Raw genomic sequence first — 144,179 nt, forward strand, 5'->3', positions numbered from 1 at the left:
TGCTGACATAAGGAAAGCTTCCAATCGATTTCTCATACACAAACAGCAGTTGACCGGCGTTGCCTGGTGAAACATTGTTGTGATGCTTCAGACGGCTGTTCACATGATTTGCGAGATACACTTTACATAATCGTCAGTTTTCGATTTTTATTCTTCCACTGTGGCGAAGTATTCTTGGTGTGCTGGTGCCTTCGAAAATTCCGCTCGATGACACCAACACACCAAGAATATTTCGCCACAGTGGAAGAATAAACTGACGATTATGTAAAGCGTATCTTGCAAATCATGTGAACAGCCGTTTGATGATGAACTTGCCAGTTGGAAACCGGTTACGGCGCTATTTACTTAAATAAATAGCAGTATTAATAGTAGCTGGTTGCTGTCTTCTTCCTTGTAACAATCAACCTACATTAATTGTACACAGCCACGGTCTCAGTATCTGAGTTTTAGACAAAATAGCACTTAGATAAGAGGTTCTCAAAACCACAGTAAGTGGAAAGAGGAGACAACGCGACTGACTGGCTCCTTCAAATGACTACGCGTAACTGAAGAGATTTCCAGTGACTCCTTTCGGCAGTGTTGCCAAAGACCCTGCCGCAATGGCGACACCAATTCCCGTCAGATCACCTAAGTTAAGCAAAGTTGGGCTCGGCTATAGGACGGATGGGTGATCGTCCGAGTCTGCCGAGCGCGTTGGCAAGCGGGCTGCACTCAGCCCTTGTGAGCCCAGTTGAGGAGCTACTTGACTGAGAAATAGCGGCTCCGGTAACGAAAACTGACAAAAGCAGGGAGAGTGGCGAGCTAATCACGTGCCTCTCCATATCCACATCTACACTCATATAAATTAAGGATAATTGAAGAATGTGCTTCCACACAACGTGGCACTACACAAAACTGGCGCTAACAGCATGGGCACAAGGAAACACACACGACACAGATCTGTATGTCCACGGTATTGGCGATAAGTTGAGAAAACCGTCACAAAAGCCATGTGCTACAAAACGCCATTGTTTCCTGCGCATGTACCCCGACATCAGTACGGGATATGATCACCATGCACACGTACACAGGCCGCACAACGGGTTGGCATACTCTGGATCAGGTGATCCAGCAGCTGCTGGGGTACAGCTTCCCATTCTTGCACCACTGCCTGTCGGAGCTCCTGAAGTGCCGTAGGGGTTTGAAGACGTGCAGCGATACGTCGACCGAGAGCATCCCAGACGTGCTCGATGGGGTTTAGGTCTGGAGAACAGGCAGGGCACTCCATTCGCCTGATATCTTCTGTTTAAAGGTATTCCTCCACGATGGCAGCTCGGCAGGGCCGTGCGTTATCATCCATCAGGAGGGAGGTGGGACCCACTGCACCCCTGAAAAGGCGGACATACTGGTGCAAAATGACGTCCCGGTACACCTGACCTGTTACAGTTCCTCTGTCAAAGACATGCAGGGGTGTACGTGCACCAACCATAATCCCACCCCACACCATCAAACCACGACCTCCATACAGATCCCTTTCAAGGGCATTAAGGGATTGGTATCTGGTTCGTGGTTCACGCCAGATGAAAACACGGCGAGAATCACTGTTCAGACTATACCTGGACTCATCCGTGAACGTAACCTGGAACCACTGTTCAATGACCATGTACTGTGTTCTTGACACCAGGCTTTAAGGGCTCTTCTGTGACCAGGGGTCAGTGGAATGCACCTTTCAGGTCTCCAAGCGAATAAACCATGTCTGTTCTTCAGTCGTCTGTAGACTGTGTATCTGGAGACAACTATTCCAGTGGCTGCGGTAAGGTCCCGAGCAAAGCTGCCTGCAGTACTCCGTGGCCGTCTGCGGGCACTGATGGTCTTCTTGTGCTGTTGTACACTGTGGACGTCCCGCACTGTAGCGCCTGGACACGTTTCCTGTCTGCTGGAATCGTTGCCATAATCTTGAGATCACACTTTGTGGCACACGGAGGGACCGTGCTACGACCTACAGTGTTTGGCCAGCCTCCAGTCGCCCTAGTATTCTACCTCTCATAATGTCATCAATATGTGTTCTTTGAGCCATTTTCAACTCACACTCACCATTAGCACGTCTGAAAACGTCTGCACACTTACTCGCTGCACCGTACTCTGACATGCACCAACACACCTCTGCGTATGTGGACTGCTGCCAGCACCACCGTGCGACGACAGCAGGTCAGATGCGCGCATGGTCATACCCCGATGTGATTTAAACCCGCAAACCGCCCACCAGAGCCTTGTTTCACCATGTAGCAGCATTATCCTTAATTTATGAGCATTAGTGTAGTAACGCCTATCTGTAAGATAGACACGGTGGTCGGTCAGTATCGTTGAGGCTTCGGAAGCCAGTTTGGACGGAGCTGATTGGGCAGCTCCCGTACAATTGCGGCACTGTACTGACTCACAAATTCAAATGGCCCTTATGACTGCACCGGCCACTATCCCACCCTCGAACTAAGTCACGGTGTCTGAGTAGAAAGTTTATTGTGTGAAATAACTATAACTGTAATTAATTTTGAGAGACGTGATGGAGATTAATTTTTTTATGCTCTGTTAGCCTTACAGCAATGTCCTAAGTGTCACAATTTAACACTCTCTGAATACACTCGCCACACACTACTTTCTCCTCGCTACTGCAAACTTCCTTAATGTTGCATTTCATTCTCCATACTTTTTACAGACATGTTACCCCCCCCCCCCCTCCCTCCACACCCACACTTGATGAGTCACGTAAGACACAGCAATTAATAAAATATTCTGGGCTATTATGCTGTGGTCGAATGGATTTCACTTTAAAACTCGACATTTTCATAAGAGGCAAGAGCCCTTTTATTTCTTTGACGGTTCGTGATTTCGAAACGAGGTTTCTCGCAAATGATGGTTGGCGGAGGGGCACGTAATTTCATCATATTTTTAATCCACTTAGAACATGCATCAACCGAGATGGTGAAGCAGTTCTGGTTTTTTCTAATAAAACGAACACATTTTTAATTGGATGCGAGATCTGTTAAAAGGTGGCTTAAGATATATCACCGGTTATGTTAGCGTTTAAACTTTTCTCAGAAGTGCCGGAGAAAAGCGAGCAGCCTCAAATATGCCATTAAAAGCTGTATCGCTCCAATAAAAAAAGCAATAATGGGCTCAGGTTCATACAAGAGTTAAGAATATATTAATACCAGTTGTTACCAGCAATTTGGACTCGCATATCAGTAGCTTCGTTATTAGTACAGACCAAAAAAACTAACGTATTCACGAACTGTTAAGCATCTGTTTTCCAAACAACAGTGTAGCATTTCTGTTTATACCCATAACGTTCGTGTAATACAGTTCTGTACAAAAACGTTGTGTGTGTATAGTGTTATCTCTAAGGGAAAAATCAGTTGACTGTGAAAATTGCAAACATGAAGAAAATGAATGAGTTATTAAAACCGCTATTTAGTGACAGGACTCTCAGCGAAAAAAAATTAAGATAAAAAACACTAGGTAGGCCGCGTCCCGAATCTGAATCTGCAGCAGCAAACAAAAAATCGATGCCGTAAGTTCAATCCAGACATTTATCAAAAGAACAAATGAATTTGCGACTTTGTTTTCCTTGTGTGTTATTTGGGGGGGGGGGGATTTTCATTGTTCTAAGGCCAGAGTAACTGATATTGGACATATATGGTGTATAATGAAAGTACATTAAAAGCCAAAGCAAGCCGAGCCAGATACATGTACGTTGAGTCACACTAACACACAGAGAACAGTTACACTTGTGCTTTGTTGTTTCGTAGCTTTTATAGTTAAAGGGGACTTAATTAATCAATTGTGTTAATGGAAGTTCCTTGTCATTCTTTATTTTTATTTTGTGCAGTCAGATTGCGTGCTAATAATAGTCAGGGCTAGCCGGTTAGGAGACTTCGTAACCGCTCACCTAGCTAGTAAAATTATTACATTTATCCATTAATATTAGTCGTTTCTTGTTAATTAAGCCCCCATGTTGTGTTGGCCGAAGAGCCAACACCGTGTTACTAATGGAGGCCGAATGCACGCGTTTTGGCTCACGCAGGCTGGCGTGAGGAGGGAAGGACTATACTGACGTGAGGTCTGGAACATAACAAGGAAGTACAATTCAGAAAGCGGACGTAATTAGTTTGATACTTAACTTTAATCCATTAATGATGAACGTCGCTCTTGACGGTACATGATTCAGTATATAATCTGTTCAGATTATATTAACTGAATATGGCGCCTTGCTAGGTCGTAGCAAAGGACGTAGCTGAAGGCTATGCTAAACTGTCGTCTCTGCAAATGAGACCGTATGTAGACAGTAAACCATTGCTAGCAAAGTCGGCTGTACAACTGGGGCGAGTGCTACGGAGTCCCTCTAGACCTGCCGTTTGGCGGCGCTCGGTCTGCAATCACTGATAGTGGCGACACGCGGGTCCGACGTATACTAAAGGACCGCGGCCGATTTAAAGGCTACCACCTAGCAAGTGCGGTGTCTGGCGGTGACACCACATCCATGCGACACACACGCAAGGCAATTTCCGATCACAAACTAAAAGCAGAGAAACGTTGGCGCACAATTATTAACAGCTCCCACAACACGGGGAGATTGGCCCCGCCAGCAGATGACGGCCGTTGCACTAACTAGATGAAAAATCTTACTTTCAGTGACGACACCACCTTCCGGAGGTTAATGGCAGCCGCAGACGGACTTCATAACCTCCCCAGCCCACGAACGGAAACCAAACGTTGTCCACAGATTTACGGTCTCTTGTGCCCTCACGCCCCGGGTTTTCGGGCACATCCAGACTTAGCATAGAGGGTCAGAGCGTCCCGCTGCAGAACGGTCGTCCAGGGTCAAACACTAGTCTCACAAGGGAACCTCCCCATCGCACCCCCCTCAGATTTAGTTATAAGTTGGCACAGTGGATAGGCCTTGAAAAAGTGGACACAGATCAATCGAGAAAACAGGAAGAAGTTTTGTGGAACTATGAAAAAAATAAGCAAAATATACGAACTGAGTAGTCCATGCGCTAGAATATGTAACATCAAGAATAATATGAGCTCAGGAGCACCGTGGTCCCGTGGTTAGCGTGAGCAGCTGCGAAACGAGAGGTCCTTGGTTCAAGTCTTCCCTCGAGTGCAAAGTTTAGTTTTTTATTTTCAGACAATTATTATCTGTGTGTCCGTGTCAATTATAAAAGCCCCAGGCACTCACACATAATCAACTTCGCTCTCCAAAATTCCAGGACATCTTCACATTTGCTTCGACATACACTCCTGGAAATGGAAAAATAAACACATTGACACCGGTGTGTCAGACCCACCATACTTGCTCCGGACACTGCGAGAGGGCTGTACAAGCAATGATCACACGCACGGCACAGCGGACACACCAGGAACCGCGGTGTTGGCCGTTGAATGGCGCTAGCTGCACAGCATTTGTGCATCGCCGCCGTCAGTGTCAGCCAGTTTGCCGTGGCATACGGAGCTCCATCGCAGTCTTTAACACTGGTAGCATGCCGCGACAGCGTGGACGTGAACCGTATGTGCAGTTGACGGACTTTGAGCGAGGGCATATAGTGGGCATGCGGGAGGCCGGGTGGACGTACCGCCGAATTGCTCAACACGTGGGGCGTGAGGTCTCCACAGTACATCGATGTTGTCGCCAGTGGTCGGCGGAAGGTGCACGTGCCCGTCGACCTGGGACCGGACCGCAGCGACGCACGGATGCACGCCAACACTGTAGGATCCTACGCAGTGACGTAGGGGACTGCACCGCCACTTCCCAGCAAATTAGGGACACTGTTGCTCCTGGGGTATCGGCGAGGACCATTCGCAACCGTCTCCATGAAGCTGGGCTACGGTCCCGCACACCATTAGGCCGTCTTCCGCTCACGCCCCAACATCGTGCATCCCGCCTCCAGTGGTGTCATGACAGGCGTGAATGGAGGGACGAATGGAGACGTGTCGTCTTCAGCGATGAGAGTTGCTTTTGCCTTGGTGCCAATGATGGTCGTATGCGTGTTTGGCGCCGTGCAGGTGAGCGCCACAATCAGGACTGCATACAACCGAGGCACACAGGGCCAACACCCACCATCATGGTGTGGGGAGCAATCTCCTACACTGGCCGTACACCTCTGGTGATCGTCGAGGGGACACTGAATAGTGCACGGTACATCCAAACCGTCATCGAACCCATCGTTCTACCATTCCTAGACCGGCAAGGGAACTTGCTGTTCCAACAGGACAATGCACATCCACATGTATCCCGTGCCACCCAACGTGCTCTAGAAGGTGTAAGTCAACTACCCTGGCCAGCAAGATCTTCGGATCTGTCCCCCATTGAGCATGTTTGGGACTGGATGAAGCGTCGTCTCACGCGGTCTGCACGTCCGGCACGAACGCTGGTCCAACTGAGGCGCCAGGTGGAAATGGCATGGCAAGCCGTTCCACAGGACTACATCCAGCATCTCTACGATCGTCTCCATGGGAGAATAGCAGCCTGCATTGCTGCGAAAGGTGGATATACACTATACTAGTGCCGACATTGTACATGCTCTGTTGCCTGTGTCTATGTGCCTGTGGTTCTGTCAGTGTGATCATGTGATGTATCTAACAACAAGAATGTGTCAATAAAGTTTCCCCTTCCTGGGACAATGAATTCACGGTGTTCTTATTTCAATTTCCAGGAGTGTATGTAGGATTTGACGGTCTAAACACGGAAAAATTTGAAAACGTTAAAAACATATGTTTTGACAGAGCACGGGAAAACTGTGCGACTGTGAAACTGTTGCATTCATTTATTGCAGTTTATGTGACAAACTCTTATGTTTTCATCACTTTTTTGGGAGTGATTATCACATCCACAAGAAAACCTAAATCGGGCAAGGTAGAAGAATCATTTTACCCATTCTCCAAGTGTACAAGTTAGGTGGGTCGACAACATATTCCTATCATGTAACGCACATGCCGTCACCAGTGTCGTATAGAATATATCAGACGTGTTTTCCTGAGCAATCGGTTGACCTATGACCTTGCGATCAAATGTTCTCGGTTCCCATTGGAGAGGCACGTCCTTTCGTCTACTAATCGCACGGTTTTGCGGTGCGGTTGCAAAACACAGACACTAAACTTATTACAGTGAACAGAGACGTCAATGAACGAACGGACAGATCATAACTTTGCGAAAATACGAAAAGTAAACTTTTCACTCGCGGGAAGACTGGAACCAAGGACCCCTCGTTCCACAGCTGCTCACGCTAACCACGGGACCACGGCTCTCCTGGGCTCAGACACTCCTTGGTGTTGCTTATCTTGAGCACGTACAACTCAGTTTGTATATTTTGCTTATTTTTCCCCATAGTTCCACTCAACTTCTTCCTGTTTCGTCGATTGATCTGTGTTCAGTTTTTCAAGGCCTATCCACTGTGCCAACTTATAACTAAATCTGAGGGGGGTGAGCTGGGGAGGTTCCCTTGTCAGCTGTCTCGTCCGCCCTCCGCGCGGACACAGCGCCTCCTAGCAGCGCGCTCGCGGAGGATCCGCAAAGCCCTATAGGAAAGCGCGGAAACTCCAAGCAGGAGTCAACCGAGGGAAAAACAGGAACCGTGGCAAACGAAACGTTTCAGACTGAAAAGTAATGCCTCCACCTTCGTAACTCTTCAACAGTTGGCAGCATTGGTATCCGGCAGGTACTGACTTGTTCCGTAGCCTCCTCTCTACAGCTCCAGTTGGCGGGGAGCTTTAGCAGTGAACGGTTATGTTGTTACACTGTAAAGTATGGAACCCTGCGGAGACGGTCGGTCAGTGCGATGTATGCAACTTGCAGTCACTGAATACTTGACAGCAGAAGGTGTCATCCTGTAAGACATGTATATTTCTATTGTCAAACCACAATTTATGAAAGATTTTTATATTTTATTAATAGGATTAAGTAGGAATAATTAATATTTGTCATGTTGGAAATAATTGTGGTGGCAGGGAATGTCTGCACCAAAGTATTGTTGGCAAGAGAGACCGCAAATTGATATAATTTTGAAAAGGGCGGGAGAGACAGCGTATCGATGCATTTTAAGAAAAGAGCGGGAAAGACCACGCATTGATACATTTTGTAATGCTGCCAGGGATCGTCTGCGCCAAAAAAAATTGTTGGCAGGAGACCGCACTTTAGCGTTCGTAGGAAGTCAGTAGTAAGCGAGATGTGAAGCGAGTTGGTAGCAGGTCTGAAGCGAGAGGTTGAGAGGAGCGGTGTGCCTGCCAGCCACCAGCTATGATTTACAAGAGATTATAAACGGATGTACAGAGACATCAGTAAACTATTATAATAAGAGGAACTCATATTATTGAATTAATTTTTTGAGAAACTCAAGACTACTGAAAGTATGTTTGCGCATTGCGAGTTGTAAGATTATTGTAAAAAGTTAGTCCAATTTGAACGTTTGTAAAATCATTTCATTCAGAATATAATTAATTTTTGCCAGCAATATTGCATTACTGATTATAATCCATCTAAAAAACCATCAACGTAAAGCTTCGCAAAATTTTATTGTTCTGAAGAAAAAGTTTAACTATGAATTACGTAACTCAAGTCAAATTAATTAAAGAATAACGTCAACTTTGCTATTAAAGAATAAGGTCAGTTTTGGTAATAAATACAGCCACTTATGACAGCCCACCAGCAGCTAATAGAGTATAGTAAACCAGAGTAAGTATATTCATGTCGCAGTTCGATGTAGCAGTAACAGTAAAAAAGGTTAGGAACAGTTTTGGGTATTGCAGGTAACGACTGAGAGCCACGACGACGACACATTCTATGTTTCCTCGAAATAATCAGAAAATAACTTTTAATAAGCAGCATTTAAATTTGTATGCGAAGATTGAGAAAGAGAATTAATTTCAAACGGAAGATTTCATTTGTTATTATTAAGCAAGAGGTAGAAATCCTAAGGGAAGGTTTCATAGAATATTGTAAAAGGGAAGGTTGCGTAACAAAAGAGATATAGAGGAGACGGGAAGCTTTCAACCTCAAAGGAGTGAAAGCAGTTTACGGTGATTGTGTTGATGTGAGTAGTTTGCGTCGGTGGGCGAGTAAGTTCAAAGATTTTGAGGGGGGAACATTTTACCTGCGTGACAATCAAAGAGTTAGACGTCGTGTGACTGCAACCACCGACTTTCACAAGCAAAACTTTGACAGTTTGATTCAGAACGACTGTCGTATCGCTCAGAGAGAAACTGCAAGCACAATCGGCATTTCACAAGAACGTGTGGGTCTCATTATTACTTTGCTTGGCTATCGGAAGATCTGTGCACGATAGGTAACCCGGATGCTGACTCCTGAAATGAAAGCGCACAGACTTGAAATTTGCCAGGAAGTCTTCTCGCGTTCCGAGAATTAAGGTGACGCCTTTCTCCATTCAGCTGTGACAGGAGACGAAACGTGGGTACACCATTACGACCCGGAGACGAAACGCCAGTCCATGGAATATCGACACAAAGACTTGCCCCAGAAAAAGAAATTAAAGACGCAGCTCTCAGCTGGAAAAAAACATGGCCACAGTGTTCTGGGACGCAGATGGTGTTATCCATGTTGATTTCCTTGACCGTGGAACAACAATAAATTCAGAGCGTTATATCACAACGCTGCGAACTCTGAAAAGACAGCTAACAAGGGTCCGAAAAGGAAATGTTTTCCTGCAGCATGACAATGCCAAACCACACACTTCACGTGATACCACAGCAGAACTTCAGAGACTGAATCTCTCTACCGTACGGCATCCTCCATACAGTCCAGATTTAGCACCGTCTGACTTCCATCTGTTCCCGATAGTGAAAGACGATCTGCGGGTACATCATTATGCATCTGATGGAGGCGTTGAGAAAACAGAGACCGTGTTTGCGGAAACAGACTGACGACTTCTTCCGTGACGCTTCAGAAAACTCGTTCATCGTTGGCAGGAATGTATCCAATTGGTTGGTGATGATGTTGAAAAGTGAATATCGGTATTTAAAGATCACATTCTAAGGATTATTTCTGTGCTTGATTCATTAAAATATTCCCAGAAACGGTTCAAATGGCTCTGAGCACTATGGCACTTAACATCTGAGGTCATCAGCACCCTGGACTTAGAACTACCTAAACCTAACTAACCTGAGAACATCACACACATCCATGCCCTAGGCAGAATTCGAACCTGCGACTGTAGCAGCAGCGCGGTTCCCTTACTGAAGCGCCTAGAACCGCTCGGCCACAAAATATTCCCATCCGAACTCAGTTAACGAAGGCGGAGGTATTGATTTTTCAACCCTCATATTATACAGAGTATCTTCGTAGATTCGTAATTCGAACTACGGATACGAGAAGCAAGTACGCTGCACTCTATGTTATCAAAACCAAGGCCATTTTCAAGTGCAGTAAGTTCATAATTATGCTGTTATTAAACAGTGGATATAACCAATCAGAAAGCAACCACACAGCGTGCAAAGTGTATGTTATGACCAGACGAAATTACAATCGTCCAGCCATAGTTTTTGGTTCCTTGTTTCTCTCTCTGTGTCTCTCTCATACAAACACTTCCTACCATATTCTACGGAAATATATCAAAATCTTACTGTGCAAAAGAAGGGCGTTGTTGTAATAAATGTTTTTTCTATTTCCCTATACGTTTTGTTTGATATAATATGATACGAAATATATGAATTACTGAGAAAATCCAGTAACACGTTCGATGTTCGATGCTACAAAATACACTACTGGCCATTAAAATTGCTACACCAAGAAGAAATGCAGATGATAAACGGGTATTCATTGGACAAATATGTGATACTAGAACTGACATGTGATTACATTTTCACGCAATTTGGGTGCATAGATCCTGAGAAATCAGTACCCAGGACAACCACCTCTGGCCGAAATAACGCCCGTGATACGCCTGGGCATTGAGACAAACAGAGCTTGGATGGCGTGTACAGGTACAGCTGCCCATGCAGCTTCAACACGTTAACACAGAACATCAATGGTAGTGATTAGCGTACTGTGACGAGCCAGTTGCTCGGCCACCATTGGCCAGACGTTTTCAGTTGGTGAGAGATCTGGAGACTGTGCTGGCCAGAGCAGCAGTCGAACATTTTCTGTATCCAGAAAGGCCCGTACAGTACCTGCAACATGCGATCGTCCATTGTCCTGCTGAAATGTAGAGTTTTGAAGGAATCGAATGAAGGGTAGAGACACGGGTCGTAACACATCTGAAATGTAACGTCCACTGTTCAAAGTGCCGTCTTTGTGAACAAGAGGTGACCGCGACGTGTAACCAATGGTACCCGATACCATCACGCCGGGTGATACGCCAGTATGGCCATGACGAACACACGCTTTCAATGTGCTTTCACCGCGATGTCGCCAAACACGGATGCGACCACCATGATGCTGTAAACAGAACCTGGATTCACCCGCAAAAATGACGTTTTGCCATCCGTGCACCCAGGTTCGTCGTCCACTACACCATCGCAGACGCTCCTGTCTGTGATGCAGCGTCAAGGGTAACTGCAGCCATGGTCTCCGAGCTGATAGTCCATGCTGCTGCAAACGTCGTCGAACTGTTCGTGCAGATGGTTGTTGTCTTGCAAACGTCCCCATCTGTTGATTCAGGGATCGAGACGTGGCTGCACGATCCGTTACAGCCATGCGGGTAAGATGCCTTTCATCTCGACTGCTAGTGATACGAGGCCGTTGAGATCCAGCACGGCGTTCCGTATTACCCTCCTGAACCCACCCGATTCCATATTCTGCTAACAGTCATTGGATCTCGTCCAACGCGAGCAGCAGTGTCGCGATACGATAAACCGCAATCGCGATAGGCTACAATTCGACCTTTATCAAAGTCGGAAACGTGATGGTACGCATTTATCCTGCTTACACGAGGCATCACAACTACGTTTCACCAGGCAACGCCCGTCAACTGCTGTTTGTGTATGAGAAATCGGTTGGAAACTTTCCTCATGTCAGCACGTTGTAGGTGTCGCCAACTGCGCCAACCTTGTGTGAATGCTCTGAAAATGTAATCATTTGCATATCACAGCATCTCCTTCCTGTCGGTTAAATTTCGCGTCTGTAGCACGTCATCTTCGTGGTGTAGCAATTTTAATGGCCAGTAGTGTAAATTTTTTTCACCGCCAATGAACTACTCAGCGGCCGCCACTGCTTCCGACACAGACTCGCGTTTAGCTGTGGTTTGTTGACCTGCTGCTCCTACATGCCCGTGGCTTCAGTGTTTTCGTACCTGCACCACAGAGCGCGACGCACACGCCTCTGCAGGGGGAAGCAGACGGCTGCACGCACGTCGCACGTGTGCTGCGTCCCACGCAGGACCCTCACGCACGATGCGTGTGCTAACAGCCGCAGATTTACTCGCCATGACCCGCTGCTAATGGCCTTTAGCGGATGACTGATGCTGGCACTACTTCACGCTAGGGGGTCGGGAATGCAGCGCCGTGATAGAGCCACTTCCGAACACCCGTCCGTACGAGGGCGTGCCGAAAAATAATTTTTTATGTGAACGCTCTTAAGAGCTTTTTCCTTGAAACAAACGTCATTGACACTCTACATCTACACTGAAAAACCAAAGAAACTGGTGCACCTGCCTAATATCGTGTAAGCCCTTCGCGAGCATGCAGAATTGCCGCAGTATGACGTGGCGTGGACTCGACTAATATCGGAAGTCTACGCTGGAGGGAACTGACACCATGAATGCTGCAGGGCTGACCATAAATCCGTAAGAGTGCGAGGGGATGTTGGTCTCCTCTGAACAGCACGTTGCAAGGCATCCCAGATGCCACCAAAAATGTCCATGTCGCATTGGCCTGCTGGAATTGCACAACTCCGTCGGAATGCACAACGGACATGAATGGATGCAGGTGATCAGACCGGATCGGTCAGAGCCATATCTGGACGTATCAGGGGTCCCTTATCACTCCAACTTCACCCACCCTACACCATTACAGAGCCTCCAGCAGTTTGAAGCTGCTGACATGATACATGCCGTTTTCTCCATACCTCTTGTGGCGTCCGCAGTATTCGTGGCTTGATTATGATTACTGGGATTGTCTCGTTTCTGGTGATGATTATCTTTTCCATTGTAATTGTTATTACCATTAAATTTATTTTAATTCTTCTTCGGACTGCTTTCGCCCCTAGTACCGTTGTTCCCATTCCAAGAGCGTTTTCCATTCGAATAGATGGTATTAGAATTCCTTATATCTGTACCTTTTCGTATATCTTCCTGGACCAGGTTTAGTGAGTCTATTACGGACAGAAATTCTTTAAGGTCAGTGTCCGTAACATTGAACAGCCTTTTCCTTTTGTTAATCGGTAACCCTGCTTTTAATACTCTCAACAGGTCTCGGGTAGTGGCTGGCTCGTCCCAATACCTGGTAATAATGCTGTATTTTTCAAAGTACTTTCGTAGAGGGCCCATCTTCGGATTATACACTTCTTCACTGTAAGAAATTTTTCTAAGTCTTTCTTGTATCGAAGCTGACCAAAACTGATCAAGAAATACCCTCTCAAAATCTCTGAAAATTTCGCAAGACTTCGCAGCATTTAATGCCCTAAGTGAACCGTCACCCGCAATATGAGATACCACGAAATTTTGAACATGGCTGACGTTTGCAGCAACCTATACACAAATTTGAAAAATATGTAAAAATCTGCCAACCGGTTGCATAGATTTTCTATATACCTTGACCAGGTTTCGTCACCTCTAAGGGTGACTTCATCGGAAGGTAGGGTAATTACATGAAGAAAACATCTTACCTTCTGATGAAGTCACCCTTAGAGATGACGAAACATGGTCAGGGTATATAGAAAATCTATGCGACCGGTTGGCAGATTTTTACATACTTTTCAAAAAAAAAAAAAAAATACCACGAAATGTATCTTCTGTTCTTCCGTCCAAGATTTCGGAAGGGCACCTCCGAAGTTACGTATAAATACAACTGGGTGGATATTCGTTTTGCTCTCTTCATTGAAAACCCGAAATTGACGATATTTAATTAAGCTCTTTTCATGCATTAAGGTAGTTAAGTGCATGGAGTTGTTGTCATTACCAGGCGGTATACTGACTTCAGTACAAGGACATTCTGCTTCATTATTCGGGTTTCTTGGTGACATAAAATGCTGGGGCAATACAGACTGATTACCAAAACTTGGTATTGCATGCGCTGCAGTAGAGTTCGTTGGAAAATTTTCATTGTTCCTTTGCCTGTCTGTACCCGCCTCCTCATTACTGTATGCTGACATTGTTTCAAAGTGGTGATTATTGAACTTCAATACCTTGGCTACATCCGTTTGGACTTTTTTCTGTACTTCTGTGGGGATGTCATTCTGTATTGACTCCACAGTGATAGCCAAAGCTTTGAACTGGGTTTCTAACTTATCGACGTCGGTTTGAAGATTACGCACTTGAGGTGGTATGTTTGCCTATGGTTCAATACTAGTTTTTATTCCGTTGGTCTCTTTGTTAAACTGAGTCGTAATAGCTTTTTTGAAATCGACTAACACTTGATTAATTCTTTGGGAAATTTCGTTATCTCGTTCTATAAATATGTTCTTTATTTTTTTCCATGAATTTCCTCTCACGTTCCTGCTCCCTGCGCTCGCGTTCTTGTTCCATGATATTCAACTTTTCAAATAATCATGTTAGCGTATCCGGTACTCGCTTAGCTTGAAAGTTGCTAATTTCTACCCCTTGCCCAGCAGAAATACATCATTCACTTCTAACGGTTTAACTGCAGGAATTTTTGTTTGTGTTGACAACTCCTCAGTTTCACTTTCGCTTAGAATATCAGGTAATAAATTGCCGTCATCAATAATCTGATTCTCAAGTTCTTGCACTGAAGAATGCGAAGGTTGATCTACACTACTGGCCACTAAAATTGCTACACCACGAAGATCACGTGCAACAGACGCGAAATTTAACCGACAGGAAGAAGATGTCGTTATATGCAAATGATTTGCTTTTCAGAGCATTCACACAAGGTTGGCGCCGGTGGCGACACCTACAACGTGCTGACATGAGGAAACTTAACAACCGATTTCTCATACATCAACAGCAGTGGACTGGCGTTGCCTGGTGAAACGTTGTTGTGATCCCTCGTGTCAGGAGGAGAAACGCGTACCATCACGTTTCCGACTTTGATAAAGGTCGGATTGTAGCCTATCGCCATTGCTGTTTATCGTATCTCGCATCGCTGCTCGCGTTGGTCGTGATCCAATAACTGTTAGCAGAATGTGGAATCGGTGGGTTCAGGAGGGTAATACGGAACGCCGTGCTGGATCCCAACGGCCTCGTATCACTAGCAGTCGAGGTGACAGGCAGCTTATCCGCATGGCTGCAACGGATCGTGCAGCCACGTCTCGATCCCTGAGTCAACAGATGGGGACGTTTGCAAGACAACAACCATCTGCACGAACAGTTCGACGACGTTTGCAGCGCCGGCCGAATTGGCCGAGCGGTTCTAGGCTCTACAGACTCACTCAATGCCCAGGCGTATCAAGGCCGTTATTACGGCCAGAGGTGGTTGTTCTGGGTACTGATTTCTCAGGATCTACGTACCCAAATTGCGTGAAAATGTAATCACAAGTCAGTTCTAGGATAATATATTTGTCCAATGAATACCCTTTTATTATCTGCATTTCTTCCTGGTGTAGCAATTTTAATGGCCAGTAGTGTATTTGAGGATCTGATGACATTTCTGCATTAGCGTACTCATTCGACTTTACTTGCTTCTTTGGTCTAACCATGTTTGTCACTCATCGTGCACTATATGTGTCACTGACAAAAAACACATAAAATATCATACAACTAACACATATATACAAATAACAACAATTAAAACGGGTGAAATGTGAGCACAAAATATCTACAAGACAATTACCCTTGAAAATATTAAGCTCGCAGCCGGAATTCTAAAGCACTTCTACTTAAGCATGCTTGTCAATGCCACAGCACAGCTAAACTGCCCTTAGATGTCTTTTGCGTTGTAGTCGACATATACAAATGTACACCAGTTTCTCAATGTTGTATTGTCAATGATACATGAAAAAGGAAATAACAACAATATTAATATTTCGTTATGATGTCAGAGACGTCAAAGGACTTGGAAGAGCAGTTGAACGGAATGGACAGTGTCTTGAAAGGAGGATATAAGATGAACATCAACAAAAGCAAAACGAGGATAATGGAATGTAGTCAAATTAAATCGGATGATGCTGAGGGAATTAGATTAGGAAATGAGACACTTCAAGTAGTAAAGGAGTTTTGCTATTTAGGAAGTAAAATAACTGATCATGGTCGAAGTAGAGAGGATATAAAATGTAGACTGGCAATGGCAAGGAAAGCGTTTCTGAAGAAGAGAAATTTGTTAACATCGAATATAGATTTATGTATCAGGAAGACGTTTCTGAAAGTATTTGTTTGGAGTGTAGCCATGTATGGAAGTGAAACATGGACGATAACTAGTTTGGACAAGAAGAGAATAGAAGCTTTCGAAATGTGGTGCTACAGAAGAATACTGAAGATAAGGTGGATAGATCACGTAACTAATGAGGAGGTATTGAATAGGATTGGGGAGAAGAGAAGTTTGTGGCACAACTTGACTAGAAGAAGGGATCGGTTGGTAGGACATGTTTTGAGGCATCAAGGGATCACAAATTTAGCGTTGGAGGGCAGCGTGGAGGGTAAAAATCGTAGAGGGAGACCGAGAGATGAGTACACTAAGCAGATTCAGAAGGATGTAGGTTGCAGTAGGTACTGGGAGATGAAGCAGCTTGCACAGGATAGAGTAGCATGGAGAGCTGCATCAAACCAGTCTCAGGACTGAAGACAACAACAACAACATGATACTCCTATTATGAATTACAATATTCGCCGATGTAGCGTGCTGGGGTACTCGTGGCTTAATTATGTGTTGTGCTATTTCAACAAGACCACCAATAAAACCAGTTACCTATTATCAACGTAACAAGTCGATTGATCTCAACATTGCTCTTCCAGGCTAATAATCGTCACTTTGATAAAGAAATCTCCACGTGAGATTTGTGTAGCAATGTTGTCTGTAAAGTAGTGTAAATGGCACTAAATTGCAGATCGTTTATCAAATTTTATACTACTGTTATATGAGGTGGAAGCACTTCTCTATAGCAAAATGAACAGTTTGTTACAGAATACTACACGCGCATAACACTGACGTATTTTTCCTCTTTAAATATTTCACGAAAGCAGTAGGAAATAATCAGGCTTCATACATCAGCAGATAAGAATTCATATAACGTAACGATCTATTTGTACTGTATTTAAAGATTCAATCTAAGCTGAATTTGTCTTTTCAAAGTAGGTTCTGGGCCACCAACCCACAATTATTATAGTAATTATTTATAACCCACAACATTTGTGTCTGAAAAAATTTCTATTGAAAACTCCCTCTGGAACATTTTACTAAGATGGCGACTGACATGGGACAATAATTTATCGATTGTCTCTTCAGAGACTATTTTAACACAAACAAATTTTGCTTTAGCTTTATTATGCATTAACATTTGAAAATATTATCAATGAAACTTGCGTATTACTTTTCTATCATAACCTGCTCCATCTCACTGGTCGCTGGATGTTTGGAAAGCTCTAAATACAACATTTCCAGGGCGCTGGACTGGACGTTGTGCACCCATGCATTGGCCTTCACGTTTTCCTGACATTACACTGTTGGATTTTTTTTCTATGGGGCTACGTCAAGGGACATGGTGTTCGCCACTGCACTGTGGGACATTCGAGACCACCGTACTCTGATTATGGAAGTCTTTTGGACACGTTGCAGCGGACCTGAATGGAAACTGAAAACAGACTCGACATTCTTCATGCCATCGCAACGGCTCACATGGAAGTGTTTCGATTTGTTGTTGTATTTTTTTTTCAGAGCTTGTCCTCACATACAACCCGCTTTTGTGACAAAAAATAGAGTTATTTCATTTAGTTTTGTATGTGGAACACATTTATATTAGGAATTTCGATTAAAGCTACGTGACATTATAATTACAACAGGGACTGACGACTGCACGCTTCTCAGTTTGTGTGGTGTGCCGTCAAGTGGGATATTTCAAAATGAATCGACCTCCAAACTCATTTTACATGCAAACAATACATTTCCGGACTAATGTTTTTCTCACCCAAACTTTATCTACTAAGTCCCTGCTACAGATGCTGCAACAGGAATTGCGAGACACCTGGTATGCAGGGTGAGTCACTAACTATTGTGACCAAGAATAACTCCGAAAGTATGATAGTAACTGAAAAAGTTGTGGGATAAAAGTTGCATGGGATAGCGGGGGCCATAGTATGACGTTTGTTTTTTGTTGCTAGGTGGGGACGCTTTTCTAAATGGGATGCTGTAGTTTGAAACTTATTTTCTGATAGCAGTTATCGAGACGAATCCAATGATACGTAACAGTAAGGTCTTTGAAGGTCAGCAAAGGTCAAAAATGTGGCATGAACGTCCACTTACAGAAGGTGTTCGAAATGATAACCATTGGTATCAATGCAGAGCTGCAATCTTCTTATCATCGATTGAGTGGTATTCCTTGTAACATCGGCACTTATCGAAGCACATGCTCTGACATTTCTCTCTCGCCTGTCTTCAGGTGTACTTGGAACGTCTTTATAAACAATGTCTTTTACGAATCCCCACAAGACAAAATCCAGAGGCGTCAAGTCTGGCGAACGAGCCGGCCACGGCACATCTCCTCCGCGTCCAATCCAACGATATGGAAATTGTCTCTGCAACTCATTTACAGCCGCATCGAAAAACGTGCCGGACACCCATAGCGTTGATACCGCATTCTGTTCCTTGTTCCTAAAGGTATTTCTTCCAGTAACAGACCTAATGCTTCTTGCAGGAATGCGGTGTACTTCTTACCACTAACATTTCCTTGATGAAATAATTCTGTCCTCCAGAATCCCACACCCTACATTCACAGACCACGGTTTTTGGTGTGCAACATTCCACAGACAACATGGATTTTCAGTTGCCCAATAATGCACGTTATGCTAATTAACATTTCCATGGTTCGTGTATGTAGCCACATCAGTAAATAAAATCAAATTAATAAATGTGTCATCCCTCTGAATCTGAAGTTGAGCCCACTGGCGGAATTCAATGCGACACATACGATTCGTACAAGTTAATTCTTGGTGGAGACCGATTTGGTAAGGATGATGTTTACGGCGAAGCAGAACACGAACAACACCATTCTGGCTCATGCCAGATTCCCTTGCGATTTGACGCGAACTGACAAGAGGATCTCGAACCACAGTGGCAAGAGTACCGCATTTCCGTTTCCTCGTTAGTAACTTTCCTTTGCCGGAATGTTTCCAATGCGTTAACGATTCTGTTGTTCTCAGTTTATCATACACATATTTAAATGTACGAAGTGTAGGATAAGTAGGTTGAGGATATCTTTCAGCGTATAAGTCTCTATTGAGTTCCTTGCAGCCGGAATAAAAAGCTTGTAGCGCGTTGGAACAAGTGCATAAATGTTCAAGGGGATTACGTTGAAAATCAGAAAAAGTATTGAATCGCAAAAGTAAACCCTTTTTTTCTCCAGACCAATTTGTCTCTTTAATTACTGAATGACCCTCGTACTTCTCTTGTATTAGGAACTGTCTATACTGAAGAGATCTCTTATTTCGCTTCTCGCCCTTTGCTTGCGAAACATCATTGTTATTTCTCACAGTTAAGTATTGTAATCAATTCCTTCCGTAATAAACTCCATTAATGCGATTTTCTTGAACTGTTGTCCAGCTATCTGAGAAAGCAGATTTTCCAGGCACCCCATATTGGAGTAGTAGGTAGGATACAACAGTTAGCATCGAGTGTAGACTGAAGTGTCAGGAAGTCATTTCTGAAAGTATTTGTACTGACTGCAGCTATGTATGGAAGTGAAACATGGACGATAAATAGTTTAGACAGGAAGAGAACAGAAGATTTCGAAACGTGGTGCTACAGAAAAATGCTGAAGATTAGATGGGCAGATCACGTAACTAAGGAAAAGATACTGAATACAGTTAGGGAGAAGAGGGATTTGCGGTACAACTTGATTAGAAGAAGGGATCGGTTGGTAGAACATGTCCTGAAACATCAAGGAATCATCAGTTTAGTACTGGATGGCAGAGTGGAGGGTAAAAACCATAGAGGGAGACTGTACGATGAAAACACTAAGCACAATCTGAAGGATGTGGGCTGCAGTAGTTACTTGGACAGAAAGAAGCTTGCACAGGATATAGTAGCATGGAGAGCTGCATCACCGGCAGCGGTGATCGTTCTAGGAGCGCGACCGCTACGGTCGCAGGTTCGAATCCTGCCTCGGGCATGGATGTGTGTGATGTCCTTACGTTAGTTAGGTTTAAGTAGTTCTAAGTTCTAGGGGACTGATGACCACTGAAGTTAAGTCCCATAGTGCTCAGAGCCATTTTTAGAGCTGCATAAAACCAGCCTTCGGACTGAAGACCACAACAAGAACATCGATATTGATACTGGCAAAATACCGAAACATGTGACATAAATGGCCGTATCTTTTGATTGCACTGATGTAGAAGCTTAAATTTTTTCACACCGGCAACAAGCCGTAGAGTATAGTATGGTGAGTAGCTTCAACTTCAATACAACCACCTGTTTCTTAGAGAAGGGGTTTTTAACAGTTGGACAGACAGACAAAAAAGTCATCCGATAAGGATTCCGGTTTTATCGACCGAGATGCGTAGCCCTAAAAGACACTTTAAATTTCCTTGTCCAAAGCTGTACTATTAACCTTTGATGTTTCCTTTGAAGGAGGAACGCTGTTTAGACAGACATCAAAATGATTCAAAAGGCTCTGAGCCCTATGGGACTTAACTGGCTCTGAGCACTATGGGACTTACCATCTTAGGTCATCAGTCCCCTATAACTTAGAACTAATTAAACCTAACTAACCTAAGGACATCACATGCATCCATGCCCGAGGCAGGATTCGAACCTGCGACCGTAGAGGCCGCGCAGTTCCACAGTGAGGGGCCTAGAACGCTCGGCCACTCCGGCCGACAGACAGACAGCGTTCATAACCACCATTTACTGCGTCCTGTAGAGTAGTGTTTGGTGGATTCTCACGAGCCAAATGCCTATTTTCCTCTCTCTACTGATTACGGGAAAATTTTGAAATTTGTGGTAAGTTCCTACGAGACCAAATTGCTGAGGTCATCAGTTCCTAGGGTTAAGTACCACTTAATCTAACTTAAACTAACTTACGCTAAGGGCAACACATATACCCATACCCGAGAGAGGACTCGAACGTCCGATGAGGGAGAGCCATGCGAACCGAGGCAAGGCGCTCAAGACCGCGCGTCTATCCCGCGCGGCGCGGCTTGCGGGAAGCGGTTATTTCCCAGCCAAGGTCGGTTCTAGCTGTGACACTGGAAGCGACACTAATTACTCCAGTCGTTCCGCCAGCGTTAACATAGTTTTCAACACCCAGTGTCCGCCCCTGGTAGCTGTAAAAAAAAAAAAAAAAAAAAAAAAAAAAACTCGGTGTAAGGTTCAACAAACGAACTTTAACGGATGTCGTGACGTCCGCAACGACCAAACCCAACGACCAACAACGGAAAAAAGTGGTCGGCGCGACGGAATGCCATACCTAACGGCCTGGGTTCGATTCCCGGCTGGGTCGGTGATTTTCTCCGCTCAGGGACTGGGTATTGCGTTGTTATCATCATCATTTCATCCCTATCGACATGCCAATCGCCGAAGTGGCGTCAACTCGAAAGACTTGTACCAGGCGAACGGTCTACCCGACGGGAGGCCCAGCCACACGGCATTTATATTTTAACATCCAGTGAAATTAACAATTTATAGTTGTTATATGCAGGCGCATATCATATTCGAGCAATCCGAATATTCGAAAAGCTTAGGCGTTACTGTATAGCATGTACACAATAACATAAACTTCACGCTGCACAAAATAAATAGAACGTGATTTAGAAAAATTATTGATGGTGCTGGGACAGCAACCAGACACAAATTTACTTTCATTTCCTTTATTCAAAGGGTACTGTTACCGGTTTCGAATCGTTATGTTCATCTTCAGACGGTTTACACCCTTATAACATGTGGTGTGTTTTTTACAGTTGATTGTCGTGAAATGTCGGTTTGGAGTGTTTGTTTTCATAACATTCGTCCAACAGATGTGGATACATCTGTATTCTTATTGTTGCACACATAAATTTTACTCATTGAAAAGAGTGTAAACCGCCTGAAGATGAATCATAACGATTCGAAACCGGTAACGGTACCCTTTGAATAAAGGAACTGAAAGTAAATTTGTGGCTGGTTGTTGTCCTAATATCAACATTTGTCTTCAACTAACAGACACGGTCTCCAACCATGTCATCATATGACAAAATTCCATAGAAGAATTATGCTGAGCACGAATCATTCTAGCCACAAAATGTTATGAGACCCATCATAACAAATCAGAAACTACTTTCTCTTACAGCTTAGGCGATGATTCTCCCTTTCACAATTAACTGCAGAATATGATAAGCAAACGACTGTTGTACCGTGATTCTCTCAAGCAGCTAGGTGTTGCATGAAGACCTTGATGCTTGGCATCCGCAACAGGCTGCCGTTGCGTACAGACGCGTAAACGCCTCGTGGGGCTCTCTGCCCCAAGTGCGAGCACACGCACTGCGTTTTCTGCTGTTCCTCATTATGTCCGAAGCTTTAGCCAAATGTTTACCTCCTAATCTGTGCTAATTTTATCAAGAATTCCTGTAACGGTATATTTCTTCCTCAAGTTTCGGAACTTGTGTTCGTAGTCAGTAGTTGAAGTTTTGAGGCCGTCGTAGCCACGAGTGCTTCTAGTGGGATTAGCAGTTGTTTCAGCATCAGAGTCAGGAGCTTCAGATGTCTACGTCGGCTGCTAAGTAGTCCGTTTCACCGCCAATGGCTCGCTGTCTGCTGTGTGTGTTGTTTATTGTACGGCACTGTTCCTTCCCCCCCCCCCCCCCCCCCCCCCCCCCCATGAACCATGGACCTTGCCGTTGGTGGGGAGGCTTGCGTGCCTCAGCGATACAGATGGACGTACCGTAGGTTGAGAGGCCAGACAAACGTGAGGTTCCTGAAGAGGGGCAGCAGCCTTTTCAGTAGTTGCAGGGGCAACAGTCTGGATGATTGACTGATCTGGCCTTGTAACAATAACCAAAACGGTCTTGCTGTGCTGGTACTGCGAACGGCTGAAAGCAAGGGGAAACTACGGCCGTAATTTTTCCCGAGGGCATGCAGCTTTACTGTATGATTAAATGATGATGGCGTCCTCTTGGGTAAAATATTCCGGAGGTAAAGTAGTCCCCCATTCGGATCTCTGGGCGGGGACTACTCAAGAGGATGCCGTTATCAGGAGAAAGAAAACTGGCGTTCTACGGATCGGAGCGTGGAATGTCAGATCCCTTAATCGGGCAGGTAGGTTACAAAATTTAAAAAGGGAAATGGATAGGTTAAAGTTAGATATAGTGGGAATTAGTGAAGTTCGGTGGCAGGAGGAACAAGACTTCTGGCCAGGTGACTACAGGGTTATAAATACAAAATCAAATAGGGGTAATACAGCAGTACGTTTAATAATGAATAGGAAAATAGGAATGCGGGTAAGCTACTACAAACAGCATAGTGAACGCATTATTGTGGCCAAGATAGATATGAAGCCCACACCTACTAGAGTAGTACAAGTTTATATGCCAACTAGCTCTGCAGATGACGAAGAAATTGAAGAAATGCATGATGAAATAAAAGAAATTATTCAGATAGTGAAAGGAGACGAAAATTTAGTAGTCATGGGTCCCTGGAATTCGAGTTTAGGAAAAGGAAGAGAAGGAAAAGTAGTAGGTGAATATGGATTGGGGCTAAGAAATGAAAGAGGAAGCCGCCTGGTAGAATTTTGCACAGAGCACAACTTAATCATAGCTAACACTTGGTTTCAGAATCATGAAAGGAGGTTGTATACATGGAAGAACCCTGGAGATACTAAAAGGTACCAGATAGGTTATATAATGGTAAGACAGAGACTTAGGAACCAGGTTTTAAATTGTAAGACATTTCCAGAGGCAGATGTGGACTCTGACCACAATCTATTGCTTATGAACTGTAGATTAAAACTGAAGAAACTGCAAAAAGGTGGGAATTTAAGGAGATGGGACCTGGATAAACTGAAAGAACCAGACGTTGTACAGAGTTTCAGGGAGATCATAATCGAACAATTGTCAGGAATGGGGGAAAGAAATACAGTAGAAGAAGAATGGGTAGCTTTGAGGGATGAAGTAGTGAAGGCAGCAGAGAATCAAGCAGGTAAAAAGACGAGGGCTAGTAGAAATCCTTGGGTAACAGAAGAAATATTGAATTTAATTGATGAAAGGAGAAAATATAAAAATGCAGTAAATGAAGCAGGCAAAAAGGAATACAAACCTCTCAAAAATGAGATCGACAGGAAGTGCAAAATGGCTAAGCAGGGATGGCTAGAGGACAAATGTAAGGATGTAGAGGCTTATCTCACTAGGGGTAAGATAGATACTGCCTACAGGAAAATTAAAGAGACCGTTGGAGAAAAGAGAACCACTTCTATGAATATCAAGAGCTCAGATGACACCCAGTTATAAGCAAAGAAGGGAAAGCAGAAAGGTGGAAGGAGTATATAGAGGGTCTATACAAGGGCGATGTAATTGAGGACAATATTATGGAAATGGAAGAGGATGTAGATGAAGATGAAATGGGAGATACGATTCTACGTGAAGAATTTGACAGCACTGAAAGACCTGAGTCGAAACAAGGCCCCCGGAGTAGACAACATTCCATTGGAACTACTGACGGCCGTGGGAGAGTCAGTCCTGACAAAACTGTACCATCTGGTGAGCAAGATGTATGAAACAGGCGAAATACCCTCAGACTTCAAGAAGAATATAATAATTCCAATCCCAAAGAAAGCAGGTGTTGACAGATGTGAAAATTACCGAACTATCAGTTTAATAAGCCATAGCTGCAAAATATTAACACGAATTCTCTACAGAGGAATGGAAAAACTAGTAGAAGCCGACCTCGGGGAAGATCAGTTTGGATTCCGTAGAACTACTGGAATACGTGAGGCAATACTGACCTTACGACTTATCTTAGAAGAAAGATTAAGGAAAGGCAAACCTACGTTTCTAGCATTTGTAGACTTAGAGAAAGCTTTTGACAATGTTGACTGGAATACTCTCTTTCAAATTCTAAAGGTGGCAGGGGTAAAATACAGGGAGCGAAAGGCTATTTACAATTTGTACAGAAACCAGATGGCAGTTATAAGAGTCGAGGGACAGGAAAGGGAAGCAGTAGTTGGGAAAGGAGTAAGACAGGGTTGTAGCCTCTCCCCGATGTTATTCAATCTGTATATTGAGCAAGCAGTAAAGGAAACAAAAGAAAAATTCGGAGTAGGTATTAAAATCCAGGGAGAAGAAATAAAAACTTTGAGGTTCGCCGATGACGTAATTCTGTCAGAGACAGCAAAGGACTTGGAAGAGGAGTTGAACGGAATGGACAGTGTCTTGAAAGGAGGATATAAGATATAAGATGAACATCAACAAAAGAAAAACAAGAATAATGGAATGTAGTCGAATTAAGTCGGGTGATGCTGAGGGAATTAGATTAGGAAATGAGACGCTTAAAGTAGTAAAGGAGTTTTGCTATTTGGGGAGCAAAATAACTGATGATGGTCGAATTAGGACATAAAATGTAGACTGGCAATGGCAAGGAAAGCGTTTCTCAAGAAGAGAAATTTGTTAACATCGAGTATAGATTTAAGTGTCAGAAAGTCATTTCTGAAAGTATTTGTATGGAGTGTATTCATGTATGGAAGTGAAACATGGACGATAAATAGTTTGGACAAGAAGAGAATAGAAGCTTTCGAAATTTGGTGCTATAGAAGAATGTTGAAGATTAGGTGGGTAGATCTCGTAACTAATGAGGAAGTATTGAATAGGATTGGGGAGAAGAGAAGTTTGTGGCACAACTTGACTAGAAGAAGGGATCGGTTGGTAGGACATGTTCTGAGGCATCAAGGGATCACCAATTTAGTATTGGAGGGTAGCGTGAAGGGTAGAAATCGTAGAGGGAGACCAAGAGATGAATACTCTGAGCAGATTCAGGAGGATGTAGGTGGCAGTAGGTACTGGGAGATGAAGAAGCTTGCACAGGATAGAGTAGCATGGAGAGCTGCATCAAACCAGTCTCAGGACTGAAGACAACAACAACAACAACAACAACAACTGTTCCTTTTATGGAACTAAAATCAGAACATTGTCAAAATAAACTGAAGAGCCAAAGAAACTGGTACACCTGCCTAATACCCTGTAGACACCCCCTCTCCCCCCCCCCCCCCCCCCCCAGAACTGCCGAGACACGACGTGGCATGGACCCAACTAGTCTCTGAGGTTAGAATTATTAATAATTCCTTCAGCTGCTAACGAGCGTTGATATATATCTACGGGGACAGGTGGAAATGTGTGCCCCGACCAGGACTCGAACCCGGCATCTCCTGCTTACATGGCAGTCGCTCTGTCCATCTGAGCCACCGAGGACACGGAAGATAGTGCGACTGCAGGTACTATATCGCGAACGCCTCCCGCGAGACCCACATTCTCACCTTGTATGTCCACACACAACAACCGCAGTGTCCCACATACTCATTACTCGTGGGAGACATACTTATCAAGTCCCGTAAGAATTCGGGGAATATGTTTGCATCCGGACAGAAGAATAAGGTCATGGCCGATATATCCTTCTAAGTATATAGTGTCTGCGGTAGTGCTCGAGGGAACTGACACCATGAATTCTGAAGGCCTGTCCATAAATCCGTAGGGTGGAGTTCTCTTCTGAACTGCACGTTCCATGGATCTGATATGTTCAATAATGTTCATGTCTGGGGAGTTTGCTGACCAGCGGAAGTGTTCCTGGATCACTCTGTAGCAATCTGGACGTGTGGGGTATTGCATTGTCCTGCTGGAATTGCCCAAGTCCGTCGGAATGCGCAATGGACATGCAGGTGATCGGACAGTATGCTAACGTACGTGTCACCTGTCAGAGTCGTATCTAAACGCATCATGTGTCCCATATCACTCCAACTGCACACGCCCCACACCATTGCAGACCCTCCACCAGCTTGAACAGTCCCTTGCTGACATAGAGGATCCTCTCGCTTCCTGCGCCCGGGTTCCTGGGTTCGATTCCCGCTGGGGTCAGGAATTTTCTCTGCCTCGTGGTGACTGGGTGTTATGTGATGTCCTTAGCTTAGTTAGGTTTAAGTAGATCTACATTCTAGGGGACTGATGACCATATATGTTAAGTCCCATAGTGCTCAGAGCCATTTGAACCATTTGAACATAGAGGATCCGTTGATTTATGAGGTTGTCTCCATACCCGTACACGTCCATCCGCTGAATGCAGACTCATCCGACCAGGCGACATTTTTTCAGTCATCGTCCAATGTCGATGGGCCCAGGCGAGGCGTGAAGCTTTGTGTCGTGCAGTCATCATGGGTACACGAGTGGACCTTCGGCTCCGAAAGTCCATATCGATGATGTTTTGTTGAATGGTTCTCAAGCTGACACTTTTTTATGGCCCAGCTTTGAATTCTGCACCACTTTGCGGAAAGATCGCATTTCAGCCACGTTGAACGATTCTCTTCAGTAATCATTGGTCCCGTTCTTGCAGCATCTTTTTCCGGCCGCAACGATGTTGGAGATTTGAATTTTTACCGTATTGCTGATATTCAAGGTACATTCGTGAAATGATCGTATGCGAAAATCCGTACTTCGTCGGTGCCTCAGAGATGCAGTGTCCAATCGCTCTTGCACCGACTATAGCACCACGTTGAAACTCATTTAAATCTTGATAACCTGTATTGTAGCAGCAGTAACCGACCTAACAACTGCTCCACACGCATATTGTCTTAAATAGGCGATACCGATCGCAGCCCCATGCTCTGCCTGTTGACATATGTATGTATTTGAATGCGCATTTCTATACTAGTTTCTTTGGCGCTTCGGTGTGTATGTATAGTGGAACATAGTGGTTCGTAGAAATTTACCTATGTGGGCGAGGAGGGGACATGACTCTGAAACTGCCAGGTTTCTTTTAATAAGTGATTCGGTCATTTTCGAGAGGTGTCGTACAACAAAAACTAAATTCAATAGATGCTACCGCTTGTAAGGTGGACGTGTCTGACACACACAGTGGTTACGGTTACTACAAGCCACACCAGAAGTTGGGAAACGAGGCCAAATTTCTAGTAGTTTACTGTCGAGTTGAGATTTTCACACACAAATGTTTTATTCATATCTTACAGAAACTAGCAGTACGGCAATGAACAACCTTTTAAAACACGCCGTTAACGGCAATCAAGTAATTTATAGCAATACAACAGTTTAAAAATTAAAAAAAAAACACACAGAAGCTAGCAGTACGGCAATCAACAACCTTTCAAAACACGCCGCTAACGGCAATCAAATAATTTATAGCAATATCTCAATTTTAAAAAAATCCTTTTTTAAAAAAAAAGCACAGATGCTAGCAGTACGGCAATAACAGCCTTTCAAAACACGCCGCTAACGGCAATCAAGTAATTTATAGCAATCCAAGAGTTTAAAAAATTTAAAGAACATTAGTAAACAGGCTACTAAAGTAAATACAGAACTTTGTTATTGAAGTACGGTGAGGTAGTGAAGCTACCAACACCGCCATTAAAAAAAATCAAAGGTCGCAGCAAACACACGATTAATGGCAATCAAGGAACGGAGGAATTTAAAAAAATTTAAACAAAAATGCCCTAGAATATCATTAGAACATAACAGATAGGACGGACCCGTGTAAGGCGACCACAGAATACTGACCAATTTAAACACGCCCGTACACAGAATTGCCACTCTCCGGCTGGTCACTGCACCGACTTTTAGCCAGCGAAAACTAGTAATAAGATGGTTTAACTTGTTGACAGAATTAGAGCTAACCTCGTGCAAAGAAACATTACACTCCACAGTCCTGAATGCACGACCACATGATCAACCAACAAAAAGCATGAATTTACGCATAACACACGAGAGAATAGCGAAACAATTAAACTGCCAAAACTACACCTCCCATCAGGCAGTAACGAGAGGAGGAGGAAAGATCACTGTCTTCAATTACACCGGTGCCGGGGACAGGAAACCCGGTCGCCGGAGGCCACAAGGCAGAAGAGACACTGGTTACGCAAACTTATCACTTAACTTGCAATTATGCTCGAACAGGCAGTACACGACCCCCGATGGCAAGGATCCACACATCCGACCGCGCACGCGTCGCCAGCGTACCCAACACGCCACGGTCACGCGACAACACGCTCTGTCACCGGAGTTCACGTCTTGTCTGCAACGTTGACGGATAGTGACCGCTCCTTCATGTTAGGTGTCTCCTTTTAAACTCCAGTGTTGAAAGGGAGGACTGAAAGAAGCTTGTTAACGTCCCACCAGGGTGAAATGAACAGCAACTACTCGTAGAGCGATTCTGTATACAACCAACACGCGGAGAGCTCTTCCGTCAACTCGACCAGCTCGTTACACACAGCCGACATACATCACGTGGCGACTCGGTATAACCGACCACGCCTGCTTCGCGCTGGCGAGCCACACTGCCCTCCCGTGTCCACCACACTGTCTGAGCGCACAACGCCCCTACTTCCGCGCCACCACACGAAGTTACCACCGGTCAAAGATCTCACTTCCTTCGTAGCAGTTTCCCAGAAGCAAAAACGCAGATATCGATAGCAGAGGGAGAAGACAACGAAGCAGCCACTTAATGACAGACAACATATCAAACAAACATGTCAGGGGAAGAAAAGGAAAACCAGTGCAATCTAAACACAAGATGTAGCACGAGTCGATAAACGGCTCAGGGTCGTTTTGATTTTTGTGTGTTATCGATGTGCACGTCAGAGAGAGAGCAAGTTACGTTGATGTTAAACAATCTTTGGTGTTGTCGTGGCAGAGTCTTTGCCTGTGCACAGTCTGATACATTCTTGGCTGATGTGTGGCGGGCGATGGACGTGCGCTGTAGTGCTGTGTTGATTTGTGATTGTATCTGTTAGCTGCTCAAAGATTTATTGTGAAGGAAGCAGGGATGAATATAATATAATGTATACATTGGAAAGCGAAACGAATATAAAGTCAGAATAATGTTTTTTGTAAAAAAAAAAAAAAGAAAAGTAAAAGAGTGGAAGTCTGAGGTAAGACTGCAGCACTGCGCACCTAATTTGTAGAAATGATTATTATCAGCTAGTTAACGTTGTTCGCTTGCTCAGAGCTGAGAGATAGGCTACCCCACATCCCTGTGTCAGGCGTTAACATATTAACTGATTAAGCCGTTTGGGTTTTATAAAAATTCTCTGTTAACATTGTTCCATTTTTAAATGATTGTTCACTTTGTTGAGCACAGTACTGTTAAGATTAAGGTTATCTGTGAAGTTAACGCGAAGTTTTACCCTGTCTTCTTGAATACAAAAAATCGTTGCCTTGTAATATCATTTCATTGGAATAGTTACTGTTTATCGGTAAGCATCACCACGTTTCGGCATGTGGTACGCAACAGTTTGAACACAATTTGGGAATTTTATTTAGAAATAGAAATCTAGCTTGTTTGCTGTTGTGCTTTCGAGAAATCTGCAACATTGTCGTCAATACGTGAGTTAAGTGGAAATTTTGATTAGGTCCACATAATCGATTTACATCAGTTTCGCATTTAATATAGAGAGAAGTTGTGTTGAGATCAGTTGTAGCTCAATTGAAATTAGGTTCCGTTTAGTCAAAGGTTAGCATACAAATTTAAGTTTGATAACAGTTTGTGGGTACATGCTTTTGTTAATACGTAGACCTTTACAGGATGGGAGGTGAAGTTGTATTAAATTTCATTCAGAAACAGATATAGTGGGGAGGTTATTATTTGTATTATTATATTATTATATGTATTATTATATTTGTGAGGCAAGCTTACTTACTCGATACATAACATCGTGGTACATTCGATTACCTGCGGCCGACCGGCTCTTCTCATGTATAAAACTGACGTAAAAACAAGAATTATCACATGCCATGCGGTTAGACAGCAGCCAGATTCCAATTAGCGTACTTCAGATAAATCCCCACAGGTAAATGCTCGCTGGTAGAGGTTCTTGTCAACATAAAATTACAACAGTTGTCACAGGATAAAATAAATTCGTAAGTAAAGTGTATGTTATGCCAGACACAAAGGCTAACTGTTCGCATATACAGGCCCAAGCGTCCTCTGCAGCCAAACTTTTTATAGTCAAAATATGTTTCTTTTATTAATATTTTGTTATGTTTGTAAAAAATATTTTTGCAACCGCTTATATACATTTTTAGGGCCCACTCCATCTGAAGAGAATATTTTTAGAAATATCGAAACCTCAGTTCACCGCTAATAAACCTTTGTTTTGCAAATGGTTGGCTGATTTTTTTCAACCGCTTCAAGTTGCTAATACATTACATTCGTCTATCGTTACGTTTCTAACCGTGGAGGTAATCCAGTGTGTTCTCTTTTTCACAATCGCTGAAAAGTGGCCTGAATGGCATAAACTGATGATGTAGCAGTAGAATAAATACAGCAAAAGAGAGAAGAAGCCGCTTTCTTTCATAAGCGGGCAGAGGGGGAAGGGAGGGGCTGTAAAACTGTCAACACCTACGAGCCAACATTCATTCAGTCTGAAATTTACGTGGTAAATTGCGCTTTACTTTTGCCCACAATTCTTCCTTTCTAAAATAGCGAATTTACTTTTTAAATATTCAGCAAAGACATCGTATAGGCAGCTTCGATTAGCCGATCTAAACACTCTGAATTACCGCTCTGTGACGCCACTGCAGCGTGTTCGCGTCTTTGGCGAGCTTCCGCTTCCGTTAATCAGTGAGTGGCGCGTGTTAGTCGAGGAGGGCATGCAGCTGCAAACATTCGAACGGGCATTGCTTTCGGCTTCGTATTCTCGAGCCGAAAGGAGGCGTCTCTGAGATTTGCACTATTCGAGGTTTTGGGTTCGATCTATCTACTTATTTTACTGTGGTCGCCAATCGTCTACGTGTAGGTCATTTCAGTCGAAATACACTACTGGCCATTAAAATTGTTACACCAAGAAGAAATGCAGATGACAAACGGGTATTCATTGGACAAATATATTATACTAGAACTGACATGTCATTAAATTTTCACGCACTTTGGGTCCTTAGATCCTCAGAAATCAGTACCAAGAACAACCACCTCTGGGCCGGCCGATGTGGCCGAGCGCTTCTAGGCTCAACAGTCTCGAACGAGCGCGACCGCTACGGTCGCAGGTTCGAATCCTGCCTCGGGCATTGATGTGTGTGATGTCTTTACGATAGTTCTGTTTAAGTAGTTCCACGTTCTAGGGGACTGATGACCTCAGAAGTTAAGTCCCATAGTGCTCAGAGCCATTTGAACCATTTGAACCACCTCTGGCTTCAATAACGGCCTTTATACGCCTGGGCATTCAGTCAAACAGACCTTGGATGGCGTGTACAGGTACAGCTCACCATGTAGCTTCAACACGATACCACAGTTCATCAAGATTAGTGACTGGCGTGTTGTGACGAGCCAGTTGCTCGTCCACCATTCACCAGACGTTTTCAGTTGGTGAAAGACCTGGAGAATGTGCCTGCCAGGGCCGCAGTCGAACATTTTCTGTATCCAGAAAGGCCCGTACACGACCTGCAACATGCGATCGTGCATTATCCTGTTGAAATGTAGGGCTTCGCAGGGATCGAATGAAGGGTAGAGCCACTGGTCGGAACACATCTGAAATGTAACGTCCACTGTTCAAAGTGCCGTGTCAATGCGAACAAGAGGTGACCGAGACGTGTCATAAATAGCACACCATACGATAAAAAAAAAAAAAAACGGTTCAAATGGCTCTGAGCACTATGGGTCTCAACTGCTGTGGTCATTAGTCCCCTAGAACATAGAACTACTTAAACCTAACTAACCTAAGGACATCATACACATCCATGCCCGAGGCAGGATTCGAACCTGCGACCGTAGGAGTCGCACGGTTCCGGACTGCGCGCCTAGAACCGCGAGACCACCGCGGCCGGCCCATACGATCACGCCGGGTGATACGCCAGTATGGCGATGACGAATACACGCTTCCAATGTGCGTTCACCGCGATGCCGCCAAACACGGATGCGACATTGTGATGCTGTAAACAGAACCTGCATTCATCCGAAAAAATGACGTCCTGCCATTCGTGCACCCAGGTTCGTCGTCGAGTACACCATCGCAGACGCTCCTGTCTGTGATGCAGCGTCAAGGGTAACCGCAGCCGTGGTCTCTAAGCTGATAGTCCGTGCTGCTGCAAACGTCGTCTAACTGTTCGTGGAGATGGTTGTTGTCTTGCAAACGTCCCCATCTGTTGATTCAGGGTTCGAGACGTGGCTGCACGGTCCGTTACAGCCATGCGGATAAGATGCCTTTCATCTCGACTGCTAGTGATACGAGGCCGTTGGAAAAGCTAATCATTTGCAGAAGAGCTAATCATTTGCATGTCACTGCATCCTCTTCCTGTCGGTTAAATTTCGCGTCTGTAGCATGTCATCTTCGTGGTGTAGCAACTTTAATGGACAGTAGTGTATCAGTTTACTAAGTCATGGTTGCCAAATTCTGGCACGAATTCTTACAAAAGAATGGAAAAACTGGCAGAAGTGGACCTCGTAGAACACCAGTTTGAATTCTGGAGAAATGTAGGAACACGCGAGGCAACACTGGCCCTACGACGTAGCCTAGAAGATAGGTTTAAAAAAAGGCAGACCTACGTTTATAGTATTTGTAGACTTAGAGAAAGCTTTTCAGAAATTCTGAAGGTAGCAGGAGTAATATACTGGGAGCGAAAGGCTATTTACAACTTACACAGAAACCAGATGGTTTTTATAAGAGTCGAGGGGCACGAAAGGAAATCAGTGGTTGAGAAAGGAGTGAGACAGTGTTGTTGCCGATCCCCAACCTTATTCAATTTGTGCGTTGAGCAAGCAGTGACAGAAACCAAAGAAAAATTTGGAGTAGGAATTAAAGTCCAAGAAGAAGAAATAAAAGCTTTGAGGTTTGCCAGTGACACTGTAATTCAGTCAGAGGCACAAAGGACTTGGAAGAGCAGTTGGACAGAATGGACACTGTACTGAAATGTGAACTTCAACTAAAGCAAAACAAGGATAATGGAATGTTGGAATTAAATCAGCCGATGCTGAGGAAATTAGGTTAGAGAACGAAACACTTAAAGTAGTAGGTGAGCTTTGCTATCTGGGCAGCAAAACAACTGATGATGGCCGAACTAAAATGCATACTGGCCACGGCAAGAGCAGTGTTTCTCAAGAAGAGCTATTTGTTAACATCGAATATTTTATGAATCTTCTATGAAAGTATTTTCTGGAGTGCATCCATGTATAGAAGAAAACATGAACAATAAACAGTCTAAACAAGAAGAGAATAGAAGCTTTTGAAACGTGGTGGTACAGAAGAATGCTGAAGATTAGATGGGTGGATCACATAACTAATGTGGGGGTACTGATTAAAATTGGGAAACAAGAAATTTGTGGCACAACCTGACTAGGAGAAGGAATCGTTTGACAGGACACATTATAAGACATGAAGGTATCACCAGTTTAGTACTGGAGGGAAGTACAGGGTAAAGTCGGAGAGGGAGACCAAGAGATGAATACAGTGAGCAGATTCAGAGAGATGTAGGTTGCAGTAGTTATGCAGAGATGAGGGGCTTGCACAGGATTGGTCAGCGCAGAAAGCTGTAGCAAACCCATCCTCCGAATGAAGACCACGACAACGACATAGATATTTACCTGTGTGTATACGTTACTTACCCAAACATAATAATTTGGACGATATATTGTGCTGTGACATGTTTCTGTAACTGTGTCTCAAGTACTGCAAGATGAAACTGCTTTTTTAAATTAGAAGTCTTCGAACAAATTGCAAGTAGCAAGGTATCGCAGAGTAATAAATAGGCGATTACTTGGCACAACTGCGTCTGTCATTGTATTGGGAGGTTCCTACCCAATTCTGTGGCATCTACACTCCTGGAAATGGAAAAAAGAACACATTGACAGCGGTGTGTCAGACCCACCATACTTGCTCCGGACACTGCGAGAGGGCTGTACAAGCAATGATCACACGCACGGCACAGCGGACACACCAGACACCGCGGTGTTGGCCGTCGAATGGCGCTAGCTGCGCAGCATTTGTGCACCGCCGCCGTCAGTGTCAGCCAGTTTGCCGTGGCATACGGAGCTCCATCGCAGTCTTTAACACTGGTAGCATGCCGCGACAGCGTGGACGTGAACCGTATGTGCAGTTGACGGACTTTGAGCGAGGGCGTATAGTGGGCATGCGGGAGGCCGGGTGGACGTACCGCCGAATTGCTCAACACGTGGGGCGTGAGGTCTCCACAGTACATCGATGTTGTCGCCAGTGGTCGGCGGAAGGTGCATGTGCCCGTCGACCTGGGACCGGACCGCAGCGACGCACAGATGCACGCCAAGACCGTAGGAACCTACGCAGTGCCGTAGGGGACCGCACCGCCACTTCCCAGCAAATTAGGGACACTGTTGCTCCTGGGGTATCGGCGAGGACCATTCGTACCGTCTCCATGAAGCTGGGCTACGGTTCCGCACACCGTTAGGCCGTCTTGCGCTCACGCCCCAACATCGTGCAGCCCGCCTCCAGTGGTGTCGCGACAGGCGTAAATGGAGGGACGAATGGAGACGTGTCGTCTTCAGCGATGAGAGTCGCTTCTGCCTTGGTGCCAATGATGGTCGTATGCGTGTTTGGCGCCGTGCAGGTGAGCGCCACAATCAGGACTGCATACGACCGAGGCACACAGGGCCAACACCCGGCATCATGGTGTGGGGAGCGATCTCCTACACTGGCCGTACACCTCTGGTGATCGTCGAGGGGACACTGAATAGTGCACGGTACATCCAAACCGTCATCGAACCCATCGTTCTACCATTCCTAGATCGGCAAGGGAACTTGCTGTTCCAACAGGACAATGCACGTCCGCATGTATCCCGTGCCACCCAACGTGCTCTAGAAGGTGTAAGTCAACTACCTTGGCCAGCAAGATCTCCGGATGTGTCCCCCATTGAGCATGTTTGTGACTGGATGAAGCGTCGTCTCACGCGCTCTGCACGTCTAGCACGGACTCTGGTCCAACTGAGGCGCCAGGTGGAAATGGCATGGCAAGCCGTTCCACAGGACTACATCCAGCATCTCTACGATCGTCTCCATGGGAGAATAGCAGCCTGCATTGCTGTGAAAGGTGGATATACACTGTACTAGTGCCGACATTGTGCATGCTCTGTTGCCTGTGTCTATGTGACTGTGGTTCTGTCAGTGTGATCATGTGATGTATCTGACCCCAGGAATGTGTCAATAAAGTTTCCCCTTCCTGGGACAATGAATTCACGGTGTTCTTATTTCAATTTCCAGGAGTGTATTAGTCAGGCCTACTAGATGAGTTGCCTGCCAAGCGGGTGCAGTTATTATTTGTACATCAGAAATATTTTCATGAGTTACCATACCTACTGTAACTATGCTTGAAATTAAGCCCCAGTGCCTATCAGTTAAGCTATAATTTATTCTCTTCCTTACTTCTTAACTCAACGGAATGGGTAACGCACCTGACTGATAGCTAGTGCACATTTCTGATGGACTCACTCCACCCTGGCAAGACCACATTTCCTTCCTTTGGTATATATTTTATTCAAAGCTTGGGTATACCAACAAGAAAAAGGAGGTTGTGGTAAAATAACTCAACAAAATGGCTACCCACAACTCAATAATCGAGACAACTATTTGTTTCATGTATCTCCTTTTTAATTACAATAAATTCTTTCAAGCTAATGTTGCAAAATTTCTTGCGTTACACTTAAACACAATAGTTAAACAAGGGATTCTCCACCCAATGGGCATGACATAACATAAGCATTTACTATTCTATGGTCTCGTAGTGCTTCTTTTTATTGCTACTGTGCACTTTCTGGGTTGGTAAGTGATCTTTCGCTACTTCAGTCTCTCCCACACTCACTTAACTTCAGTCATTTACTGACTTTCTTGCTCTACTAGGATAAATCATGCTTGACCCACCGTATTTGAAACTAATTCGCTACTGTCTCATGCAAATCACACAGATTAAATACACAAAATAAATCCCACTGGCAGTATAAGACACATCTCAAGAACAAAATGTTTGGTTATCTGCTCGTTCTGCTTTCCCACGTCAAACAGTAGACATCCCAGATTCACACGTCACTGACCCACGTAATAATTTTCCTACCACAAACTCTGGAGGATTTATGCACATCTCCCTGAGCAGTGCAACCCACATGGTGTTGCCAGGTGTATGGCTGACTCACCTTAATTTACACTCAGAGTATCTGAATATCAAGCTGGCGTCACACGAATGCATATATATCACATGGATCCTCAACTGAATGCTACGACAAGCACGTCTAATTCTTTTTATTGTCTCATAGTCAGGTCTAGACTCACACTGTACTCGCCATGTGGAAATGCTTGTCTCTAATTAAAGTTCTGCGCACGGAAAATCATCTTAATTACTTTCAATCTAGATTTACACACTCAAGTATTTCATCTTAATACTACCACACGCTAGTATTTTGTCTTATAATCACAACACATCGTTTCTTTGTCACTTCCGAAGAATCGTATGTTCCCCATGAATTTTTTTTACCTGCCTGCCTTTTTCCAAACAATTTACATGAGCCTCCCACCAGAAGTCTCTGAAAAGAGAAATTATTAGTTCATCTACTGTCAAATATTCCACATGCATATCTTTTTCATTTAAATTTGTTTTTCTGGAGCACACATAGAGCACGTCTTCACACATCAGGAACCAGTGACATAAAGTGCTGAAACATGGCCGTTCATCCGGTCATCCCGCGCTTCCGCGGAAGTGGGGGAGGACCTTGGTCAGCCACATCCCAGGCCCTCTGGTACACTTCCTCTCTTTGGTTCAGCCAAAGGTGACCAGAGAACCGTCTCAAGGATGATTATATAATCTACCTTCTCTATCTGTGGTCAGCAGACGACCAGCAATTCATTCAGTTTACAAACATTACCGAACTGGATTCAGGGATCGATTTTTAAGGAAGTGCGCATCTGAATAATTAAACACACAAATTGCTATTCTTTCCTACATTGGTATCTGGCTTAGGTGTGTTAAATAAAATCGTGTTATTATACAAAAAACGCTGTTCTCACAAGAACAAAGAAGTATGTTGTTGTACATCTTTTCAATGTTGGACAGTACTGTACGCTGTCAGTATTATTTTGTCTTTTGAGCAAGGGATTATTGGCATGCGTAGAAATTTATTCGGGAGAGGGAGGGGGGCAGGTATCAGGTACATAACCATTAACACACAAAAAGCTGTAATATTTTTATTATTTTTATTTTTAGTTTAACCTCAGTTTTCTCAACATGTGGTCTTTGATACTTCTTGAATCAATTTTTCGTCCACCTTTCCTTCTCCTTACAAAAAAGGAAAGCAATTATCACAGCAGCGTCATTTTTGTCAAAATTCCCAACCACAGTACTGTTGCACAACATTATTGAGCAGTCTAGAGAGAATGTGAATAGTATAGCACACTATGATTCTGCAATATTATTGATCGTCTGGGGCATGCTTAACGTACCATGACTTTATCTAACTGATCAGTAGGTTATTTCTTGATACAGGCACACAGCTTAACCCTTAACTCGCGAGGTGACTTTCGTGTAACGTATGCCACAAGGTGGGGTCTCTGGGACCCCTATGTTTAAACTGAGATTTAAAGCAAAAATCATTCGAAATTTTAAATTTATGCTATATAACATTTATTTTTACAATTATTTAAGTGTCGTTTAAATGCTTCTGGTTTATTTTATTGCACTAAACAAACCCTGTAGCATTTTACTACTTATCACACAAAAGCACATAAGTTGGTGCGCTTCTTCTATTTCGTAAGTAGACTGTTAGAGTACCGAATTTTACATACTGAAAAATTATACAATCTCTGTAGCAAATAAATTTCCAAATAAAACTGAATTCCAGGGTTTAAATTTGCTCATAAAAATTCCACCCTATAGGTACAAAACGAAAGTCTGTCAAATTAACAACAATTGCTGGGAACTACATTTCACATCACAATTCAGAACACATTCGATTTTAACAGACACTTTACGTATTTCACTAAAGAAACAGATAGATCCGCATCACAAGTTTCCTGAAGTTCTTCCTCTGAATCATACTCTTGCTCGATAGCAGAACTGCGATCACTAGATAATGTAAAATTGTCGTCTTCTTCGTTTATTTCTTGATCTGTATCAGTGACACCTTCCTCAATAGACCGACTTACAATTCCGTCAAACTCGGGAAGTTAAAAATGACGCATTCATGCCAACAGATAATGAGGTACATGGTCACTCACTGATCAGTCTGGTCTGGCAACGGAAGACAGCAAATCGAAAGCTGAAATTTTTAATGTACCATTTGAGAAATCTTTCACGCAGGAGGATCGTACAAACATACCGCCGGTTGAGTGTCGTACAGATTCCCGTATGGAGGACATAGTGATAGACATCCCTGGGGTTGTGAAGCAGCTGAATGGGTTGAAAATAAATAAATCGCCAGGTCCTGATGGGATTCCAATTCGGTTTTACAGAGAGTACTCTACTGCATCGGCTCCTTACTTAGCTTGCATTTATCGCGAATCTCTTGCCCAACGTAGAGTCCCGAGCGACTGGAAATAAGCGCAGGTGACGCCTGTATGTAAGAAGGGTAAAGGACGGATCCTAAAAATTACAGACCAATATCCTTTACATCGGTTTGTTGCAGGATTCTCAAACATATTCTCAGTTCGAATAAAATGAATTTCCTTGAGACAGAGAAGTTGCTGTCCACGCATCAGCACGGCTTTAGAAAGCATCGCTCCTGCGAAATGCAACTCGCCCTTTTTTCACATGATATCTTGCGAACCATGGATTAAGGGTATCAGACAGATGCCATATTCCTTGACTTCCAGAAAGCGTTTGACTGAGTGCCCCACTGCAGACTCCTAACTAAAGTACGAGCATATGGGATTGGTTCCCAAGTGTTTCAGTTGGTTGAAGACTACTTAAGTGATAGAACCCAGTGCATTGTCCTCGATGGTGAGTGTTCATCTGAGGTGAGGGTATCATCTGGAGTGCCCCAGGGAAGTGTGGTAGATCCGCTGTTATTTTCTATCTACATAAATGATCTTCTGGATAGGGTGGGTAGCAATGTGCGGCTATTTGCTAATGATGCAGTGGTGTACGGGATGGTGTCGTCGTTGAGTGACTGTAGGAGGATACAAGATGACTTGGACAGGATTTGTGATTGGTGTAAAGAATGGCTGCTAACTCTAAATATAGATAAATGTAAATTAGTGCAGATGAATAGGAAAAAGAATACCGTAATGTTTAAATACTCCATTAGTGATGTAGCACTTGACACAGTCACGTGGATTAAATATTTTGGCGTAACATTGCAGAGCGATATGAAGTGGGACAAGCATGTAATGGCAGTTGTGGGGAAGGCGGATAGTCGTCTTCGTTTCATTGCTAGAATTTTGGGAAGATGTGATTCATCTGTAAAGGAGACCGCTTATAAAACACTAATACGACCTATTCTTGAGTAATGCTGGAGCGTTTGGGATCCCTATCAGGTCGGATTGAGGGAGGACATAGAAGCAATTCAGAGACGGGCTGCTAGATTTGTTACTGGTAGGTTTGATCATCATGCGAGTGTTACGGAAATGCTTCAGGAACTCGGGTGGGAGTCTCTGGAGGGAAGGAGGCGTGCTTTTCGTGAATCGCTACTGAGGAAATTTAGAGACGCAGCATTTGAGGCTGACTGCAGTACAATTTTACTGTCACCAACTTATATTTCGCGGAAAGACCACAAAGATAAGAGATATTAGTGCTCGTGCATAGGCATATAGGCAGTCATTTTTTCCTTGTTCCGTTTGGGAGTGGAACAGGGAGAGAAGATGCTAGTTGTGGTACGAGGTACCCTCAGCCACGCACCGTATGGTGGATTGCGGAGTATGGATGTAGATGTAGATGTACAATACTGACGAAAACAGGTATGTAGTTCACGAGGAGCGGTATAGGAGACTCCAACGCCTATCAGAAACACGTGTCATCAATAAACACAGAAGGCGAGAACGCAACCGACAGCAAACCATCGTAGGTTTGGCCATTTAAGGAGGGTATGGGGAGTATAGGAGCATTCCACCACAACTGGCCTTGGAGAGCGAGTTCGAGAATTTTCGTGCGGTCTGAGAGACCACATCTCGTGAGTTAAGGGTCAAAAATCTAATCTGCGCCTGGGAAGGAAACACAGAAGCAATGTTTGAAGACGTTCGAGGTTGTCCACAGAGCAACGCGATGGTCGCAGGACTCTGTGGCAGGGAGCGGCGGCGTCGCCGCTGCTAGCCGGTGTCCCCGCGGCGTCGACGTCTGCGCGCGCCTGCCGAGGCTGCGGCCACCGCCCCCGGGGGGCAGGAGGCGTACAGACGGCCGCAGTCGCCGCCCCCCAGCCCCAGTATAGCCGCCTCCAGGAAGGGCAGCAGCGACGCCCGGGGGCGGGACGGGTCAGCGCGCCGGGACGCCAGCCACACCGCCCCCACACTGCCAAACAAAACGAGTACAAACCCTCCGATAACGGTGTCGCTGCCAAGGGGTTTTTCTTCGCCGCCAGGCTACTGGAACTGCCGTCTAATGTTTTACGATGACGACTGATGGAAAGCAGCTGATATTTGTGTGAAATTTAAAACTATCCCGGCGTAAAGGTTGTTCTACGAAATTTCGGGAGAATTGCCGGATGTCTGTTAATCGCTGGCACGTTATGTCGATGCAGAGTCTTCTGGCCGTCTTCGGGTGAATTTTGACGAGCAGTACTTTTTTTTTCTTCATTGATTTCCAATTCCCGCCGAAGGGGGGCGGGCTGGCAGCAGCTTAGTATGCTGCTCTACAGCCTACAGACTTTTTTTAAAAACGGAAGAAGAAAAGAAACAAGGAAACAGGCGATAAAACGGTGACTTAAAGTGTAAAATGGCGGAAAAATGCGGAAAGTTAAAACAGAAAGCGAAGGGGTTGGCAATGTTAATAATATACGTAGAAATCAGACAAGTAACATAGTAGACACACAATTAAAAAACATAGCGACAGTCTGGTTTCTGTTCGCAAGACATAAAAAAATCACACCCAGCGACAGTATGATGGCTGTTCGCAACACTTCGCAAAAGACACAACACGGAACACTCACTGTAAAACACTGCACGAAAATGGCGGCACAAAGATGACACTCCTGAGCCAAAGGCAGATGGGGGGGGGGTGACCTGGAGGAGGGGGAAAACCAAGGAGGGAGGAGAGGAAAAAACGAAAGGGGGGGGACCAAGGAGGGAGAGGACTCGTAAGGGGGGAGAGGGGCAGGGCAGATGCGAGACGGAATGAGAAGAGGCAGAGGAGGGAAATGCAAAAGGACTCGGTGGAGAGAAGGGGGCAGAGAGATGGGAGGTGACGAGCAGTACACTGAGCTCCCGTATTTAAGATCCCATCCACACATGTGCGGTGTTCTGGTTGGCACTCATGCATCGCTTGTGTGCATGCGCTTCTGTTCTAACAAGGAGACGACCTTGGGGACCAGGATTTGTCCGAAATTTTGTGTGGTGAAAGAGGACCCCTAACACCTCACGTGGTTAAAATATTAGGACGCGCTACCCGGAAAATCCCGAGAAAAATCGATCCAAAGTTTCTTAGGTGCCTTATGAGTATAAAATGTTAGTACACTGCTGAGCCGCCACCTGGCCTACATGATTAGCGGTCGGACCCTTACGCTAGAGGTCTCGGGTTCGATTCCTCCTCCGTCACTTTTTTTTCCTTCTGGTGCTTTCAAAATTGCACCGCATTGTTACAGGAGAGTCGTGAAACTAATTCCCAGGAAGACTATAAAAATTCATTCTATAATTCACCATCAATTATCGACACCAATATTCCAAGACATGATTCAATATGCCAGCCGGCACGGTAGCTCAACGTGTTCGGTCAGAGGGTTAGCAGCCCTCTGTAATAAAAAAGCTCAGTTAATCGATCAACAACGAACTTAAACGGATGTTTTACGACGTCCGCCCCTAGCAGATGCAACGAACGAAAGTGAACAAAAAAAGCCAGCATGGTAGCTCAGCGTGTTCGGTCAGAGGGTTAGCTACCCTCTGTAATAAAAAAACTGAGTTAATCGATCAACGACGAACTTAAACGAGTGTCTTACGATGTCCACCCCGAGCGGAGGCAACAAACGAAAACGAACAAAAATGAGATTTAAAAAAAAACATGGTTAGCGGTCGGACCTTACGCCAGAGGTCTCGGGTTCGATTCCTCCTCGGGCACTTTTTTTTTCAGTTCTGTTGCTTGCAAAATTGCAGCGCATTGTCACAGGAGAATCGTGAAAAACTATAAGAATTCATTCTATAATTCACCATCAGTTATCGTCACCAATATTCCGAGACATGATTCAGTATGCCTGGTTTGCGTCAAAATTATCAGAAACTCAAAACATTTTCGTAAACGTTAGTGGGGCATATTTTTGTACGGATTTATTGCAAACGCCCTGTGATTGTAAAAAAAATCCGCTTTTATAAGTTGCTCAAGATGTCGCAAAAATTCTTGCTTTGTTTGTTTTTACGATAATTACCGCTGCGGTTCTTGTTTATAATTATTATATGTATAAAAATTGAATGTTTCCCAATCGAATTTGCTATTCTGATTAAAAACTCAATGATTCTCCTCATATACTTTACAATGAAAAATGGAAAGCCCACCGCCATGAATTGTGTTGTTGGACCAGAAGAAAATAATTTTTATCCAGTAATGTAACTAATTTGTTAAATATAATGTAGGTTTGGGAAACTTTCTGAATAATTGGTGGAATAACAAAAGAAAATGAAACAGAAGAAAAATAGTGCCGGAGGAGGAATAGAACCCCAGACCTCTGGCGTAGTAGTCCAAGCCCTAAACATCTGCTTTTTTTTTCGTTATTGATCGTTGTGTTTGGTCGTTGCGGACGTCGCAAGACATCCTGTTCAAGTTCGGTGGTTGATCCTTCCACTCAGCTTTCCATTACAGAGGCCAACCGGCTCTCTGACAGAACACGCTGAACTACCGTGCCCGCGTCTAGGGCAGACGGCGTCTCGGCAATGGACTAACATTTTATACTCATAAGGCACCTAAGAAACTACGGATCGATTTTTCCCTGGATTTTCCGGGTAGTGCGTCCTAATATTTTAACCACGTGAGGTGTTAGGGGGTCCTCTTTCACCACACAAAATTTCGACAAATCCCCGACCCCACGCTCGTGCCGTCTCCTTGTAAGTCTTTGCACTGCTTTGCGCGTCCTCCACTGTGAAAGCTCGCTTCTTCGATACGAAAGCGATTCTCATGGCATGGTAAAATCGCCACGAAAGTTTTCTGCGATCGGGTTTGAGCCGTGGCGCTCGTTACTGGCCCGCGTCTCTTGGACGTCCATTATCGATCCTTCGATGTTTCTTGTCTTTGCTTGCCTTGTTGTCTCCGCATTCACGGGGCGAGTGGCAGTTGACGTTTGATCGGGCTACCTGCTGAGACGCCGCAAGGTACGATGGGAAGCAACCACGTATATGTGAAGTTGGTTGTACGCGGTCTGCCGGTTCAGCATGGAGGATACGTGTTGGCTGCCTGCCTGTGTGCTCTCCCAATTTTGCTCGCCGTGCCTTGCGACCGCCTAGCTTGGGTTGCTGCCTGGTGTATCCCACACGAGCCACACCGGACGTCCAGCAGAAGTTAAGCAGCCTTGTGTTTCTTTTAAAGAAAAGGAGCAAATGTATGACTTTTTGTAACCAGTTTTGGTGGCCTCTTAAGTGTGGCCTTAGCATTTACACTGCCTCTGGTGACAGCTAATTATTTAAAATTTAAATAGTTGGGATTCCCTGTCCTTTAGAATCTTTTGGGGGTTTTATTTGAATTTTCTCTTTGGGATCCCTTCCTTGTGCTTGGTTAAATGTTTACTTGTATAAAGGGAAGTGACTCCTGGTTAAAACTCGGAGAAGGTGTTTGACGTTACTGCCGCCTCCGGCATTCGTCTTTTCAATTAAGTGTTGTCATCCCTTCGAGCGACCTGCTGTCACTCCTCGTTAATTAATGCTGGTTTGTGTGTACTTAATTTGGAATTGGCCAATTGAATTAATATTTTGGAGCGCAGTATAACACTGAGGCAACCTCATTGTATACCACCTTGTGCCCCGGTCTAATACCTTAATTTTCAGTGGCACGAGTTAGCTTCACAACCGGTTTGACTTATGTGCTCCCTTCAAAATCTTGTCTTGTATAAGTTATGCCCCATGTGTGTCTGGCAACACAGAGAAGAGCTTCAGTGTGACTTCAGTGCTAGTCAGTTAATGGAGTCTTCATTTTGGTTTGGCTTCCACTGAAGAGTTTCAGTGGAGCGTAGTATGTTTGATTTGTTATTCATTTAACTACTGTAAGTTTATTTAATGGGGAGCAAGACATTTAAAGACTGTTGGTATTAACTCCCCTAGTTGCTGGGTGTTGCTAATTCGTTCAAATGGCCTACTACTTATTCAGTGGTAAGGGTGTTGATTAAATGGTCACTGTGAGTACAAATTCAAGCTATTTATTTGTTGCCGAAATTGTTAAAGTGTCTGTGTCGTGATTCAATCACTAGCTACGTGTTTGAGCTCAACTGACATAAACGTTACATTGCCCCCTTAAAATTTGTTGCCATCCGAAACCCTTAAGAGAATTACGTTTTGTCACTGCTTATGTTAACCCTCACTGGGTGCAATATTTCATGTAGTTAAATTTTGTCTTAAAATGTGTATTTCTCTGATGTAATAAACGAATGATAAAAGAAGAAGGCAAAGGGGCCTGGTCCTTCCTATTGTGTCTGGTTTGTAACACGTATCAGGGTTCTGTGCAGAATCTAATTGGAAACCGCCATGTCGATTCATAAGGATTCAGATAGTCATACGAGTTCGACAGTAAAGTAATGAGACTGATTTTCTTTCTAAGATGTGGCAACCCTGCAAGCTCGTGCACGCACAATATCTTCGAAGTTGGTCTATAAGCTGCTTCTAGTCCAAGCAGCACATCGATGCAACTGCTCAGTCGTGAGTTGCGCTGTAATAAGTTAACACGTGTTTGTGTCTCTCGTCACGGAAATAGAACCGCATAATATTGCGCAACGGTATGCCATTTCCTTTTGCATTAAATTGGGTGAAAACGCGACGACAACGTACGGTAAGCTTCAGATGGCTTTTGGAGACGAGATTATGTCAAGAGCTCAAGTTTTTCACTGGCATAAAATGTCTAGTGAAGGCAGAACTAATGTCGAAGATGAAGACCACAGTGGATGACCATCAATCCAAAGGACGGATGTCAGCTGGGCCAGGGTGCATGAACTCATACGATCTGATAGAAGATTATCCATGAAAATGATTGCAGAAGAACTGAACATCAATCGAGAAACGGTTCGTCTAGTAATAACTGAAGATCTTAGTATGAGAAAGATTTGTGCAAAAATGGTCCCCAAAAATCTCATAGCACAACAGCGAGAGATACTGAAAAATGTGGCAGCCGATCTGTTAGAGCAAAAGGAAATCATACAGAATTGTTGAGCCGTGTTATCACTGGTGATGAAAGTTGGCTTTTTCAGTACGATCCAGAGAGAAAACGCCAAAGTTCGCAATGGTTCTCAAGGGGGTCACCCAGACCAAAAAAAGCTCACATGTCAAAGTCGAAAGTGAAATGCATGCTTGTATGCTGCTTTGATTCCAAGGGAATTGTTCATAAAGAGTGGGTGCCTCCTTGACAAACAGTTAACCAATATTACTACAAAGAAATTTTAGAAGGACTTCGTAAAAGAGCTCTTTGTGTCTGTGCCAACATTGCTGATAATTGGATTCTGCATCACCATAATGCGCCATCCTATACTGCACAATTTTTAACCTCAAAACAAATTTCAGTACTACCGCAGCCATCTTATTCACCAGACATTGCTCCGTGCGACTTTTTTCTATTTCCAAGAGTCGAAATGGCGGTCAAGGACACTATTTTTAAAGAACACAAAATTTCCAAAAAGCTGTAACGAGGGTCTTGGAGGATACTACAGGAGTTCCAAAAATGAAACTTCCTGGCAGATTAAAACTGTGTGCCAGACCGAGACTCGAACTCGGGACCTTTGCCTTTCGCAGGCAAGTGGAAGGCGAGGCCTGAGTCGTGCTTGGGTAGCTCAGATGGCAAAGCACTTGCCCGCGAAAGGCAAAGGTCCCGAGTTCGAGTCTCTGTCCGGCACACAGTTTTAATCTGCCAGGAAGTTTCATATCAGCGCACACTCTGCTGCAGAGTGAAAACTCATTCAAGTTTCAAAAATGTTACCATCAATGGCAGATGCGCTGGACAAAGTGTGCGCAATCAGAAGGGAACTACTTTGAAGGAGACAACACTGAATGGTAAGCAACTCTTTTTTTCACATCAGTCTCATTACTTTATTGTTGCATCTCATATTTCACTGATGACTAAGCTCAAAAAAGTTTGATGTATGGACCACAACTTTTATTCCGTTATACTTTTTCGAATTACAATTGGAAATATAGTGTTCAGCGATAGTGGACTTACTTGCTTGGAGAAGGCGAGCATGCTACTGATGTTCTATAACACGATCCTCGATAGTGGGCCTCGTTTGCCCTATGTGAGTTTTGCCGCACTCACAGGGAATCCTGTAAACACCTGCTTTGCGCAACTGAGTCTTCTCTAATGGATCCCAAAAGTGCTGACATTGCAGCACTAGTTATGCATGCTCTCTCCTCAACGTGCTTTTTTTCAACAACGAGTTTTTTCAACGATCTGAAAGAGTCCATTGCCTCCTCTGGTGGCCAGCCTATTGATGGAGGACTCTGAAGAGCGAGCACTCGCCTCACCTATTTTAAACCCAACAGTATTTTGGCGGCACGTTGATGACACTTTTATGATTTGGCCTCATGGTTTGGACAGTCTCCAAAAGTTCTTTCAATATCTGAACTCCATAAGCGAAAAAGTAAAATTTGCTGTGGAGGTGGAGAAAGATGGCTGCTTGCCATTTTAAGACGCCTTGGTGCGACGTAAGAGCGATAGCGCAATTGGGCATTCAGTGTTTTGAAAGGCCACTCGTAGTGACCTTCATTTACAATCTACTGGTTGCCACCATCCTGTACAAATGATGGGCGTTCTAAAGACTTTGGCCAAGCGAGCCCATACCGTCTCAGATGCTGACAGCCTGCAAACAGAACTGGAACACCTACAAACTGTGTTCTTGAATAATGGGTATTCATCTCAACAAGCAAAGTGAGCGCTTTAGATGTGTACATGACAGAACAAGGAAGAGGATGAGGCTTTCAAAACGACAGCTTGTCTAACATATATTGGAAACGTTTCAGCTAAAATACAAAGAATAGTAAGAAGACATAAAGTAATATTTCGACCTCTTTCCAAAATATCACCACTTTTGCATCATGTCAAAGACTACTCAGAGTTGTGCAGAGCAGGTGTTTACAGGATCCCATGAGTAGTAGGGTAACAAGGGCACCAACGCATTTTGTTAGAGTGGGTTGCCCACATCAGGGGTGGGTATGTACTCAGGACCTTAACCTATTGTTCTGCTAAAGGGATCCTTCCTTTTCATTGACAGGTCCTTAACCTATTCTTACCCCACTCCCTTCCACTCCCCCCCATCCCTTAGGGAACCTTCAACCCACCCCCTCCCCCCTCACTGCTAGAGGTACACTTTTAGGTCTGAGTTACTGGAATAGCGCCTCTCACTCTTATCAATTTGATTGACTACTTAATTAAATTGATCAATTTAATTAAGTAGTCAATCAAATTGACAAGACACAGACCTGAAACTGTACCTGTAGCATTGATGGGATATGGGGTGGTTTAAAGGTTTCCTGAGAGATGGGGAGAGGTGGTGGGGATACAATAGGTTATGGGCCTGTCAAAAGGAAGGATCATTTTAACAGAAGAATAGGTTAAGGGCCTGTCAATCAAAGGAGAACAATAGGTTAATGACCTTTCAATCAAAGGGGAACAATAGGTTTGCCCCTGAGTGCATACCTGACCCTGATGTAGGCAACCTGCCTAACAAAACGCGCTGGTGTCCTTGTTGCCTTCCTACTTCCGTGTGAATGCAGCAAATCTTACATAGGGCAAACGAAGCGGACTGTGCAGGATCGCATTATAGAATGTAAATAGCCTTTTCCCAGCAAATAAGTCTGCTATCAGTGAACACTGTATTTCCACTACTCATTCAATGAAATATAATGATCAATAATTGAGGTCCATACGTCAAGCATTTGGAGCAAATTTATCAATGAATCAGTGAAAATACTACTGTCTCAGTCCTTTATGAATCGAGGTGGCAGTTTCCAGTTAAATTAAAATTCTACATGGGACCTGATTACCTAAAACCTTTGAGCTCTGTGTAACCTGCGTTGTCCTCTGGTCTTACCGTGTAAAGGCACTCGTTTTGATTTCCGAGAGGCGAGCTTTCACCACACATGCGGTACAACAACGCATGTGCAATGTCAACCGGACACTAAGCATGTGCTGGCAGTATCTTAAAGAGGGCAGCTTAGTATATTGTTCGTCAGTATTCACATAAATGTGGCCAGAAGACTTTGTACCTAAATATCGTACCAGCAAGTTGTAGACATCTGGCAGTTCTTACGAAATTTTGTAGAACAACCTTATACTTATCTTACAGGGTATCCAGCAAAGAGTCCCTGATTTCAAAATTATGAGGTTGGTCAAAAAATACTGAGAATCATTTTGTTAGAAGCAAAGCAGTAGCTATATATGGAATTGAATTTAATCTCCTTCAGTGTACTGTCCTTGCCTAGGAATGCACTTATCCAAACACTGAATTCGTGACTGGAAACGTTTCTGGAAGGCTTCTTTCGGAACGGCGTCCATCTGCTCCGCCATGGCCCTCTCAATGTCAGGGATGCTGTCAAAACTTTTTGTCCGAAGGACGGTTTTAATTTCTGGCAAGACCCAGATGTAGGATTGTGTTAAATCTGGTGAGTAAGGCGGATATGGACAGATAAGAACACTTTTTCTGGCCAAAAACTCGCGAATGAAAAGCGACGTTTGGCATGGTGCGTTGTCATGGTGAAAAAGGAAGTCATTGGCTCTTTTTTCAGGTCTCCTTCTCCATACATTATATTGCAGACGTTGCAGTACGCCCTTGTGAAATTAAACCTTTACATTTGTTGCTCTAGGAACTAACTCTCATAGCACTATGACTTCAGTTTCCAAGAAAACAATGAGCATTACTTTGATATTCGATTTTAACTGACGTGCCTATTTCCATTCAGAACACTGAATTTTCGTCTCAGGGTCATACACATAGACCCAAGTTTTACCTCCAGTTACAATTTGCGACAAGAAGTCTGGATTTGAATGAAGACGATCCCTGAACTCCATGCGAACTGATACACGTTTTTCGTCCTGTTAATTACTCAAAAGTCTGGGAACAAATTTTGTACACACTAGTCTGATTTCCGAATTATCGGTTCAAATACTTTGCATGGACTTGTATGAGATGATAATTTCTTCAGTAAACAGCCTTCAGAGTTACAACATTATCTCTATACACCTGTTTCAACATTTTGAGTTTCTTTTGTGCATTTTTGCATAAACAGAACTTATTGTTCACCCTTCGTTCGAAATCTATTATTCATGACAGACATGGTAAACACAAACTCACTCTAGTGTCTCTGGAATCTGACTAACAGGTTAGAAGATGTTCCAGATTGACGCTGTGTCAACAGAAAACGTTATTGTACAAATTATATCAAATGGTTCTAGCTTCAGTATACATCCATAGACGAATGCAACAAAAGGTATATTTATTGTGAAAGCTGTGAAGATTTTATACAGAAATTTACGAATAGTTCGAAAAGATGCTAACAGATGGCGCTGAACGCTGTCCAACTCGTGCAGTATCTATCTATCTATATCCGAATCCCGCTTCAGCTACTGCTGGGTGCTGACGAGTCCTCTCCATTTGGCTCGGTCCACCCACAACTTTTCTTCCTCCACTTGCCGCCAGGTCACTCCTCTCCTTTCTACAGATATTCTCACTCCCATTTTCCACTGTGTTCTTGGGCGCCCTCTAGGTCTTTTCCCATCCATCTTTAGTTCTTCCACAATTTTGGGGAGTCTGTGCCCATGCATCCTCTTAACATGCCCATACCATCTTAATCTCTTTCTTTCAATTTCTTCTCTCATACTTTTTTGTTTAAGGACCTTTCTAATCTCTACATTCCTTACTCTGTCCATTCTTGTTTTTCCCTTAACTGCTCTGAGCAATTTCATTTCCCGTGCTTGCAGTCTGCTCCAGTCCCTTTCTGTCATTCTCCATATTTCTCCGCCATAGGTGACAATAGGGATGTACTAATTCTCATACATAAGGAGTTTTGCTCTTTCTGAAACTTCATTATCAGCGTGCATAATTAAACTCGTGTCTGCCCCCGGTAGCTGAGTGGTCAGCGCGACATACTGTGAATCCTAAGGACCCTGGATCGATTCCCGGCTGGGTCGGAGATTTTCTCTGCTCAGGGACTGGGTGTTGTGTTGTCCTAATCATCATCATTTCATCCCCATCGACGCGCAAGTTGCCGACGAGGCGTCAAATCGAAAGACTTGCACCCGGCGAACGGTCTACCCGACGGGCGGCGTAAGTCACATGACATTCAAATTAAACTCGTCTTCTGCAAGCAGTCTTTGCAGTCACATCACAGTCTCTTCGAAATGACCGCCGCTGGCAGTACCGAGGTGGCGCAAATGAACAATGACATTTTCCATCACATCCTGCAGTGTCTCAATGGAAATGGATTCAGATGCCACACACATCGCCGATACGAGCTCGTCCAACGTGGTGGGATGGTTGCTTCAGACAGTCCGAATGTGCTCCACAAAAAGTAGTCTCAAGGAGACAGATGGGGCGAACAGGGAGGCAGGCCATCTGTGCGCCAATAAGTTTGCAATAATCCAAAGCAGTGGCCCTACTCCCTAAGTATTAATCAAGAAATCGAAACACCTGTTCGGTGCGAAGTAGTCTGCCCCAATCTTGCATGGACCACTCGGTGCCAGTGTTCGTTTCTGGCAGGAAAAAAGAGCCAATAATGCCTTTACTGCATGCCGCAGCAGGGATAGTAACTCTGGGAGAGTACAGTGGTTTCGCTTCAGACAGCTAGGCATTTGTAGAACCCGAGAATCATCAGTTTTGTTGATTAAAGTATCCATTCCGGTGGAAGTGTGAACCAGCTGTAGTCAACATCACATCCTTGATTGTCTAACGCTGTGAGGATCTGGTTCGCGAAGTCAGCCCCCTCTCGCACAGCTGGTACCGGTGCAGCCCGGTAGCTTTTGGTTTTGAATGAAAATATGTGTACGCTTTATCTCAGTAGTTTCTGCGTGCTGGAACGCTTCAAACCAATCTCTGCCGCAATTCTTCGGACGGGTTTAATTGGATTTTGCCAACTAATTCCAGAAACCGTGGCGATATTTTCACGAGTAACTACAGTTTGCCTGGGGCCAACATCCTCCGCAAAATTATCAGCCACGCTGCCTGTGTATCGGAATTTGGCAAAGAGCGGGAATGGTTTCCGCTTCGGGTCCTTTTGGAACGTTAAACCGAGTTTGAAAACTGCGCCTTCTTGCTGTAGGACTGTGTTCTAACCAATGGTGTTCTAGAATCAGAAAAACACGTTTTTCAATGGATTACAGCACCACCTGTTAGCATCTTTGGCAACCATTTCTAAATTCTTACAGATTTCACAATGAACATAGAGTTTCTTGCACTCGTCTATCGATCTTAGTATTCGAGACACTTAAGGTAGTAAAGTAGTTTTGCTATTTGGGGAACAAAATAACTGATGATGGTCAAAGTAGAGACAATATAAAATGTAGACTGGTAATGGCAAGGAAAGCGTTTCTGAAGAAGAGAAATTTGTTAACATTGAGTATAGCTTTCAGTGTTGGGAAGCCGTTTCTGAAAGTATTTGTATGGAGTGTAGCCATGTATGGAAGTCAAACATGAACGATAAATAGTTTTGACAAGAAGAGAATAGAAGCTTTCGAAATATGATGCTACAGAAGAATGCTGAAGATTAGATGGGTAGATCACATAACTAATGAGGAGGTATTGAATAGAATTGGGGAGAAAAGGAGCTTGTGGCACAACTTGACATAAAGAAGGGACCGGTTGGTCGGACATGTTGTGAGGCATCAAGGGATCACCAAATTAGCATTGGAGGGCAGCGTGGAGGGTAAAAATCGTAGAGGGAGACCAAGAGATGAATACACTAAGCAGATTCAGAAGAATGTAGGGTGCAGTAAGCGCTCGGAGATGAAGAAGTTTGCACAGGACAGAGTAGCATGTAGAGCTGTATCAGACCAGTCTCAGGACTGAAGACCACAACAACAACAACTTGATTTGAAGCTCTCAACGTTGGAATTGCTCGCTATGAACTGCGATGCACTTTTTATATATACTATGTATTAGTACAGCACCATCTGTTAGCATCTTTGGGAACCATTTCGATATTCTTACAGCTTTCACAATGAACATACCGTTTCTTGCACTAGTGTATCGATCTTAGTATTCGAGATATTTAATTGGTAAATCAGGGACTCCTTTGCAAGACATCCTATAACTTAGCTATAAGGAAAGCGTAGCGGGAACGTACGGCGATGTGATTAAGTGGCAATGATACGGAAAATAGTACTAGCGAGATATTAGAGGGCAGAAGTTTTGGAGTTCCAGAAGATACAGAACACAGGCATATATAGCACAACGCCAAGCTGCCTGGTACTCAGGTGTAACTGGGCTAACATAAGGTCGCTTCCTCCATTTGCCACTCAGATAGTTCCCAAGTGGACACCAATCCGTCAGACACGCACTTAAGCGGATTTCCTTATCCAATCAGTTATCAACGCACAGTATCAGCAGCAGTATATGACGTCATAGAGATTGAGCTATGAGAAAATGAAACTGCAGGGCGAAATCCGCTGCAGATACAGGTGAAATATCTGTTCAAATATGCGTGAAATACGTTAAATATATCTGACATGTTCGCAGATTGGCAAAGTCGCGCGGAGAAAGCTCCTCCTAAACCACTGAATCGATTTCAACCGAATTTGATGCTCATATTACTATCTGGAAATACAGTACTCCCCATTAACATTGATACACCAAGACGAAATGCAGATGATAAACGGATATTCATTGGACAAACAGATTATACTAGCACTGACATGTGATTACATTTTCACGCAATTTGGGTGCATAGATCCTGAGGTATCAGTACCCAGAACAACCACCTCTGGCCATAATAACGGCCTTGATACGCCTGGGCATTGAGTCAAATAGAGCTTGGATGGCGTGTACAGGTACAGCTGTCCATGCAGCTTCAACATGATACCACAGTTCATCAAGAGTTGTCACTGGGGTATTGTGACGAGCCAGTTGCTCAGCCACCGTTGACCACACGTTTTCAATTGGTGAGTGATCTGGAGAATGTGCTGGCCAGGGCAGCAGTCGAACATTTTCTGTATCCAGAAAGGCCCGTACAGGATCTGCAACAAGCTGTCGTGCATTACCCTGCTCAAATGTAGGGTTTCGCAGGCATCGAATGAAGGGTAGAGCCACGGGTCTTAACACATGTGAAATGTAACGTCCAGTGTTCAAAGTGCCGTCAATGCGAAGAAGAGGTGACGTGTAACCAATGGCACCACATACCACCATGCCGGGTGATACGCCAATATGGCGATGACGAATACACGCTTCCAATGTGCGTTCACCGCGATGTCGCCAAACACGGATGCGACCATTATGATGCTTAAAACAGAATCTGGATTCATCCGAAAAAATGTTTTGCCATTCGTACACCCAGGTTCGTCGCCGAGTACACCATCGCAGGCGCTCCTGTCTGTGGTGAAGCGTCAAGGGTAACCGCAGCTGTGGTCTCCGAGCTGATAGTCCGTGCTGCTGCAAACGTCGTCTAGCTGTTCGTGCAGATGGTTGTTGTCTTGCAAACGTCCCCATCTGTTGAGTCAGGGATCGAGACGTGGCTGCACGATCCGTTACAGCCATGCGGATGAGATGCCTGTCATCTCGACTGCTAGTGATACGAGGCCGTTGGGATCCAGTACAGCGTTCCGTATTTCGATCCTGAACCCACCGATTCCATATTCTGTTAACAGTCATTGCATGTCGACCAACGCGAGCAGCATTGTCGCCGTACGATGAACCGCAATCGCGATGGCCTACAATCCGACCTTTATCAAAGTCGGAAACGTGATGCTACTCATTTTTCCACCTTACACGAGGCATCAAAACAACGTTTCACCAGACAACGCCGGTCAACTGCTGTTTGAGTATGAGAAATCGGTTGGAAACTTTCCTCATGTCAGCACGTTGTAGGTGTCGCCAACGGCGCCAACCTTGTGTGAATGCTCTGAAAAGCTAATCGTTTCTATATCACAGCATCTTCTTCCTGTCGGTTAAATTTCGCGTCTGTAGCACGTCATCTTCGTGGTGTAGCAATTTCAATGGCCAGTAGTGTACATACAGTAGGGTAAGAACTATTGGGGTTGGGGTGATGACGTGGAAACAGAAGGGGAGGACGAAATGGACAGACAGAGAGGGGGAAGCAGGACAGGGATACAGATATCAGGGAGGAGGAGACTGACAAAGTGAGAATGGGGAAATGGATGGGGAAAGTGAAGAAGAGCTGGGCAGACGAATGAAAGAAGAGGAGATGGGGGAGGTAATGGACAGAGTGGTGATGAGGAGAAAAGGAAATAAGGAGGCGACAGAGGGCAGTAGGTGATAGACAGAGGGGATGAGGATATGGAGAGAATGGGAAGCAGCTGATGTACATAGGGGGCAGGACCAGTTGGAAGGAGGGGGTCAGGAGGAGCAGATGGACAGGACAGAGCAGCAGGTGGACAGAGAGAGGGACACGAGGGCATAGGTACTGTCGAGGTTGGAGAGGGTGAACCGAGAGTCGGAGGAGAAGGAGAAGAAGGTGGAGGAGATTGACAACGAAAGGGAGGAGAAGGACATGTGCGGAGTAAGTATATACCTGGGCAATACCAGGTACTCAGCTAGTTTGTATATGTTTATGCATATGGATGTATATATGTACATAGGTGTAGCTTTATACAGGGTGTTTCACAATTCACGTCACACAGTTCTAGAGGCTGTAAAGCAGACTTAGTAGATCACTTCTTGTCTGGAAACGTCATCTGATACGGCGCGCGCCGCTAACCTGTGATCTTGTTCAAAGCGCGCGCTGTAATCGATTGTAGTTCGCCGTTCTGTAGCGGCTGGCGCTCCGATGGCGATTTGCTATGACGTCGCTGGCGTGTGTTTGCGGTGGCCGGCGGAAAGCGAGAGGGTAGTGGATTTTTCGGGTACTGCACGGAACGTGAAGTTCGCTCTGCCTGACCAGCTGGTGACTATCGCTAAGGTTGTTGTGCCTCGCAATGTAAGCAGAGTGGTCTGGGGCGGAGGCGACTCGCCGCTGTGCTGGCCATGCGGAGGTGATTAATTGGAGTCGGCGTAGTTGTGCTGCCTGCCTGTCTGATGCTCAGGTCTGGTGGAGTCCTGTGATTACTCTGGCCAGAGACAACTAGTTGCTGAATTTTGGAGTCGTGTGCCAGGTTAGGGCGTGGGCTCGGTTGGCTCTTCAGATTTTCCCCTGGAAGCTCCTGCACCGGTTTCTGAACTTCATTCTGATGTGGGACGGTGTTGTTGCGACTTTTTGCTGTGGGTGTGTGGCTCGTTACGATATTTGTTGGTACTAATTTATTTTCTCAACTGGAGTCCTGCCCGGAGTTGCGTTCCTGTATGGTACATTTGGTAGTCGATGTGTTACGTACAGTCTGCCTAAGAAGGCGGTTTTGTACAGTATACACGTAGTGGATTACTGCTGCTTGGTATATGTGGTCTTCTGGGACCTGAACAAGACGATCTAGTCAATTTGGTTTTGTAACAGCATTTAATGGTATATTCTTTATTTTTTTAACTGTGTTATTATTAACTTGCTGGAATAGCCGCGTTCGGTGTCGTTAAGGCACTTCTAAGACTGTGGTTTGACTATTCATGTGATCTTGGCTTTTATTGTTTCGTTTTAGGAAGCGAGAATTGTTTGAGATTTGTGTGTGTTGGCTTCCGGCACTTGTTAAGAGCGCCCGAGTTAACGACGCTGTGGTTATCACGTGCTGTCGGGATGTTATACTGTGTTTTCGAATCTTATCTGTCGTGTGTCACATAACATAACCAAGGTGCGTAAGTGATGGGCAGTTGTGGGAGGCATGTCGGGGATCTCTCAGCGGTTTATTTCGAGTCCGTTTCTAGTGGGAAGTGTAATGGTACTTGAATTACGTAACCATTATGGTACCTCACCTGAACCTCTCTATACCAGTAATATTCTACTGTATTTCTGTTAACTACTTAACATGAAACATGGACGATAACTAGTTCGGACAAGAAGAGAATAGAAGCTTTCGAAATGTGGTGCTACAGAAGAATACTGAAGATAAGGTGGATAGAGCACGTAACTAATGAGGAGGTATTGAATAGGATTGGGGAGAAGAGAAGTTTGTGGCACAACTTGACTAGAAGAAGGGATCGGTTGGTAGGACATGTTTTAAGGCATCAAGGGATCACCAATTTAGCATTGGAGGGCAGCGTGGAGGGTAAAAATCGTAGAGGGAGACCGAGAGATGAGTACACTAAGCAGATTCAGAAGGATGTAGGTTGCAGTAGGTACTGGGAGATGAAGCAGCTTGCACAGGATAGAGTAGCATGGAGAGCTGCATCAAACCAGTCTCAGGACTGAAGACAACAACAACAACAACTTAACATATTTCTGAGAGAACATTCAGATTTGATTTCACTTTTGATACATCGATATGTTTATATTGCAATGATATTATTTTTATGTGTATTCTTTCTTTTGTCACTATGATCTTTGACGTACTTGTAACTCTGATTTTTGAGCGCGTAGGCGATTATCAGTTAGTTGTTAACTTGTTAGAGAGTCGGACCTTGAGAAACTCAAGTCGTGGACGTCATGTTGGAAAGACGAATATTGTCGTCAGCTTATAAAATGTGAACTTTAACAGTGACTGTGAGGAAGATGTTTTCAAGTATGTTTTGTATTGTGAAATAATGTTTTGCGTGATACGTGATACTGCAATAAAAGCAGATAAAAGGAAGTGTAACTTAAATTCAGAGTGCTGATTATTTTTTACATCACTACTGTGCTAACTTTGAAAGGTTTAATCTCCAAGAATGGTTTGAGAAGCGCATCTACAAAACTTTTGAATATAGCAGGATAAAACCTAGGCCTCTTTGCATCCGGGCTTGGAATCATAATCACCTAGATTTTCAACGATTGAGCCATGATAATACGAGACCAGCGTGGGAAACACAAAAAGATGAGTGTCTAGTTTTTTGATTATTAGATGAAATTACTTTATTAACTGTGCTCTAATGACACCTGCCACATAATATGACTGATGTTGCCCGAAAATGCAGTATATAGCAGCGTGAGAAACACCACAATCGTTATTAAAATTTTGACCTTTGTTGTGAAAGGGTTGTTAGAGAAGGCTCCGAAGTGTTGAGAGCTCGCTCGTCTGTGATTGCGTTGGGAGTTGCCCTGCCCTTTGGTTGTATCAAATTATTATTTTGTTATTATATTTATTGGTTGTGTGTTGCGCTTCATTCATTTTATGGTACGAAGAGCCATTATCTTTCTCAAAGTTTTTTATATAAATCATTTTAAATTGTAATGCCAAGTTAACATATTTTTGGATTTTGTCTTTTGGATAAACTCTAAAAGCCTTATTGTAAAAGGTTCTTGATTTTATGGAGACAATCTGCCGTCATTGTTTTCAAAAGCTCACTCTTTAACCATTTGTTCAGTTTTGTAAGTTATATGAATTTGTTGTTATTTAAAAGAGTTTAGTATTGGCAGTTTCATAAATTGTGTACAGAGTCTGCTGTTTCGATATTATTGGGTGGAACTCCTTGGATAGTTGTCCAATAAGTAAACACATTTCAGTCATCCAATGATCCTACAGAGCGTCAAAGATACAGGCCCGGCACCCGTAAATGTATGTATATACAGGGTAATTCTGTGATGATGTTACAGTCTTACCAGGATGATGCAGACAGACAAATGTATCAGATTGAGATAAAAGTCCCTGCACCGGTAACGAACGTGTGGAAAGTTATAAGTGAAAACCATTCTGATTTCTCTGAGCGTGAAACACATGTACTGGTAGTGTTGTTGCTGAGACTGTGGGGTAGGCAACTTTCGGAGGTGGTCGTGAGAACCAAAACAAGTAAAAATTTCCAGTAAACATGGGCTCTAGAATGCATACTTTAAGACCTATGAGCACGTGTTCGATAGAGGAGTAGCGAGATGAAGGTCTCATAGCTCCTCAGATATGCATTTTAGAGCCCATGTTTACTGGATATTTTAGTGCTTGCAGATGTATTCCGCAGTCAGAGGTATCAGAATGATTATCACTCATTCCTTTCCTAATCATGGACCATGAACTCAATGTGATACATTTGTCTGTCTCCATCAGCATTGAAAGTTTGTAACACCATCACGGAAACACTGTGCACATACACTAATGGCCATTAAAGTTGCTACACCACGAAGATGACGTGCTACAGAGACGAAATTTAACCGACAGGAAGATGTTGTGATATGCAAATGATTATCTTTTCGAGCATTCACACTAGGTTGGCGCCAATGGCGACACCTACAACGTGCTCACATGAGGAAAGTTTCCAACCGATTTCTCATACACAAACAGCAGTTGCCGGCGTTGCCTGGTGAAACGTTGTTGTGATGCCTCGTGTAAGAAGGAAAAATGCGTACCATCACGTTTCCGACTTTGATAAAGAACGGATTGTAGCCTATCGCGATTGCGGTTTATCGTATCGCGACATTGCTGCTCGCGTTGCTCCAGATCCAATGACTGTTAGCAGAATATGGAATCGGTGGGTTCAGGAGGGTAATACGGAACGCCGTGCTGGATCCCAACGGCCTCGTATCACTAGCGGTCGACATGACAGGCATGTTATCCGTGTGGCTGTAACGGATCGTGCAGCCACGTCTGGGCCTCTGAGTGAAAAGATGGGGACGTTTGCAAGACAAGAACCATTTGCACGAACAGTTCGACGACGTTTGCAACAGCATGGACTATCAGCTCTGAGACCGTGGCTGCGGTTACCCTTGACACTGCATCACAGATGGGAGCGCCTGCGATGATGTACTCGACGACGAACCTGCGTGCACAAGTGGCAAAACGTCATTTTTTCGGATGAATCGAGGTTCTGTTTACAGCATCACGATGGTCGCATCCGTGTTCGGCGACATCGCGGTGAACGCACATTCGTCTTCGCCATACCGACGTATCACCTGGTGGATGGTATGGTGTGCCATTGGTTACACGCCTCCTTCATCTCTTGTTCGCATTGACGGCGCTTTGAACAGCGGACGTTACATTTCAGATGTGTTACGACCCGTGGTTTTACCCTCCATTCGATCCCTGCAAAATCCTACATTTCAGCAGGATAATGGACGACCGCATATTGCAGGTCCTGTACGGACCTTTATGGGAAAAAAAATTGTCGATTTCTGCCCTGGCCAGCACATTGTCCAGATCTCTCACCAATTGAAAACGTCTGGTCAGTGGTGGCTGAGCAACTGGCCCGTCGCAATACCCCAGTCACTACTCTTGATGAACTGTGGTATCGTGTTGAAGGTGCATGGGCTGCTGTACCTGTACGCGCCAGCCAACCTTTGTTTGACAATGCCCAGGCGTATCAAGGCCGTTATTACGGCCAGAGGTGGTAGTTCTGGGTACTGATTTCTCAGGATCTATCCACCCAAATTGCGTGAAAATGTAATCACATGTCATTTCTAGTATAACATATTTGTCCAATGACTACCCGTTTATCATCTGCATTTCTTCTTGGTGTAGCAATTGTTAATGGCCAGTAGTGGACATCCATTTACAGGTGCTGGCACCTATCACTTTGACGCTCTGTAGCTTCATCAGATGACGCTTCCGGACAAGGGTTGCCATGTAAAACTTGATCTATCGAGTCCAGTCTACAACTTCTACAAGTGTGTGTCTTGAGCTGGGAAACACCCTGTATATGTCGGTATGTGTACGTGTAGCGATGGGAATGTAACAGTGTGGAGAAAGTGGCAGGTTGGAGAGGGCAGGTGGTACTGCCAGCTAGGGTGGCTGCGGCCGGACAAATTGCTCGACTACCACACCACACTCCATGTCTACTTCACCCACTCCTCGTCGCGCAAGCAGCTCAGTATCTTACTTCAGAGATTAAACACCTGTCATGCCATCACAATCGAAACACGAGGTCACTCTTACCTGGTATCCTAACTGTGCCCACTCACAAAACAAAAACTTTTGCAAACTCCTTCTCAGTTGCCGCTGTCCGTCTCTCGAACAAACTGCCCCTTACCTTGCGCAAAATTCAATCCCCTGCTGTTTTTAAGAGGGCGTTGAAGCATTTCCTACTATCATCCTCATAGCGTTTTCCACAAAATTAATGTACAAGGCTAATTCTCTCCTCTGTCAGATAGCAAATCTAATATCTTGCTCCTTTTTCTTCCTTATCGTCCATGTCTATTAACCATGCAATCTACTTTTTCTTTATATTTTCTTAATTATGTTGCATCATGTCTCTCTTCTTCTCCTCCCTTCACCATCATTCTCCCTCATACTCCCTGCTTCTAGCACTCCTGTCTAAAATCTCTCTCTTTCATAATGTACAGGGTGGTCCAAAAGTCCTGAAACACCCTCTTAAAATCCAAATGGAGTAACAAACAAGGAAACAGAATCGCTATACTAGAGGAACGGGAAGGGGGAAACTTTATGGGCTATGCCACCAACATGGCGGCCATCTTGAATGTCGCCATCTTCGATTCAACTCCAAAATTTCAAATGGGAATGTGGTCATGTGACATATCAAACAGATAGAGAATCTCACCAGAAAAATAATACCGTTGTTATTTTAAACATAGCTTTATTCATTCTCGGGTTATTGCCAGTTACTTGCGGCAGCAGTGGGACGCTCGGCAGCGTGAGTATTAAGTACTGAGAAGCCATAAAATGGAGTCTGAAACGGTGCAGAGTGACTACCCCATGCCTGATATGTTACATGTGTTTAACTGGTAGGTATCATTTACTCATGCTAACGTTTTAATCGTTGTTTCCTTTTTTACAGGTTACAAAATGTCCTTAACACATGAAGAACGCATTGAAATCATCTTGATATCAGGAGAAAGAAGCACGCGGGTCATTGCTGAGGATTTCAACAGTTGTCACCCAACCAGACAGCCCATCACTCACAGCGCAGTTGCCAAGCTTTTGGCCAAATTCCGAGCAACAGGTTCTGTCGCAGATAAACCTAAATCTGGAAGACCAAAATCCGCCACCGATGAAGCAACAACAGTGAGCGTGTTGGTATCATTTAGCAAGAGTCCGCAACGGACTAATCGTCGCCTGTCACAACAATGTGGGGTTAGCAGTTCCTCCATACTGCGAATTTTATCGCAGCACAAATTGCACCCGTACAAAATTCAGCTGCTGCAACACCTGAACGAGGATGACCCAGACCGTCGGGTACAGTTCTCAGAATGGGTGACGCAGCAGCTGTAGGTAAACCCGCGTTTCCCCTATCAGGTGCTGTTCAGTGATTAAGCCAATTTCTCCATCAATGGTGAAGTGCACAAGCAGATCACAGAAACTGGCCCAACACAAATCCGCACTGGATTGATGCTTCCAAAACGGTCGACTCCCAAAGGTGATGGTCTGGTGTGGTGTGTGGGGTACCAAAGTCGTTGCGCCTTTTTTTATTGATGGCACGTTAACAGCCAACGGTTATCTGAGGTTATTGGATGAAGAAGTGTTTCCCTCGTTGTTAACGGAGGACGGGACATTTTCGGAATTCTTCCAGCATGATGGAACCCCACCACAGTATGGGCACAATGTGCGAGCATATCTGGATGTGCAGTTCCCTCAAAAGTGGATTGGTCGTACGGGTGCTGTGGAGCGGCCACCACAAAAAAATGGTTCAAATGGCTCTGAGCACGATGGGACATAACATCTGAGATCATCAGTCCCCTAGAACTTAGAACTACTTAAACCTAAGGACATCACACACATCCATGCCGAGGCAGGATTTGAACCTGTGACCGAAGCAGCAGCCTGGTTCCGGACTGAAGCGCCTAGAACCGCTCGGCCATAACGGCCGGCTTGGCCACCACGTTCAGCAGATTTGACTCCTTTGGATTTTTATCTTTGGGGTCACAGCACGGGTTTATTCCGTAAAAATACGGGATTTGCATCATCTAATGCCGCGCATTGTTGATGCGTATGGTCAAATTCAGCCAGATGTGTTGGTCAAAGTTCATCAGGACTGGGTTCGGAGGATAGCATTAACAATCCAACCAAATGGGCAACATATCGAGCCATTCCTATGACTGTTGGTGGTCCCTCGGGACTGTGTAACATCGGCGTAATGTCTCTTCGGCACATAACACACATGCTGCCGAGCGCCCCACCGCTGCCGCATGTAACTGGCTATAACGCGAGAATGAATAAAGCTATGTTTAAAATAACAACGGCATTGTTTTTCTGGCGAAATTCTCTATCTATCTGATATGTCACATGACCACATTCCCATTTGAAATTTTGGAGTTGAATCGAAGATGGCGGCTTTCAAGATGGCCGCCATGTTGGTGGCAGAGCCTATAAAGTTTCCCCTTTCCCGTTCCTCTTGTGTAGGGATTCTGTCGTCTTGTTTGCTACTTCATTTGAATTTTAAAAGGTTGTTTCCTGACTTTTTGACCACCCTGTACTTTTAATCTAGGATTATAAACTCTATAAGTATGTATTTTTCCAACTGTGCCTTTGTAATAGCTTATTTCACTTTTTGTACTAGATGTAGTTTAACATGCCTATCAGAACATATGAATGTAAAATAAGTGGAATTCATGGTTAGATGTAAGAGAGGGCCTGATGGCCCCAATTTTGCCAGGTTAAATAAATGCATAAATAAATAAATACGAGCGGTTGCTGAGGGGAGTTGTCAGGCTGTGTACCTCCAGAGCGGCATCCACACCCTAAGCGCCGGCCGGAGGCGGCGAGACAGCGCCGCGGCGCGGCAGAGGCTGCTCCGCACGCAGGCGGCGGCGTCGACGTCGGCGTCGGTGGCGCCGCGGCGCCCGGGAGGCCGCAGCAGCAGCAGCGCGTCCACGGAGGCGAGCGCGCGCGCAGACATCTCGTTCAGCTCCCACGCCAGGGGCGGCGCCGCCCCCCGCCGCCTCCGCCCGACCCCGGGGCGCGGTAAGCCGCCCCCGACTCCTCCAGTGCCGACGCCGCCCCCGACGCCGCCAGTACCGCCGCCCCCGCCGCCCCCGACGCCCCCGACGCCACCCCCGGGAAGCCCGCCCCCGAAGCCCAGGCTGCCCAGGTCGAAGCCGGGCGGGAGGCTGACCGCCACCGTTCCACTACTGCCGCCGCCCGCGCCGCCTACGCCAGCAGCCTACGCAAGACCACATCGGTAAGCAGACTGGAGTTTTTCTGAAACTTAAACTTTCACAAGTCGAGCTGTCACAGTCATTAAAATAATGGACAAAATCACTTTGTCTTCGAAAGTAAGAGACTTATACCAGCTGCGACATAATCGCGTGTACAAACAGTGAACCAATACTGTAAAATGCTTTTTCATTCCAGTCTCTGATCACAAATCATTTCTTTAGACGATGACCAGATTCAGTCTGTAATGACCATCTTCAGATCTTTCTTACACCATGTCCTAAGGGATGCGGCCATTATGGCCATATCACTTTAGGACATAGTGTAAGAAAGATCTGAAGATGGCCATTATGGCCGTATCACTTTAGGACACGGTGTTTGAAAGATCTGAAGATGGTCATTACAGACTGAAACCGGTAATCGTCTAAAAAAATCATTTGTGATCAGAGACTGGAATAAAAAAGCATTTTAAGAGACTTACATTTCTTGTTCTGACTGGTGCAATGAGTCCCATCTTTATCGCAGCGCTTCCTAATCAGTGAGTAATTATTGCCCCACGTGTAAATTTGGGGCTGGAAGGGGTAAAAACAAAAGGGCTCAATTGTGATTCGATCACAAAACTAAACTATTTTTGGAAGATCATTACAAACTAAATTATTTTTGACAACTACACACATCAAAAAAACTTTTGCATCACCCCGGTTCCCAGAACTGCTGAAGACAGACGTTGACTGTGAACATTGTATCACAGACACAGTCCATTTGACTGTTCATAGATGTCACTAAACCCGCCCAGTCGACCGGTGTGGCCGTGCGGTTCTAGGCGCTACAGTCTGAAACCGAGCGACCGCTACGGCCGCAGGTTCAAATCCTGCCTCTGGCATGGATGTGTGTGATGTCCTTAGGTTAGTTAAGTTTACGTAGTTCTAAGTTCTACGCGACTGTAGTTCAACCGTGCCTAGGCGGTCAATACAGCTGTTCGATCGCGTCTGCATTGTTACTTTGTGCCAGGAAGGGCTCTCAACAAGGAAAGTGTCCAGGCGTCTCGGAGTGAAGGAAACCGATGTTGTTCGGACATGGAGGAGATACAGGCAGAGACGAACAGTCAATGGCTGTCAATGTCATTCCTCACTCACGCCGCCCAACTGCTGCTACTGCAGTGGATGACAGCTGCCTATTGATTATGGCTCTAAGAAACGCTGACAGCAACGACACCATGTTGAATAATGGGGGGGGGGGGGGGTTGGGTTGTTTGGGGAAGGAGACCGGACAGTGAGGTCATCGGTCTCATCGGATTAGGGAAGAATGGGGAAGGAAGTCAGCCGTGCCATTTCAGAGGAACCATCCCAGCATTTGCCTGGAGGAAAACCTAAATCCGGATGGCCGGACGCGGGATTGAACCGTCGTCCTTCCGAATTCGAGTCCAGTGTCTAACCACTGCGCCACCTCGCTCTGTGTTGAATAATGTTTTTAGTGCAGCCACAGGACGTCGTGTTAACTGTGCACAGTAGGCTGAATAATGCTTCACTCCCGACGTCTACGGTGAGGTCCATCTTCGCAACCACGACACCGTACAGCGCGGTACAGATGGGCCCAACAACATGCCGAATGGACCGCTCAGGATTATAACGTTCTCTTCATCAATGAGTGTCGCATATGCCTTCAAATAGAAAATTGTCGGTGACGTCTTTCTAGTCAACCTGGTCAGCCTGAACGCCTTAGACACACTATCCAGCGAGTGCGGCAAGGTGGGGTTCCCTGCTGTTTTGAGGTGACATTATGTGGGGCCGACGTAAGCCGCTGGTGGTCACGGAAGGCCCCGTAACGGCTGTACGATGCGTGAATGCCATCCTCCAACCGATAGTGCAACCATATCGGCAGCATAATGGCAAGGTATTCGTCTTCATGGATAACAATTCGCACCCCAGCCTGCATATCTTGTGATGACTTCCTTCAGGATAACATCGCTCGACTAGAATGGCCAGCATGTTCTCTAGACACGAACCCTATCGAACATGCCTGGGATAGATTTGGACCAACAGTGCCTTGACTGACTTGTAGATAGTATGCTATGACGAATAAGGGAATGCATCAATGCAAGAGGACTTGCTACTCGGTATTAGAGGTACCGATGTGTACAGCAGTCTGGACCACCACCTGTGAAGGTCTCGCTGTATGGTGGTACAGCACGCAAGGTGTGGTTTTCATGAGCAATAAAAAGGGCGGAAATAATATTTATGTTGATGGCTATTCCAATTTTCCGTACAGGTTCCGGAACTCTCGGAATCGAGCTGATTCAAAACTTCTTTTGATGTTTCTAATTATTCTTATCATCACTTCATAACACTAATATTGATTATACAGTGAGGTTGCAGTAGTCATGCGATCGTAATATCATGCTGGATCTCCTTTCGCCCGACATACACCGTTCATGCACTCATCAAGTCGCAGGAAGTTCCTTGCAGAAATACTGAGCCACACTAGCTCTGTTGCCGTCCATAATAGCGAAATTGTTGCCAGTGAAGCATTTTGTGCACCATCCGACGTTTCGATTATGTCCCACAGATGTTCGCTGGGATCCATTTCGGGCGATATGGGTGCACAAATCGCTCGAACTGTCGAGAATGTCCTTCAAACCACTCGCGAGCATTTGTGGTCCAGTGGCACAGCGCAATTAGAATTCTATCGTCGAGTGGAAACAAGAAGTTCGTGAATGGCTGCAAATGGTCACTAAGTAGCCGAACATCCAGAGGACGCAGTCCATTCCATGTAAACAAGTCCACAGCATCATGTAGCCACCACCAGCTTGCACAGTGCCTTGTTAACAACTTGGGTCCACGGATTCGTGTGGTCTGCACCACATTCGAAACCTAGCAACTGAAATCGGGAATCATCTGACCAGGCCACATTTTTCCAATCGTCTAGGGGCCAACAGATATGGTCACCAGCCGAAGAGAGGCGCTGGAGGCGATGTCGTGCTGTTAGCAAAGGCTCTCGCGTCGATCATCGGATGCCATAGTCCATTAACGTCAAATTTAGCCCCACTGTCCGAACGGATACCTTCGTAGTACGTCCCACGTTGCTTCCTGCAGTTATTTCACGCAGTGTTGATTGTCCGTTAGCACTGACAATTGTACACAAAACACCGCTGTTCTCGGTCTTTAAGTGAAGGCCATTGGTCATTGCATTGTCCGTGGTAAGAGGTAATGCCTGAAATTTGATATTTTCGGCACATTCTTCACCCTGTGGATCTCGGAATGGAATATCCCTTGCAGAGGCTCCAACTACACTGTGTGACCACAGAAGCACCACATTTCGAAAGCATCTATTCTCTTCTTGTCCAAACTGTTTATCGTCCATGTTTCACTTCCATACATGGCTACACTCCATACAAACACTTTCAGAAACGATTTCCTGACATTTAAATCTATACTCGATGTTAACAAATTTTTCTTCTTCAGAAACGCTTTCCTTGCCGTTGCCAGTCTACATTTTATGTCCAGTTCAATTTATCTATTTAATTACAGTCGCAGGTTCGAATCCGGCCTCGGGCATGGATATGTGTGATGTCCTTAGGTTAGTTAGGTTTAACTAGTTTTAAGTTCTAGGGTACTGATGACCCTAGAAGTTAAAGTCCCATAGTGCTCAAAGCCATTTGAACCATTTTTTTCGTACATTAGGTGTATTTAGAAGAGTGCGTGATTAACTCTGAAGAAGGGTTGAAGGGTGTGTCGGGACGGGTGGTAACCACGTGCAGCACTGCCTAGCGTGTGCTACGTAACAGAGACAAGGGAATGAAAGGTAAGACTGGTCCATTTCTCAACACGTATTGGTTTCCAGGCCTAATTATATCAACTTTTCTTCTAGTTTTGACCAATACTACCTCTTATAGAAAAGTGTGACATCACTTTTGAAACATCCTGTACGTACTGGAAATTTTAACGTAATTTTTAATTGCTTTTAGCACCTTCTAATTGTGTTACAGGAGGCTACGTTCATCACATAATGCAACGAGTACGTCTTAAAACATGTATGAATGCAGAGTCTCGCTGCGATAACAGTGAATAAAATGTTTTCGGGTTTCCTAAGGCGTCAATTGCTTAAAACTACGCAAGCTTACGGGCAAGCACACCTTGGCCATTGTCAAGTGTTATGACTGCCAGTGGGCTGTTGGTGCGTCCTTATATACGCTAGCTGTCGCCTGTGACGTCACTGGTGCCCGCAACACTGCCATATATGGGCGTATTTTGAGTCGGCATACGACGTGCTCTCTTCAACCGCGCGATCGCTGGATCCCACGCAGCGCTGAGCTGCAAGCCACCGGTCTCTATTCACGGTGTTTGCGGTAACTTTTATTTCAATAGCTTCCTTTATAAAACTGTCCCAGAAGCTGTTAGCCACGGCAGAGGTATCGTCAAATTTTATGTGGTGACCGTTTTGTAACGCATGCTCAGCTGACGTAGATTTACCTGCAAAGCGTAGGCGATAATACCTCTCATGTTCTTTCCTGCGTAGTTCCAAAGTGTGCACTCACTCACTAGGTATTTTGTAGACTCCAGGTGTTCTGAGGCCTACTGCGTCTCAGTAACTGACGGATTTCCGTTGGAGGCCTGAAGACTCAAAACATGCCCAAATATGGCAATGTCACGTGCATCAGTGACGTCACAGCCGGCAGCTAGTGTATAAAGGGTGTTACAAAAAGGTACGGCCAAACTTTCAGGAAACATTCCTCACACACAAAGAAAGAAAATATGTTATGTGGACATGTGTCCGGAAACGCTTACTTTCCATGTTAGAGCTCATATTATTACTTCTCTTCAAATCACATTAACCATGGAATGGAAACACACAGCAACAGAACGTACCAGCGTGACTTCAAACACTTTGTTACAGGAAATGTTCAAAATGTCCTCCGTTAGCGAGGATACATGCATCCACCCTCCGTCGCATGGAATCCCTGATGCGCTGATGCAGCCCTGGAGAATGGCGTATTGTATCACAGCCGTCCACAATACGAGCACGAAGAGTCTCTACATTTGGTACCGGGGTTGCGTACACAAGTGCTTTCAAATGCCCCCATAAATGAAATTGAAGAGGGTTGAGGTCAGGAGAGCGTGGGGGCCGTGGAATTGGTCCGCCTCTACCAATCCATCGGTCACCGAATCTGTTGTTGAGAAGCGTATGAACACTTAGACTGAAATGTGCAGGAGATCCATCGTGCATGAACCACATGTTGTGTCATACTTGTAAGGGCACATGTTCTAGCAGCAAAGGTAGAGTATTCCGTATGAAATCATGATAACGTGCTCCATTGAGCGTAGGTGGAAGAACATGGGGCCCAATCAAGACATCACCAACAATGCCTGCCCAAACGTTCACAGAAAATCTGTGTTGATGACGTCATTGCACAATTGCGTGCGGATTCTCGTCAGCTCACACATGTTGATAGTAAAAATTTACAATTTGATCACGTTCGAATGAAGCCTCATCCGTAAAGAGAACATTTGCACTGAAATGAGGATTGACACATTGTTGGATGAACCATTCGCAGAAGTGTACCCGTGGAGGCCAGTCAGCTGCTGATAGTGCCTGCACACGCTGTACATGGTACGGAAACAGCTGGTTCTCCCGTAGCACTCTCGATACAGTGACGTAGTCAACGTTACCTTGTACAGCACCAACTTCTCTGACGCTCACATTAGGGTTATCGTAAACTGCACGAAGAATTGCCTCGTCCATTGCAGGTGTCCTCGTCGTTCTAGTTCTTCCCCAGTCGCGAGTCATAGGCTGGAATGTTCCGTGCTCCCTAAGACGCCGATAAATTGCTTCGAACGTCTTCCTATCGGTTCACCTTCGTTCTGGGAATCTGTCTCGATACAAATGTACCGCGCCACGGCTATTGCCCCGTGCTAATCCATACATCAAATGGGCATCTGCCAAATCCGCATTTGTAAACATTGCACTGACTGCAAAACCACGTTCGTGATGAACACTAACCTGTTGATGCTACATACTGATGTGCTTGATGCTAGTACTGTAGAGCAATGAGTCGCATGTCAACACAAGCACCGAAGTCAACATTACCTTCCTTCAATTGGACCAACTGGCGGTGAATCGAGGAAGTACAGTATATACTGACGAAACTAAGATGAGCTCTAACATGGAAATTAAGCGTTTCCGGACACATGTCCACATGACATCTTTTCTCTATTTGTGTGTGAGGAATGTTTCCTGAAAGTTTGGCCGTACCTTTTTGTAACACCCAGTATAAGGACGCACCAACAGGCCACTGGCGGTCATACCACTTGACAGTGGCCAAGGAGTGCTTGACCGAAAGCTCGTGTAGTTTTATGCAATTGACGCGGTTGGAAACCCGAGAACGTTTTATTCACGTCCTAAAACAGTTAAAAATTACAGTAATTCTACAGAAATTCTGGGAAGGTACAATAATGAACTATGTGACCGCTGAAAGTGGTCACGTGGCCCGATATTGATTTGGCCAAAAGAAAAGTAAAGATTAAAACAAACAGTCTTCTCTGTGTACAAACAATATCGTACCCCAGCTTGCCGCGCGGTCTGAGGCGTCTTGTCACGATCCGTGCGGCTCCCCCCGTCGGGGGTTCGAGTCCTGCCTCGGGCATGGGTGTGTGTGTTGTCCATACCGTAAGTTAGTTTAAGTTACATTAAGTAGTGTATAGGCCTAGGGACGGATGACCTCAGCAGTTTGGTCCCGTAAGACCTTACCACAAATTCCCAATGGTTTCACATCAGCTTCTCCATGACACTGTTAATCCAAAACGTACGTATTTTTCATCTGAGTACCTGTGATCGCAGAGTGTGAGTAGTCGATGAAAACTACGGGGGTCGGCTTACCGGCTGCGCCATGAAACAGGTCATGATGAGGTTGAGCACGAACATGCCGAAGGACAGGAAGGCGATGGCGGTCAGCGCCATCTCGAACAGGTCCTTGATGGCCATGGCCTTCTCCATACCGCCGGCCCCACCCGCAGTCCCGTAGCCCGTGGGGTGGTAGCTGGGGCCGCCACTGTATCTGCAACGGCACAATTTTATCCGTAAGAATCTCGTACAGTTCTAACCTGTTACTTCCACTGGGTCTGTAGTTACTAGACTGATTGGTAATATACAGTGCCGGAACAAAAAAAGTAGTGCACCCTTTCAGAGGTTTAAGATTCACTCAAGACTTACTTTGCAACAGTGAATGTACTACTACTACTACTACTGCTGCTGCTATTCGCCTCTACAGCTCTTGAAGGGCTTTGGCCTGCATGACAATATCCTGCCATACTATCCGCTCCATGGTTTTCCGTCTCCATCCTCTGACATCCAGCTTTTTCTTCAATTCCGTCCACCCATCTCTTTCTGCATCGACGACCCCGTCGTCTGCCTCCAATCTTGCCATCAAAAATCTTCTTACATGTTCAGTCTTCCTCCATTCTGACCACGTGTCCTGTTCATCGCAGTCTTCTTATTTTAATGGTAGTGACAACGTCAGCTTCTTCAAAAAGTTGTTCTAATTCTGCATTCGTACAGATGTGCCAAGCTTCTTGGTCGTATACACGGTGGTCCATTGATAGTGACCGGGCCAAATATCTCACGAAATAAGCGTCAACCGAAAAAAGTACAAATAACGAAACTCGTCTAGCTTCAAGGGGGATACCAGATGGCGCTATGGTTGGCCCGATAGATGACGCTGCCATAGGTCAAACGGATATAAACTGCGTCTTTTTTTTATAATAGGAACCCCCATTTCTATTACATATTCATGTAGTTCGTAAGGAAATATGAATGTTTTAGTTGGACCATTTTTTCCGCTTTGTCATAGATGGCCCTGTAATAGTCACAAACGTATAAGTACGTGGTATCACGTAACATTCCCCCAGTTCGGACGGTATTTGCTTCGTGATACATTACCCGTGTTAAAATGAACCGTTTACCAATTGCGGAAAAGGTCGATATCGTGTTGATGTATGGCTATTGCGATAAAAATGCCCAATGGGCGTGTGCTATATATGTTGCTCGGTAACCTGGACGACATCATCCAAGTGTCCGGACCGTTAGCCGGATAGTTACGTTGTTTAACTAAACAGGAAGAGTTCAGCCACGTGTGAAACCTCAACCACGACCTGCAACAAATAATGATGCCTCAGTAGGTGTTTCAGCTGCTGTCGCGGCTAATCCGCACATCAGCAGCAGACAAATTCCGCGAGAATCGGGAATCTCAAAAACGTCGGCGTTGAGGATGCTACATCAACGTAGATTGAGCCTGTACCATATTTCTATGCACCAGGAACTGCATGGCGACGACTTTGAACGTCGTCTACAGTTCTGTCACTAGGCACAAAAGAAATTACGGGACGATGACAGATTTTTTGCACACGTTCTATTTAGCGACGAAGCGTCATTCACAAACAGCGGTAACGTAAACCGGCATAATATGCACTATTGGGCAACGGAAAATCCACGATGGGTGCGGCATGTGGAACATCAGCGACCTTGGCGGGTTAAAGTATGGTGCGGCATTATGGGTGGAAGGATAATTGGCTCCCATTTTATCGAAGGCAATCGAAATGGTGCAATGTATGCTGATTTCCTACGTAATGTTCTACCGATGTTACTACAAGATGTTTCACTGCATGACAGAATGGCGATGTACTTCCAACATGATGGATGTCCGGCAAATAGCTCGCATGTTGTTGAAGCGGTATTGAATAGCATGTTTCATGACAGATGGATTGGTTGTCGAAGCATGCACGCACGTTCACCGGAACTGGTGTCCCCGGATTTCTTTCTGTGAGGAAAGTTGAAGGATATTTGCTATCGTGATCCACAGACAACGCCGACAACATGCGTCAGCGCATTGTCAATGCATGTGCGAACATTACGGAAGGCGACCTACTTGCTGTTGAGAGGAGTGTCGTTACACGTATTGCCAAATGCATTGAGGTTGACGGACATCATTTTGAGCATTTATTGCATTAATGCGGTATTTACAGGTAATCACGCTGTACCAGAATGCGTTCTCAAAAATAATAAGTTCAGAAAGGTACATGTGTCACATTGGAACAACCGAAATAAAATGTTCAAACGTACCTAAGTTCTGTACTTTAATTTAAAAAAACCTACCTGTTGCCAACTGCTCGTCTAAAATTATGAGCCATTTGTTTGTCACTATTACAGCGCCTTCTAACACAAAGCGAAAAAAGTGGTCCAACTAAAACATTCATATTTCCTTACGTACTACACGAAAATGTAATTAGAAATGGGAATTCCTATTAAAAAAAAAAAAAAACGCAGTTGATATCCGTTTGACCAATGGCAGCGCCATCTAGTGGGCCAACCATAGAGCCATCTGGTTTCCCCCTTCAAGCTAGACAAGTTTCGTTCTTTGTAGTTTTTTCGTTTGGCGTTTATTTCGTGAGATATTTGGCCCGGTCACAATCAATTGACCATCCTGTTTAGGGCCATACATTTTACGCAGAACCTTTCTCTCCCAAATACTAAGGACCCTTTCCTTATCTGCAGTCGTGGTCCATGTCACGGCACCATTCATAGCTACTGCTCTTATAATTGTTTTGTAAAGGAGGTTTTTACATTTTCGTGATTGAAGTGAGCTCCTAAGCGTGGGTAGTGTGGCAAAGTAGCATATTCTGCCTGTTCCTATTCCAGCTTTCACCGCGCAGCTGATGCCATTTGCCCCTGTGATAGTCGATCCGAGGTACTTGAAGTCTCTCACCCTTTCAAACTCCTTGTCGGCTATCCTGAGATTTGGTAGGTTTCGCTAGTTGGCCATTGCCATATATTTGGTCTTTCCGACATTGCCTACCAGGACAAGTTCCCTTGCATCCCTCTCCAATTGTGATAGGCGTCAGCCAACACAACCACTTACCTGGGCCGCGTGGGATTAGCCGAGCGGTCTAGGGCGCTGCAGTCATGGACTGTGTGGCTGGTCCTGGCGGAAGTTCGAGTACTCATTCAGGCATGGGTATGTGTGTTCGTTCTTAGGATGATTTAGGTTAAGCAGTGTGTAAGCTTAGGGACTGATGACCTTAGCAGTTAAGGCCCTCCCGCGCCCGGCCATCCTGATTTGGATTTTCCGTGATTTCCCTAAATCGCTCCAGGCAAATTCCGGGATGGTTCCTTTCAAAGGGCACGGCCGACTTCCTTCCCCGTCCTTCCCTAATCCGCTGACCTCGCTGTCTGGTCTCCTTCCCCAGACCAACCAACCAAGGTAAGGCCCATAAGATTTCACACACATTTGAACATTTTCTGAGCTTACCCGGAGCCGCTGGAGCCGTACCCCGAGGCGCCGCCCATCTTGCCGCCCACGACGGCGTACCCTGTGACGTCACCGTCGTACCCCTGGGTTCCGCCGCCCAGCGGGGCGTCCCCCTGCGCCTCCAGGTCCTGTCCGCCGCCCCCGGAGTCCTCGCCGTAGTGCCGGTACACGTCCTCCAGCGTCGTTGTTCTGGAACCAGACACACACACTAAACTACTGTGCTCATACAATGTAAACTACTGTGCACCGACTTGCCTGTATGAACGCTGATACCGAAATAATTCGAGATTTATTCTCTGATAGCGCATTCTCTGATATGAGCTGTATTATATACAGGGTGGTCCATTGGTCGTAACCGTGCCAAATATCTCACGAAATAAGCGTCAAACGAAAAAACTACATAGAACGAAATTTGTCTAGCTTGAAGGGGGAAACTAAATGGCGCTACGGTTGGCCCGCTAGATGGCGCTGCCATACGTCAAACGGATATCAACTGCGTTTTTTTTTTTTTTTTTTTTAAACTAGGAACCCCCATTTTATTACATATTCGTATAGTACGTAAAGAAATATGAATGTTTTAGTTGGACCACATTTTTCGCTTTCTGGTGGATGGCGCTGTAATAGTCACAAACATATGGCTCACAATTCTAGACCAACAGTTGGTAACAGATAGGTTTTTTAAATTAAAATACAGAACGTAGGTACGTTTGAACATTTTATTTCAGTTGTTCCAATGTGATACATGTACCTTTGTGAACTTATTATTTCTGAGAACGCATGATGTCACAGCGTCATTACCTGTAAATACCACATTAATGCAATACAGGCTCAAAATGATGTCCGTCAACCTCAATGCATTTGGCAATACGTGTAACGACATTCCTCTCAACAGCAAGTAGGTCGCCTTCCGTAATGTTCGCACATGCGCTGACGCGTGTTGTCGGCGTTGTCTGTGGATCACGATAGCAAATATCCTTCAGCTTTCCCCACAGAAAGAAATCCGGGGACGCCAGTTCCGGTGAACGTGCGTGCATCCTTCGACGACCAATCCATCTGTCATGAAACATGTTATTCAATACCGCTTCAACAACATGCGAGCTATTTGCCGGACATCCATCATGTTGGAAGTACATCGCCATTCTGTCATGCAGTGAAACATCTTGTGGTAACATCGGTAGAACATTACGTAGGAAATCAGCATACATTGCACCATTTCGATTGCCTTCGATAAAATGGGGGCCAATTATCCTTCCACCCATAATGCCGCACCATACTTTAACCCGCCAAGGTCGCTGATGTTCCACATGCCGCACCCATCGTGGATTTTCCGTTGCCCAATAGTGCATATTATGCCGGTTTACGTTACCGCTGTTTGTGAATGACGCTTCGTCGCTAAATAGAACGTGTGCAAAAAATCTGTCATCGTCCCGTAATTTCTTTTGTGGCTAGTGACAGAACTGTAGACGACGTTCAAAGTCGTCGCCATGCAGTTCCTGGTGCATAGAAATATGGTACAGGTGCAATCAATGTTGATGTAGCATCCTCAGCACAAACGTTTTTGAGATTCCCGATTCTCGCGCATTTATCTGCTACTGACGTGCGGATTAGCCGCGACAGCAGCTAAAACACCTACTTGGGCATCATCTGTTGCAGGTCGTGGTTGACATTTCACATGTGGCTGAACACTTCCTGTTTCCTTAAATAACGTAACTATCCGGCGAACGGTCCAGACAGTTGGATGATGTCAAGGATACCGAGCAGCGTGGATAGCACACGCCCGTTGGCCATTTTGATCACAACAGCCATACATCAACACGATATCGACCTTTTCCGCAATTGGTAAACGGTCCATTTTAACACGGGTAATGTATCACGAAGCAAATACCGTCGCCACTGGCGGAATGTTACGTGATACCACGTACTTATACGTTTGTGACTATTACAGCGCCATCTATCACAATTTGTACCTGTCTATCTACATTATTCCGTTATTTATTCAGTTTTCAAATTTATACTGACTTTTTGATCACCCGGTATATTACATTCCTATGAAGTTCTGACACAACATTCCTGTCGAGTACGCATGTGTTTTTCTATTTCTGCTGAAACACCGTGTGGTATATGTGTAATATATATGTGTATCAAAAGGAGAAACGTTATGAAGATGTAAATGTAGGTCTGTTCAAAATCGTTCAAAAGTCGGCTGCCCCCGTCAGCAATGGCGGCTTTGCTGCGGGGCCCCCAGGTACGATATCCGCGTTGTCTGCCCGTTGTCGGTCGCGTGGCCGAAGCTGTGCTGTCACGGCGTCCTTGTATAGACCCTCTATATACTCCTTCCACCTTTATGCTTTCCCTTCTTTGCTTAGAACTGGGTTTCGATCTGAGCTCTTGCTGTTCATACAAGTGGTTCTCTTTTCTCCAAAGGTCTCTTTAATTTTCCTATAGGCAGTATCTATCTTACCCCTAGTGAGATAAGCCTCTACGTCCTCACATTTGTCCTCTAGCCATCCCTGCTTAGCCATTTTGCACTTCCTGTCGATCTCATTTTTGAGACGTCTGTATTCCTTTTTGCCTGCTTCATTTACTGCGTTTTTATATTTTCTCCTTTCATCAATTAAATTTAATATTTCTTCTGTTACCCAAGGATTTCTACTAGCCCTCGTCTTTTTACCTACTTGATCCTCCGCTGCCATCACTACTTCATCCCTCAAAACTACCCATTTTTCTTCTACTGTATTTCTTTCCCCCATTACTGTCAATTGTTCCCTTATGCTCTCCCTGAAACTCTGTACAACATCTTGTTCTTTCCGTTTATCCAGGCCCCATCCATATAACAACAAAAAACCTAACTTCCCTGGTCTATGTAATAGGCAAGAAAAGTGAAAGAATTAAAAGCCAATAGCAGTCTTCTAAACAGAAAGCGAGTTCGTATTAAGAAAATCTTACATACATAAACACGGCAAGCTAAGTTTATAAGATTGCCCGAAAGTGTGGATGTAGTATAGTTTCAAGAACAATACATCGACAGAGTAAGCTTGAATTTCGATGTGACTAGTCTCGAACAAGAATAAGACCATCTTGAGGTTGACCTCCCCTTTAAGAGTATCTTCCAGTTATGACGGCAACCAGTTCGGTGACACTGACTGGTGGTGGTGTTGGTGTCTGAGATTCAGTGATGGCATCCCTTGGGAGAGGTGCTACTGGCAGATCTCTGATATTGGGGGCGGTACATTAGTTGTGGCGTGACACAAAGGTGTGACAACATTTGAGTTCCCACTAACAACTGGATGGAGCTTCCAACCGCAGAATTACTTCATAACTGCTGTGAGTTATGTGCTAGGGACTATTAAACTGTGTGCTGGACAGCTCACCTGGAGAGCCACTGCTTGTAGGCGCTGGAACCCTCGTCATGGAGCAGGTCCTGCCGCCTCCGCTCTGTGTCCTTTGCTGCCCCTGGCTTTGCTGGTGCAGGCTCTCCAGACCTCTTCTCTGGAGCTGGGGCGAGGGCTGCAGACATCAGCGACGTAACAGGCTGCTGGGGGACGGAGGACGGCGACGGGAGCGGTGTAGCAGGCAGCTGGGAGGCGGGAGGCGGAGACGGGAATGGTGTAGAGGGCAGTTCAGGGGCGGGAGGCGGCCTCTCCACTTCATCCAGTATACGCTCCGCCAAGTAGCTCCGGCACAGGTACTCGTTCATCTTCTTCCTGCGTACAGATCGACGGTGGAAAATGCAACCAGAAAAGCAGTCCAGTTGGTTATGAACATTTCGCCGATTCCTGACTTGGGGAAAGATTATCCACCTATGTCTAAATCTTGTTCTGCATCTTACTGCTGGGAGTACCTAAAATACCGGGTACAATTTTAGCCTCTCTATTCTATTTGTGGACAATACAAGGGAAAATGTTGATAATCCTCTGTATCATTATAAATTTCTCAGAATTTATCAGCACTGTTATACGCGATATACACAGATTGAGAAAAAAGAAACTACTAGAAGACAAGGTTGAATGTAAATTCTGTACACATACATATCATCAGCAGGTATGAAAATCATTAGAGGCCCACCAAAATACATAAGTGTCATTTGTTTTTAGTGTTATGTCCTTGTAGGGCGAGAACAGCGTCAGATACTGAGTTACCACTGGAGCCTTGATTTTAATTACCTAAAAAACAGTGAAATGTGCAAGCATTTATGACCTAAAACTTACAAAAATATGACCTTAAAAATAAAATATGACTTAATAGAAATTTATTTAAAGCATTCTTGTTTGTTTATTTAATTTTTTATTCACCATAAAGTAATACAAAATTCACTTCTCAAAATATTGTAAGTATAGTTCGTGCTTTCTGTAGGGTTTGTGGTTAATTTGCATCTATTTTTTGAATGTCTGAATGTTTTATTTTCTAAACACATAGTACAGTGAAAACATCATCTATCGAAACAGTAAAACAATGTTTTTATTTCTACATAGTATTTAAAGCGTTTCACATTATTTAATACCATACATCAATCTTCAGTATCTGCAAAGTTACACTGGATCACAAGGTGCATTTTCAGGTTTTCCATCGTCAAAGATCTACGGTTGTAGCTGATTATAGTTTTGTACCTGGAAAAGCACCACTTCACAAGACGTCACTGGTGCGTATTTGAAGAGAGCCAGATCACTGGAGTTCAGATTTGTTTCAATATCTTCAAATGTCGCGGTATTCCCTGAAAGACTGTCACTAACTTCGCACAGTGTAGAATATCCAGGATTCCGTTGGAGAACACTTAGCAATTTGGTTTTCACTTTGTCAGCCACATGACCACGAGCTCAACCCAGCTCACTCTGCACATGTTGCACAATACTCAGGGCCTCACATAGCTAAGTGCTAACAGTTTCCAGTCGTTTGATGGCTTTTGATATCACTGAAAAATTGGCGTTGATGTATGCCAAGTTTGGAGACAATGTATCCGTCAAAACTTCTTTCACAATTTTGATAGCACTTGATTCATCGCTATCAAGCTCACAGCAGATTGTCTTTATTTAGGTGTAGTTGGTGCAGTAATACTCAGTAGCATTAAGCCAAGAACCCCATCGTGTAAGAACAGGTTTAGGTGGCAGGGGCGTTGTAGATGCTTGTTCCTGGAATTTCTGCAACCGTAGCGGAGCCTTCACATAGATTTTCTTGCCACAGGAAATTAATTTGTCCACGTCAGGGTAATTTGATCGCACCTCTTCGGCAACGCATGTGCAAGGCAAGTGGCGTACACCATTTTGGGGTAGAGAATCTGCAGCCCTTTGGCTGCTTTAGCCATATCTGAAGCACCATCTGTTACAAGCAGCAAAACGTTGTCTCTTTTCACACCATCCGGCCGCAGTGGCTTCAGAGAGTTGTCAAACAAAATAGCAATCGTCGAATTGTTTACTCTATTGAGAGTTTCACACGTTAGTAATAACATATCTCCAGGGCCATCAACTTTTAGAACACCAACAACATCATTTGCAATATATCGCCCACTAATATCTGTAGTTTCATCTATCGACAGCCAGATCTTTTGCTCAACAATAGTAATTCGTATTTTTTTGAGCACATCATTGCAGCATACGGATAAATAGTTCTTTCTCAGTGTAGATTGATCTGGAACTGGATGTGTTGTATACTTCTCCAAGAACCGTCTGAAGCGTGGATTCTTCAGCTTTTCCAATGGCATGTTGCAGGACACCATCATTTCACACAAATCCTTGCAAAATAATTGCACGGTTGACGATTGACCTGTATGTTCAAATAACAGCGTTTGCCTGCTGCTATTTTCAGCACTCCGTTTAACACAGCCGCTGTGTTTAGCAGTATTACAGTGTTGTTGCACATTAAAGCGCTTTTCTGCGCTAACTTTAACTTCACACAGTTTACAAAATAATATTTTCTTATCAGTACTAAAGAACTTTTGTCCAAATTCTCGAACATATCCTCGCAGCTTCACGCTGTCGGAGCACTTAGCTTTAGGCATGTTGAACAAGGCAAAGACTGTATTCAAACTGGTTGCTGGGAACACCTGTGCGGCTGATATGGTTATTACGACGGAAGCCATCATTGTTGGCTCTGAGAGCGTATTGTCGACCCTGCACAACAATGTTTTATTTTTGCGAAACGACTGTTGTGGTACACCGATTTTCTGCTACAGTCCTTCGAAATAAAGCTGTGTACTAATTTATCTGCTTATCTTTCATAACAGCACGTTAAATATTGTCTGTTGAGCAACATATTAATTTTCTTATTCGCGTGTCCCGCAAGATTCGAGAAAAACGGTATATGCATTTTTGGCAAAAGTTGACGGAAGTATGACCTATTATATTAAAAGTTAGCCGCAATATGACCTATTACTAAAATTTGTTGAAATATGACTTTATATGCACAATCAAAATACATTTTTCGACGCTAACATGCCTAGATTTGTGTATAAATTGTTCTAAAATTCGCCCTATAGTTCAGACTTGTCATAGTTCATGACTTGTCATTAAAATCCGGACCCTAGTTATAACTGTGAAGGTCTCGGAGATGCAGTGTATTAAAGTGACGCAGCCTTTTCACCATCTAGCAGCCTTTGAAAGAAGCGTCATTGTGGATCACCATTTGGCTGGCAGGTCGAATCGTGTAATATTTGGATTTGTGGGAGAGTCAGTGGTGAGAGCGGCCAGATGTTGGACAGCATGGGGAAGTGATGGCAGGTATACCCGTTGTCAGAGCTCTAGTCCAACACCTCTGACCGCCACGACAGAGGTTTGTCAAATTGTGCACCGAACACATCATAACCATTTCTCATCATGCCACCCAAAAACTAGGGAGTTACCATGCCAGGTATAGGCTGCCATTAACAGTACAAGGTCAGTGAATGATCGTATGGCAGTGATGGCTGGGAGTCCCCACCTGGGGAAGTTCGGCCACCGAGCTGCCAAGTCTTTGCAGTTGGCACCGCAATGGGCGACTTGTGCGTCACTGAAGGGGGCGGATTTGGTGAGACAAATGTCTGCGTGTCGAGTGGTGGCGTGACTGGGAACCATGGGCCATAATACCACGGGAACCATGGCACTTCAGTGTGTTCAGTGATGAATTGCGGTTCTGCACTACCCTAGATGAACATTGTAGGTGAATATGGCGGCGACTTGGTGGAAGGTCCCGTTCCTTCAGCGTTTTGGAGAGGGACAGCACTGTCATTCCTGTGGTCATGGTACGGGGAACCATCAAGTATTACTTCACGTCACAGCTAGTAATGAGTAACAGAACTTTGGCGGCACAATGGACATTCTACATTCTCTTGTATTACCTCTCATGTGATAGTACTGTGAGGCCATTTTTCAAGAAGACAATGCTCGTCCACATGTGGCTCATGTGCCTATGTGCTAACCGCGTTGTGCTGGGATACTCCTGTGGCCGACAAGTACTGCGAGGCCATTTTTCAAGAAGACAATGCTCGTCCACATGTGGCTCATGTGCCTATGTGCTAACCGCGTTGTGCTGGGATACTCCCGTGGCCGACAAGATCCCTTGATCTGTTCCTGATGCAACATACGAGTAGATATCCACTCCATCCAAGTGTCAGTATCCAGAATGTCACGGACGGCTTACAACAGTTGTGGGCCAAATTGCCTCAGGAGAACAGCAAATGGCTTTCTGACACCCTTCCCAACCGAATCAGATCGTGCACCCTGGCCTGATGGGGTTGAGATCATAAGTTCACACCGTAAGGACCGAGCGAGCTGGCTCAGTGGTTAGCACACTGGACTTGCATTCGGGAGGACGACGGGTCAAACCCTCGCCCGGTCATCCTGATTTAAGTTTTCTGTGATTTTCCTAAATCACTCCAGGCAAATGCTAGGGCAAGGCCGATTTCCTTCCCTATTTTTCCCTAACCCGATGGGATGACTTTGCTGTTTGGTCCCCTCCCCCAAAACCCAACGACACTGTAAAGTTCTTTGTAAATTTAATTCGATTTTGGAATCACTGAAGTAACATCACTTACTCTATCAACCAATGAAACTTTATTTCGTTTTCTCTTACCCTTCTTGAGTCTTCACTTTTGTCAGATCTTGTATTAGGCGACGCCTTGCGTCAGGTATTCACAATGTTAAAATATCAATACATTTTAAGCTGGAAATTTAACTGAGCTTTGGAGGACTTAAGATCAAATAAGGCAGAAGGGATGGATTACATTCCATCAAAATTCCTAAAATCATTGGGGAAACTGGCAACAAAACGACTATTCACGTTGGTGTGTAGAATGAATGAGTCTGGTGACATACCATCTGACCTTCCGGAAAACATCATCCACACAATTCCGAAGACTGCAAGAGCTGCCAAGTGAGAGAATTATCGCACAATCAGCTTAACAGCACATGAGTCCAAGTTGCTAACAGCAATAAGACACAGAAGAATCGAATAGAAAATTGAGGGTGCGCTAGATGACGATCAGTTTGGCTTTAGGAAAAGTAAAGGCACGAGAGAGGCAGCTCTGACGTTGCGGCTAATAATGGAAGCAAGGCTAAAGAAAAATCAAGACACGTTCATAGTATTTCTCGACCTGGAAAAAGCGTTTGACAATGTAAAATGGTGCAAGACGTTCGAAATTCTGAGAAAAGTAGGGGTAAACTTTAGAGAGAGATGGGTCATATACATATATATATACATATACATATACAGCCAAGAGGGAAGAATAAGTATGGACGACCAAGAACGAAGTGCTCGTATTAAAAAGGGTATAACACAAGGATGTAGTCTTACGCCCCTACTGTTCAATATGTACATCGAGGAAGGAATGATGGCAATAAAAGAAAGGTTCAGGAGTGCAATTAAAATTCGAGGTGAAAGGTTAGCAATGATACGATTCACTGATGACATTACTATCCTGAGTGAAAGTGAAGAAGAATTACAGGATCTTCTGAATGGAACGAACACAGTACAGTACAGAAAATGTATTGAGAGTAAATCGAAGAAAGACGAAAGTAATGAGCAGAAATGAAAACAGCGAGAAACGTAATTTCATGATTGATGTCACGAAGTAGATGATGTTAAGGAATTCTGCTATCTAGGCAGCAAAATAACCAGTGACGGAGCAAGGAGGAAATCAAAAGCAGACTAGCAACGGTAAAAAGAGCATTCCTGACCAAGAGAAGTGTACTAGTTATAAACAAAGGCCTTAGTTCGAGGAAGACATTTCTGAGAATGTACGTTTGGAGCACAGCATTGTATGGGAGTGAAACACGGACTGTGGTAAAATCGGAACAGAAGAGAATCGAAACAGTTGGGATGTGGTACTACAGACCAATGTTGAAAATTAAGTGGACTGATAAGGTAAGGAATGAGGAGGTTCTACACAAAAACGGAGCGGAAAGGAATATGTGGAAAACAGTGATAACGAGAAGGGACAGGACATATGTTAAGACATGAGGGAATGACTTCCATGGTGCTAGAGGGAGCTGTAGAGGGCAAAAACTGTAGAGGAAGACAGAGATTGGAATACGTCAAGCAAATAATTGAGGATGTAGGTTGCAATTGCTACGCTGAGGTGAAGAGTTTGGCACAGGAAGAAACTCGTGGCGGGACGATTCAAACCATTCAGAAGATAGATGAATAAAAAAAAAGAAACCATAGCTCGATATTTTGGAGTTTCCGTCTACGCACTTGAGTTACAGATTCTGCACAGTATCTACATAGATACTCTGCAAATCAAATTTAAGTGCGTTATCGAACTACCTTCACAGTTCTCTATTATTCCAATCTCGTATAGAGCGCGGAGACATCGAACACCTACATTTTTACGTACTAACCCTCATTTCCCTTATTTTATCACGGTGATCGTTTCTCCCTATGTGGGTCGGTGTCAACAAAATATTTTGGCATTCAGAGGAGAAAGTTCTTAATTGTAACTTGGTGAGAAGATTTCGCCGCAACGAAAAACCCCTTTGTTTTAATGAAGTCCACCCCAAATCCACTATCATTTCAGTGACACTCCCTCCCCTATTTCGCGGTAATACAAGACGTGCTGCCCGTCTTTGAACATTTTCGATGTACTCCGTCAATCCTATCCGGTAAGGAGTCCACACCACGCAGCAGTATGATAAAATTGAACTGACAAGCGTTGTGTAGCCAGTTTCTTTAGTACATCTGTTGCGTCTTCTAAGTGTGCTGCCAATTAAACACAGTCTTTAGTTTGCCTTCCCTCACAACATTTTCTGTGTGTCCTTTCCAATGCTGGTTGTTCATAGTTGCAATTCCTAGGTATTTAGTTGAATTTACGGCCTTTAGATTTGACTGATTTATGGTGTAACAGAAGTTTAACGGATTCCTTTCAGCTCTCACGTGGATGACTTCACACTTTTCGCTCTTGAGCGTTAACTGCCAATTTTCACATCATAGAGATATCTCTTCTAAATTGTTTTGCAATCTGTTTTGATCTTCTGATGACTTTACCTGTGAATAAACGACAGAGTCATTTGGAAACAGCCTAAGACGACTGCTCAGATTGTCTCCCAAATAGTTTGTGTACATGAGGAACAACAAAGGGCCTATAACACTACCTTGGGGAACGCCAGATATCACTTCTGTCTTACTCGAAACTTTCCATCAGTTACTACGAACTGTGGCCTCTCTGACATAAAATCACGAATCCAGTCACATAACTGAGACGATATGTCATAGGCACGCAATTTCACTACAAACCGCTTGTGTATACACTGTCAAAAGCCCTGAGGAAATGCAGAAATACGGAATCGATCTGAAATCCCTTGTCAATAGCACTCAGCACTTCAGTAGAGAAACTTTGCACCAAGTAAACTGATGCGTTGGCGATTTTATGGAAGACCGAGAGCATCATGTCATATACCCGCACCAATTTCTCCTACCCACCTGAAGAGAGGTACAATATTTCAGTGTCACATCCAAACCTTTCGCCTTATTCTGGCAGTTACTACACGGTCTCACGTTTGTACTTTACCTGTGAAAATCCATGGTGGCGTAGGCGTCGTCCCATCGGCCTGCGCTGCAGCTGGAATTGTCGACGCTGGAGTCCAGCATGAGGAGGGAGCCAGGCAGCAGCTCGGGGCTCAGCACGCCGTCCAGCAGGTCCTCCGATCGACCCCCGGCTGCGACGTGCAGCGCGCATAACGTCACTGCAAGGACGGGCTGCAGCTGCAGGGTGATCATGATGCGTGCCTGAAATTCGACAGACAGATACCTGTCCTCACTGTTTTTAAACTAATTTTTCACTGTGTTCCGTGTATCGAGAGTCTACCTACACGTATTTACTGCTGGATAATATTGAAAATTGAAATGTCCTTGTGAGCAGCTAAGAGACGCCTGCTGTACTATGTGATCAAAAGTATCCGGACAAATGGCAGAAAATGAGAGTAGATATTTGTTACAAGGAGGCTTCATTTGAACCACTCCGTAGCGACAGTCGCTTCACCTACACTCTGCTTCCCCAATTAAAATCAACCAAATTAAAATGTGTGCACTAAACTTACTGTTTGTAAATCATCTTACTTCTGAACTGGTAGAAATTGGAAGACTTCACGCTAATAACAATAATGATAAGAATATTATTATACGCAGGTGGATAAGTTCACACTTATGAAATTGTACTTTGTCTGTACTTTGTGAACTGTTCATATTTTTTTGGAACCATTGTGATACTATGAGAGCTTTGAATGACATATTTGGTATGATTTTTAAAGTACGTTTGAGGCAGATGACACTTTTGACATGAGCAGAGAATTTTTTTTTAGGTTTTGAAATTATCGGAGGAAGCTACGGAGATTTTGAGAATTTGACTGTGGTGTTATGATGTTATTATTACGACGACGATGTGAATTATGCTGCTGAAGTATGCTTAAGCTGATGCTATATGAGTTATTTGGTTATGCTACGTATCTGTTATGATGACATATTGAAGAGGTGTCGACGAATATACATATGTGTAATAAGGTAAGGAATAATGAGTAGTGGTTAGGGACTCTGGTTTGAGAAAAAGGATGTTGGAAAACCAAGAATCGTACTTTAAGAGTTATGAAATGTGTGTATACGCGTGAATGTATCACAAGGCCACCAAAAATTTTTGGACACTGTTATATTTACAGGATTTTGTTTCTACATATTTGTAACGCAAATGCTTGACCTGTTAAATTTTTTATATGAGACTGCCACTGTAGCGGAAACTGGTGTCGTAAATATTTCGATAAGACAGTTAAGTGACCACCTGCACGTAATGCGTCGTGGGCACCCAGCTGCGCGACAACCACCTGACAAAAGAAAGCCATTAGTGTGTGCCTTTCAGAGGCACAGGTAAAAAAAAAGGAGGCCATTATCCTCGCTATTGACATTCCTTTGTAGAAAGCACCGCAAATACGACACGCTCATTACTGAGAAAGATACTTACATCTGACAACTGATTATAACAAACGTCTTTCTACGAGAGTTGAGAGAATTCTACTAACTTATGAAATGTCACATGACTACTGAATGATATTTTTATGCTTTGTCCATAGTTGCTTATTTCATTTGATATCTGTTTTCCAGCTGTGTTGCATCATTGATTTTATAAAATAAAATTAAATGCATTTGCTAATGTGAACACTTTCTGTCAACAGATCTATTAAATAATTATTTTATGATCCACATTCTTTGAAAAAGGAGCTCTTGGAATGGAAAGAGCAATAAGAAGCGACTAATAACAGTAACTGTATATATAATTTTCTTTTCAAGTACTTGGTAATTTGTTGTAGCATTAGTTTTTGTGGTGCACCACTTTAATTACATAGACATTAAGATGTGAATAGACATTGTCCTTATCTGCATTGTTGTCTTTAGTGTAACATTTTTTCTGCTTGAGCTTTGTCATGTTTCGGTATAAGTTATAGCATTTGCTGCTGCTGTTTGCCATGCATAGTGCTACTGAATGTCACTTTGTTTTACTAGGTTAAGCCAATTTTATTACTGATTTATTTTTCTTGTTTGCTGCACATTGCCTTATATTAGTTGTAATATTGCTGCCTTTTTTGCCAATTTCCATTTTTTTTATCATTGCTGTTTGTGTTAATTGTTTTGTGCTGCTGCATTTCCTCGTCCCTTAGTTTAGCATCTGAGCTCAGTAGATTTAAGTTAGCTTAAGAGGGGGTAGCCTATATAAGAGAATGATTTGCGATGGATTGGAAGAAATGCATTGAGGAGTTATACGAAAAAAGTACAGAAATCAGGTATAGATAGGACTTTTTGGAAATAATGAAGAACGAAGGGAGATCTCCGAGAAGTAAAGAAAGTTTTGTTTGCAAAATACTGCAGTAAAACAAACCCTGTCCTTTCCTTGTGTTATCTCACTATGTGTTTGTGTATTTATGTTCTACCGGTCTTTATATGTTTATCTGATAAGACTTATGTTGCAGAATATTTATAGTACTAAACTACATTCACTATGATGAGGAATACTGTTATCCTCAAATATAATTTGCATTAATAACATGTTATTTACTTTGTAAAGATGTTTACACATTATTTATTCTGTTTTGTTGTAATGCTCATGTGTGAAGTTGATGTTTCAAAAGTTATTCTGATCTTTTATGTATGTACTTATGTCGTAACTTTTGTAACACTGATGTATTTGCTATTTAGATTCTTTTGTAAAGCCTGTACTACTGCAAATGTTATCTGTATTGTTATGTTCTTTAATGATATATTTTGAACCTTTGTTATTGTATTCTTATGTTATAATATTGTAATTGACACCAGTTCATCAAATTAAGTAACTTGTAAATTACATTTCACTGCACACATTTCTGTTGGCCATAGTATATGGACAATATGTGAGAAGCAGGGACTGATAGTGTTTGCACATGTGTTAATAATTCAGTAAGGGACTGGATAACAGCATTGCTAGTTCTAAGGACATTTCAAAAACAATTTTTGTGAGTGCACTAGTGGTGGTTATGGACTTGCTGTATTATCCTATATTATCTGCAAGACTCTTCAATGGTGATTGTGCACCTGCACAGTTGCAACAGATGGCTGCTGGCCGTCTCTACAAGGACTACAGTGGGTCTGCACCTTTGATGACCCACCAATACCATTATTTCTACAAGGACTGCAGTGGGTCTGCACCTCTGGTGGCCCACCAATTCCGTAATCTCTACCAGGACTACAGTGGGTTTGCTCTGTTGTGGCCCATTAACTGTCTGCATGTCAAGAGTCAGCACTGTCTGTCCGTTGGAAGGACAACACTACTTCTTCAAGACTGCTTAGAAATCCACTACTTCCAAGTGCATTTTCTTTTACTACTCAGCCTTTGAGAAAAACACTGCAATTTTACTTTGATGAATGATCACGACTGTCTTTATGGACTGTGAGAAAATTTTAGCTTTTGACCAACATTGTATCAATAAGTGTGTGTATTTGATATCTTTGTTATTGTAATTATGAAAAATTTTATCAAATCATTATTGGCCAGTGCCCAAAACAATTTGTAAAATTTTTTGTGGGGAGCATGGGGGCTATGTAAGTAGGCTGTTTACGTTTTCTTATTGGTAATGCCACGTAGCGCTCTGTATGAAAAATCACTGGCTGTGCCATGTGCAGTCTGTGGCTGGTTTGCATTGTTGTCTGCCATTGTAGTGTTGGGCAGCGGCAGCTGGATGCTAACAGCGCGTAGCGTTGCGCAGTTGGAGGTGAGCCGCCAGCAGTGGTGGACGTGGGGAGAGAGATGGCGGAGTTTTGAAATTTGTAAGAATTGGTGTCACGAACTGATATATATATATTTTGACTATTAAGGTAAATACACTGTTTGTTCTCTATTAAAATCTTTCATTTGCTAACTATGCCTATCAGTAGTTAGTGCCTTCCGTAGTTAGAATCTTTTATTTAGCTGGCAGTAGTGGTGCTCGCTGTATTGCAGTAGTTCGAGTAACGAAGATTTTTTGTGAGGTAAGTAATTTGTGAAAGGTATAGGTTAATGTTAGTCAGGGCCATTCTTTTGTAGGGATTATTGAAAGTCAGATTGCGTTGCGCTAAAAATATTGTGTGTCAGTTTGAGCACAGTCGTGTATAAATTGTTCTAAGGGGACGTTTCAGTATTATTACAGTTATAACAACGATAATAATATAATGTAGACCCTACAGTAGTTACGTAGTTGCTGTTGGGTTGCGCTGTCAACTAGTTCGTATATTTTCGTGAAGTGAACAAGTGAAGCATTTTCTCGTCTATTGCGGGAATTATGTAAAATTTGAAGAAGGCATTTCCATGAGATACTTAAGGATACGTGATGCACATGTCTCGGTTTATTTTACTGTCATAAATGTTTGGTGGAAAGCACAGAGTTTATGTGTATGTTGTGGCCTATGTGAGAAAGATGTTCATGTCTTTGCTTCACAAGCTGTAACACCCGCTGCAATCTGTTTCGCATATTACGAAATAATCATAATAGTAATAATCATTCAAAAATAAACATTAGGTTGGCGCATAAGTTCGTAGCTTTTTTCCGTAAGTCTTAATAAACAGGGCAGACACATAAGAGAAAAAATGGCTCTGAGAACTATGGGGCTTAACATCTGAGGTCAACTACTTAAACCTAACTAACCTAAGGACGTCACCCACATCCATGCCCGAGGCAGGAATCGAACCTGAGACCGTAGCGGTAGCCCGGTTCCAGACTGAAGAGCCTACAACCGCTCGGCCACACCAGCCCGCACACACATAAGAGGGACTTTAGTAATGACTCATAGATAATATACACTACTGGCCATTAAAATTACTACATCAAGAAGAAATGCAGATGATAAACGTGTAATCATTGGACAAATATATTATACTAGAACTGACAGGTGATTACATTTTCACGCAGTTTGGGTGCATAGATCCTGAGAAATCAGTACCCAGAACAACCACCTCTGGCCCTAATAACGGGCATTGAGTCAAACAGAGCTTGGATGGCGTGTACAGGTACAGCTGCCCATGCAGCTTCAACACGATACCACAGTTCATCGAGAGTAGTGACTGACGTATTGTGACGAGCCAGTTGCTCGGCCACCATTGACCAGACGTTTTCGGCTGGTGAGGGATCTGGAGAATGTGCTGGCCAGGGCAGCAGTCGAACATTCTCTGTATCCAGAAAGGCCGGTAGAGGACTTCCAACATGCGGTCGTGCATTATCCTGCTGAAATGTAGGGTTTCGCAGGGATCGAATGAACGGTAGAGCCCCGGGTCGTAATACATCTGAAATGTAACGTCTACTGTTCAAAGTGCTGTCAATGCGAACAAGAGGTGACCGAGACGTGTGACCAATGGTACCCCATACCATCACGCCGGCTGATACGCCAATATGGCGATGACGAATACACGCTTCCAATATGCGTTCACCGCGATGTCGCCAAACACGGATGCGACCATGATGATGTTGTAAACAGAACCTGGATTCATCGGAGAAAATGACGTTTTGCCATTCTTGCACCCAGGTTCGTCATCGAGTACACCATCGCAGGCGCTCCTCTCTGTGATTCAGCGTCAAGGGTAACCGCAGCTACGGTCTCCGAGCTGATAGTCCATTCTGCTGCAAACTCGTCGAACTGTTCGTGCAGATGGTTATTGTCTTGCAAACGTGGCCATCTGTTGACTCAGGGATCGAGACGTGGCTGCACGATTCGTTACGGCCATGCGGATAAGATGCCTCTCATCTCGACTGCTAGTGATACGAGGCCGTTGGGATCCAGCACAGCGTTCCGTATTTCGATCCTGAACCCACCGATTCCATATTCTGCCAGCAGTCATTGGATCTCGACCAACGCGAGCAGCAATGTCGCGATACGATACAGCGCACTCGCGATACGCTACAATCCGACCTTTATCAAAGTCGGAAACGTGATGTTACGCATTACACAAGGCATCACAACAACGTTTCACCAGTGATCGCCGGTCAACTGCTGTTTGTGTATGAGAAATCGGTTTGAGACTTTCCTCATGTCTGCCGGTCGGAGTGGCCGTGCGGTTCTAGGCTCTACAGTCTGGAACCGAGCGACCGCTACGGTCGCAGGTTCGAATCCTGCCTCGGGCATTGATGTGTGTGATGTCCTTAGGTTCGTTAGGTTTAATTAGTTCTAGGGGACTGATGACCTAAGATGTTAAGTCCCATAGTGCTCAGAGCCATTTGAACCATTTCTTTCCTCATGTCACCACCGGCGCCAACCTTGTGTGAATGCTCTGAAAAGCTAATCATTTGCATATCACAGCATCTTCTTCCTGTAGGTTAAATTTCACGTCTGTAGCACGTCATCTTCGTGGTGAAGCAATTTTAATGACCAGCAGTGTAAAATGATATCAACCGGAACATCAACATCCAAAACAAAGACGGTACGATGTATGCACCGACCTTGTACTCGTATTACACTGAGTACGGTTTTGCCACATATGGAGCTGGGCATCCTAAGCGGAACTCACCTTGGAAGAACCAGGCAGGCTGCGGCAACCGGGCGATCTCGCTGCTCCCTGACAGTTGTGTGACAGCTACCTGCCTAAGCGGAGTCCGCCGCTACTGCCGTAATTGCCTCTAACGGCGCTGCTGCGGTGAGCGTAATCTCCCAGGCTGCTCTTCCGGTCTCGCCCCCGTTGCGCAGTCATCAGCGCGTGGCTGTCTGTGGCGCCGGAGGACGTTTACACCGGCAGCGACCGAGAACCCGCGTAACAGCAGCGAGGACCGTGCCTCAGGCGTCCGTTACTGAGGGAGGCGCCGCGCCGCGCACAGTTGAGTCATACACTGCTCAGAAGGGTTGCGTCGAATGCGACTTTGGGCGCCTGCTGTGATCCGTTAACAATACAAGTACCAGAATTCGCCGTACCCCTAGTAGTAGCGTGTGGGTCATTTTTGACCCACAGTAGTAAGTCACTGTTTTGTTCTTATTTTGGGTGATATTTTGAGTGCCAAAATGTTGATAGTGTGTTCTGGGACACTCTAAAGTGTAAACAAAGGATAATTTTGTCTCCAAAAAGAATAGTACACTGTCATATATAAATTTTTAAGAAACAAACATTTTTATTTTGTATTTTGCAGAAGAAAATTCACAGTTTTTCATCGATCATCTGTTTAGATGACTGCCTTTTTCCATGTAGTGTACAGCAATGCGCAGCAGCATACAGCAGCAGCGGCTAAAGCTCATTGTTACTAAGAATTAATTTAGTAAGAAGGAGTTTTTTTGGGTCCTGTTAACTAATAAATAACTTTTCAGAAGGGATTTCATAAATTAAGTCTATTTAAAACTTCATAATAATCGTAACACATAACCAATAATAGACAATAACAATTACAATAACATAGGTATCAATAATGGCTGAGTGCCAGATCAATAAATTATTTCAATTTCAAAGTTACATTAACATTTAATAACCACAGCATATTATTTAGATGTGGAGAATAATTATTATTATTTGGAGGATAAGGTGGATTCTTTAATAGACAAACAAAACATGGGATTATTGAAAACTCGGACCAAGAATCACGAGCCTCTCCTGCAACTGCGATTTACGCTATGCTTTCGAATTTTACCTTGAATTCCATCTTGAAGCGTAGTCAAGCCATCTAAATCTCTCCTGGCTGTATAAATGAAATCAGGCCTTGAGTCTGTTAAGATCTGTCACCACCGACGTGAGGGCGGCGTGACACGTCTTCTGTCTCCGAGCTCTCCACCGACGCTACTAGTCTTAACTTTCGCTGACAGACCTCGTCTCACAACAATGCTTAGTACAGCGCTCCCATTTTCGCCCCCAGATTGGTTTTATCGATATCTGAGTGCTTCCACAATGCAAAGAATAGCGTTAACTTTACTGTTTACAATGTAATGGAAAGTTCTGACACATTCCTTACAATGCATGCCATTTAATAGGCCACACCGCATGGTAACAGGTACATTATTGCCTCAGCAATGACGCGCTAATTCTTACGCCATGTGTTTGTTGCTCGTTTCTGTAGGCATTATTATTAAAATAACGCTCTTCGCCTTTTCTCGTTTTCTGTAACAACGCAGCATTTCAAAGCAGTGAAAATTTTACTGCTTCTCTAAAATAAAGGTGCCTTTAGAAACGAAAAAAAAATTAGTACTGCTGCTTTCGCTAACTGATATTTCGGTATCTTTAGATCTTTACCTCTTTATTAGTAGACGAAACAAAAATCGGAAAATGTTGGCTGTTTCGAACTAAAATACCGGTATCGGTTTTAACCAGTCGGTTTTTCACGTTTCTAGCATCCACCAACGCAATGTCGGATGTAGGCCAAACGACTACGAGGCTCAAATTGAATTCTGATCAGGGGTTGTCTAACACGCCGGTGCTGCTGCTACGCTCACCGTAAATAATCAGCAGAGGGCGAACAGCATAGTGGATCCTAAGGCATACTCGGTGGTACGAATGGACACTCTTCATCTGTTGATGTCATGTGGGAATGTGTAGGTCATACTGCACTTTTCGTGTCACTTACACTGGATTGGTTCTGTCTGACAGCCTTGCCCTCTCCGTCAATAGCACAAGGCAAAACCAGAATTGCTTCTTCATAAACAAAGCAGCTGGTTTCTTATTGTTGATAAATACCGAACATAGTCACTGATTGCCTATGAAACCAAAGAGTACATAGCATAGCTAACAGATGTATCCCGTGAAAGTTTGCTTAAAAGTAATCCACGGAATCGTAGTACTGAAATTGTAAGTAGCCTGTTTGTATGTTGGCAGCGCTATAGAATGTGTTAATATCGCTGACAGCGCTCGGCGATCTCGGCAAGGTATTCTGTGGTTGGACGGACCAGCAGCCAGCGAGTGGGTTGGAAAGTGAATGGACAAGACATTCTTAGTGGAGACTCTATGTTGGTAAGACTCGCAGTGCAAACTGAGATGAAATTTCTTATAAGAAAATGTGTAAGGGAAGGTCTCGTAATGGATGTATGGTTGATAATGTTTGGGTAGTTGAATTACTGGGAATTATATAATTTTCGGAACTGGATGTAACATGAATAAGGTAAAATTTGGTAAATACATTGTTTACTCTTCAACAAAATCTTTCTTTTCGCTAACCATATGCCTCCTAGTAGTTAAAGTCTACAGTCGCTAGAATCTTTTTATTTAGCTGGCCGTTGTTGCTACTTGCTGTGTAGTTCGTGTTATGAATATTTTCTGTGAGGTAAGTGACTTATGAAAAAGAATGGGGTTTCCACTGTCGGGATTCGTGATTGAAATAAGTTTAGGCAATTAGCAGAGTTGGGAGTAGTTTCATATTTCTTTAATTTCATACTTTTAGGATTTGTATTATTGTTACAATTTCTTGCAATTCACGGCCATTCGTTTGTGTTAATTATTGGAAGTCATGCTGTCAATTTATAGCAGTCAGATTAAACTGGCCTTGTATATTGCTTGTAATAAATGAATAGGTTAAGTCTGAGTTGTCTTTGTCAGGGAAAATTCCGTTGGTCAGTGTTTAATAAAAAAAAAATAATTAAAGGGTTAGATTCAAAGTGTTGCTTCAAAAAGTGGGCGTGACAGGAACGTCACTTCACACATTTAATTATTTTTCAGACACTTCTGTTGCGATGTCATCATTGGAACTTTGGAAACTTATTGTCCGTGAGTTCTACCAACAAATAACAAATAAATTTAAAATTGACATTTTTGGACAATTGCATGAGCCGCCCCTTGTGCCTTCACTGTCCACCAATACCGAAATTGCTTCTCCAACAGACAGCCCAGCAAGAAAGTCCGTCACGTAAAAAGCTTCAACGGCTTCTCTAACCTCCCCTGTTCTCTGAAAATCTTTACCCTACCTGGTACGGCAAAGAGGTGTCACACATATTCTTCCAATCGCCGTTTTTCGCACCCAGCAGCTAGCCTCACTTGCCAGGTCCTGGGGAAGGAAAACACTGTGGAACCTGATGATTCTGCGGCCTCTTCATGTGTTTTTTTTTTTTTTTTTTTTTTTCAAAAGTTAGAGATGGTAATCTTTTGAAAGCACCATTCTGAATGCAGCAGAAACCCACCCTCCTGCTCATACAAGTTCTTTCTTTCTGTCTCCACAGCTATGCTTCCCCGGCTGCCTTCTGTTCCCCCCCCCCCTCTCTCTCTCTCTCTCTCTGTCCATCTCCTCTTTTCTTTCTTTCTCATTTCTTCCTCATCACTCCATCCGTCCCCTCTCCCCCGTGTCATGTCCATCCCATTATCACCTCACTCAGCACATCCCCAACTTCCACCTCTCTCTCTGCCCGTCTCTTCCTTCCTCCTTCTCTCTCCACGTTATCACCCCCACCTACTTCCCCAGTAGGAGGTTGCTTATTCTTACCCCACCCCACAGCATTTGTTTCCAGATACTGTGCAACATGCGTACCAAATAGATACAGGGATTTGGAAGGTGATTTTTACCCATGGCTGTGTCCTCATTTGCACATCACATATATTTAATGTATTCAACAAATATTTGTTCATATATTTCACCTATATCTCTAGCGAATTCGGTACTGCAGTTTCGTTTTCATGGTGCTCAATGTTTACAACATTATATTTGCTGAATTGTGTGTCTTACACAGATGTAATTATGTAGGTACATTCAAAGATATATGTGGATACTGTCTGCAAAATGTGTTGCGAATAGAGTAAGTAGTAAATAAGTAATAAATTAAAACGTCATGCACGATGCAGTTTTACTGCATGAAAGACGGAAATCTAGTAAGAGATGAACTTTTTCCCTTCCCCTCATTTTGTGAAGGTTCTCAGTGGAAGAAGGTTTCATAAAGGTTTGATATTATGTATAAAATTTATTGCAAGTTTCTGTGTGCTCTCATTCTCAAATAATGGATGAATAAAGTGTGGAAAATCAGGCGTTTTGGGCTAAACTCCTTTTTCACCCCCATCCCCTGGAAAGGCAAGCGGTATGTACCCCCATACCGTCTTTCCAGGTAGTAAGTGATACGCGTACCAAGTCTGGTTGAAATCGGTCGTGCGGTTTAGAAGATGCTGATGAATAATCATAGATGTAAGTACATGTTATTATATATTTGGACGTGTGAATGTTAACATTTTTCCTGTTCTTCAGGAATGCTTTCCTTGAAACGTCTTTGCAGATTACAGTTGTGTGGTGGGCCCTAAGCCACTCAGTGGTCAGTGCTATACCGACTGAGCTACCCAAGCACAATTCACTACCCACCCTCACAGTTCTGCCTGTGCCTCGCCTCCTACCTGCCAGTCTTCACAGATGCTCTCCTGCATATCGTATCGAATTAGCTAGCACTCCTGGAAGGAAGGATATTATGGAGCCTGCTACGTATACAGGACAAATGTGAACTTCGGAATGTAGGAAATTAGGTACTGGCGCCTGTAAATCTGTGAAGTTGGATCCTGAACCATATTTGGATAGCTCAGCCAGTAGTCTGGCTTCGGCAGTGGAGCAGTGAGGACGTCTTTATTGCGTCCCGTCCGCATGCACCTTCAGTTTACATCTTCGCCGCCGTTTAGTGCTACATCTGTGGACGGAAGCGCCATGGCTCACACGTATCGAAAATCCGTGATCAAGTTCAGACTATGCACGACTCAGAGCTTATGAAATTGAATGCTTCCTAGGAAGTTCTCCTGGACCCCAAAGGTATAGTAGGCATCCACCTTTTTATCATCACGTAATGACGCAGCAGCCTCAAATTCAAACGCACAGACAGACACAAAGGTGCTGTCACCGTTTACCACGTGGGGCTCGGATTACACATTCTGCACACACATGCAGGATCCATGGATTCACGAGGTTGTTTCCATACCCATACACGTCCATCTGGTCGATACAATTTGAAATGAGACTCGTCCGACCAGGCAACATGTTTCCAGTCATCAACAGTCCAAGGTAGGTGCCAGAGGGCCGAGGCGAAGCCTAAAGCGTTGTGACGTGCAGTCATCAAGGGTACACGAGTGGGCCTTCGGCTCCGAAAGCCCGTATCGATGATTAGCACTTCGACACTTGTTGATGGCCCAGCATTGAAATCTTCAGCAATCTGCGGAAAGGTTGCACTTCTGTCACGGTGAACGATTCTCTTCGGTTGTCGTTTGTCCCGTTCTTGCAGGATCTTTTTCCAGCCGCAGCGATGTTGGAGATTTGATGTTTTACCGGATTTCTGATATTCACGGTACACTTGTGGATTGGTCGCAGGGGAAAATCCCCGCTTCATCGGCACCTTCGGTATGCTTTGTCCCATCGCACGAGCGCCGACTACAACACCACGTTCTAACTCACTTAAGTCTTTATAACCTGCCATCGCAGCTGCAGTGACAACTGCGCCAGACACTTGTTGTCTTATACAGGCGTTGATGACCGCAGCGCCATATTGTGCCTGTTTACATATCTCCGCCTATAGCTGTTTTTTTGGGACCTCAGTGTATATCAGCGTGGCTGTGCCTTTGTGCCCTGCCACGGATCCTGTTGTGTTTTTCGAGATCTGCCACATGATTTATTTTTTTTTTTGGTATAGTTCTCTTGAAAACTTATCAGTGACGTCACGTAGAGCACACCAGTGTTGTGAGTGGCGTAACATTTCTTTGATGTGATATTATTCTGTTACAGGTGTTACCGGTGTGAGGATGTTGCAGTGTAATGCGACGTGTTCAAGAGAACCATGTGACCCGCATGAGCACGTAGCGCTCTGGCTGTGGTCCAGGCGGTTCAAACGTGCTGGCCACGCGCCTTGACCGGTCCAACAGTGAAACGTTCCAGGGCTTGGATCGGCATACCTCAGCTGCAGCCGGTCGCGCATTGGGGAAGAAGGAAAAAACGCGACGGCTTTTGTCGGTCGTCTCCCTCTGCCAATGGCATGTGTCACGACGTCAGCTGTGCAATTGACGAATGTCTGCGGTGTTTTCCTCTGTCAGCTGTAGAACCCTGTCATGCCTGCCCTCTTTAGCCAGTACCCTGGTGCTCTGTGGCAGACAGTGAAGTCCCCAGAACCACACTCGACCTCTGCTCCTGTGCTACCAAAAGCAGCCGACATTCTGGGCAGCGTGCTCCTCTGTCGACAGCTCACTGTGCTTCTATAGCTCACTAGACACAGTCGGAGCGCCCGTGCTGCAAAGTGTACTACGGCTTCCAAGAGAACTGTGCAAAACGTTCCTAGCGTCTTCAGAGATAGTCGGTATTGTGGGATATTTAGACTTGCAAGTTTGTGCGTTAGTTTCGTCGCTTTGTCAATTCCCAGTCTTGTGTGCACACTGAAAGTAAGTTGTTCGTCAATACGTATTCCTAAATATAGTGTTACTTTTTTGTTCTTTATGTTAACTTTATCCACAATCATGCTCATAAATTAAGGATAATGCTGATAATTGGTGAAACAACGCTCTGGTGGGCGGTTTGCGGGTTTAAGTCACCTCGGGGTATGGTCATGCGGTGCATTTGACCTGCGGTCGTCGCACGGTAGCGCTGGCAGCAGTCCACATACGCAGAGGTGTGTTGGTGCATGTCAGAGTACGGGGCAGCGGGTAAGTGTTAAGACGTTTTCAGACGTGCTAATGGTGACTGTGTGCTGAAAATGGCTCAAAGAACACACATTGATGACGTTATGAGGGGTAGAATACTACGGAGGCTGAAGGCTGGTCAAACACAGCAGGTCGTAACACGGGTCCTCCGTGTGCCACAAAGTGTGATCTCAAGATTATGGCAAGGATTCCAGCAGACAGGGAACGTGTCCAGGCGCTACAGTACGGGACGTCCAAAGTGTACAATCCCACAAGAAGACCGATATCTAAGCATCAGTGCCAGCAGACGGCCACGGATTATTGCAGGTAGCCTTGCGTGGGACCTTACCGCAGCCACTGGAACAGTTGTCTCCAGACACACAGTCTACAGACGACTGAACAGACATGGTTTATTCGCCCGGAGACCTGCAAGGTGCATTCCACTGACCCTAGTCACATGAGAGCCCGTAAAGCCTGGTGTCAAGAACACAGTACATGCTCATTGGAACAGTGGTCCCAGGTTACGTTCACGGACCGGTCCAGGTATTGTCTGAACAGTAATGTCCTTGAAACGGACCTGTACGGAAGTCGTGGTTTGATGGTGTGGGGTGGGATTATGATTGGTGCACGTTCACCCCTGCATGTTTTGGACAGAGAAACTGTAACAGGTCAGGTGTATCGGAACGTCATTTTGCACCAGTATGTCCGCCTTTTCAGAGGTGCAGTGGGTCCCACCTTCCTCCTGATGGATGATACCGCACGGCCCCACCAAGCAGCCATCGTGGAGGAGTACCTTGAAACACAAGATATCAGGCAAATGGAGTGGCCTTCCTGTTCTCCAGACCTAAACCCCATCGAGCACGTCTGGGATGCTCTCAGTCGACGTATCGCTGCACGTCTTCAAACCCCTAGGATACTTCAAGGGCTCCGACAGGCAGTGGTCCAAGAATGGGAGGCTATACCTCAGCGGCTGGTCGACCACCTGATCCAGAGTATGCCGACCCGTTGTGCGGCCTGTGTACGTGTGCACGGTGATCATATCCCATATTGATGTCTGAGTACGTGCGCAGGAAACAGTGGCGATTTGAAACACAAGTGTTTCGGGATGGCTTTCTCAACATATCACTAATACTGTGGACTTACAGATACGTGCTGTGTTTGTTAGCTAGGTGCCTATGCTATTAGCGCCAGTTTTGTGTAGTGCCACGTTGTGTGGAACCACATTCTGCAATTACCCTTAATTTTTGACCATGAATATAGTTTAATAATTGCGTTCTGTTTCAGTGTTGCTTTGAGTAATAGATATTGCAGCTATTTTGAGTTCGTTTTGGCTACATCAGCTATTTATCCCACTGATAAGTTGTGTAGTTTCGTTTTCTTGGTGTACTAGTGAGTTTTCTGATACAATAACTAATAATTCATCAGCATAAGCGACCACCCCGTTCACCCTGTCATCCGCATCCAAGATGTTTCGGAATGATGAATGTCCCAAAATATTGGTCTGCAGATTGAGCCATACGGGCATCCATTCTGTCGGGTCCTGCCCAGTTGTCTCGTATAGCGTGCCTAAAGGATGCTGCGTTCTCGGAATGGTATACAACAATTCAAGCAAAGTCACATTAATAGTTTTTATTACGAATAAGAAGATTGGCGATACTTGTATTTACAACAAGTGGTCGTAAACGATGTGCGACATGCAAACAGTAATGTTCTTGGCTATAGACAATGTCCAAACAAGCAATGGATACGAATCACTAATTACTGCAGTTTTAGTGCTCTCTGCTAGACCTGTGCTATTACTGTCCCAATACTGAGCTGCCGAGTTTGGCAGGAGTGTCGCTTATATTCTCCTCTTGTAGAGGCCGCTCCTGTCGTGGTGTGGTCCTAATCAGCACAACATTGGCTGACGTCATTTCACCGCCTTCTCTTCCGTTCCTCCGTTACGGCGATTGTGGTTACGCCAGAACACCTTCGTTATTTTATTGACTGCTTTCTGCTACCCACTCTTCTATTTTTGCAATAATCTATTAAGCTGTTATTCAGGGCAGTTGGTAGTTGCAGTTTGGTCAATGTAAAGAACAATGCATGCCACTAAAAGTTACCCGTAGTCTAAGGATACAGACCGCACAACGGGATGGCATGCCGGCACGATAGCTCAGCGTGTTCGGTCTGAGGGTTACGCACCCTCTGTAATAAAAAAAACTGAGTCAATCGATCGTCAACGAACTTTATCGCATGTCTTACGACGTCCACTCAGAGCAGATACGACGAACAAACGCGAAGAAAATGGGACAAAAAGATGAAAGAAAAAGTAAAAAACGGGTAGTGTCTTCGATTCATAATCAAAATCTGTTCAGTCCCGGGTTCGAATCCCAACGCTGCTTGAATTTTGTTTAAAAATCAGCATTGGCAGTTTTTTCACAGATGATGGAGGAGCAGACAGAGGTTCAGGGCACTCTCTTGTCCTAGGGGTGGGAAATTGCCCCTAAAGGCGGAAGAATCAGCAATGGTCAACGACATGAGGATGCAGAAGGCAATGAAAACCACTGCATTAAAGACACGTAACGTGTATCCACAGGACATGTGGCCTGTAGTTGAAGAAGTGTCATGATGATCTCTCCATTGGCAAAAAATTCCGGAATAGTCCCCCATTCGGATCTCCGGGAGGGGACTGCCAAGGGGGAGGTTACTATGAGAAAAAGATTGAATAATCAACGAAAGGATAATGTTCTACGAGTCGGGGCGTGGAATGTCAGAAGCTTGAACGTGGTAGGGAAACAAGAAAATCTGAAAAGGGAAATGCAAAGGCTCAATCTAGCTATAGTATGGGTCAATGAAGTGAAGTGGAAGGAAGACAAGGATTTCTGGTCAGATGAGTATCGGGTAATATCAACAGCAGCAGAAAATGGTATAACAGGTATAGGATTCGTTATGAATAGGAAGGTAGGGCAGAGGGTGTGTTACTGTGAACAGTTCAGTGACCGGGTTGTTCTAATCAGAATCTACAGCAGACCAACACCGACAACGATAGTTCAGGTAAACATGCCGACGTCGCAAGCTGAAGACGAACAGATAGAGAAAGTGTACGAGGATATTGAAAGGGTAATACATTATGCAAAGGGATATGAAAGTCTAATAGTCATGGGAGACTGAAATGCAGTTGTAGGGGAAGGAGGAGAAGAAAAGGTTACAGGAGAATATGGGTTTCGGACAAGGAATAGAGAAGAAAGACTATTTGAGTTCTGTAACAAGTTCCAGCTAGTAATAGCGAATACTCTGTTCAAAAATCACAAGAGGTATACTTGGAAATGGCCAGGTGATACGGGAAGATTTCAGTGGGATTACATCATAGTCAAATAGAGATTCCGAAACCAGATACTGGATTCTAAGGCGTACCCAAGAGCAGACATAGACTCAGATGACATTATAGTAGTGATGAAGAGTAGGCTCAAGTTTAAGACATTAGTCACGAAGAATCAATAGGCAAAGAAGTGGAATACCGAAGTGCTAAGGAATGACGAGATACGATTGAATATATGGTGTAAATACAGCAATAAGGAATGGCTCAGTAGGCAGTACAGTTGAAGAGGAATGGGCATCTCTAAAAAGGGCCATCACCGAAGTTGGGAAGGAAAACATAGGTACAAAGAAGGTAGCCGCGAAGAAATCATGGGTAACAGAAGAAATACTTCAATTGATCGATGAAAGGAGGAAGTACAAAAACGTTCCGGAAACTCAGGAATAGAGAAATACAAGTCGTTTAGGGATGAAATAAATAGGAAGTGCAGGGAATCTGAGACGAAATGGCTGCAGGAAAAATGTGAAGACATCGAAAAAGAAATGATTGTCGGAGGGACAGACTCAGCATATAGGAAAGTCAAAACAATCTTCGGTGACATGAAAAGCAAGGGCGATAAAATTAAGAATGCAACGGGAATTCCACTGTTCAATGCAGAGGAGAGAGCGGATAGGTGAAAAGAGTACACTGAAAGTCTCTATGAGGGGGAAGATTTGTCTGATGTGATAGAAGAAGAAACAGGAGTCGATTTAGAAGAGATAGGGGATCCAGTATTAGAATCAGAAATTAAGAGCTTTGGTGGACTTAAGATCAAATAAGGCACAAAGGATAGATAACATTCCATCAGAATTCCTTAAATCATTGGGGGAAGTCGCAACAAAACGACTATACACGTTGATGTATAGAATGTATGAGTCTGGCGACATACCACCTGACTTCCGGAAAAGCATCATCCACAAAATTCTGAAGACGGCTAGAGCTGAGAAGTGCGTGAATTACCGCACAATCAGCTTAACAGCTCGTGAATCCAAGCTGTTTACAATAATAATACACAGAAGAATGGAAAAGTAAATTGAGGATGCCCTAGATGACGATCATTTTGGATTTAGGAAAGGTAAAGGAACCAGAGAGGGAATTTTGACGTTGGGGTTAATAATGGAAGCAAGACTAAAGAAAAATCAGGACACATTCGTAGGATTTGTCGACCTGGAAGAGGTGTTCGACACTGTAAAATGGTGTAAGATTATTGACATTCTGAGAAAGATAGGCGTAAGCTGTAGGGAGAGACGTGTCATATACAATATTTACAACAACCAAGAGGGAATAATAAGAGTGGACGATCAAGAACGAAGTGCTCGTATTAAAAAGGATGTAACACAAGCATGTAGCCTTTCGCCCCTACTGTTCAATCTCTACATCGAGGAAGCAATGATGGAAATAAAACAAAGGTTCAGGAGTGGAATTAAAATTCAAGGTGAAAGGATATCAGTGATACGATTCGCTGATGACATTGCTATCCTGAGTGAAAGTGAAGAAGGATTACATGATCTGATGAACGCAATGAATGGTCTAATGGGTACAGAATATGGACTGAGAGTAAATCGAAGAAAGACGAAGGTAATGAGAAGTAGTAGAAATGAGAAGAGCGAGAAACTTAACATTAGGATTGATGGTCACAAAGGGGATGAAGAAATTCTGCTACCTAGGCAGTAAAATAACAAATGACGGACGGAGCAAAGAGTACATCAAAAGCACACTAGCAATTGCAAAAAGGTCATTCCTGGCCAAGAGAAGGCAACTACTATCAAATATCGGCCTTAATTTGAGGAATAAATCTCTGGTAATGTACATCTGGAGTACGGTAGTGAAATATGGACTGTGGGAAAACCGGAACAGAAGGGAATAGAGGCATTTGAGATGTGGTGCTACAGGCGAATGTTGAAAATTACGTGGACTGATAAGGTAAGGAATGAGGAGGTTCTGCGTAGAATCGGAGAGGAAAGGAATATGTGGAAAACACTGATAAGGAGAATGAACAGCCGGTGACAAAAAAAAAAAAAATGGCTCTGAGCACTATGGGACTCAACTGCTGTGGTCATTAGTCCCCTAGAGCTTAGAACTACTTAAACCTAACTAACCTAAGGACATCACACACATCCATGCCCGAGGCAGGATTCGAACTTGCGATTGTAGCAGTCGCACGGTTCCGGACTACGCACCTAGAACCGCGAGACCACCGCGGCCGGCTGACAAAAAAAAGTCGATTAAAATTTCAACTGCATATTCATCTTTGGTCATGTGTACTATATCTAACGCGCGGTTGATTGCACGTCATACCAACGCGGCTTTAGGGCAAAAAGATCAATAGGCGATGGTCTATTGATCTTTTTGCCCCAAACCCGCGTTGGTATGAACTCAGAACAAAGAACTGCCTATGTGACTTTCGGCCACAAAGGAGCTGCTCCTGAACTTAAGCCTACGTGTGTAGTAGGCAGGTTGGCCTGTATGTTTTGGGGTCAGTTGGTGTCCGTCTCCTCTGATTTCCTAATAATGACCACTTTGTCTGGTTTCCAAAGAGCAGGGATTGATTCAAATGGCTCTCAGCACTATGGGACTTAACTGCTGAGGTCATCAGTCCCCTAGAACTTAGAACTACTTAAACCTAACTTACATAAGGATATCAAACACATCCGTGCCCGAAGCAGGATTCGAATCTTCGAGCGTAGCGGTCGCGCGGTTCCAGACTGTAGCGCTTGGAACCGCTCGGCAAGAGCAGGGATTCTTCCTTGATGTACGTAGTCGTTTATCGTGGCCCTTAAGAAGTGGGTGATCTGTGTGACAGTATGTTTAAGGGTTATCGAAAGTATTCCATGTCAGCCGTACGCCTTCCTATTTTTAAGCCTAGCTATCGCTAGCGCTATCTCTTCACGGGCGAAAGGGATGGTAACACCGCCATTTTCGTAAATATTATTCATTCGGTTACGTAAGGCCGTATGGTGTTGTCGGTTGTTAGGTTCTTTGTCATCAGGGAGGGGCTTGCTCAGCGAAACTCCGCCGAACATCGGAGATGACGTTAAACTGTGGCAGACATTTTCGCGTTGGTATGAACTCATAACAAAGCACTGCCTATGCGACTGTCGGCCACAAAGGAGCTGCTCCGGAACTTAAGCCTACGTGTGTAGTAGGCAGGTTGGCCTGTATGTTTTGGGGTCAGTTGGTGTCCCTCTCCTCTGATTTCCTAATAATGACCACTTTGGCTGGTTTCCAAAGAGCAGGGATTGATTCAAATGGCTCTCAGCACTATGGGACTTAACTGCTGAGGTCATCAGTCCCCTAGAACTTAGAACTACTTAAACCTAACTGACATAAGGACATCAAACACATCCGTGCCCGAAGCAGGATTCGAATCTTCGAGCGTAGCGGTCGCGCGGTTCCAGACTGTAGCGCTTGGAACCGTTCGGCAAGAGCAGGGATTCTTCCTTGTTGTACGTAGTCGTTTATCGTGTCCCTTAAGAAGTGGGTGATCTGTGTGACAGTATTTTTAAGGGTTATCGAAAGTATTCCATGTCAGCCGGATGCCTTCCTATTTTTAAGCCTAGCTATCGCTAGCGCTATCTCTTCACGGGCGAAAGGGGTGGTAACACCGCCATTTTCATAAATATTATTCATTCGGTTGTTTGGTTCTTCGTCATCAGGGAGGGGCTTGCTCAGCGAAACTCCGCCGAATATCGGGGATGACGTTAAACTGTGGCAGACATTTTTGCTTTTGCAGACGAATTAAAGAACCAGTTCAGTATATATTCAAGCGGAATATTCATTGTTATCTTGAAAACTATTGATTTTATTTTCTTTCGAAGTATGAACCTCATAACTTTTGTAAAAAATAAAATAAAGATCGGACAGTATGACGTGTAAATGGTAGAATTAGCTACTTGGAATCGCTCTCAGTGTTGTTAAGTCAGCGAAACGCAGACAGACATACCGATGCGGAAATCCTGAAAGTATCAGGACGTCTTTTCTGAAAGTATTTGTAGCGAGGGTAGGCATGTATGGAGGCGAAACATGGAGATAAATAGTTTAGACAGGAAGAGGAGCTTTCGGAATGTTGTGCTACAGAGGTATGCTGAAGATTAAGCTGGTAGATCAGGTAACTGATGAGAAGGTACTGAATAGAATTGGGGAGAAGAGGCATTTTTGGCACAGCCTGGAAGGGATCGGTTGGTAGGCCTTGTTCTGAGGCATCAGTAGATCACCAATTTAGTATTGAAGGGCGATAAAAATCGTAGAGGAAGACTAAGAGATGGATACACTAATCAGATTCAGAAAGATGTAGGTTGCAGCAGTTTCTCGGAGATGAAGAAGCTTGCACAGGATTGAGTAGCATGGAGAGCTGCATCAAACCAGTCTCTGGACTGAAGACCACAGGAGCAGCAGCATGGTGCGAAGTCCACGTTAAACTCCAGGAGATTACCTTCAAAAATAATTCAGCTGTCAAAATTAAAGACTGAAATGTCTAGAGCGACGGCATAATTCGACAGATATCCTGCACATTTTCAACCAATCAGACACGCCACTGAAGAACTGCATCAGGGTGTCTGAAACTGTCATACAACCAGTAGTCTATTAGCAATGATTATTGAATTTGACCTTCAAACATAATTCTGAAATTTTCAATCTGACCAGAGAGAAAAACTGGTGCAATTCTGCCTTAGATGCTTTGAGACATCAAGGAAGTGTTTAGTCATATGTAACGCTAAATTTAACTTCTCGTTTCGTTTCTGTGGACATGATGGGTACAGCGTTTTTGCTGAAAATAGGTGATCTGTATCTTCATATAGTAATGTAAAATTACAATCAGCCATTGATAATTCAAGAAACTAAATTTGCGTGAATTTCGTTGGCCACCGATTACTTAACTGTATAAATCAGTGAAATCTCTTAATATTATGTTAACTTTTGGAATCTAAGAACTGGGATTTTCTTGATACACATCCTTCCATTTAAATTTCATTACAGTGACATAATCTTATTTTTCTCTGAACTCTTCTGAGCGTAAAATGTATCATAGGTCCAGATTAGAAATTTCAAAGCGAAATGTCGCTACCTTCTTTGTTACACACAGACAGACAGACACACACACACACACACACACACACACACACACACACACACACACACACACACACACACACTCGCACAACACTAGATATGTCTTTTTTCCTATCTGGTCTCATTCGCCTATATTGTGCACAAAAATTCACACAACCTTGTCATCGATTTACTATGGAAATGACACAACGACGTACTTTTCTGTATCGACTATAGTTCTGAATTGCAAGAGCTACACACAGGGGTAGCTCAATTTCTCACAAGAGAACATTCCCAGGTGAAAATAAACAATCTTCATGACACTTGGCGAGTGTCAAATAATGCTATACGTATTTTTTCGTTTTTGCTAAGTTTCACTTTTAAGGGGTGAAATACACAACCAGAAATGGAATTTGGCATATTAGGTCAAGAGGGCCCGTCTTCAAAACCGTGATATATAAAAAATGTGCTGCATAATATGAAATCCATAACTGTTCGCCAGTCTAGATGAGCAGCGCAGACAGCAGACATATGTAAGTGGACGTCCAACTGAAGGAGACAATGCGGATAACCTCTGGTTCTGCCCTCCCCCACCCCCCCCCACCTCCCCCATACGCCTGACTCCCCGTCCTAGCATACATAGGGCCCCCTCAATCTGAGCTATCACAATTAGCTGCAAGATCATACCGAAAATTCCTTGGCAACCCAGCACTCCCTTTATACCAAGATCCGGCATCTCGAAACAGACTTAAACCCACGTCACCTTTATGAAAAATCGGCGAAAAACTTCAAGGCTTCGACTCGAAGACAGCTTGAAAAGGACTATGGGCTGTAAGTAGACATAAGAACCGAAACTTGATTTACCACCCCAACAAGAAGATCGATGGAGTCAATCCTCCGAGGAAACTGTGGACACATTTGAACTGTGTCAGGAAAAGCGTTCGCAGATGTAACTGATGGACAAATGGAAACGATTCGACAGTCTTGAATGTGAATCTTTGGAAACCCAGTCAATGGAACATTTACTTGTGTGTGCAGTGCATGGGTATGAGGGTGACTTGAAACGCACACCCAGACTGTCTCAGCCATGGAGTGGCACAAGAACATGTTTAATACTGTGTACTATTACAGGCTCATGTGTAAAGAATATTGCAACTCAGGATAGAGCTGTTAGAATATTTTACTTAATACGTTATGTGATGAATGCATTTGTAATAGCCGAACGAGTAAATAAATCAAAAAAAGACTTCATGCAAGTATACTGGAGATTTATAAAAACTCTTTGTTCTTGGTACGATTTATTATAATCATTGTTCTAATAAAACTAAACGTAATGAGTTATCGATGGTTAATGCTTTCACATAAGACTGCTCTCTCAGTACTGAGTTGTAATCGCAAATAATTTATAAATTAAGCATGAAACATACTTGTGCTATCATAAATCTGTTACCATTATCATTAAAAGTTAGCTAATAATAATGCACCAACAATATAGGCTCTAAGCCTTCAAGAAATAGCAGCATCATCACGAAGAGAGGACTATTATGTTTTAAGGTTAAGTGCTAGCGTAATGGATAACGTTGTGCTTAAAGAAGATAAAAGATGTAGGTTCGCGTCCCGCCACATGCAAATATTTTTTCTCCCTCTAAGAGCTGTTAAAGCATTCTAGGACTGTCTTACGAATATAACAGAAGTATGTTCTGCAATATTCGATGTTAAAAATTTGGAAGATTGATGCTCCGCTACTTTCAGACATTTATTAAAAGACATCTTCTATGCACCTTGAGCTGCCCTAGTAACGTTTTATTCGCCAAAACCGTTTTTCAGGATTATAACCCATCCACAGTGGAATATTATGCAGAGGAACAAACAACTGTGTGTTCATCGGTTTCTACAAAATGATAACTGTAAATGTATAGCAGTAATACCTATAGCAGTAATACCTACCTATACCTACGTTATGCAATTCTATAACAATGACAGGCAGTTTCCCGTAGCTAGGCATTCTTTCCGTTTATACAGGGTGTTACAAAATGGTACGGCCAAACTTTCAGAAAACATTCCTCACACACAAATAAAGAAAAGATGTTATGTGGACATGTGTCCGGAAATTCTTAATTTCCATATTAGAGCTCATTTCAGTTTCGTCAGTATGTACTGTACTTCCTCGATTCACCGCCACATGTGTGGGCTGACGAGAATCCGCCCGCAATTGTGCAATCACGTCATCAACACAGATATTCTGTGACGGTTTGGGCAGGCATTGTTGGTGATGACTTGATTGGGCACCATGTTCTTCCACCTACGCTCAATGGAGCACGTTATCATGATTTCGTACGGGATACTCTACCTGTGCTGCTAGAACATGTGCCTTTACAAGTACGACATAACATGTGGTTCACGCACGATGGAGCTCCTGCACATTTCAGTCCAAGTGTTCGTACGCTTCTCAACAACAGATTCGGTGACCGATGGATTGGTAGAGGCGGACCAATTCCGTGGCCTCCACGCTCTCCTGACCTCAACCCTCTTGACTTTCATTTATGGGGGCATTTGAAAGCTCTTGTCTACGCAACCCAGGTACCAAATGTAGAGACTCTTCGTGCTCGTATTGTGAACGGCTGTGATACAATACGCCATTCTCCAGGGCTGCATCAGCGCATCAGGGATTCCATGCGACGGAGGATGGATGCATGTATCCTCGCTAACGGAGGACATTTTGAACATTTCCTGTAACAAAGTGTTTGAAGTCACGCTGGTACGTTCTGTTGCTGTGTGTTTCCATTCCATGATTAATGTGATTTGAAGAGAAGTAATAAAATGAGCTCTAACATGGAAAGTAAGCGTTTCCGGACACATGTCCACATAACATATTTTCTTTCTTTGTGTGTGAGGAATGTTTCCTGAAAGTTTGGCCGTACGTTTTTGTAACACCCTGTATAACTGGCCACTGAAGGTAAAATAGTTTTGTGGCAGAACTAATTCAATAATGTCACCTAATTCATGAATTTCTGTTTGACTAATTTTATTGAATTGGAGTAAGTTCGGGAGCTGCTTATCAGAAACTATTTCAAATATATATTTAGACCGTATCGCAAACAATTTTTTTGAAAATTATGCGGACCTAACTGAGGAAGACACACTGCCGCCGTCATGTAGATGATACACTAGTCTTATTCGATGACACATTTGATGAAGCTAACCCTTGTTACCGACGATTTAATCGGCTACATAAGAACCTCACCTTCTACACAGAAGATGAAGAAAATCGAAGTATTAACTTTTTGGGCCCGACAGTTAAAAGAGAAGGGGATACCAACCTTTTCAACATATTCTGTAAACCCACTACACCTGCCAGCGTAATTCACAGCAGTTTTTGCCGGCCGTGATCCCATAAAGAGGCTTATTTCCGTTCAACAATTGACACGTTACTCAAATACCCATCAAACAAAGGGAGTGTTTATGAGGAAGAGAAGGTATCATCTCACAATGGGTATGATCCAAAACTAGTAATGAGATTATACACAAAGAAAACAGAAAGAATATATTAAGAGTGGAAATCAGATTACATTAGAAAAGAGCAAGCAAGTAGAAGAAAGTAATTTTATAACCTTACCTTCCTTGTGTCACGTTTCCGACAAAATAAGTCATTTATTTCGAAAGACTAGACTGCAAAGCAGGAGACGTCTCATGCACAGTTTCAGTTTGAGTCGATTATATATGTCAGGGGTGTATTTATATTTTTTGCATGAAACCAGTCTCTGGGAGTAACCGAATGGAAAAATCAACACAATGTGGTGGTGATTTGCGTACAGACTGAGTTATTCTTTCATTTCAAGTAAAACCTCCTGTTTATTTTTTTCTGTTGAACCATTTATCCATTTGTTAATTCAACTGGAAGCATTTTTTAGTAGTTTAGTGGACTTATCGAGTTATTCTTCCTAGAGAAAACAGTCTGTAATACTTTCATTAGGTGAAGCACACTGAGGTGACAACAGTCATTGAATAGCGATATGCAGACATGCAGATGGTGGTAGCAACACGTATACACGGTAGGAAAGGACAGCATTGGCGGATCTCTAATTTGTACTCAGATGTTCACGTGGAAAGGTTTCCGACATCATTACGCATGAATTAACAGATTTTGAGTGCAGTATGGTAGATGGAGCTAGATGCATAGGACATTCCACTTGGTAATCGTTAGGGAGTTCGATATTCCCTGATTCACATTGTCAAGAGGGTGTTGAGAATAAGTTATCAGGAATTACCTCTCACCACATAGCATGCTGTGGCCGATGGACTTCACTTCACGACCCACAGCTGTAGCGTTTGCATAGAGCTGTCAGTGCTAAAAGACAAACAATACTGAGTGAAATAACGGCAGAAATCAATGTGGGACAGTGCGGAGAAGTTTGGCAACGGTGGGCAGCAGACGACCGACGCAAGTGCCTTTGCTTATAGCACGGCATCGCCTGCAGGGCCTCTCTTGGACCCGTGATCCTATTGGTTGGACACTAGATGACTTTAACTGTGGCCTTGCATATGAGTCCCAATTTCAGTTGGTAAGAGCTGATGGTACGATTCGAGTGTTGCGCAAATCTTACAAGGCCATGGACCCAGGTTTCTGACAAGGCACTGTCCAAGTTGGATGTGGATCCATAGTGGTGAGGACTGTGTTTACATGGAATGGACTGGGTCCTCAGGTATAATTGAACCGCTCGTTAACTGGAAATTGTTTTCTTCGGTTTCTTGGAGACCGTTTGCAGCCATTTATGGACTGCACGTTAAATGTGCCATGTTACCGTGCCACCTGTTCACGACTGGTTTGAAGAACATTCTGGACATTCTGCAAACAGTTATGGGACGTAAAGTTCGTGCACAAAGTACTACACTGTCAACACTGTCTTCATTATGGACAGCTATAGGGGAGTATGGCTCAATATTTCTGCAGGGAACTTGCAAAGACTTGTTGAGTCAATTCCACGACCAGCTGCTGCATTATGCCGGGCAAAAGGATGTCTAATACGATATTGGGTGAAATCTCATGACTTTTATCATCTCAGTGTAAAGCAGTGGTATGGCAATGAAAACCTTGTAAGTAGGCTGTTTAGGTTTTTTTATTGGTAACGCCGCCGCCACGTAGCGCTCTGTATAAAAATCACTGGCTGTGCCGTGTGCAGTCTGTGGCTGGTTTGCATTGTTGTCTGCCATTGTAGTATTGGGCAGCGGCAGCTGGATGCTAACAGCGCGTAGCGTTGCGCAGTTGGAGGTGAGCCGCCAGCAGTGGTGGACGTGGGGAGAGAGATGGCGGGGTTTTGAAATTTGTAAGAATTGGTGTCATGAACTGCTATATATATTATGACTAGTGAGGTAAATACATTGTTTGTTCTCTATTAAAATCTTTCTTTTGCTAACTATGCCTATCAGTAGTTAGTGCCTTCCGTAGTTTGAATCTTTTATTTAGCTGGCAGTAGTGGCGCTCGCTGTATTGCAGTAGCTGGAGTAACGAAGATTTTTGTGAGGTAAGTGATTTGTGAAACGTATAGGTTAATGTTAGTCAGGGCCATTTTCTTGTAGGGATTTTTGGAAGTCAGATTGCATTGCGCTAAAAATATTGTGTGTCAGTTTAAGCACAGTTTTGTATAATTGTTTTAATGGGACGTTTCAACCTGCGTATACACATACCACCAGATGGTAGCCCCATCCCCCCCCCCCCCCCCCAGGTGTATGTGTAGACATCTCAGTGGACACCCAGAAGTTAAAGTAAGCAGTGTATTTAGTTGTGTATAGAACTAACTCTTCTTTTCACCATTTAAAACCGACAAATAGATTGCTGTGTATTAAACTGTTCCAGGTGCAATTAACACTTGACGAATAAAAAAGCTTCCTTAGGAGCACAAAGTTGAACAAGCTAGTAGTTCTCCTAGGAGTACATGGTGAAAAATGAGCATTGTGAAATTTATGCGACTGTTTTCATTCGGTTTTACATGAACACGAAAATTCAAGCACCAGTTTTTAAATATCAGTTATCCGAGGAGGCCAATGATACATGATTCGAAACGTACTTCGCAATAGATGTGCAAAAAGAAAAAATTATGTTTGTACACAACCATTACAGGGGGTAAAAGGAAGTAGATCCTTTCATATTCATACGTAATTCTGACGATACCTTCTCTATCATGCATTAAAGTCTTCATCCCTGCATACCGATCAGGAGCTATCGTAAAAATGACACAGGGAAGTAACAACGTTTCACGAAATCGCATTCAATGCATGTTGATGTTTAAATGTTGGAGACAGCCCATTTGCAGTAAAACACTGTTGCCGGGCAGCTACAATGCCATAACTGCTATGTCGTTGATGTTGCAGCAGTGGAAGACGAAACGTTGCAATGAAGCAGTCCAGAGCAATAAATGTTGTTTTTAGGGTCGTTTTTTTAATTACTTTTGACGAAGAGTAAACGGAGCTGCCTTTATGTTCCTTGAAGTGATCCTCACTTCCAGTTTCTTCATTTTGAATACCTATGACTTTCCTGATTATACATAAACTATATTTGTTGTAGGTTATGCCTTGAAGAACACTGACGGGTCGGACTGAAAGAGGAGGAGCTAGAGGGAGGTGACTCATATGTAGGCTAAGTACGAACAATAAGGTGGACTTTGGTAATGATAATGCTGTTGCTCCTTTGGAACATACGGTACATTTAAATGTGCACTGAACGTAATTCCATATATTTTTGAGAGGTATAATTGCTGTTTGATGAATTTACAGTGCAGATTTTGTAATGCAAACCATTCCCATGCGAGGTTTCGCTTTACACAATACAACGGCATTCACTTCGCGTTGTCGTCTACATCTACATCTACATCTACATGACTACTCTGCAATTCACATTTAAGTGCTTGGCAGAGGGTTAATCGAACCACAATCATACTATCTCTCTACTATTCCACTCCCGAACAGCGAGCGGGAAAAACGAACACCTAAACCTTTCTGTTCGAGCTCTGATTTCTCTTATTTTATTTTGATGATCATTCCTACCTATGTAGGTTGGGCTCAACAGAATATTTTCGCATTCGGAAGAGAGAGTTGGTGACTGAAATTTCGTAAAAAGGTCTCGCCGCGACGAAAAACGTCTATGCTGTAATGACTTCCATCCCAACTCGTGTATCATATCTGCCACACTCTCTCCCCTATAACGCGATAATACAAAACGAGCTGCCCTTCTTTGCACCCTCTCGATGTCCTCCGTCAATCCCACCTGGTAAGGATCCCACACCGCGCAGCAATATTCTAACAGAGGACGAACGAGTGTAGTGTAAGCTGTCTCTTTAGTGGACTTGTTGCATCTTCTAAGTGTCCTGCCAATGAAACGCAACCTTTGGCTCGCCTTCCCGACAATATTATCTATGTGGTCCTTCCAACTGAAGTTGTTTGTAATTTTAACACCCAGGTACTTAGTTGAATTGACAGTCGTAAGGAAAAAGTCAATTTGCCGCCGTTAACGCAGGCAACACAGGACGCTCAACCTAGTTACTCACGCCACTAAAATATTAGCTTCAATCATCCTAAAACGCATTGGAACAAAAAGTCGAAGCTACACTCTCTGAAGACCAGTTTGGATTCCGGAAAGACAGAGGAACCAGAGAAGCAATATTTGATCTAAAACTAATAATAGAGAAACGACTAGATACGAACTTGAAAACATACATAGCTTTCGTAGATGTAGAGAAAGCCTTTGATAATCTTAAATGGGATAAGATGTTTGAGGTACTCAAAAAAGGAGGAATAAAGATAGAAAAATGATATGGAACCTGTACCAAAACGAGACAGCAGTTATCCGTGGACGCACAAAACAAGAAGAGGTGCAGATACGGAAAGGTGTCCCACAAGGTTGCCTACTATCCCCTGTTATCTTTAACCTATACATTGAAGAGGTGCTGAAAAAAGTAAGGGAAAATTCACAGACAGGTGTAGTAATTCATGTCCAACGAATAGATAAGATATGCCGATGATATAGCTGTCCTGGCTGAAAGTGAAGAAGATCTTGTAGTCCTACTGAATAGAATGGATAACAGAACTGCTTCAACAAGTTGATAAATTTACTTATCTGGGCAGTAATATTACCAGGGATAGAAGGAGCAAGGCAGAAGTGAGAAGTAGAATAGCTCAAGCAAAAGCTGTTTTTAACAAAAAGAAAAAAAAATTAACATCTAAGAGCATCACCCTTGAAATCAGGAAAAGATTTTTGAAATCATATGTGTGGAGTGTGGCATGCTATGGGTGTGAAACATGGACTCTCGGGAAAGAGGAAGACCAGAAGCTAAATTCTTTTGAAATGTGCTGCTATAGACGTATGCTCGAAATAAAATGTATCGACAAAGTCACAAACGAAATGGTTCTGGAAAGAGCAGGTGAGAAGAGAAGCTTCTGGAGTTTCATTGTTAAAAGAAGAGTGCAATTTACAGGCCATCTATTAAGACATAAAGGAATCTTGAACACAATCATAGATGGATATGTCGAGGGAAAAAGACCAAGAGGAAGGCCACGACTGAGGTACATGGATCAAATCGTGAAAGATGTGGGATGTGACACCTATAAAGAAATGAAGAGAAAAGCTGAAAGACGCACAGAATGGAGACAAGCTGCCATTGTAGCTGTTGCAAACCAATCCTTGGATTGACCACTACAGGGGAAGAAGGAGAACACAGTACTTATTTTTCAACGCACTGTATCAAGGACTCACTTCAAATGATCGAACAACCAAAGAGAAATGAAAGAATTGTTGCAGGAATACTCGTAACTACCCACAATGCAGCATTTGCTGTGCACCATTTCCGCGGCTAAAATTTCGGACACAGTTTTACATGGAGTGCACCACTTTTAGATACATGACTTTCTTTTTTTTTCATCACAGTTCAGGTCCAGTGACTGTGTTGGTCTAATTCTTGTGCCACGTATTTGTTGCTCCTTTCGGTTGGCTTTATTATTAAAACAGCACTGAGCGATCTTCCCATATTCTATAATAACGCATTATTTCAAAGCAAAACAAATTTTAGGAATAAAAAAGATTTCTTTTTTAAAAAACGATTATTTCAAAAGGAAAAATATTCGCAGCCGTGTCATGGCTAACTGATATTTCGGTTTTTTATTCGGTTGTTAGCAAAAGATAAAGTACCAGTCACGACCAGACAAAAGAAATACCACAAAATACCGGTTACTGAGAACTCAAATACCCGAATCAGTTTCAAGTGGTCGGTTTTTCCGATCCCTAACGCGTAACGAATAAAAAAAAAAAACTTAGAAAACAATATGGAATTGTGCGTCCATCTTGATTTTTGCTACTTATTTAGTTGTTCCCCCAAATTGGTTTCAGCGCCAAATATCATGGGCTCTTTGAGTCTAAAACATGGAGAGAGATAGCTTACTTATAAAAAAATAAGTAAAAATAAAAAACATTGTAAAACACTTTTATACTGTATGTGTACTGTTTTTTTTCAAATATAGTTTCTGTGAATAATTTCTTAATACCTTATTTACTATACGTCACAGCATGATTTTACAATTGTTACCACTGTTGCCGGCATATTTTCTGTGGTTTTTTTCGTTTTTCTCGGCATCTGCGTGAGTAGGACTCGGAGCAAAATTTTTAAGCAAGTGTAGAAGTTCTTTTGGGGTTACATGAAGAAGAAAGGAGCACTGCCAAATTTTTTCAACTGTTTGTACTCCGTTTTACTGAAATGATGTCCATCCATTAAATATAAAAAACAATCTGGCGGTCTCTGCCTGCGCATGCCTCGCGCGCACGCACGCCCTACGTCAGCGTTCTGCGGCTGCTACGGCCAGGGTAGCAGCCGCCGCTAGGAGGTGGCGCGGCAGCCAGTCGTCGCCGCACTGTGCACGTGACGTCAGGGCCGGCCTACGCGCCACCTCCTCACAACGGCTGAACCCCTGGCCCGGCAGCAGCAGGACGCGGCTACGACAGCGGCGCCTCGTGCCCACCCCCCAATGGCCGTCAATCCTAGGGACGGCAGTTATCGTGCTGAAGCAACCGGTATTCAGTTATACTGTTTTTTCTTCACGCCAGTTTAACCTGCTTGTTAAAACCGGTCAAAATAACTGGTTTCTGAGATGACTCCTGTTCGATTTTTATTTGTTTTATTTACTGAAACGTAGAAATCAATCGAAGATACAAAATGTTTTATTACTCTGTTTCAAGATAGAATCAAACTACTAAATTAAACAGGCAAATAAAAAAAAAAGACGTTGAGTCTCCATTGTTCCCTGATTTTCTCGAAAAGCATTGATCCTAATTTTTTGACACTTTGCTCAGAAATCGTGTTGTAATCGAACGAAGAACATACCGATATTTCGGCACTACAAATAGTCAGTGGTAAAGGGTGAAAATTGAGGATGAAGATCTCAATTTGTCGTGTTAATTTGTACGTTTTCAAGGACTATGTAAAAACAGGCAGCAAATCAGTTTCTTCCTCTTTTTATTCTACACTATGACTGAACGGTTGTTAAGTTTTTGATACTGTTACCATAATTTTTGTTCCTCTTTTATTATTTCATTGAAATGGCAGGCAGAGTTTTAACCTTTTTAAGGAAATGAGGCATCGTATTACATTGTAATGTCACTTTGTAAAAATATTTCCAAAATAGGGTATGTGTGAGTCTGTAGTACAACGGTTGTCCGGCTACGACAATGGCGAATACAGAAAAAGCCTCAAGGAGGGGGAGCTAAAGATATCTTGAACTACCGTTAGTTTTACGGTAATAAAAAATAATCAAGTAGCATGTAAAGTTTAAGAAAGTTTTATTTAAATTGATTATACAAGACAATGCCATCTTATGATATAAAAAAGTTACAATTTTCGTTGTCTTCCTTAAACGATGGATTCAATGCACCTATTCTTCCTTGCAAATTCGTTAATTACATTGTCAACAGGACAATCAATGTGAGAGTGAGTGTCCAACAGCGCTAAGCCATTAAGTCGATCCTTCTTCATTGTCGACCTCAGCCGTTTCTTTGTACGTCGCGATCTTGAAAAACTTCTTTCTGCTGTAACAACAGATGCAGGCAGTATTATATATCTTAAAAAAATAATTTAACTATTTATTTAGAGGAAATACTCTTCTGGTAAATTTGTTTGTCCTTTAATTTATCGTGATCTGTTACTGATTTTTAGTGAAGTTAGTTTTTACGTTTAGCAAAGAAAAAAAATACAAAAGAGATATAATAAGCAAAATAATGAATTTCGTAGGTTGCCAATTACGTATTATATCTGGCTTTATCGAGCGCCAGGCTCCCTACAAATTACTGTAAATGCAATAGTGTAGTATTACTCAGCTCCAGTTCACTGATCTGAAATTATTACTATCACAGAAAATAGACAAGTTTTAATAAAATTATTTCACTAGATTCCTTCAATTAATCTCACTGAATATTTTTACATAATTTCTTCCGCTCCGACTAGCAGACATGCTGCTGTGAAAAAATATTTTTAAATGTACCGCGTAATGGCGGCTAATTGTTAACAGTCAGAGATCACTGTTACTCGCTCCACAGCAGCTGGAAACATGCTAAATAATTTTCATTAAAAATTCTTTTCATAAGATAAATGTGGCGTAGATTCTTGAAATAACACACGGAGATTACTTTATACTAATATGTTCTTACTACGACACAGTTTACACCATTAAATATTTGCAATTACGTTACGACAGGAACAAATGCTAGCGCAACACAATAGCTTGCGTACCTTATTCCAGCTGACACCAGAACGAACAGAACAAAACAGACTAGACAGAAGAATGAGCATTGCATTGTGTTTTATACTCTTACAAAGATAATAATACTTCTTTTAATTACTTACACATTATAATCTCATACAATAAAAATAATGTCTTTTCTGCATCTGTCGATCTATGTTGTATATTTTTACAGTTAGTGTTATTATCTTTCGCAGATAAATCGATTTTTGCAGTTCATTTTGAGTCACATACAGTCATTTTTATTTATGTTTCACCTCGATAATGGTGAATATTGCAAAAGGGACACTACAGCAGACAAGCAAATATTTTGTAGAGCGTGTGCAAAGTAGGATTGTCAGATCTAGGACAAACAGACAACGTTTGCAAAACAATCACGATCATTAAAGGCGTTTATGCTCGTTTGCTTGTATTGAACAATGTCTCCCACTAGTCTCTTTTCAATTACGATCGCAGTTTTCCGTGTGTCTTTGTCTGCCTGTAAGACGAAGAACACTCAACACGTCTCTAACTCTTCCATAACTGCCTTCACCTCTCGAACAAACGCCAGACAGAATGACGTATCGAGATCACTAAAGTGGCCGCAGCTTTTCTCGTAGATATGTGTTAGGTATCTATGTGCCAGACAGAAACATAGGAAAGTATGGATACTGGATAACTCGATTCAGTCGAGTCGGCTGACAAAAGAAACAAATGAATAGCGTGCGGGGGCGGTGCGGGTGGCGGCAAGCCTTCCACACCGCCACGTACACGCGTGACACGAGACACGGCAAAGCGGATAGTATTGTCTCTGCAGTGCTGTGCCGATTCTTAAAGTCATGCGTTAGTTGCGCTTTTCTGTCGGCATTGTTATTAAAATAGCACTGAACGCTTTTCTCATGTCCTATAATAATACACTGTTTGAAAACAATGCAAATTTTGCGAATAAAAATTACCCCTTTTTTAAAACGATTTATTTAAAAAACGAAAAATTTTAGCACTGCTGCTATGGTTAATAGACAATACGATATTCTTACTCAATTATTAGTAAAAAATAAAAAAACACACATCTTAAAAATGTTGAATTAAGAAAGTATGTAAGTGAAATCGCGCAGACCCAGAGAGAGAATGAAAAAATTCATATAACGGACGTAACTGTCAGTCGGTTGTCCCACGTTAACTCGACAGTGACGTGCCAAATTAATTTCATTGGGTTGTTTCATTCGACTGAAAAAACCAACTGAACGAAAAAAATAATCGACTGACCAATCGGTTGTTGAAAACAGTAGCTTGCCCCATCACTAATACATAGATGAACATGATGTGAAAGATTCTTTAAATTGCGTTGTAACAAAAGATTTCAATTTTCCAAATTAATTTATTGAGGTGGAGTATTTTGCAAAATTTCAAATCATTACAAGAGTTGATTATATATATTTTTAAGAATGTTTAATTACGGTTTACCTTTTATTTGAAAGACATTTGTTATATACCACGATTTCGATTATATTCCCTCCAAATTACCTTTTGGGGTGTGTTTTACTCCTTACAATGAACTGCTACATCGTAATGAAAAATTTGATTAACTTTCCCTTTGACTTTGACACAGATAAGTCAGGTACTGCATTTAAATTCTCTTTTGATTTGTTGCCTAGATGCATACATTTTAAAAATTTTTACCTGTGTAATATAAAAATCTGTGAAAAAATTTGACTGTTGATGAATATGTTTTCTTCGTGGCTGCTGTAAGGAGAGAACGGGTTAGGTCGGAGGTTTCCGTTTCTCCGGTTGTCGGAGAACGCCAGGCAAAGTCGGAGAAAACTGCTACAACTCGCGATGTAGACTTCGTCTCGTGTTGATCAACGCGATTTCTGAGGGACTCCAATCGTATTTTTATGCATTTCAACCCTCAGCTTTCCAGGTGGTGTCTGACAGACCGCTGTTACAATGAAACATTGCAGTTTATGTAAAAGGTTACATTAATACCACTTAAAAATATATTCAACTAAATTTAAAAGTTCATTTTAACAAAAAAAAACGTATTTAAAGAGAAAACTGCGCAAATTGAACATACTCTCACATGATAATGTGAATGTGGTGGAAACGCAAATACCCTGCACCCCAGGGTTTTTAGTTTCTTTCTCAAGGTCTTCTTTGCACTCGCTGGATTTTTTTTTTTTTAGAGAAATCAAACTATTTTGGCGTCTTGCAACAATGACAAATGTAAGACGTCTTTCTCTTCATTCTCTTCAAAAACAGTCGTGCACTGCATAAAAAATTCTGCCACGTTTGTTCGTTAAAGTGCTAACATTCGAAACGTGTGAAGGTGTTCAAGCTACAGCCGCTAGAGGGCAGCATCTACTGGAGACGTTAAGGATGCCTTCAGACTTATGAGACGTAATGAGAAAATACTAGGTGGCTTCCAATGGAACCACATCGGCTAAGACGGTTAGCAAAATTTTAGACACCTCTATATTTACCTGCCATTTCTGAAGATCCATCATATGTTTGGCTCGCTGTTTCGTAAGTAATTCCCCAAACATATACAAATACCGTACTTACTTGTGACTTAAAAGAAGCATGAACGGCTTCATCTGCTTGTATTCCAACAAACTCACGTGGCTGTCTCTCTTCCTTAATGTGATCGTTAATAACATAGGTAAACGATTCAGTTAATTAGTTTTGAATTGTGCATGATGTTCCTTTGAGCCCAAATGTATTCCGGAGGCGATCACCAGTAACCTGTTCCTGTCTAGACAAAAGTTGCACTAATTTAAGGTAATTCCCTTTGTTGTCGGGAGTTTCATCTTCAAAGGGCCCGTCTGAATGCAAGCTCTTATTTGCCAAGACACAAACCGTATCAATAAGTATATCGATTACGAATCTATTTTGTTTCACATTCGTGTTATGTGTCATGGCTAGAAGTTTCGCTCCTTCAGATGCTGAATATTCAATTCGTCCATGACCAACAACTGAAAACTCTCCTGATTCTGAACATGCCTTCTTGATGGCCTTTCTGTTAAAATTTGTTGTCACACGTACAACGAAAGAAGCTAACGTCCGTTCTTTTACAACACCAGGTCACCAGACGAAATACGTGTGTAGCAATGCAATATATTTGTTACAGGGCCACCTGTGATTCAACGATTCTTTTTATACCGAGAAAGTTAAAATTTTCTGTTTTCTTTCCCATTAACTATTTGAACGTCTAAGTGTGGCTGACTGCTTATCTTTATAAGTGCACTTTAAATTTTGCCTGGAAAAGGTTTTCCATTCAATCTGCGCAATAAAGTCACATGCGTTCCCTCTGCACAAGCTATAATATAATCAGTTAATCACATGAACTCGCCAATTGTACTACTAAAACAAGTTTGTTAAACCAGGACTGAACAGAGCGCGAGATAACACACAGTTTGACGGCTGAATAAAGCTTCTCTGCCACGTTCCTACTTCATACGTGACTGACAGCTGCCGCGTGGAAACAAAAGGCTATTTCCAGTAGTCTCTAGTGAGCTGTTAAACTGGGTAGCATCACTATTCGATATAGCTTCCGCCTTTTAAGCAAAACACTGTTTTTTTTCTTGTTATTCAAACATGTTTCACCACCTCTGTGCCATCTTCAGTGGGTTTTGTTTATTGAACAACTGAAAAAGTGAACATACTTTAGGTTGTAACTGCTCTAACAAAATGAGGCCTAAATGCGATTTTCTTTCGTTTTAGTCCTTACCTATCTTTTACGTTACACGGTTCTGCAGGACCATCTGTATGGTGCCCTGCACTGATAGCTTGTCATCCGCAATGTGAATTTTACCTTAGAGATAGCATAACCCTTGAGATTTAAAAAAAACGTGATTTTGATGTGGTAAAATTTTTTGTGTATATACACTACTGGCCATTAAAATTGCTACACCAAGAAGAAATACAAATGATAAACGGGTATTCATTGGACAAATATATCATACTAGAACTGACATGCTGACATTTTCACGCAATTTGAGTACATAGATCCTGGGACATCAGTACCCAGAACAACCACCTCTAGCCGTAATAACGGCCTTGATACGCCTGGGCATTGAGTCAAACAGAGCTTGGATGGCGTGTACAGATGCAGCTGCCCATGCAGCTTCAACACGATACCACAGATCATCAAGATTAATGACTGGCGTATCGTAACGAGCCAGTTGCTCGGCCACCATTGAACAGACGTTTTCAATTGGTGACAGATCTGGAGAATGTGCTGGCCAGGGCAGCAGTCGAACATTTTCTGTATCCAGAAAGGCCCGTATAGGACCTGCAACATGCGATCGTGCATTATCCTGCTGAAATGTAGGATTTCGCAGGGATCGAATGAAGGGTAGAGCCACGGGTAGTAACACATCCGAAATGTAACGTCCACTGTTCAAAGTGCCGTCAATGCGAACAAGAGGTGACCGAGACGTATAACCAATGGCACCACATACCATCACGCAGGGTGATACGCCAGTATGGCGATGACGAATACACGCTTCCAATGTGCGTTCACCGCGATGTCGCCAAACACGGATGCGACCATCATGATGTTGTAAACAGAACCTGGATTCATTCGAAAAAAAATGACGTTTTGCCATTCGTGCACCCGGGTTCGTCGTTGAGTACACCATCGCAGGCGCTCCTGTCTGTGATTCAGCGTCAAGGGTAACCGCAGCTACGGTCTCCGAGCTGATAGTCCATGCTGCTGCAAACGTCGTCGAACTGTTCGTGCAGATGGTTGTTGTCTTGCAAACGATGCAGCGCCCAGCATAACAGCAGCCTCGGTACCGAGCTGATAGTCCGTGCTGCTGCAAACGTCGTCGAACTGTTCGTATAGCGTTCCGTATTACCCTCCCGAACCCACCGATTCCATATTCTGATAACAGTCATTGGATCTCGATCAACGCGAGCAGCAATGTCGCGATACGATAAACCGCAATCGCGACAGGCTACAATCCGACCTTTATCAAAGTCGGAAACGTGACGGTACGCATTTCTCCACCTTACACGAGGCATCACAACAACGTTTGACGACGCAACGCCGGTCAACTGCTGTTTGTGTATGAGAAATCGGTTGGAAACTTTCCTCATGTCAGCACGTTGTAGGTGTCGCCTCCGGCGCCAACCTTGTGTGAATGTTCTGAAAAGCTAATCATTTGCATATAACAGCATGCTCTTCCTGCCGGTTAAATTTCACGTCTGTAGCACTTCATCTTCGTGGTGTAGCAATCTTAGAGGCCAGTACTGTATTTGTTATTACTCACGATTTGTTGTGACTGATCCATCTTCATTCTCGTTGCGAGGGCACTGCACACACATATTAAATGTACTTTGGGTACTTTCGGTTTTGGAATCGACCTTTCACTTCGCATGCGCGGTGTACACCATATTGTTGTGTGTACTAACCCCGTCGGCGTTCATTTGTTTTTGAGTTCTCTCTCTCTCTCTCTCTCTCTCTCTCTCTCTCTCTCTCTCTCTCTCTCTCTCTCTCTCTGTCTGTCTGTCTGTGTGTGTGTGTGTGTGTGTGTGTGTGTGTGTGTGTGTGTTTGTGTGTGTGTGTGTGTGTGTGTGAACTATGGTGTCTGACGATGGTTGTAGTGGAAAAGATTAACTCGACATTCCGTGCAGTGTGGCAAGATGTTCGTAAGACGTCATTTGATTGCTTACGACCGTGGACGAGCAGCTGGTTTCGAAGCCGTGGCCACAGTAATGGGTGTGTCTAAAAGTGTCACTTCGCGATTAATGTGGAAATGCTATACTAAAGTATGCCGGTGGTTATGGACGGACCACCACGCCACTCAAGTAGACCTTCAGAGGTGGTGGTCCAGATTGCTGCACACATCGGTGCCTCTAATACCCAGTAACACGCCCTCTTGCATTAATGCATGCCTGTATTCGTAGTGGCATACTATCCACAAGTTTATCAAGGGACTGTTGGTCCAGACTGTATCACTTCTCAAAGGCGATTCGGAGTAGCTCCCTCAGAGTGGTTGGTGGGTCACATCGTCCATAAAAAGCCCTTAACAATCTATCCCAGGCTTGTTCGATAGGGTTCATGTCTGGAGAACATACTGGCCACTCCAGTCGATCGATGTCGTTATCATGAAGGAAATCATTCACAAGATGTGCACGATGGCGGCGCGAATTGTCACCCATGAAGTGAATGCTGATATGCTGCCGATATGGTTGCACTATCGGACGGAGCATGGCACTCACTTATCGCACAGCCGTTACGGCGCCTTCCGTGACCACCAGCGGCGTTAGTTGCCCCACGTAATACCAACCCAAAACATCAGGGAACTTCCACCTTCCTGAACTCACTGGACAGTGTGTCTAAGACGTTCAGCCTGACCGGGTTCCCTCCAAACACGTCCGACCATTGTCTGGTGGAAGCCATATGCGACTCTTATCGGTGAAGAGAACGTGATGCCAATCCTTGGCGACCCATTCGGCATGTTGTTGGGCTCATCTGTACCGCGCTCCATGGTGTCGTGGTTGCGAAGGTAGACCTCGCCTTGGACGTCGGGAGTGAAGTTTTGCATCATGCAACCTATTGTTCACAGTTTGAGTTGTATCACGACGGCCTGTGGCTACACGAAAAGCATTATTCAACGTGGTGGCGTTGCTGCCAGGGCTCGTCCTAGCCATAATCGGTAGGCAGCGGTCATCCACTGCAGTAGTAGCCCTTGGGCGGGCTGAGGGAGGCATGTCATCGACCCTGTCTCTCTGTATCTCCTCCGTGTCCAAACAACATCACTTTTGTTCACTGCGAGACGCCTGGACACTTCCCTTGTTGAGAGCCCCTCCTGGCACAGATTAACAATGCAGACCCGATCGAACCGCGGTATTGACCGTCTAGGCACGGTTGACCTACAGACAACACGAGCCGTGTACCTCCTTCCTGATGGGATGACTGGAACTGACCGGCTGTCAGATCCCCTCCATCTAATGGGTGCTGTTCGTGTATGGTTGTTTACATTTTTGGGCGGGTTTGGTGACATCTGTGAACAGTCGAAGGGACAGTGTCTGTGATACAGTATCCACAATCAACGTCTATCTTCAGGAGTTCGGGTTACCGTGGTGATGCAAAACTTTTTTTGATCGGTGTATATTCTGACTCTAATTGTAAGTTTTCTTCAAATTTTTGTCTAAGCCTCTGATGAGCTTCACCACTGGTTTCTCATACGCTTCATTTTCGCCGTTTGCTGAGATGGAGCGCTGGAGTGGGTCTGAACGTGCTGTGGCTGTGGCGCTGCTCCTACACGGGAACACCGTCGTGGCTTCAGCCTCAGACGGAGCGATATGTACCACCGGCAAATGCAGTTTGGTTATCGCTGGAAAACTTGGAAGCAACAGGAAGTGCACTTGATCTGAAATCTCCAGGCAGGCCCAGAACTGCGAACAGCGCAGGTGAGAAAACTCTTCAACGAGAGGATATTCAGCGAATGAATTAGCCTGCCTGTCCGACTTAAATCCCATAGAGCGTGTCTGGGACGCGTTGAAGATATCTACTGCTGGACGTCCACATGCACCAACGACCATTTAACAGCTCTCAGCCGCGCCGGTGGAGGGATGGAAAGCTCCAAGAGAACTCCGTACCGATCACGTGGCCAGCATTGGAGCACAGCCCACGGTGACCACACAACCTGTTAAGAATCAGGCTCTCTCTTTTGTATAAATGTGCCGTCTCTCTTCCTCCTATTGTGTATTCCTTCAACTATTTTCTGTACTATACTGTAGCAAGTCTTTCTATGTATTGTACAAGTTTCATCAAGCTATATTACTTAGCAATGAAACCTGTAACGTCTACTGGCAAAACAGATATTGTACGTGGTAAAAAATAAATAAATAATTGAACTAGATAATTGTAATTTTATTTCTGCGTGGACAATGATTGTGTGAAACTTATGAGTCTGCAGCTCGTGGTCGTGCGGTAGCGTTCTCGCCTCCCGCGCCCGGGTTCCCGGGTTCGATTCCAGGCGGGGTCAGGGATTTTCTCTGCCTCGTGAGGACTGGGTGTTGTGTGATGTTCTTAGGTTAGTTAGGTTTAAGTAGTTCTAAGTTCTATGGGACTGATGACCATAGATGTTAAGTCCCATAGTGCTCAGAACCATTTGAACTTTATGTAATAAAGAGAAATCATTATGTGTCATGTTTTATACTTGTTTAGAATTACGTACCGATTTTTTTAAAGATAATATTTGTGTCGGCGAGTACTGACACCGCCACAGACGATACTTATTAAATATCAAACAATATCACAACGAGTATAAATAGTAGTGACCGAGCATTAATTTGTCTGTCGTCTTCTTGGAGTTACGTGGGTAGGAAGAGCCTGTGACGCTATATTGTATGCTTGTGCAGCATTCTTTTGTCAAGACTCACTGAAGGACGCTGTTAGTCATTGATTTGTAAAGGTGCGTAAGAATTTTATCTGTCTAAATGTTTTGAATAGAGTTACTTAGTGAAAACTTGCATTATGATTTGTAATAAGCTTGTCTCTTGTTTTATCCCATCCCTTTAAGACATTTTCAGCTGTTTTAATATTATTCGTGGTGCAGAGCTGCGCTACGAACGAACGAGCCGCTGTTTGCGGCGCATTCAAACTGCATTAAATGAAACCAATCATACCGCAAAGAAGCGGACAGTAACAGCTAACTAAAATTATTTCTTTCAGCTTTCCGAATTCCAGGGCAAAGCAGCAGGTTTTATGATGTGTTTTACAGGTTGACGCGGGCTGTGGATGATATATTATTACCAGTGGAAAAAGATAATTTGCCTTCATGACGTAAAAGAAATATTGTTGTGCGTAGTTCTGATCTGGCAAACATTATAGTAAAAACATCTTTTTCTCTGATAATATTCTCATGTTTTCGTGTTAGTCGTGGTACGTATTGGTGTTTTACTGTTAACAAAAATCCACTGCAAAATTTTGATGTTGAACAAACATTGCATACTGTAACATCAATATTGACAATATTGATAACGAAATAATTTTCAGTAAAGTAAGGAAGATATGTTGAACTTTATAGCGAGTTACAGTAACGAATCAATGTTCCTTTAATAGAAAGCCAGATCCAGAATAATAAGAACATAATATATTTTGCTTTGCTGAAAATTAATGATTCAAAGAAAGTCACAGCACAGCATCCCTAAAAAGTATTTCAGGGCTCTTTTCGTAGCAACATATTAATCTCTTACCTTTATCAATATATTAGTTGTTACGCGAGCAATAACAAGCGAAGACAGCGAAAAGCCTCATACGAAAGTCACTTTCATCCTTAATTTTTGCGCACCAGTGTGTGTTACAGTGTTTGGCTATTCTCATTTTGTTAGCTAAGAAACAACTTTTCGAGAGCTAGTTTCTACTTACGATTGTGAGATCTTATTATTCCGTAAGTGTCGTCCTGGAATTGTACTTGACTGTCTGGAGGAATTTTTAGTGAAAGCAATGGTAAATCAAAACTTTTTGAGTGTATGTGTTGGAGAGATTAAATTATTAGTTAGTTTGGTCAAGTTCTAAGGGTCTTTCGTATATTATGCAATTTAAAAAGTGCAATAATTAAGTAAAAATGCATCGAAATAATTTTTTTTGTCTGTGTACACTCCCATTTAAGAGCAGGAAATTGTATCAGGCATATGTCTACCTCTACTGTCTCGGAACTCTCTACTGTCTCGGACTATCTTTCACAGACTTCTCTGCTGATGTCACGGAATTTCATTCTAGAGTTGGAAAACTGTTTGTGGTTTGTTCCCGTAGACCTCGGACTACACATAATGCCATACAAGGAAATCACATGGAGTAAGGCGACAAGATCTGGGAGGCCGTTCCAGGACGGCAAGAAATGAGATCACAGACTGAGGGAATTTTTTCTGGTAATAGGATTATTGTCTCGCAGGATGAGTGACACATAGCCCTGTTCTGCAGAAATAATAATATTGGCAGTATACAATCATCCAGAGCAGGTAGAGGTTGTTCCTGTCCATTTCACGATAACGCTCACCGTTAACTGTTACTGCATTACAGTTGAAAACTTAAAAAAAGAGGGGGTGGGGAGGGAGCAATAACACCACATGCCCATAAGTCACACCAAGCTATGGTTTTCAGTGGATGCATGTGCTCTCTTGGATCACCCTATGGTTTTCTTGATCCCAAATACGGCAATTTCGTCGGCTAACGATCCCACACAGGAGAAAATTTGCCTCGTTACTGAAAATTAATCTTTTTGCAAAATTGTTCTCCTCTTTCTTCTTGGTGGTAACCCACTGAACGAAATTTCTCCCTTTCAAATAATCTCTGGGTTTAATATATTGCGTCAGCTGAGTCTTGTATGGGTGCAAATGAAAAACCTTCTTCAAAATGCCTTGCAGACAGGCTGTCGAAATTTCCAGTTGTTGAGAACGACGTTGGAGCGACTTTTGAGGGCACACAAACACACTGCACTGCACTAAAGCATTGTTTTGTTCTGTACTAAATGCATCGTTTCGTCGCGGCCATTTTGTGTTTGCAAAAGACCTGGTTTACTCCAATTTCTTTGTCAACTGCAAAACTTTTGACGCTGTAGCAGCATTATTACGTCAGCAGATCCCGCGAAGTCCACGAACAGTCTCTGCATAGCATCCCCCGGTTCTGTAAAGGGTTTTCACAGTGACAATCCGTTCCTCCTTTGTGAACCGTTCCGTGGCAACTGAGATCCTGAAATACACAAACAACAGCTGTTCAAGTAATTAGAATGACAATTGATACTAAAAGGAATAAATACAGTACTGTATACTGGAAAACAAAATTTTACCACTCAGTTTCAAAATTGCGTAATATTTGAAACACCCTGTACATCTCTACTAAAACCATAACAACCTGCGAAAAGTTAACAGCAAAATTGGGGATCGTGAAGTAGTCTAAGTTATTTTGCTACCTTATCAGGTAAATAACGGTTTTCAGACGAAGGAATGTACACATCAAAAGGAGATTAGCACAGGCAAAGGTGTGAGTTTAATGCGAGGCGTCGACACATCCCTCTGGATATCAGAAAGCGCTGTACAGGGTGACCGTACCAGTAATCAGTTGCCTCATGGAATCACGTGAATTTACTTACACGTCCGCAATATTTGCTTCTCGAATGCTGCAGTTGCTCACCGTACTGAAAGAGTAACACCAGTGTAACGGCCTATAAAAAGTGTTCACCTGACAATTTTTTTCTGTGGAAGGAAAGGTGATAGAGAAATAATACTTACGGTAGTTCTTGAACATATATTTGAGTATATTACAAAAAAATTGTCGGAAAATATGAGAAAATGCCGACACTGCAGCAGCTCTCTCCAGGCATGTTGAATTTGAGTCGATCTGTGGCACGCACTATATAACTGGTACCAATCCCAATCTGGAAAAAAGAAGAAAACTCTATGTAATGTGCATGAGTGTAGCTAGTAAAACAGGTAGGGGCTGTTACAAAAATTGACTTTTTTGTAATTTGCGAGTGTTTGAATAAGTTCGTTCAATTTTCACCGAAAAAGGACAGTCATATGTTAATAAATATTGTCTAAATTAACTAATCAAAAATCCCCTACGTGTTTCACTTTGAAATGTTACTTCAAAGTAGTGGTTAAAGTTTCAAACAAAAAGACTGCAAATTGCTGGAGTTATGTTGCGTGCCGTTTTGAAAAATCAAAAAAATCAAACACGCGTTTGTAGTTTTGAAATGCGTTATAGACACGAACACATGAAAGAGAGCATATTCACTAGTTTATCACAGAACGATTGGAATAACGGTTGCAGCAATTCCACGAAAGCACAAAATTTTAAGAGTGCGTTTAGCCCTACTCCAAACAGGTACAGTGCTAGGACCATTCGACGGTTGATTTCATATTGATTCCGTATGCGCCTAGTATTTGGTGTAACAACTTCCGAGCTGTTTGGGCAAGGAATAATTATTGTGAAGCCTAAGCTACCAAGACTTTGTTCTTGCAACGTGATGTCTGCATTGCAAGTTTTACATTTCACGTGTTGAGAAATCACAGAGGAAACGGCAAGACGATTTATAATCCTGTAGCCCAATCCGTAATGCACAGAAAAATCCTTTTCACTGTCTTCCTTTGTCTTAGCAAATGGTTCGGTTGCGCGGTTCCAGACTGTAGCGCCTACAACCGCTCGGCCACCCCGGCCGGCCTGCATATTGTAGGTGCTTGCCTTGAAATGCAGCGGCATTATCATCTGCGTAGCAGAACTCCTTGAATACAGATATCGTGGGTGCTCCTTAGTTAGAGATTCACAGCACAAATGCCAAAAGAAAAGGAATATGATTAGCAGAGCACTGCAGCAGCTCGAAAGGTCGTACTGGCGACGTGAAAAAGAAATTGATCAGATACTGGTATCTGTAGGAACGGAGTGAATAAGCAAAATCTTTGCAATCCTTTTATTAAAAATGAAAACCCCAATCAATTTCCTTGAAAATAAACAAGTGCGAGAATGTATCTATTATGCTGATTAAAATTTAAAATATATGAAAGATCTGATCATTCTCGTTGCTAATGTTGATTCTACCTGTAATTACTTGACTGATATAAGAATCATATATTACAGATTTGTGATGAGAAAAACAAATGGTTCACCCGGGATTATGCCGTCTGCCCTGTAACAAAATGTATAGCAGATTGTATCAAGCAGCCTGTGTGGCAGGTCATACGTACAAGATGATTGTCTGGTGATGTTACAAACGTTTCACGGATAACGAAGAAGGGTAAATGTGTCAATTTACTGAGGCTACCGACTCAAATGTTAAGAGCGAAAACCGTTCTGATATCTCTCAGAATGGAGTAAATGTACAGGGCAGTGTTGTCGCTAAGATTGTAGGGTAGGCAACTTTCGGAGGTCGTAGTATGGACCAAAACGAGAGAAAATGTCCGGTAAACATGCGCTCTGACCTGTTTACGTTTAGAGCTGTAGTTGTTCCAACTTCCCTACTGTGAAATTTCTCTCTTCTACTGAATGAGTGCCCATAGCTATTAAAGTAAGCATTTCAGGGCCATATTTACGAGACATTTTTTCTAGTTTTGATCCACACTACCACCTCTGAAAGTTGTGTACCCTACAATCTTAGCAACTACAGTACGGTACATGTATTCCACTATCAGAGGTATCAGAACGGTTTTAGCTTACAACCTCAGATCTTAAGTCCCACAGTGCTTAGAGCCATTTGAACCATTTGATTACCGATCATTAGCGCCAAGAAACAATATCACAGCCTTCACAGGGAACGTTCGTTACCTCGTGTCCTCTTCCGTTCGCTCTAGTGTAAAAGCCTGTTCGCAAATACAAGCAAACGGCAGCGAACACTGACGAATTGTCTGCGAATGCGCATTCCATCCGCCGCTGCTGTCTAAGTGGAGCTTTAGATGTTGTTTTTACAACGGAAGCTCTAATGGGAAAACAGCTGGCGTGCAGTTTGAGCGTAACTCCCTCCCCACTGCGAGCCGCCCACGCAAGCAGGTAATGCAGGGCGAGGCGAGCCGAGCCGAGGTGAGGTAAAGGCTATTAGCTGCCGCTGACGCTCCACCCGCACCCGCCGCTATTGTTCACGGCTAATGAATGGCCTCCCGCCCTCCCGCTGCCGAGGTGCGCGGGAAATCTCGGCCCCTGACAGGCCCCGTGGGAAGGCGCGCACGTGGCAGAGAGGTTGGCAGCACTGGCTGCGGGGAAGGCCGCACTCTGCGCCGGCGGGTGTTGGCGGGCTGCGTCGCAGTGACACAGACAGCGGTCTAACATCTGTGGCCAAGCACACGCAAACACAACGGTACAGGTGAGCCGCTGTTAACCCATTACTGGCCAAAACTCTATCAGATCATTTTTTGAAAACTTTTATACCTAGATACGTTACATTGGGTTATTAATTGAATAAAAAGTTGTTTTGAAAATTTTCAGTTTATTAGAACAAAAACTACAGACCGTCCCATTTTTGAGACATTGGCCAAATGCGCTATTCAAATTCACAACCTTATTCTACAAGCATAATACTGTAAGAAACAACACAAACGATAAATAATGTTTTATTATTATTGAATGTCTATTCCATATGAAATGAAGCAAAACACTTGCAGTGTAAACCAGCATTGCACCTATCACAAATTTTTGTTGTTTTTTTCTTGCAGTAAGGACATCTCTTCACTGTTTTACTTGACACAATGAAATGATTTCCTTGATCTAGTCGTACATGTGTGCTCACCAGTCCTCTCATCAATTTGCTTCCTTGTGGTTCTGTGCGTTTTGGTACTGATCCTGTTTTCTTTGATAGGTAAGACGTTACTATTCCCCGTCTGACATGCAAAAAAGTTAGCAATCTGGTATGCACGCCTTGTGTTTACTACGCAGATATCTATCATCTGTGTGAATAATGGCCGCCACCATTTCTTTGACCTCATCCTCTCTCCTATAAAGTGATATCTGGTTGTCCAGGAGATCTACGCCAACCATATGGACATTGTATTCTTCAATGAGATGTGGCATTGTAACAGATATTTCCTTGTTATTTGCTCGTTAGCATATTTTTGTAGAACTCAGAGGAGTTATAGTACTGTAATTTGTCGCTTCATCTCGGCTGGTTATGAGCTCTAAAGTACCGGCTACATCTTGTACAACTGACTCATTGTTCAGTACATTTTCGTCAATGTCATCTTCATCTGTTATTATATCTGCATCGGGTGGAATAATCGCCAATTCTATGTCATCATCTTCATCGTTACTCTCTTGATAGTTCTTTAGTTCTGCTAACAATTCTTCAAGTGTAAGTTCACGCGGCTTGTATTTATCCTGTTGTAATCGTAAAATTCGAGTAGAATGTGTGTCGGAGGGTACCTTGAGTACCTCTAACGGTTCCCCCTTCTATTCCAGTCTCGTATTGTTCGTAGAAAAGAAGGATAGTCGGTATGCCTCTCTGTGGGCTCTAATCTCTCTGATTTTATCCTCATGGTCTCTTCGGGAGATATACGTAGGAGGGAGCAATATACTGCTTGACTCCTTGGTGAAGGTATGTTCTCGAAACTTCAACAAAACCCCGTACCGAGCTACTGAGCGTCTCTCCTGCAGAGTCTTCCACTGGAGTTTATCTATCATCTACGTAACGCTTTCGCGATAACTAAATGATCCTGTAACGAAGCGAGCTGCTCTCCATTGGATCTTCTCTATCAACCCTATCTGGTGCGAATCCCACACTGCTGAGCAGTATTCCAGCAGTGGGCGAACCAGCGTACTGTAACCTAATTTCTTTTGTTTTCGGATTGCATTTCCTTAGGACTCTTCCAATGAATCTCAGTCTGGCATATTTATATGATCATTCCATTTTAAATCACTTCTAATGCGTACTCCCAGATAATTTATGGAATTAACTGCTTCCAGTTGCTGACCTGCTATATTGTAGCTAAATGATGAATGATCTTTCTTTCTATATACTCGCAGCACACTACACTTGTCTACATTGAGATTGAATTGCCATTCCCTGCACCATGCGTCAATTCGCTGCAGATCCTCCTGCATTTCAGTACAATTTTCCATTGTTACAACCTCTCGATATACTACAGCATCATCCACGAAAAGCCACAGTGAACTTCCGATGTCATCCACCAGGTCATTTATGTGTATTGTGAATAGCAACGGTCCTACGACACTCTCCTGCGGCACACCTGAAATCACTCTTACTTCGGAAGACTTCTGTCCATTGAGAATGACATGCTGCGTTCTGTTATCTAGGAACTCTTCAATCCAATCACGCAATTGGTGTGATAGTTTGTATGCTCGTACTTTGTTCATTAAACGACTGTAGGGAACTGTATCAAACGCCTTGCGGAAGTCAAGAAACACGGCATCTACATGTGAACCCGTGTCTATGGCCCTCTGAGTCTCGTGGACGAATAGCGCGAACTGGGTTTCACACGATCGTCTTTTTCGAAACTCATGCTGATTCCTGCAGAGTAGATTTCTAGTCTCCAGAAGAGTCATTATACTCGAACATAATACATGTTCCAAAATTCTACAACTGATAGACGTTAGAGACATAGGTCTATAGTTCTGCACATCTGTTCGACGTCGCTTCTTGAAAACGGGGATGACCTGTGCCCTTTTCCATATTTTACGAGTATATGACATGAAGGAAAATCATCATGCGACAAAATTTAAAAACGCTTTAACTACGTGAAGGCACTTTCGTTCACCCACCACCAATTAGCGTCAGAAGGGCCCAACTTCGAATATAACATTCCGTATCTGATGTTTTCCGTATTTACACTGATCGCCGAAAACATTATGCACTCCGTCTTCAGGCCACAAGTGGCTCAACAGGACCGTCCGACCGCCGTGTCATCCTCAGCTGAGGATGTGGATAGGAGGGGCGTGTGGTCAGCACACCACTCTCCCAGTCGTTATGATGGTTTTCTGTGACCGGAGCCGGTACTATTCGGTCAAGTAGCTCCTCAATTGGCATGACGAGGCTGAGTGCACCCCGAAAAATGGCAACAACGCATGGTGGCTCGCATGGTCACCCTTTCAATTGCCGGCCACGCCCGAGAGCGCTTAACTTCGGTGATCTAACGGTAACTGGTGAATCCACTGCGGCAAGGCCGTTGCCCCGAAAACATTATGACCACCTACCTAATAGCAGGCAGGTATGTCCACCTTCGACACGGCTAAAGATGGCGACGAATTGTGGTGTGGAAGCATTCAGGTTTTGGTAGGTAGTTGGAGGGAGTTGGCACGATATCTGCACACACAAGTCACCTAATTCGCGAAAAGTCCAGACAGGAGAGCGATGAGCTCTGGCGCCTCCTCCAGTCACATCCCAGATGTGTTCGATCGGGTTCAGATCTGGCGAGCACACTCTTAGCATTGTGATGTGGCGCGTTATCTTGCTGAAAAATGTACCTGGCATCAGAAAATAGGATCGTTATGAATAGTTGTACGTGGTCTGCAACCAGTGCACCATACTCCTTGGCCGTTATGGTGCCTTGGACCCAAGGACACCCAAATGAATGTGCCCCACAGCATAATGGGGCCACCGCCAGATTGTCTCCGGCCTGCAGTACAGGTGTTAAGGAGCTGTTCCCTTGCAAGACGACGGATTCGCGCCCTCCCATCGGCGCGATGAAGGTATCGAGGATTCATCAGACCAAGCAACGCTACCCCACTGGACCAACGTCCCCAGTACCGGTGGTCACGTGCCCATTTCAGTAGTAGCAGCCGATGTCGTGGTATTAACATTGGCACGTACATGGGTTGTCACCTGCAGAGGCCCGTCGTTGGGAATGTTCGGTGCACTGTGGCCCACCTGTATATGCCCAGCGTTAAAGGACAGAGAGACGAACAACACAGTCGTCACTTCCGTGGCTTCAAGGCCTACGTTCTCATAGACAGCCAGGAAGAATGTGGAATAGACAGAAAAACTAGGACACTCATACAACAGACACTTGCAAACACCACATCCAAAATAAAATTTATCAGAGAAATATCAGACCCATTCGAGATACATACATGAGTCAGACAAGGAGATGCTCTCTCGCCGCTTTTATTCGACTCTGCCTCGAACAAAGTTACCAAACACTGAAAAGCAAACGTAAAAGGAATTCAGTTAAGATGAATGTGTGCAAATAAGACGATCATAATCTGCCTGGTATTTGCAGGTGAGCTGGTAATACTCAACAGCAACAGACAAGAAGCACTGGAATACTTGCATAAAGTCTTTTCCAAAACAGGTCTACAATTACCGTATGAGGAAACGCAATACATGGATAGAAAGAACAACAACAACCTAGCCATGTATAGAAAATACTTATCGCGAGGTGTCCTCTTACCCTCTGGGTATCCATGCATGACTCTAGGCGAAACCCAAATTTCCATATGGCATCAACCATGTGTCTACAACCTGTGCTCGTACGTCCATTATGCGTATTCCTACACATGTGAGACATTTCACTTGCCCAGTGTCGGCGGATAAATAAAAATATTGCAGTGCCTATGTCATTCTGAACTACGATGCTAAGTCCATTTGGAAATGGTTCAAATGGCTCTGAGCACTGTGGGACTTAACTTCTGAGGTCATCAGTCCGCTAGAACTTAGAGATACTTAAACCTAACTAAGATAAGGACATCACACACATCCATGGCCGAGGCAGGATTCGAACCTGCGACCGTAGCGGTCGCGCGGTTCCAGACTGTAGCGCCGGCATTTGGAGATGCATACGACAGTTCGCGACAATCGGGAAATACAGGATGGAGTCCTGTTCTGGCACCAAGAATAAAGAAGAAGACAAGAAAAACTTGACTAATCACGTAACCACTGTCCTGGAGGAAAAATTATGTAATAACAATAACAGTAAATTATCTCTCTAAGGGAAAACGTATGATACGAGAAGATAAAGAATGTGAAAATTGGTCAACAGATGGCACTGTATGTGCCAGAATACGTAAATGAAAACACCTGTCATGGTACGAAGTTGGTATGAACACGCCGGGTACACGGCTTTTCTTCCTTTCGCGCCTGCGACGTTCGAAGTGACTGTCTCAACGCAGGATCGCGCTCTGCTTGTAAAGCTTTATTACAAGAATGATGACTGTGCACACGTCGCTCTGCAGAAGTTCCGGACACTGAAGGGTTTGAAAAGAGACGTTCGTCCGATGACTGCCGTGGGTCTGGAGGAAATGATTCGGAAATTCGAAAAGACAGGTTCTTTTCGTGTCCAACTTGGTAGAGGGAGGAAACGAATTGATTCGACGTCAGCGGAAGCAGTGGCCACAGCAGTGTAGGAGGAGACGAGTGGTGGTGTGCGAACTTGCAGTGCACGGAGAATTGCACGAACATTGGACATACCCATGATCACGGCGCATAAAATCCTACGAAACATCATTTTCTGCTATCCATTCAAAATTGCCCATGTGCACGAGTTGCTTCCCGTTGACCTGCCAGCAAGAAAGACCTTCGCTTTAGAATTTCTTGCTCGCATGGAACTGGACAATGAATGGCTGTGGAAGAGTTTGTGGACAGACGAAGCCCACTTCCAGCTCACGACATATCTGAATATGCAGAATTGTCGAATATGGGCAACGGAAAATCCACAGGCAAATCAACCAGTACCACTTGATCCTGAAAAGGTTACTGTGTGGTGTGGGTTGACGGCATCGTTTACCACAGGGCCATATTTTATTCGAAGAGACAGGTGCTTCCGGTCCTGTTACCTGTACCGTCACTGGTAAGTGATACGAGTGTCTTTTGCGCACCCACGTCATTCCAGCTCTCCAACAACGTCGGTTTGTGGATGGGATAATTTTTAAGCAAGATGGCACACCTCCGCACACGGCAAATCCAGTTAAGCAGCTGGTGAAGCGCCAATTCGAAAATGTTGGAATTATCAGCCGCCATTTCACTACAGCCTGGCCATCCCGATCACCTGATCTTAATCCGTGGGACTCATGGCTGTGGGGCTAACTAAAAGATGTGTTCAGCGTTCCGATTGCAAACTTAGCTGCATTGAAAGCACGCATTGCGCAACACATTCTGAACGTGACCCCAGAAACACTTCGATCAGTTGTGAAACATGCTGTTTCTCGATTTCAACTTGTTGCAGATCACGGTGGACAGCATACTGAACGTGTTTTGCGTCAGTTACACGGAAATTAATATTCCGATTTGATTTTCATTCACTCTTTTTATGCGATTTTTGGCCTCAGGACAATTAAAAACCGATGTGACTGATGGTTTTTATGCAGTTCTTGACCTCAGAACAATTAAAAAGCCATGCGAGTGATGCGCTTTATGCATTTTAGGCCTCAGGACAATTAAATACCGATTTTTCCCATCCGATGTGATATGAGCTTTCCATGGTGGATAGGCTTACGTAAGTAACAGTATAACACTCTTGTACACTGAGTAGTACAGTTTAACGTCAAACGTATACCTTAGGCATTGTTTTATCATTCATTTGTCATTTCTAGCCGACCACTATTAAATTATGATGCTTACAGGGCCATCTATTGCTACATTTTGTAACTACTTGTTTTTCTTCTGCCATATTTTCCCCCCCTTCTGTGATAATATTCCGTTGCCATTTGACGTCACTCTGACCACTGGTGTTATTTCTACGGCAGTCTGAAAGTTTAATTATAATCACCCTATATATATATATATATATATATATATATATATATAGGGTGATATATATATAGGGTGATATATATATATATATATATAGGGTGATTATAATTAGTTGAAAGTTTAATTATAATATATATATATAGGGTGATTATAATTAAACTTTTAAAATGCTGCAGAAATTATATATATGTAATTAAACTTCCAGATTATTCCTACAGCAGTTTAGGGTGATTATAATTAAACTTTCAAACTGCTGTAGAAATAACATCACTGGTCAGAGTGACGTCAAATGGCAACGGAATATTATCAGAGAATGAGGAAAAAGTATGGTATATATATATATATATATATATATATATATATATATATATATATATATATATATATAATGTGTGTGTCTGTGTGTGAGTATGTCCAGCATCTCCTCCTAAGCCACTGGAACGATTTCAAAGAAGCATGGTACATATACTACTTGCCATCTTGCAGATTGAACTTAGGTTACAGCCCCTGACACTTAGGCTGTCTTGCACAACAGGTGTGTCGGTATTATCATCTGCTATTGCAGGGGCTATATGTGTGTGTGAATGGGCACAGAGGAGCAGGGCCAAGAACGAGTAACAGATGGATAGTGAGAGGGGCAGGATGGGATGGACAGCAAAAGAGATGAGTGGAAGATGGACAGAGAGATGGGAGCAGGAGGTAGAAATAGAGGGGAGGAGAAGATAGACTGATATGTTCAAATTATCCAAAGGGAAAAGGCATGCACGCATGTTTTGACCAGCGGTTAAAGTAGAGGCTTGTAGACACATTTGAGTCCTATTCTGAAAGCGACCACTAGCAACTGAACATACTCGATAAGCACACTGATTTGCAGCACCAGTATCCCCCATTTGGTGGCAGACCACGTAAGCAGCGAAACTGCTCGTCCTCAGCCACTGACTTCGCTTTACCTCATCATGGAGAGCCGATTCAAGAACATTTTTCCACACAAGCGACAAATCATTTGGCGACCCACTGGCCCCTCTTCAAATTCCTCTCTCATGCAGTAATTGTCATTCCTAGGGTTTTTGATAAGACCTGTAAGTACAGATCTTCACTACCGGCCATTAAAATTGCTACACCACGAATATGAGGTGCTACAGAGGCGAAATTCAACCGACAGGAAAAAGATGCTGTGATATGCAATTGATCAGCTTTTCAGAGCATTCACACAAGGTTGATGCCGGTGGCGACACCTACAACGGGCTGACATGAGGAAAGTTTCCAACCGATTGCTCATACACAAACAGCACTTTACTGGCGTTGCCTGGTGAAACGTTGCTGTGATGCCTCGTGTACGGATGGGAAATGCTTACCATCACGTTTCCGATTTTGATAAAGGTCGGACTGTAGCCTATCGCGATTGCGGTTCATCGCATCGCGACATTACTGCTCGCGTTGGTCGAGATCCAATGACTGTTAGCAGAATATGGAATCGGTGGATTCAGGAGGGTAATACGGAACGCCGTGTTCGATCCCAACGGCCTCGTATCACTAGCAGTCGAGATGATAGGCATCTTATCCGCATGGCTGTAACGGATCGTGCAGCCACGTCTCGATCCCTGAGTCCTTTGATGGGGACGTTTGCAAGACAACAACCATCTGCACCAAAAGTTCGACGACGTTTGCAGTACCACGGACTATCAGCTCGGACACCATGGCTGCGGTTACCCTTGACGCTGCATCACAGACAGGAGCGCCGGTGATGGTGTACTCAAAGACGAGCCTGGGTGCACGAATGGCAAAACGTCATTTTTTCGGATGAATCCAGGTTCTGTTTAAAGCATCACGATGGTCGCATCCGTGTTTGGCGATATCGCGGTGAACGCACATTCGTCATCGCCATACCGACGTATCACCTGGTGGATGGTATGGTGTGCCATTGGTTACACGCCTCCTTCATCACATTGGAAGCATGTATTCGTCATCGCCATACTGGCGGATCAGCCGGCGCGATTGTATGGGGTGCCATTGGTTACACTTCTGGGTCACCTCTTGTTCTCATTGACGGCACTTTGAACAGTGGACGTTACATTTCAGATGTATTACGACACGTGGCTCTACCCTTCATTCGATCCCTGAGAAACCCTACATTTCGGCAGGAAAATGCACAATCGCATGTTGCAGGTCCTGTACGGGCCTTTATGGATACAGAAAATGTAGGACTGTTTCCATGGCCAGCACATTCTCCACACCTCTCACCAATTGAAAACGTCTGTTCAATGGTGGCCGAGCAACTGGCTTGTCACAATACGTCAGTTACTACTCTTGATGAACTATGGTATCGTGTTGAAGCTGCATGGGCAGCTGTAACTGTTCACCCCATCAAAGCTCTGTTTGACTCAATGCCCAGGCGTATCAAAGCTGTTATTACTGCCAGAGGTGGTTGCTCTGGGTACTGATTTCTCAGCATCTATGCACCCAAACTGCGTGAAAATGTAATCATATGTCGGTTCTAGTATAATGTCTTCGTCCAATGAATACCCGTTTATCATCTGCATTTCTTCTTGATGTAGCAATTTTAATGGGCAGTAGTGTAATATCGCCTCAGTTGTGCGACTGGATTCGTGATTTCCTCTCAGAAAGATCACAGTTCGTAGTAACAGATGAGAAGTCATCGAGTAAAACAGAAGTAATATCCGGCGTTCCCCAAGGAAGTGTTATAGGCACTCTATTGTTCCTGATCTATATTAACGACATAGGAGACAATGTGAGTAGCCCTCTTAGATTGTTTGCAGATGATGCTGTCATTTACCGTCTTCACCGAGTGAGGTGGCGCAGTGGTAGGCATACTGGACTCGCATTCGGGAGGACGACGGTTCAATCCCGTCTCCGGCCATCGTGATTTAGGTTTTCCGTGATTTCCCTAAATCGCTTCAGACAAATGCCGGGACGGTTCCTTTGAAAGGGCGTGGCCGATTTTCTTCCCCATCCTTCCCTCACCCGAGCTTGCGGTCCGTCTCTAATGAACTCGTTGTCGACGGGACGTTAAACACTAATCTCCTCCTCCTCCTATTTACCGTCTTGTAAAGTCGTCAGATGACCAAAACGAATTGCAAAATGATTTAGATAAGATATCTGTATGGTGCTAAAAGTGGCAATTGACCCTGAATAAAGAAAAGTGTGAAGTTATTCACATGAGTACTGAAAGAAATCAGCTAAATTTCGATTACGTGATAAGTCAAACATATCTAAATACTTAGGAATTACAAATACAAATAACCTAAATTGGAACGATCACATAGATAATGTTGTTGATAGAGCAAACCAAAGACTGCGATTTATTGGCAGAACATTTAAAAGATGCAACAGGTCTACTATAGACACTGCTTACACCACGCTTGTCCGCCCTGTTCTGGAGTACTGCTGTGCGGTGTGGGATCCGCATCAGGTGGGACTGACGGATGACATCGAAAAAGTACAAACAAGGGCAGCTCGTTTTGTACTATCGCAAAGTAGGGGAGATAGTGTCACAGACACGGCATGCGAATTGGAGTGACAATCATTAAACCAATGGCGTTTCTCGTTGCGACGGGATCTTCTCATGAAATTTCAGTCACTAGTTTTCTCCTCCGGTTACGAAAATATTCTGTTGGCACCCAACTATTTTATCATCACGATAAAAGAAGAGATATCAGGGCTCGCGCAGAAAAATGTAAGTCCGTGTTCCTCCCGCGCGCCGTTCGAGAGTGGAACGGTAGAGAGACATCTTGAAGGTGATTCATTGAACCCTCTGCCAGGCACTTTATTGTGAATGGGAGAGTAGTCACGTAGATGTGGATAACAAACGTCAGGGCGACTCTGCAATTTTTAGGCAGCGGTCCCATGACGTCACAAACCGACCGTTGGCTGCGTACGTATAAACAGTTTGGTTTCCTGCGCTTGTTCGAGACTGTAAACGCATCCTGATATTCTGACGATTTCTCCACTATTGGAAGTCGCAAAGCTCGTTAGGTAGAGAAACGCGCATAATGCCCTTAAAACACATTTCAGCAATAACGCAAATACCACATCGTACGACAGGAGGGTCAGTTTGGCAGCGTTCGCTCAAGCGGTTTCTCGTGTATCACTTTCCATTCTGCCACTGTATAATGTTACCCTCTCTGATCTAACGGTTCAGTTACATCTCTTTCTGTTGTGCTCCCATGAAATATGT

General features: G+C 43.7%; 1 protein-coding gene across 1 annotated transcript; it reads right to left on the reverse strand.

Moving 5' to 3' along the window:
* Nucleotides 1–41,674: 41,674 nt before the first annotated feature.
* LOC126293242 (translation initiation factor IF-2-like) lies at nt 41,675–92,752 on the reverse strand. The gene is made up of 7 exons (XM_049986360.1): nt 92,693–92,752; nt 86,213–86,430; nt 78,612–78,944; nt 75,241–75,429; nt 71,817–71,994; nt 64,508–64,950; nt 41,675–41,873 (listed from the first exon to the last, which is right to left on the reverse strand). The coding sequence occupies exons 2-7, from the start codon at nt 86,419–86,421 to the stop codon at nt 41,675–41,677; spliced, it is 1,551 nt and encodes a 516-aa protein (XP_049842317.1). The 5' UTR covers nt 86,422–86,430; nt 92,693–92,752.
* Between the last annotated feature and the right edge of the window lie 51,427 nt (nt 92,753–144,179).

This window comes from Schistocerca gregaria, chromosome 10 (genome assembly GCF_023897955.1).
Source record: "Schistocerca gregaria isolate iqSchGreg1 chromosome 10, iqSchGreg1.2, whole genome shotgun sequence".
Classification (NCBI taxonomy): domain Eukaryota; kingdom Metazoa; phylum Arthropoda; class Insecta; order Orthoptera; family Acrididae; genus Schistocerca; species Schistocerca gregaria.

Bases quoted from the DNA above. Each gene is read 5' to 3' on its own strand.
- LOC126293242 (XM_049986360.1), bottom strand. From the start codon at position 86,421: ATGATCACCCTGCAGCTGCAGCCCGTCCTTGCAGTGACGTTATGCGCG. The intron at 78,945-86,212 runs GTAAAGTACAAA...ATCTGTACGCAG, and splicing joins GCCACCATGGATTTTCACAG to GAAGAAGATGAACGAGTACC. The intron at 75,430-78,611 runs GTGAGCTGTCCA...GTCTGGTTCCAG, and splicing joins TACAAGCAGTGGCTCTCCAG to AACAACGACGCTGGAGGACG.